We start from the raw sequence: 144,179 nt of genomic DNA on the forward strand, positions 1-144,179 counted from the left end.
ATGTGGCATCCAATGAATCTGACTAAATCGCTCACGAGAAAAAAAATCTCCAAAAAAGGGGGTGTAATTGATCCACCGAGTTGAGAAAAATCCTGGATAGATCCCCTTTCTTGCAGTGCCATCCTAAGAATTACTCCAAAGTATGCCTTTATTTCCTGCATAGTAACATCAGTCCAGCTCCTCCAGATGGATCTGGGTGAAGGAGGTTTATTTTCTAACTTCCTTTTTGCATAATCATTTGTTTCATTAATAATTTCTTGTAATAGGGCCGATGTAAAAAAAGCTCAAAAAACCTACTGACAGTTTCTGGAACATTAGCTGCAGGCAGTTGTACCCCTGCATTACACACAGTAAAGGGAAAATTATGCAGCAAGCAGTCACTGGTAGGAGAGAAGCTTGCCCATTTTCTGTGATCACCATCACCCTCCCCACTTTAAGCAGCTTCTCCACCTTTATTAGCCTCATCAATATCAGTGTCATCACTGTAGCAATAATCATCATCATCAGTGACAGTATAGTCACTGTCATCACCAGAATCCTGCACATCTGAGCTGCTGTCCTCCATAATCCGCTGTGCCTCCTCAGCCGCAGGGCCGGCCCGCTCATGAGGCGGGGTGAAACTTTTGCCTCAGGCGGCAAAATTCCAGGGGCGGCACCCGCCCGTCCGTGAGTGCGGGGAGCCGGCCGCCGAGCTGGAGGGGTAGCTGGCAGGACGGGGGTATTGGGCCTAGCGGCGGGGAGCGCCTGGGTCCCCCGTGCTCCGCTCCCCTCCAGCCTTAAATACAAGCAGCCGCTATGTGTAAGAGGCACGGGCGGGTAGGACTCACCTCTTCCTCGTTCCAAGCGTGCGCTCCACTGACGTCACTTCCTGGAAGTGACGTCAGTGGAGCGCACGCTTGGAACGAGGAAGAGGTGAGTCCTACTCGCCCGTGCCTCTTACACATAGCGGCTGCTTGTATTTAAGGCTGGAGGGGAGCGGAGCACGGGGGACCCAGGCGAGGGAGGGGGGGTACGACCCCCTTCCCGCCGCTAGGCCCAATACCCCCATCCTGCCAGCTACCCCTCCAGCTCGGCGGCCCCCCAGAGCGCACCGGAAATTTTTTTTTTGCCTCAGGCGGCAAATAGTCTAGGGCCGGCCCTGCTCAGCCGCTGACATTTTTCTTTTACCTGCTGCAGAGGATGCCATTGCTCCGCTCTGTAAGGAATCTACAAGGAATCTTCAAGAAAGAACCTGCAAGGGATCTGCAAGAAATCTGCAAGAAAGAACCTGCAAGGGATCTGCAAGAAATCTGCAAGAAAGAACCTGCAAGTGATCTGCAAGGGATCTGCAAGAAAGAACCTGCAAGGGATCAGCAAGGATTGTGCAATAAGTAATCTGCCAGGAATCTGCCAGGAAACTGCAAAAAAGACCCTGCAGAAAAGCAGCAACAATCAGCAACAAAAAAGCAGAATTGATTCTGCCACTTCCTGCCAGCGCTGATCGCGCACTTACGGTTTGGGGCAGGGGGGGTATACCTGTGTGGGCATGTAGTCTTACATTTCCACTATACAAGGGGACAGAGAACGGGCTTTGCTGTGGTGCAGATGTGCCTGCAAACCGCCGCTGAAATTGTCCCGCCCTGCGGGACATACGACAGGAACGGGAAATTTACGATGTCCCGCTATGCGGAACATACGATTGGAAAGGGTTAATTGGTTTATTATTTCATTGTTGTGGACTAAGCACTGTTATTACTGCATATACAAGTTATTTATGATGACTATTATCAGCAAAACAGAAAATGTTATCATCATTTTTCTTTTAATTGCAGCTCACATTAATTAGAATTCGGAGTCCAAAAATCGTATCCAAAAATTGCTCCAACTTGCCCCCAACTCCACAGCACTGGACAGAACCATGCTACATGGCAAGGTCTTTGATATGAATCCTCCAAGTAAGGGACAAACCCAGGATTTTCAAGGGGGGATTCTTGAAAGGTCTCCCTCAGCCATGCACAATACAGTATAATAATATGGTATGAGATCATGCTGGGTACACATAATGCAATTTCCCGACAACTCAATCGATCAGGAGTAGTTTGGATACAGATAATAATGAGGACAGCTGACATTGGTAATGAAGGGGAAAGTGGAGCATTTACACAGCAGGGCACAGGGCTGTGCTCATACCTGACTCTGATAAGTTCCCCAGAGCAGCTCCATGCTCTGTACGTTCGCTGCTGCTCCATCCAAAGTCAACTGTAGCAGGGAAAGAAAGGGGGCAGTGCTGTGAGCTGCAGGATACCTGCAGATATTCTGGTGTCTCAACTTGTGTCTGTTCCCAGACACTGCACCGGCCCTGGTCTGAGGGGGGATTCTGGGCAGCTGTAATGCCCCCTGCTTTTGCCTATGCAAGTGCTTACCATTTCTTCACACAGGTAGCCGAGGCCTGATGTAAGCTTAGTGAACACACTTTTCACGTGAGCCAATTATCCTTCCGGCTGGATTCACACTGTGCATGTTGCACAGGTTATGTGTGTGAACTGAAATGGACACTGTGGCCCAGACTCGAGCAACTTTCTCTCCTGAGTTTTCTCCGTGCAGATAATCTTTCTTCTTATTTTCAAAATAATTTTTCAGCACTTTGCAATTGTGAAAGCACCAAAAAGTAGGTGAAAAAGTACTATCGAAATTATTTTGCGTACCATATTTTTCGACATATAAGTTGCTCCAAACTAAAAGATGGACCTAGGCTTAGAAGGCAAAAATCTACATACTATAAGAATTGTGAAAAAACGAAATGGAAAAACTGTGAAATTTAAAACACGTGTACAAATACATATAAGGGCCCTTTTCCACTAGCAAGCGCGATCGCAAGCGCACCTGCGCTTGCGATCACGCAGGCTCCTTTTTCCACTGTCGGCGTTCTGCTGTACCACCGTCGGGAGTGTAACGCAATTGCGACGAGAATCGTGCAGGACGGCGATCGCGTTTCGGCAAAAAACGAATCGCGATCAAAGCACCGTAGTGGAAAAAGAGCACAGCGATTTACATGTTATCGCAGTGCTCTAGCGATTAGAAAAACGGTTGCGATGCGCTTTTTAAATCGGATCGCAGCCAGTGGAAAAGGGCCCTTAAATGGACATTAGTACTAGAATAGAATGCAGATTGGAATGCACTGTAAATAACTTATCTCCTGTGTATTTACCTCCGAGGCTGGATTCATACTGTGCATGTTGCATAATGCATGTGCTATAATGAGTGAGAACTACAATGGAGGCTGGACGTAGACTTTAAAGTGTACCTGAGATAGAGAGGTAAAGAATTGATACTTACCTGGTACTTGCTCCAGCCCCATGGGCACTGTTGCCCCCCCTCCCCCCGTCCTACCTGGCCGCTCCATTCATCTGTAATCTCTCCCGATATTTGGGCTCCAGTTGTGCCAGTCGGGGTCCACTGTGCATGTGTGGCCCGGCCACATGTGTCTCCCCATTGCGCTCCCATTGTCGGGAGCATTCTACGCTTACGCAAACATGTATGGCAGTTGAGTTGCATCAGTCATGTGGCTCCAAATGTGACTGAGGTGACATAAGGGCTAGCAAAGTTTAAAAAGTAGTTAAGTGGAACATGTAATTTGTCAAAAGCGTAATGCCTGCTGTAAGTGTGAATGCTGTTACATAACTGCATGCCTTCTGTGCTTTATTTTATTAGTGCATGAACAGTAAGCTGTAATGCATGTATAGTATGAAAAGGTGGCAAAAAGTATGCATCCAATCATATTTACTTATTTGTTTATCACCATATCAGAATACCTTACTCAGAGACAGGGCTCCACCATATTCTGCTCGGAACTTTGCCCCTAGAACTTGCAAAGTTCCACTCCCACAGGCATGTGCCTATACCTCACAACTGTCCCAGCAGCTTCTGTCCTGGTCTACTTCTTCATTCCACACTTCAGTGGAGCAGCTAGCCCTGTCCTAAGCTTGAAGGCAAAGAGTGGTGTGTGTGTGTGTGTGTGTGTGTGTGTGTGTGTGTGTGTGTGTGTGTGTGTGTGTGTGTGTGTGTATGTGTGTGTATGTGTGTGATTGGTGTGTGTGTGTGTGTGTGTGTGTGTGTGTTCATTCGTGTGTGTGTTCGTTCGTGTGTGTTCGTTTGTGTGTGTTCGTTCGTGCGTGTGTGTGCGTGTGTGTTCGTTCATGCGTGTGTGTGCGTGTGTGTTCGCTCGTTCGTGTGTGTGTGTGCCTGTGTGTGTGTGTGTTCGTGTGTGTGTGTTTGTGTGTGTGTTCGTTCGTGTGTGTGTGTGTAGCGAGTGTGTGTGTATTGAGTGATGGGAAACATGTCTGTGGCACGGTGAGTATTTTGGGGAGAAAGCCTGTGTGTGTGTATGTGTGTGTTCGTGTGTGTTTGTGTGTGTGTTCGTTCGTATGTGTGTGTGTGTAGCGAGTGTGTGTGTATTGAGTGATGGGAAACATGTCTGTGGCATGGTGAGTATTTTGGGGAGAAAGCCTGAGTGTGTGTGTGTGTTTGTGGCACATCTGGCCACCTGATACTGGGGGGCACCTCTGGCTACCTAATACTGGGGGCACATCTGGCTGCCAAATACTGCAGGCAACTCTGGCTACTAGTGGGGGACACCTCTGGCTATCTAATACTGGGGGCACATCTGGCTACCAAATACTAGGTGCACCTCTGACTACTTAATACTAGGGTACAGCTCTGGCTACCTAATACTGGGACCACCACTGACTACCTAATACTAGGGGTCACCTCTAGCTACCTAATACTGGGGGCACATCTGGCTACAAAATACTAGGGGCACCACTGACTACCTAATACTGGAGGACACCATTGTCTACCTAATACTGGGGGCACATTTGGCTACCAAATATACGGGGTAGCACAGACTACCTAATACTGGGGGACAGTTTTGGCCATCTAATACTGGGGGCACCACTGAATACCTAATAGTAGGGGACACCTCTGGCTACCTAAACATAATACTGGGGTACACATCTGGCCACCTAATACTGGGACGCACATCCAGCTACCTAATACTTGGGAACACTTCTGGCTACATAATACTGGGGGGGGGGGCACATTCTGCTGCCAAATACTGGCTACATCTCTGGCCACCTAATACCAGGAGACACCTCTGGCTGCGTGATACTGGGGGCACATCTGGCTACCTAATAGCGCAGGACACCTCTGGCTACTTAATACTACCTAATACTGGGGGAAGGAACATCCTGCTACCTAGTACTGGTGGACATCTCTGGTTACCTAATACTGGGAGGCACCTGAATATGTCCCTGTTCTTGTTGGGGTCATAGTCTCGTGTGTGTGTTGGGGGGGGGGGGGGGGGTTGCACCAGAGTCTAGTTTCACTCAGGGCATTGTGAAACCTAAGGTCGGCCCTGCTCACTGTTTTGTAGCACCTGTACTGCGTGGAGGGTACGGTACTATTAATATCCTGGTATCACAAGACCTAAAAGACACACCAGTTTACGGGGAGTAAATGATGTCTCTCTTGTTAGTGACAGACATTAACAGAATCACATAAAGTAAACAAGCCTTATTGACAGAATGTGAGATCTCAGATCTACTGCTAAGACTTCATCTGGGTTCCTGCTCAATGCTGCTATGCACCAAGGGTAAGTATATTTGGACACTTTGATTTTTTACAAGTGCTCAAGTTTCCTTACAAAGCAACACATCATGCAGTGTGCACAAGCTTCTGAAGTTGATGGTACCATAACTGGATCATGCTGCTTAAGAATAAACAATCATCCATACTAACTTATTTTGGAGAAAGAGACATTACACATTACAATTTTTCTGTTTGATTTTACTGCAGTTTGATGAAAATGATTGGTTGTACACAAGAATCAAAAGGTGTTTTTTTTTAGATGGGACATGTTGGAAAATTCATACCAGCCTTACCAAGACAAGTATGATGTGTGAGATTGTCAAATTGTAGCCAATAAATTGTATTTAACTATTCAGTACATATTAATGTGAGAATCCGCTCAGCTGCCTGCGCAGGCAGGCAGCCTTTTGACCATTGTTTAGGTTTGCTTGCTGCAGGACTCTGGAAAGGAGACCTTCTGTCAGTTGTGCAGCTTGTGTTGCTGAGGGATTTGCATACATTAGTCATGCAAATCCCTTACCTGCCTTCTTTTGATGACTGGCACTATAAAAGCATTCTGCTCCCAGAATGCTTTGCTGGACATTTCCCTTCCATGGTCTGTTCCTGATGGACACTGCTGGAGTGTCAGCCATTCTCGTTTGTTGAAGTTATCTTAGTGTAATTCGTGGGGATGCACTAGGCAGTTCCCTAGTGCAGTTAGGATTGCATTATCTGTTTTGCCTGTTCCGTCTGTCTTGTGTTTGGATCGCACAAGCCCTAGCGTTAGAGGCTGTGGATCCTTCTGATTGAGTCTGGAGTGTAGGTTGGAACAGCGGTTGTTTCTGCCTACCTCATCTGTTCTGTCTGCCGTGTGTTTGGATCCTTCTGTTCTGTCTCCTGGGATCGCGCTAGCCACTTTTCGCTAGCGCTGGGGATCCTTCTGTTCTGTCTCCTGGGATCGTGATAGCCACTTTTCGCTAGCGCTGGGGATCCTTCTGTTCTGTCTCCTGGGATCGCGCTAGCTACTTTTCGCTAGCGCTGGGGATCCTTCTGTTCTGTCTCCTGGGATCGCGCTAGCTATCCTATCTCTCGCTTGTCCCTGTTTTCGTGTGTCTGTCTTGTCTGATTCGAAACGCTTGCTGTAGGCTCGGTGAGGTAACCGTTAAGCAAGCGCTCGCGTTCTCTGTTTCGTGTTTGTCTGTCTTTGGTTAGTTAGGCGTGCTTGTCTCTGTTGTGCGTAACACGCGGAGACCGCGCACGAACGCGTGCACTGTTGCGAATGAGTGTGGTGTTCGCGTTCAGCTAGCGTTTGTTATTTTCTTTATCTTTCTCTTTGTATGATTTGCTGTGCCTTTGCTACCCTTGTGCTCTGTCCTGCTCAGTCTTGTGTCGATATTGGCAATCGCCATTCTTGCGATTGCGTTTCCTACTTCGTTTCCGCCGTTGTGTGTTCGCCGTCGCTGGGTGGCGACTAATTTGGTGGGCACACATTGGTTCTGTCCTTTTGCTCTGTTCCCTGTGGGCTATCCAGCCCTGCCTGATTGTACCTTGTCCCGGATCTGTACAATTCCCATTTGGCATCTGTGGCTGTGCAGCGGCTGTGTTCGCCTGCACTCCACAGCGCCATCTGCCGGTGGGAATTGCCCTCTGCGGGTGCATAGCACCTAGCCTGGGTGCCCACAATAATACGCTTGTGGAGGAAATCCGCCGCGTCAGCGCACGTCTGGTGCGCTGACCACGGAGACGATTCCACAATCGTTACAATTAAACTTTATTTATTTGTATAAACAAAAAAGGATAGAATTATGAAAGAGCGTTTATATATTAAAAAGGGGATGGCTATACAGGTCTCCAGGCCTAAACTCTATTGAGCATCTGTGGGGCACCCTCAAATGGAAGACAGAGGAGCGCAAGGTCTTTAAAGTCCACCAGCTTCATGTTGTAGTCATGGAGGAGGATTCCTGACGCAACCTGTGAAGCTCTAGTGAACTCCATGCCTAAGAAAGACATACCACCTTTTCAAAGTGCTAGTGATTTGAAAAACTCTTGCTAATGCAATGCTAAGGGGGTTTATATAAAATCACATCGGTCAAGTGGGATCATACCCATTAAATTACGTTAGCAAGAGCTTTTCAAATCATAAGTGCTTAGACATGGCTTAGTAACCTACTGAAGTGGGTTCCAGGCCTTAGAGATCAATAGATCTATGCACAGACCATGTGTGTGGGCCCAGTGTGTGATCAATTGTAGCTGGGCAGCAATTTGTTACCAGAGCTCTGCTGCTTGCAGATGATTTTAAATTACCATTTTTATACATGTCACATTTCTTCTATCATTAAAGATATCCATTTTTTTATTTATAATATATTATACTATATACCATTGTGTTCTTTTTAGTAAAAGGTTCCTGAAGCTTAACCTCGACAAAACTGAGCTCCTGATCTTTCCACCACATGCTGCTGCACCCCTCCCAGATTTCCACCTTATAATCGATAACACAACCGTTTGCCCTACCTTAAATTTCTCAATGAGATCAAGGCGGTTTTAGACGATGCCTTGGAGGGCAACATAATTGATCAAAAATTGTATAACTATCTTTATAATGACAAACCAATCACCCCGGTCATTTATTGCCTCCCAAAGATCCACAAAAGGCTAGATAAACCGCCGGGCCGCCCCATTGTAGCGGGTTGTGACTCGGTTTTAAGTCATACGGCCATTTTCCTTGATAAAGTCTTGAGGAAGTATATGCTAAATCAAAAATCGTATCTTAGGGATACATCTGATTTTATCAGACAGCTCAGTGAGCTGGTTTTGCCTCACGATGCCTGCTTTTTGGTCACATTAGACATAGAGTCATTGTACACTTGTATTCCGCATGTGGAGGGGAAGGAAGCTGTTCGACAGTCTTTGTTGAGAGATGACACTATTGCTAATGCACAGATCAACTTTATCATGACTTTACTTGAACTAGTCCTTGAGAGGAATTTCTTCCTCTTTCAGGACACCTTCTATTTACAACTTAGAGGTTCCTCGATGGGGTCTAATGTTGCACCCGTTTACGCTAATCTTTTCGTTGAGAAATTCGAGGAGGACTGGGTCTACCAGAATGATCTGTTTAAACTCCACGCCTGTATATGGCGTCGTTACATTGATGACATCTTTCTGATCTGGTCTGGACCCAGATCCTCCTTTGAGTTTTTCTATAACGAATTGCAGGGGGCATCATCATCACTGAAGTTCACATGCAATGTCGAGACGGAAAAAATTGCATTTTTGGATGTTGATGTGTGCAAATCGGGATGTATGTTATCATTTGATCTCTTTAGTAAACCTACTGATCGAAACACACTATTGGACTTTAGGAGTTTCCATCCGAAAAGTCTACGCGAATCGCTACCCAAATCTCAGTTCATGCGTGTCCGTCGCATTGTAAGCGACCAGACACAGAGCACATGACGTATGTCAGGTATGGCATCTAAATTTTTCGAAAGGAACTATCCGAAGAATCTGGTGGAGCGTACTAAAAGACAAATTCTGGACCGTGAACGGTCGGAGCTGTAGCGAGTACGTGAAACCAGATCTGACAAAGAGTTAGATCGGATGATCCTGGCCACATCCTTCAATATTCTATCTCCCCAAATAACTTCAGTGATTAGGCGACATTGGCCCATATTGAGATCCATGGCAATAGAGGTGCCATTATTCAAGACTCCACCTATGGTTGCCTATAAGAGGGCACAATCCATCAGAGATCATCTCATTAAAGCTGACATTGGCACAGGTCGAGTCAATCCTCAGACGGTTTTAGCCCCTACCCGGAAGGGTACATTTCCTTGCCTCAATTGCTCATGTTGTCAGCTAGTGATGAAGGGCAAAACCTTTAACCACCCAATGAAGGGTTATCAGATTAAGTTTTCACACTATGCTACATGTGGTACACCATATGTTGTATATGGGATCAAATGTCCTTGTGGCAAGTTATACGTGGGTGAAACCACACGGCCAGTTAAAGAAAGAATAATAGAACATAGGTCCAACATCAATGTGGCCCTACGTCGTAATCTAACCGTCTCAGAAATTGACTCGCCTGTGGCACAACACTTTGTGGATAGGGGGCATGTGGCAAATCAGCTGCGTTTCTTTGTCCTGGAAGTCGTGGCCCCATTAAGACGAGGGGGCGACAGAGAAGCTTTCCTGTTACACAAAGAGGCCCAATGGATTAGATCTTTACAGACCCTTACCCCTTTTGGTATGAATGCAGAATATAGGCCACAATAGATCTTCCATCTACATATTGTGAAATGTCATGTGATCAAAAGTCATCTTTGTGATAATTGGTTTTTCTTCTCTGTTTGCTTACAGTTCTTGATCTACTTACAAGTAATAATCATCATATGTGTAACACTCAATCCTGTATTGGCTTACATGGCCTGGAGATAAGGTAACTTTAAGGCTGGTGATCTGCGTTCTGGGATATGGCTTGTTTCTATTGCTGGCTCCCACTTTGGGTCTTGACAGGCTTTTGATAGGCTTTTGACCTTTAACTGCCTAAATGGGATGGTCTCCCTTAAGAGGCAGGCACCCAGTTTGCATTTCCTTGCTGCGTGTACAGACTTCAAAATTTGGCCTATAACATCAACTTTCTCTGAATTGGAATTTTTTTCTGTACATTAAAAATTTCTTTTGTTATACAGTGTGTATCTACATGGGGGTACTGAAGCATGTTGTCAGTTATGGTTCTGTATTTGTATAAACTTTTTGGTCTTCCATTTTCACTTTTATTTTTTATCACAGATGCACATTGTGAGTGGGGCTATTAACATTTGACAAGTACCTTTGCCCTATAATAGGTTCATATTAGGTGACAAGTTCATGCTATCCTTGTGCGCTCTGGGTTCGGTTGTATACAAACCGAGCGCTTCCTCCCCCCGTGGTCTCCTCTTCTTGATTGGTCCGCCTTGGGCGGAAGTCCGCATCCGTCACTTCCGGCTTGCGCTCCAGCGTGGTTACGAACACACGCTGGATGCTGTGAGCCGGGCCGGATGCGTTCTATGTACTGCCACACCATTGGTCGCATGACTCACTTCTGGTCATGCGCCCAGAGACACTTATGACGCTGAGTATATGTATTTAAATGGCGTAGGCGCCATTGCAAATTACACTCCTGCTTCTAGCTGCTGGGTGACCCGTTCATCTGCCGTCAGGATTGTAAGTAGCTCAATACTTGGCTAGTCGAGCTTAGCAATTGTTTCTAGGATATTTATTCTTACATTGGTGGCCATAATAATAGAGTATGTGTACCATGGTGGTCTATTTATGCACTTATATGTCCCTAGGACTCCATATGGGGTTCTTGTATATTATGATCAACAATCTGGGGTTATGTCCTTTAGCCATACTCCTTGGTTGATATCGACATCAGGTACTTGCAGTGCTCCTGCTGACTATATGCTTGGGCGCCCCCATGTCCAGTTTTGAACTGGCCCTTCACGCTCTATTGATTTTTTGTATCTGCAAGTGGGTCCGTTTGTGGCCTGTACTGTCGGCAAATTTTGTAACATGTCTTTACAATGTACATAGCCTGTTTAAGCCTTTTTGGGACCCTCAGTCCGCTATGTTGAGTCATGCCATGTTTTGGAATGCATGTTACCTGTATGCTTTTCTCTTTGATGTTTTAGGTGCAATATGCGTCTGGTCGGTCAGACGTAATTTCTGCTATTCATTACTTGCTCCTACCATGTACTGCTAACAGGATCCATGGGTGTGTACATATATTATTTAGAAAGCTTCTTGTGCACTCATAGGTGTTTATCCTTTCTTTGTACAACAACTGGGACCGATATTTATAGGCCCCATTTGGTTGTTGTCATTCCCTATGGTGTAGGTTGTATTAGGCTCTTGATCCTCTTACGCCTTCTACTGCTCTTGACTTTTTGGTAAATACAACTAATGAGCTGACATCCTTTGACTCATGTCGGTTTTGCCACATTTCTCTCTATGCTACATCTTTTCTGTGACTAAACACTATTCACTTCTGGACGAAGTGTGAAGGCCCTGGATTTTAGGCCTTGTGTGGAGCACACTGCGTTCTCACCTCTTTTTGGAGTTCTCTGTAGGATGTGGGTTCTTCATCCTCTATTACATTATATTAATGTGTTTAATTGTATTTTTCTCCTGTCTGATCTTTTCTTGTAGAAAGTGCTTATACAGTGGCCTGATGAAGGGTATTATGTGCCCGAAACGAGCGTGTCGTTGCCAATCAATGTTATGCTGAAAGCATTAAGCCTTTGCTACAATTGATTTTTTTTGAAATTCCTGTGATTATTTATGCAAGTGAGGAGCATCTTGCAGAGACCTCCCTTTTTAAAGGATTTTTTGTGTCAATAAAGATTTTTGATAATTCTGTACCTCAAGACTCGTAAGATTCTGTATTTTATACCTATGCTGAAGTCCTTTCTATCAATATAGTGAATGATTTGAGGTGAAGTGGACCACATCAAAAAGGACTGGAAGTTTTTTTTGGTCTTTCTTCCATGTATAGAAAAAGACATATTCCCAATTAAAACATCACTAATATCCTGGTATCACAAGACCTAAAAGACACACCAGTTTACGGGGAGTAAATGATGTCTCTCTTGTTAGTGACAGACATTAACAGAATCACATAAAGTAAACAAGCCTTATTGACAGAATGTGAGATCTCAGATCTACTGCTAAGACTTAATCTGGGTTCCTGCTCAATGCTGCTATGCACCAAGGGTAAGTATATTTGGACACTTTGATTTTTTACAAGTGCTCAAGTTTCCTTACAAAGCAACACATCATGCAGTGTGCACAAGCTTCTGAAGTTGATGGTACCATAACTGGATCATGCTGCTTAAGAATAAACAATCATCCATACTAACTTATTTTGGAGAAAGAGACATTACACATTACAATTTTTCTGTTTGATTTTACTGCAGTTTGATGAAAATGATTGGTTGTACACAAGAATCAAAAGGTGTTTTTTTTTAGATGGGACATGTTGGAAAATTCATACCAGCCTTACCAAGACAAGTATGATGTGTGAGATTGTCAAATTGTAGCCAATAAATTGTATTTAACTATTCAGTACATATTAATGTGAGAATCCGCTCAGCTGCCTGCGCAGGCAGGCAGCCTTTTGACCATTGTTTAGGTTTGCTTGCTGCAGGACTCTGGAAAGGAGACCTTCTGTCAGTTGTGCAGCTTGTGTTGCTGAGGGATTTGCATACATTAGTCATGCAAATCCCTTACCTGCCTTCTTTTGATGACTGCCACTATCAAAGCATTCTGCTCCCAGAATGCTTTGCTGGACATTTCCCTTCCATGGTCTGTTCCTGATGGACACTGCTGGAGTGTCAGCCATTCTCGTTTGTTGAAGTTATCTTAGTGTAATTCGTGGGGATGCACTAGGCAGTTCCCTAGTGCAGTTAGGATTGCATTATCTGTTTTGCCTGTTCCGTCTGTCTTGTGTTTGGATCGCACAAGCCCTAGCGTTAGCGGCTGTGGATCCTTCTGATTGAGTCTGGAGTGTAGGTTGGAACAGCGGTTGTTTCTGCCTACCTCATCTGTTCTGTCTGCCGTGTGTTTGGATCCTTCTGTTCTGTCTCCTGGGATCGCGCTAGCCACTTTTCGCTAGCGCTGGGGATCCTTCTGTTCTGTCTCCTGGGATCGCGCTAGCCACTTTTCGCTAGCGCTGGGGATCCTTCTGTTCTGTCTCCTGGGATCGCGCTAGCTACTTTTCGCTAGCGCTGGGGATCCTTCTGTTCTGTCTCCTGGGATCGCGCTAGCTATCCTATCTCTCGCTTGTCCCTGTTTTCGTGTGTCTGTCTTGTCTGATTCGAAATGCTTGCTGTAGGCTCGGTGAGGTAACCGTTAAGCAAGCGCTCGCGTTCTCTGTTTCGTGTTTGTCTGTCTTTGGTTAGTTAGGCGTGCTTGTCTCTGTTGTGCGTAACACGCGGAGACCGCGCACGAACGCGTGCACTGTTGCGAATGAGTGTGGTGTTCACGTTCAGCTAGCGTTTGTTATTTTCTTTATCTTTCTCTTTGTATGATTTGCTGTGCCTTTGCTACCCTTGTGCTCTGTCCTGCTCAGTCTTGTGTCGCTATTGGCAATCGCCATTCTTGCGATTGCGTTTCCTACTTCGTTTCCGCCGTTGTGTGTTCGCCGTCGCTGGGTGGCGACTAATTTGGTGGGCACACATTGGTTCTGTCCTTTTGCTCTGTTCCCTGTGGGCTATCCAGCCCTGCCTGATTGTACCTTGTCCCAGATCTGTACAATTCCCATTTGGCATCTGTGGCTGTGCAGCGGCTGTGCTCGCCTGCACTCCACAGCGCCATCTGCCGGTGGGAATTGCCCTCTGCGGGTGCATAGCACCTAGCCTGGGTGTCCGCAATAATACGCTTGTGGAGGAAATCCGCCGCGTCAGCGCACGTCTGGTGCGCTGACCACGGAGACGATTCCACAATCGTTACAATTAAACTTTATTTATTTGTATAAACAAAAAAGGATAGAATTATGAAAGAGCGTTTATATATTAAAAAGGGGATGGCTATACAGGTCTCCAGGCCTAAACTCTATTGAGCATCTGTGGGGCACCCTCAAATGGAAGACAGAGGAGCGCAAGGTCTTTAAAGTCCACCAGCTTCATGTTGTAGTCATGGAGGAGGATTCCTGACGCAACCTGTGAAGCTCTAGTGAACTCCATGCCTAAGAAAGACATACCACCTTTTCAAAGTGCTAGTGATTTGAAAAACTCTTGCTAATGCAATGCTAAGGGGGTTTATATAAAATCACATCGGTCAAGTGGGATCATACCCATTAAATTACGTTAGCAAGAGCTTTTCAAATCATAAGTGCTTAGACATGGCTTAGTAACCTACTGAAGTGGGTTCCAGGCCTTAGAGATCAATAGATCTATGCACAGACCATGTGTGTGGGCCCAGTGTGTGATCAATTGTAGCTGGGCAGCAATTTGTTACCAGAGCTCTGCTGCTTGCAGATGATTTTAAATTACCATTTTTATACATGTCACATTTTTCTATCATTAAAGATATCCATTTTTTTATTTATAATATATTATACTATATACCATTGTGTTCTTTTTAGTAAAAGGTTCCTGAAGCTTAACCTCGACAAAACTGAGCTCCTGATCTTTCCACCACATGCTGCTGCACCCCTCCCAGATTTCCACCTTATAATCGATAACACAACCATTTGCCCTACCTCCCAGGCCCGTTGCCTGGGCATCACCCTGGACTTTGCTCTTTCCTTCATTCCCCACATCCAAAACATCACCAGAGCTTGCAATTTCCACCTCTGCAATATCTCCAAAATCTGCAGCTGCATCCTTGCCCTCATCTTCCACCTTGATTACTGCAACTCCCTTTTGTGTGACCTCCCCTAAACGACATTGCCCCGTTCAGTTATGAACACGGCTGCCAGGCTCATTAATTTTTCTCACCACTCCACATTCACATCCCCCCTCTGCAATCCCTGCATTGGCTCCCTATCTGATAAATTTCAAGATTCTATGCCTGGCCTATAAATCTGTGCACAAAACCTGCCCTATCTACATCTCGGAGCTTATTCACAGGTATATACCAGGCCGCCTCCTCTTGTTCTTAAATGACCTTTGCCTAATTGCCCCGTACATTTCCCACTCATATGCGTGCCTGCAGAATTTCTCAAAAGCCTCCCTGTCCTCTGGAACTCCCTTCCACTACCCATCAGACTTGCCCCCTCCTTCAACACACTCAAGCCCACCTCTTCAAGATGGCCAATCTACCCCATACCACACAGTAACTCTCTAATGAATACTTATTTTACAGCTCTACCAAGTGTCTCCATCTCCCCCCTCCCCCTTAAATTGTAAGCATTTGGCAGGGTCCTCCCTGCCCTAGTGTATTCTACATGATCATGTGCTCCTTTTCTACGTATTACTTGGCGTACCCAACCAGCCCAGAATCACATGATCATGTATTTTGTACCGTTTGCCTTGTATAACTGTGTCCTATGTTGTATAACCTTCTTACGTTACGTCTGTCATCCTTCGTATCATTGTATGTATTTATTGTCCAGCGCTGCATAATGTGTTGGCGCTTTATAAATACAATTATGTTATTTAGACATTCTTCCCTTAGGCATATACTCACTTTTGTTACCAGCAGTTTATACATTGTTATTATTGTTATGATGATTGATTTATAAAGTGCCAACATATTCTGTGGCACTGTACAAAGTAAATGGCTGCGTATTGAGTTATTTTAAAGGGACAGCAAATTTACCGGTACATGTTATTCAAGCTGTACACTGACTGCTGTACCTGACCTGACATAAACAGGCCATATGTTCAGTGTTGTCCCATAAAAAAAAAATATAATAAAATACTTACAAAAAAGTGGGAATCTCACTTTTGTGAGATACTAGGGGCTTGATTCACAAAAGAGTGCTAACTGTTAGCACGGCTGTTTTTGCGCGAATTTTCGCATTGCGCGCGATCGCAAATTTTCACGCGAAACGATAACGTTTTCGCACGCAAACTCGAATTTTACCACAAAATTGATATCGTTTTCGCGCGAAAATTCACGTTTGCGCGCGAAAATGTTATCATTTAGCGTGAAAATTTGCGATCGCACGCAATGCGAAAATTCGCGCGAAAACGGCCGTGCTAACAGTTAGCACTCTTTTGTGAATCAAGCCCTATATATTAAACTACACTGAACCATGTGCTGTATCCAAATCCACATGCTGTACACATACAGGCGTACCTACGTTCTGCAAACTCATGCAGTGTTCACTTAGGGCCTGAGCGCACTGATGCATTATAAAAACTGGACAAAAATTGATCATAAAAAGTGTGTATGTTGAACAGGGCCGTGCAGAGAATCCTTAAGTGGGGTTGCTCAAATTTAAACAAGGAGCCCTATTTCAATCATGATAAATTGAGTAGTGATGATCATAATCTGCTAATTACGATTATGTACAATTGTATACAAGTCACATGCTCATCCAATATATTACCAATAATAGGTAGGAAATTATTGCCCAGCATTTCCTTTGCAGGATGGCATTGAGCAACATCCCCACACGTAGTTTTTGCCCTATAGAGATGGCAGAACGTACAGCTTTTATTTTCCTCGCTTTGGTAATATGTCGTAATGATATGTCCACTCTCACTGTCGCTTACCAGTGATAGGAATTACCCACACAGGGGGGGAGAGAAGGGAGAAGGACAGTGGAGGATGGGGGGAGTGGTGGGCATGAAGACTGCTTTCCATACATACCTGCTTCCCCCGTTTTTACAAATGCTTTCAGCTCTGGTATCATGTTTAAAGTCAGGGCCTCCTCCCAGTCCCACACCATTCCCCCTACATTGCACCCCTCTGCTGGCTTAATAGAGACTGTCACAACAACACAGTCACACTCACAGTGAAAGAAGCGCACCAATGGAGTCATCACAGTCAGATCTGTCTGTCAATCCTACTCTTCACGCCAGGCCAGTCTTCCTCTGGCAGCCGTGTTTCTTCTGGTATGCCACGTCACATTGGTGTGACACAGTTGCCATGGAGGTGCACTGTGGAGCCGCGGCGATACCAGAAAGTTACGACCAGGTCTCCTTGGTTCCATCCCTGGCCTGCAGATCCGTCACCGGTGTATGGCCGCCGGCCAGTAAACACCTTTTTTCACACACTGACTCCAGGCAGACACTATACGTAGGAATTGCGGGGGAAGGGACCACTCCAGGCAAGAAAACCTGTGGCGTGTAGAGATCAGGATGGGGTATGGAAGCACAGAGCATGCAGCTACTAATAGACACATGCTCTACACTGAATACCTCTGGCTCTGAATGCATGTCATGTGATCGGGAGGAGGTATGGAAGCACAGAGCATGCAGCTACTAATAGACACATGCTCTATGCTGCATACCTCTGGCTCTGAATGCATGTCATGTGATCGGGAGGAGGTATGGAAGCACAGAGCATGCAGCTACTAATAGACACATGCTCTATGCTACATACCTCTGGCTCTGAATGCATGTCATGTGATCGGGAGGAGGTATGGAAGCACAGAGCATGCAGCTACTAATAGACACATGCTCTATGCTGCATACCTCTGGCTCTGAATGCATGTCATGTGATCGGGAGAAGGTATGGCTCCATGCTAAATTCTCTGAGGACTCCCATGGGTTGCTGCTGCACCCTGGCTCAAGCTGAGAAAGTTTTAACCAGAAACACAGTGACATGTGTGCTCCTCTGGATGGCAAGGCAGTGTGCGGTCGTTCTTTCATTGCTTGCAATGATGTACATTTAAAGCCACATAAAATGTCAAGGAGGGACGATTTCGGCACACGGGCCTTGAGCTTGACACGTCTGCTGTAGAGACTTCCTGTGTCCTCCTTGCTGCTGCTGCTCGCTGGGATCCTATAGAACGTTGGGGGCCACAAATCTCTTCTGGAGGTGCACAAACAGCTCTGGCCTACTACACAGGCTCGCCATACTCTCGCAGGTGCGATACTGCCACACTTGTGCCTGAAGAGAAGTGTGGCCCCTTATCTTCATTGGGACAAAACCCATTTGTGTTTTGTTTGTATGTGTATTTGTTTATCCCATCATGTCATGTCACTTCAGGTATGCTTTAAAAGAAACTTAGCACCTAAGTGCTCCTAAGTTAAACACACAAGTAAATCTAAATGGTGTGGGTTAAAGAGACACTAAAGCGAAAAAAAAAAATTATTACACAAAGAATTTAATGTGTGCATCAAACACCAAGTAGAACCTGACAAATCTGGCTTTGCAAATTTGGCCTAATTGGCTTATCACGAGACATTGCTCATGCAAATATGCATTTGCTTTCGCATGCCAAAATATGCAGGGTCTAAAAGTAATACCGCAAAGCGGTTGCCCTGCAGGGATTAGTTCATGCTATTAGCACTATCCAGGAGCACCACGGGGAGGCTCCCCAATGCCCCCATACAACTGGGGGGCTGTGGGGCCCCAAGCCCACTCACTGCTTGGAAACCACAGCGGCACCCAGAAGGGGGAGGCTGGGAGGTGCAGGCGACCCCCCCAAGCGTGGCCAGCACTGGGAAGAGCCACCCGCACCCACCTCCCAAAATTTAAAAACAGACACTTACCTTAACGTCCATTGCGTTCTGCTACATGAGCACGACTTGGGAGCAACTAATGGGAAAGGAGTGAAGCATGGGCCACCCCAAGCTGTGGAGCTCAGAGCTGGCCTACACATAACACTCCAGGGGGTGGGGGGAAGGACAGGCGCAGACAGCTCGCTCCAGAGCTCTCACCACCTAGAACAAGCCTTCCACCACCCACCTCCAAAGGGAATAGAATTGGAATCACTACACAAAGAATTTAATGTGTTCATCAAACACCAAGTAGAACCTGACAAATCTGGCTTTGCAAATTTGGCCTAATTGGCTTATCACGAGACCTTGCTCATGCAAATATGCATTTGCTTTTGCATGCCAAAATACGCAGGGTCTAAAACTTTTAGACCCTGTTTTTAGTTTTGGGAGGTAGGTGCGGATGGCTCTCCCTGGCGCTGGCCAGGCTTGGGGAGGGGGGTCGTCTGCACCTCCCAGCCTCCCCCTCCGGGGTGCCGCTATGGTTTCCAAGCAGTGAGAGGGCTTGGGGCCCCACAGCCCCCCAGTTGTATGGGGGCATTGGGGAGCCTCCACGTGGTGCTCTTGGATAGTGCTAATGCAGCATGAACTAATCCCCGCATGGCATCCGCTTTGCGGAATTGGTTTTAGACCCTGCACAATTTGAAATGCGAAAGCAAATGCATATTTTCATGAGCTATGCCTCATGATAAGCCAATTAGGCCAAATTTCACTTCAGTGTCTCTTAACCTCCTTAGCGGTAACCCCGTGTGTGACACGGGGTAAGCCGCCGGAGGGTGCCGCTCAGGCCCTGCTGGGCCGATTTACTTAATTTTTTTTTTGCTGGACGCAGCTAGCACTTTGCTAGCTGCGCCAGCACCCCGATCGCCGCCGCCGCCGCGCGCCCGATCGCCGCTATCCGGTGCGGCGCGCGGCCCCCCCCCCCCCCCAGACCCCGAGCGCTGCCTGGCCAATCAGTGCCAGGCAGCGCCGAGGGGTGGATCGGGTCTCCCAATGACGTCCCGACGTCGCTGACGTCGGTGACGTCATTCCGCCCCGTCGCCATGGCGACGGGGGAAGCCCTCCAGGAAATCCCGTTCTTTGAACGGGATTTCCTGATCGCCTATCGCCGGAGGCGATCGGCGGGGCTGGGGGGATGCCGCTGAGCAGCGGCTATCATGTAGCGAGCCCTCGGCTCGCTACATGATTTAAAAAAAAAATAATTTAAAAAAAACTGCTGCGCTGCCCCCTGGCGGTATTTTTCATACCGCCAAGGGGGTTAAAATGTCATCTTTAATGTACTATGTAGCTGCCTGATTGCCAGGAGTAAGTTCTGCAGAATTCGACCAAATGGAAGCATTTGTAACCACACACGTCAGCTCAGCTGTTGAAAATAACTGTTTTGTCACGTGTAGTGGGCAACTCAAATATGCATGCAAGTGCCCAGAGAATACACAACTCGCTGTTCTATGGATTTCCAGCTCCCATAGGAACATTTTTGCATCGTAATCCTCATGGGCGTCTGCAGAAAATTTTCCGGGGGGGGGGTATGCTGTGTGCTCCATGCCAGAAAATGGGCATGGCCATGGGCCAGGATGTGGGTGTGGTCACGGGTGGAACCAAATTTACATGAACTTAGTAATGATGGGACATTAGACTAGGACTATACTAAGAATTAGATTGTGAGCGTCTACGACACAGGTGCCCCCCAGTTTAGGTAGCGACAGGTTCCACCCAGTTTAGGTAGTGACAGGGACCCCCAGTTCAGGTAGTGACAGGGACCCCCAGTTCAGGTAGTGACAGGGACCCCCAGTTCAGGTAGTGAAAGGGATCCCCAGTTCAGGTAGTGACATGGACCCCCAGTTCAGGTAGTGACAGGGACCCCTAGTTCAAGTAGTGACAGGGACCCCCAGTTCAGGTAGTGACAGGGACCCCACTTCAGGTAGTGAAAGGGACTCCCAGTTTAGGTAGTGAAAGGGACCCCCAGTTCAGGTAGTGACAGGGACCCCCGTTCAGGTCAGGTAGTGACAGGGACCCCCAGTTTAGGTAGTGACAGGGACTCCCAGTTCAGGTAGTGACAGGGACCCCCAGTTTAGGTAGTGACAGTAGTCCCCCAGTTTAGGTAGTGACAGGGACCCCCAGTGTGTGTAGTGACAGGTTCCACCCTCACCTTAGTGACAGCAGCAGCCAGAGCCTAGAGTCAGACCTCCGAATCAGCCGGCGACCAGTTAGAGTGGGCACATGGTACTATGTGAACACCACGCTACATATGCGGAAGTGATGTCACTTCCCCATATCAGTGTGGTGTCTGCGAGGTCCTTGCGCCCGCACCCACTGGTTGCTTGCTGATCGAAGGTCTGGCGCTGGGCTGCCTGCTTTCACTAGGGGGGGGCAGCTGGTGGCCAGTCAGGTGCCCCAATTTGCCCGACATGCGGACGCCCATGGTAATCCTGCACATGTGTGGAGAGTTTGCTGCTTAGAGATTATTTTCCCTTATAAAACTCTGCTACCCTTAGCAGAGCAACCCACGTTTCCAGTCCGAAGCCCAGCAAGCAGGTGAGGGTCCGTGTGTAAAACATCCACAATTCAAGTGGACAGATTAAGGCTAGGTTCACAGTGGCCTGTTGCATAACGCACGCCTTAGGAGGGGGCGCACCACTCACTCACCCAGTGTGAACTGCAATGGAGACTGGACATCGACCTTAATACAAAGCCTGCATGCAGCGAGTTAGAATGACGCAATCAGTTACAACGCAGTACTGTGAACAAGCTCATAGAATTGTTTTGGCAGTGAGTTGACTGGAGTTGAGATGCAGAATTATTCTGCAATGCAACTAAGCACTGTGAACAGAGCCTAAGAATAAAAAGTTTGAGCGAAGTGAGGACAGAACCCGTAGCCCTATATATATATATATATATATATATATATATATATATATATATGTATATATATATATTTCTCTACTGTGCTTATCAACAGCTCTGGACTGTAGAGAAAATTTGCACAGCGCTAGTCAAATTCGTAAGGTTAACATACCTCCCAACTTTTTGAGGTGAGAAAGAGGGGCACTTAAGCCACGCCCTTGATCACACCCCCACCACACCCCTAATCATGCATACCATAAAGATGTCATAAGAAAAATATGTTGTTTTATCATTCAAACCACATTGGTCCTTTCTATTCTGGTCCATTATCCTTCATATTAACACTTTAAAATTCATATATCAATGTAAAGGAAGGGAATACAGTTTAGAGTCAATCGAACATATTTTTTTAGTAGAGAAATACATATATTTACATAGAAAGAGGAACAAAGTCCTGAAAGAGGGACAAATGAGGAGGAAAGGGGACAGTGCTCCAAAAGAGGGACAGTTGGGAGCTATGCTGCAGTTGCGAGCTAGTATGCTGCATAAATGTCTGCTTCATTGGTCAATCCGCTGGCAGGTAATGGTATTAATCAATGTCTCCGGATTTCATTAGCCAAGTTCGGGTTTTGTACACGGTAATTCCGCTTCGTGCGACACATAACAATTAAATTAGTCAATTTTTCAGCACTCCTTCCTATAGCCCAGACATTGCCTGCTCTATATTTTGCTTCTGAAGAACTACACATCCCATGATGCTGAGCTTTACTCATCCAAACCACACGCGCGGCTTTTGTTTCCATCTGTGTAGCTGCACATTTGAGCTGTCTTTAGATTGCCTGTATGATCTGTGTATTTTTAATTAGTCACCATATGTTGTTATCGTCTTTCTGGGGTTCTGGCGACGTTACATAAATGGTATCTCCCCTAGCTGCATGTCCTGTCACTGGGTTACATTTGGGTTCGGCGTGTTTTCTGTGCAGGCAGAGAGGTCAGAGCAGCCAGGAAGCTGGGTAGAGTGAATAGGACCCCGTTGCTGTGCGGCGGCAGTGGCTGTTGTATGAGAGTGACGGGAGGTTGGGTTGTGTGGACGGTGAGGGGCTCTGGTTGGCGGCCCTGCTAGTCCTGCTGAGGAGGGGGGCTGCGCGCCATGAGCTCGGTCAGCGTCATGTCTCCGGCCGCGGCTGCAACTACTGATTACTATGAAGAGGAGGATCTGGAGAGCGCAGAGGAGGAGGATGACCGCAGCTTCCGGGGCCGTGAGTCTGATGAGGGTGAGACGCTCCACACACCGGGGGCTCTGATCGTTCAGGGGACATCAAGTGATGCAGTTGCCCAGGGCAGCCGACTCGGCTTCCCCAAAAGCTCTGGATAACAGCACCACTGGAAGTCCAGTTCTCTTTGTTGTCAGGAATACGTTCGCAGGTCTGGGCTGCAAAGTGCTGCCCATGTCCTCTCCTCTCATGCTGGATGCACACAGGACATCAGCTGTGCACAAGCAGTAATGACAGTGCTGAGAGTTCATTCATAAGGGGCATATCCATAGGGCTTGATCAGGGGTCCCCAAACTTTTTCGGTCAAGAGCCAGGTCAACATACTTCAGACTGCTGGGGGGCCGGAACATACGTAAAATGATGTTGAAAAACATTACATTGAATCTAGGTATTGATTTCCCCCAATCGTGCCCAGAGGAGAACTCCCAGCAGCAGCCGTTAGTCATGGGGTGCCCGAAGGAACTTCTGTGCAAGTGAAGCATACCCAGGTGACAACCTGCTATCCAGTTGGACAGCAGTGTCACCTGATGCAGAATTGGATTGGAAGCCAGTGAATGACTGCTCACTGGCTTCTACAGTATGTGGATGGGTGGTGCCAGCACTGCTATTCTGTATGCGGGCGCCGACTTTAAAAGGTGCAGTGGGCCACATCTATAAACTATACATTATGTTTGGGGGCCAGTGAAACCGCTTCAGAGGGCTGCATTTGGCTTGTGGGCCCTAGTTTGAGGACCACTGGGCTAAATCTTTTGTGACAGGAATAAAAAGTTGCTTGCAAGCAAAGATGAGCATAACATTTGACTTTACTTGAATTGTGCTCTCAAGAACCAGAAAGGGGGATGAATTGGAACTTGTGTGTGTGCTAATTTAGAAAAGCAGGTAATGATTCATAAGGATACTTTCATCCTGACCTGTTGCATTAGACGTGAGTCAATGTCCAGTCTTCATTTCAGTTCACACATGATAACTCCTTATGCTATATTCACAGAGGGGTGTTGTGGTGCATTTCATTGGACTAATGATATTTAACCAGCTGAGCGGTCTGGACGAGCTCAGCTCGTCCAACACCGCCAGCGGCTGCCGCTCAGGCCCTGCTGGGCCGATTTTGATGAAATAAAAAGCAGCACACGCAGCCGGCACTTTGCCAGCCGCGTGTGCTGCCTGATCGCCGCCGCTCTGCGGCGATTCGCCGCGAGCAGCGGCGAAAGAGGGCCCCCCTAGCCGCCTGAGCCCTGCGCAGCCGGAACAAAAAGTTCCGCTAAGGGCTGGATCGGAGGCGGCTGACGTCACGACGTCGGCTGACGTCGATGACGTCACTCCGCTCGTCGCTATGGCGACGATATAAGCAAAACAAGGAAGGCCGCTCATTGCGGCCTTCCTTGTTTATTCTGGGCGCCGGAGGCGATCGGAAGATCGCCTCCGGAGCGCCCTCTAGTGGGCTTTCATGCAGCCAACTTTCAGTTGGCTGCATGAAATAGTTTTTTTTTTATTTAAAAAAAACCCTCCCGCAGCCACCCTGGCGATTTAATCAGAACGCCAGGGTGGTTAATGGAATGTACACATTGGTGTGGTAGGCCTCTTTTCCATGGACAGTTGATAGTCAGGGAAATGCCTCTTAAACTCTCACAGCTGCTCACTGTTGCCTGGCAACTGCTTGGGAATTTGATTAGCCCTGGATAAAGTTCATTCAGCCTCTGCTTCCAGTAATTGTAGAGCAAAAAAAACACCTGACAAGTTTCAGGCCCCTTTCACATGGGCAGCTGACAAGTGGTGAAGCCACTGCCTGTCAGCTGCTCTTCTGCACAGGCCGCGTGCTGGTTAGCGCCTTTTACAGGCGCTTTACAGACGCCTCCTTCCCCACCTGGTGAGATCTGAGTGCTGCCGCAGCTGAGCGCCGACTCGACATATCATGTTCCTCTGCTGCCCAGTAGTGCCACCGCATGTCAACACTTGACACGTGTGGTGTTACAACCGCTGAAATTCGGCTTCATTTAAATTGCACCCAAATTGCACTGGTGGGTGACAGAGGATAGGCTGAACTGCTCGGCAAACCCGCAGTTTAGCCGCCTATGTGAAAGGGGCCTAACTTTAGATCACATCTTGACTGGTGAAGTGCTGGTGCCTTCTAATAGGAAAGAGAGAGTTTATGTAACTGGATTTTGTTTGGGATGGATAGGCTTGGTATCTGTGATTACTAGGAATGTTGAACGAAAATGCAAGTAAAGGCTGGTGCACACTACAAGAGCTTTTCTAAGCACTTTCTGATTTTAAAAGCTCTTACTATTGTTATCCTATGTGTGTGTGCACACTGGAGCGATGTGATTTTGTAAAAATCCCCCATTGCATTAGCAAGAGCTTTTAAAATCTCTAGCGTTTGCACCAAACCTCAGTTGATGCAGGATTAGTGCTGGTTTACACTGGAAGAGTTTTTTTTTAAGCCCTAGTGATTTGAAAAGCTCTTGCCAATGCAATAGTATGGGTGATTTTTATAAAATTACTTTGCTCAAGTGAGAACACACATAGCATTGCAGTAGCACAAGCTTTTAAAATCACAAAGCTCTTGCATTGTGAACAGCCCTTATGCTAATTTGCACATCTTAAATGGAAGGTCCAGGCTCCTTAAAGAGAACCCTAGATGGCCTCATAAAATGTAAAAAAAAAAACTAAGCTACCTGATCCAGGGGGCTAAGCGGATCAGGTAGCCTCCCAAACCGCCGCTCCTGTGGGCCACAATGGCCCACTTTCACTTTCGTGACCTCTCGGTCATGACGCTGGAATGAGAGATTCATTCTCTGATTCACAGCATGCCAGGGAGCAGCAGGGGGCGCGGGCAGGGAGAGAGAGCTGCCCAATGGCAGGCGGTTTTAAACAGGGAATTCCTCTCCCCTATGTTTACCTCCGAGATAGTGACAAATATTGTCGCTAGTCTCAGGGGGCTATAGCGCAGTGGGGGGGGGGGGGGGGCGGAGAGTGGCAATGTGGGGACACAGAGGCTTGTTATGAGGCAAAGAACATGCCTCTGTGTCCCATCTGCCCACCAAAAAACTTGGGTTTTCTTTTAAAAGAAAAATACTCTTACCCGGGGCTTCCTCCAGCCCCTGGCAACCGACATGTCCCACGCCGCAGCTCCACTCTTGCCCGGGGTCCCCACCGGTGACGAGGACCACCTCCGGAAGGTGGTCCTCTACTGCACCTTTAAAACATGACCCAACCAGATCCCTCCTTAGATCCTTTGTTTGTCCATTTTCATGATGTATATATTTGCGTCCTAAATATACATAATCCTACATCAGCTTAGAATTCTTTGCATCTCATTGACCATCTCTAGTAATTACCTTTCAACATTCTTATGAAAAGACTTCAAAACAGTATTCAACACTTTCATTAAAATGAAACTCATTGACTCAGATGACTTTGTAATTTTTTTTATTTATTATGGTTAAATGACTTTGACATAAGATTTTCATTTATATCAGTCTTAACTGTTTTAAGGTGTACAGTTTTTGTTTACATGCTTCCCTCCTAGATTAAAACACATCGGTAGCCAAACAGTATGTCTGTGCAACACTCATTTGTACTTTGTCATCCAAAACAATCAAGTCACGGTTGTTTTGGAAGTTTAGCAACATAAAATCTGGAATGCAACGAAAGAAAATTCAGTGATTTCAAACACTTCTAGAGGTTCTGTTTTAAAGTGATGGAGAGCCATTACTTTTAGGATCATTTTATCCTTTGTGCTGTGCAGAGTTTGATGAGTTTTGTACCGAATCCACAGCTCTGCAATACCTCGATTGCCCAACAGAAAGTGAGCGTCACTTCCTGCTTAGCCGGATGCCAGATGGGGATTACCGCATAATAACACTGTAATCCCCGAAGGCCTGTTTTTGGGGGTGCCGCACCGCACTGCCAATCGCACCTCAAGTCCTTTCTCACACCTCTCCAAATATTCCTGTCCTTTTGTTCATTTTTTAAATAAGGCTTTTCTTACTACTATGATTTTTTTTTTTTTTTTGAACTGGGCTGTTCAATATGTTAATATTGGCAATACTCTGGATGTGAAACTTGGTAATCATTTGCCTACAATCACTACTCAGATTCTTTGTCCCAACTTTTTTAATTTGTGTTCTTAGTATCAGGCTGGTGAAACATGCCAAATCATTCCAGGATAGGTTAGACTTAAGGTGCATACACACATCAGACTATAGTCTTTGGAAAATGAAAGATCACAGACCAATCTTACCACCCTTCATGTAGTATGAGAGCCATACCTACACAGTCTTTTCTATGGAGCTGAACTCCCCATCAGAAAAAATCTTTGCAAGATGCTGCACACAAACATGCTGTACAGACACAAAAGATCAGTAGCTGCAAAAGATCTGTTCCTGCCAAAAATCTATTCCTGCAAATTGCAATGATAGTCTATGAAATCTGCAGATCATCATACACACATGATTTAACTGACATTCATCCAGGGCTGTGGAGTCGGTATAAAAATCCACCGACTCCGACACCTCAGTTAAGGATTCCACCGACTCCACGACTCCGACTCCTCTAATTTGCATATTACAATTTTGTTGATTAAAAGTATGTAACATGAAATTCGTCTCTTAACTGCCAACGCTTATGAATTTTACAAGACAACTGAAGTGAGAAGGATATGTAGACTACTATATTTATTCCCTTTAGACTAAAACTAGTCCTTGGTAAGAGTACTTGTAAAAGGTACAAACCGGAACAAAGAACATCTATCAGGCCCTAGGCAATGTAAGTGTGGGTACATGTAAGAATGATGTGCAGGTACTCTGCAGGGGAATGAGGAGATTGTAAACAGACAACACTTCTGTGTTCAATGTGGACAGCATTCTCAGTGGATTTCCTGCAGCTCTGTGGGGAGTGCATATGTAGAGTATAGTACTACTGTGTAACAAAGTAAACCTGAGACAGATGAAATTAAAGTTTTATACATACCTGGGGCTTCCTCCAGCCTCCTTCAGGATAATCAGTCCTTCGTTGTCCTCCTCCGCCACCTGGATCTTCTGCTATGAGTCCAGGTACTTGAGCCAGTCAGGCGTAGTGCGCATGCACACACTCCGCCGCCAGGAGCATACTACACCTGTGCAGCACTATTGCGCAGGTGCAGAATGTTCCTGGCTGTGGGAGCGGCATGCGGCCGGACAGCGCTGACTGGCTGAATTACCAGGACTCATAGCAGAAGATCCGGGTGGTGGAGGACAGCGAGGGACTGATTAGCCTGAAGGGGGCTGGAGGAAGCCCCAGGTATGTATAAAACTTTACTTTTCATCCGTTTCAGTTACCCTTTAATTTGTAGTCACCAAACCAAATTTTAATAACATATCACATTATTTGATTTCATCAGCAAAGGGAGTGCATACATTTGCATAAATCAGCATCAATGCAGAATTATTTCCATCTCGTTGACCATCTCTATTAGTGACACAGCTACACATCAGGCTTTATTCTTACAGCATAGATGTTATTTAGTATATATATAAGAGATTCCTGTGTACACATCATATATACAGTCACAATCAGATATGGATATCTGACCTTAAAAATACGGGGACTGCTTTATTGAAGCAGCACAAGTAACTAATTTTGACTGGTTTATTTCATTTTTGTGGACTAAGCACAGCTATTACTGTATGTATACTGTATATATATACATTATTTTTAATGACTATTATCTGAGAAATAGAACATTTTATCATATTTTCTATTTTAAATACCAGGGCTGTGGAGTCGGAGTCGTGGAGTCGGAGTCGTGGAGTCGGGCAATTTTGGGTGCCTGGAGTCGGAGTCGGGAAAAAATGCACCGACTCCGACTCCTAATGAATTTGTAACTGTAATTAAAATAGAAAATGATAAAATGTTCTATTTCTCAGATAATAGTCATTACAAATAATGTATATATACACTATATATACAGTAATAGCCGTGCTTAGTCCACAAAAATGAAATAAACCAATCAAAATTAGTTACTTGTGCTGCTTCAATAAAGCAGTCCCCGTATTTTTAAGGTCAGACATACATATCTGATTGTGACTGTATATATGATGTGTACACAGGAATCTCTTATATATACTAAATAACATCTATGCTGTAAGAATAAAGCCTGATGTGTAGCTGTGTCACTAATAGAGATGGTCAACGAGATGGAAATAATTCTGCATTGATGCTGATTTATGCAAATGTATGCACTCCCTTTGCTGATGAAATCAAATAATTTGATATGTTGTTAAAATTTGGTTTGGGGACTACAAATTAAAGGGTACCTGAGACGGATGAAAAGTAAAGTTTTATACATACCTGGGGCTTCCTCCAGCCCCCTTCAGGCTAATCAGTCCCTCGCTGTCCTCCACCACCCGGATCTTCTGCTATGAGTCCTGGTAATTCAGCCAGTCAGCGCTGTCCAGCTGCATCCACAGCCAGGAACATTCTGCACCTGCGCAATAGTACTGCACAGGTGTAGTATGCTCCTGGCGGCGGAGTGTGTGCATGCGCACTACGCCAGACTGGCTCAAGTACCTGGACTCATAGCAGAAGATCCAGGTGGTGGAGGAGGAAAAAGAGGGACTGATTATCCTGAAGGCGGCTGGAGGAAGCCCCAGGTATGTATAAAACTTTAATTTCATCTGTCTCAGGTTTACTTTGTTACACAGTAGTACTATACTCTACATATGCACTCCCCACAGAGCTGCAGGGAATCCCCTGAGAATGCTGTGCACATTGAACACAGAGGTGTTGTCTGTCACCCATAAACCTTGTTCAGATTGTGCATGAAGAATGTGTAATAGAGGAAGAATCTCCTTATTCCCCTGCAGAGTACCTGCACATCACTCTTACATGTACCCACAGTCACATTGCCTAGGGCCTGATAGATGTTCTTTGTTCCGGTTTGTACCTTTTACAAGTACTCTTACCAAGGACTAGTTTTAGTCTAAAGGGAATAAATATAGTAGTCTACATATCCTTCTCACTTCAGTTGTCTTGTAAAATTCCTAAGCGTTGGCAGTTAAGAGACGAATTTCATGTTACATACTTTTAATCAACAAACTTGTAATATGCAAATTAGAGGAGTCGGAGTCGGTGGAATCCTAAACTGAGGAGTCGGAGTCGGTGGATTTTTGGACCGACTCCACAGCCCTGTTAAATACAGTTACAAATTCATTAGGAGTCGGAGTCGGTGCATTTTTTCCCGTTTCCGACTCCAGGCACCCAAAATTGTCCGACTCCACGACTCCGACTCCACAGCCCTGCATTCATCTGCAGATCAGATCCACCAGGATGGATTTTCAGATCTGTGGATCTGCAGATGAATGTCAGTTAAATCATGTGTGTATGATGATCTGCAGATCTCATAGACTATCATTGCAATTTGCAGGAATGGATTTTTGGCAGGAACAGATCTTTTGCAGATACTGATCTTTTGTGTCTGTACAGCATCTGTGTGTGCAGCATCTTGCAAAGATTTTTTTCTGATGTGGAGTTCAGCTCCATAGAAAAGACTGTGTAGAGTATGGCTCTCATACTACATGAAGGGTGGTAAGATTGGTCTGTGATCTTTCATTTTCCAAAGACTATAGTCTGATGTGTGTATGAGCCTTTAGTTAGCCAGGGCACCTTAAAGGAAACCTGAGATGATATGTGTGTGGACATACAGTGGGATTCGAAAGTTTGGGCAATGTTGTTAATCGTCATGATTTTCCTGTATAAATCGTTGGTTGTTACGATAAAAAATGCCAGTTAAATATATCATATTATAGGAGACACACACAGTGTTATTTGAGAAGTGAAATGAAGTTTATTGGATTTACAGAAAGTGTGCAATAATTGTTTAAACAAAATTAGGCAGATGCATACATTTGGGTACCACAAAAAATAAATTAAATCAATATTTAGTGGATCCTCCTTTTGCAGAAATTTCAGCCTCCAAACGCTTCCTGTAGGTTCCAATGAGTCTGGATTCTGGTTGAAGGTATTTTGGACTATTCCTTTTTACAATACATCTCTAGTTCATTCAGTTTTGATGGCTTCCGAGCATGGACAGCTCTCTTTAAAGTGAACCTCCGGACTAAAAATCAACTCAGCAGCACTGAAAAGGCTTTGTGTTTCTTTAACAGTTTCACAGCATCAGAACTTTATTTCTCTTATACAAGTCTCATTTTTAGCTGCACAGAAGAAAACTGCCCAGGCTTTTTTCCCCTGATGCTGTGCACAGCATGATGGGATTTCTGATGTTCTTGTTCTGCTGTTTTGGTGCAATTTTTTTTTTTACATTTTGAATTTGACATTTAAAGCCTAGCGTGTGCAGCTGGGAGGGGTGATCAGGACACAGGACAGTTGGAACTGTGTCTCCTGCTCCTTGTCACCTCCTTTCAACCAAAAAGATGGCTGCCCCCATGAATCACAAACATTTGCCTGTTCTTTTAAAACAGGGTGGGTAAAAAATTATATTACCTATCTATTCTAATTAACATAACTAATGTAACTTAATAACAGTATGTTTGTTTAGGCTGAAGTTCCCCTTTAACTCACACCACAGATTTTCAGTTATATTCAGTTCTGAGGACTGAGATGGCCATTCCAGAACATTGTACTTGTTCCTCTGCATGAGTGCCTTAGTGGATTTTGAGCACTGTTTAGGGTCTTTGTCTTGTTGAAAGACCCAGCCTTGGTGCAGCTTCAGCTTTGTCACTGATTCCTAGACATTGGTCTCCAGAATCTGCTGATACTGAATGGAATCCATGCGTCCCCCAACTTTGACAAGATTCCCAGTCCCTGCACTGGCCACACAGCCCCACAGCATGATGGAACCACCACCATATTTTACTGTAGGTAGCATGTGTTTTTCTTGAAATGCTGTGTTCTTCCTCCATGCATAACGCCCCTTGTTACGTCCAAATAACTCCATTTTAGTTTCAGTAGTCCACAGTACCTTATTCCAAAATGAAGCTGGCTTGTCCAAATGTGCTTTAGCATACCTGTTTGTGCAGTGGTCGAAGAAAAGGCTTCCTCTGCATCACTCTTGCATACAACTTCTCCTTGTGTAAAGTGTGCCGAATGGTTGAACGATGCACAGTGACGCCATCTGCAGCAAGATGATGTTGTAGGTCTTTGGTCTGTGGGTTGATTCTGACTTTTCTCACCATCCGTCACTTCTGTCTGTCTGAGAATTTTCTTGGTCTGCCACTTTGAGCCGTAACTTGAACTGAGCCTGTGGTCTTCCGTTTCCTCACTATGTTTCTAATTGTGGAAACAGACAGCTGAAATCTGAGACAGCTTTCTGTATCCTTCCCCCTAAACCATGATGGTGAACAATCTTAAAATTAAGAGGCAAACTTACAATTGACCCCCTTAAATACGCTTTCTCATAATTGGATTCACCTGTGTATGTAGGTGAGGGGTCACTGAGCTTACCAAGCCAATTTGAGTTCCAATAATTAGTTCGAAAGGTTTTGGAATCAATAAAATGACATTTATGCACCTGCCTAATTTTATTGAAACAATTATTGCGCACTTTCTGTAAATCCAATAAACTTAATTTCACTTCTCAAATATCACTGTGTGTGTCCTATATGATATATTTAACTGGCATTTTTTTTTATCATAACAACCGATTTATACAGGAAAATCATGACGATTAACAACTTTGCCCAAATTTTCGCATCCCACTGCACGCACACACGCGCACACACGGATTTGAGATGAAAACCTAACTATAACAAGTAACTTGTCTATATATCTTATCTAAAGTTTAGATAGTTTACACAACAAATCTAGCTGCAAACAGCTTAAACAGTTTGATTATTTATTCCTGTGATACAATGAGGGCAGCCATGTTCTGTTTGTCACATTACACACAGGCAAGCTGATAGCATCTCCAACTACTACACAAATAACCCTTTCCAGAGAGGACTAAAATTAAAACTTAGCTTTTAATAATCTATTCTAAAAACTGGACCTATTTTGTTATACACATAAATTGTGATGCATGGGTAGGGGGGTAAGTATCAGTGGTTCAAATAACCATCCTCCCCTTTCCCAATCCTAACCTATTACTCTACACAAAACTCAACATGTTTCATTTCCTAAGTTGGAAATTTCATCAGGAGTGAAAGTGCTCAGTGCTAGAGTGCCATAGTGCTACAAACAAGTTACATTGAATACATATCACATAAATAGTATAACAAACTGACAGCAAAACGGCCGTGACAAGACAGCCTGCTAAAACACGTCCATCCTAGCTGCCTTTATATAGTGTATGGAGGAGCCCAGAGGCTTCTGGGTAGGGCGGATACCTACTCCTCCTCTCAGGGGGGTGTATACCCTAACCTGATAGGTCCACAGGATAGTCCATCATTATTGATAACCAACCAGCAAGTTAGCCATAGAGATTCATATAAAGTTAAACAGAAAAATGTCAACTCTTTAAACTTAGGTTTATCCCCCTGCCTAACCCTTAGCATGAAGAAAACACATTAGTGCAATAGATCGAGGTAGCAGAAGGCTGCTACATATATAAACTTTCAAGTCCGTATTTTGGACACTCTGATTGGTCCAGCGGGGACGGCTGGGGGCGTGGTTAGGCAGAGCGCGCTAAGGCCAACGTCATGATCGAGGTAGCAGAAGGCTGCTACATATATAAACTTTCAAGTCCGTATTTTGGACACTCTGATTGGTCCAGCGGGACGGCTGGGGGCGTGGTTAGGCAGAGCGCGCTAAGGCCAACGTCATGATTCAGCAGCCAATAGGCTGCCGCTATCCTCCACCCTCTCTCGCCATAGTACGTATGTACGCCTGTAAGGACGTGGTCACATGCGTAAACACGCCAAGACGCGTTGCCTAGGTAATCCCAGCCATGGAGGCGGACACACATGTGTCCTAAACCTAAGTTTAAAGAGTTGACATTTTCTGGCACTCTAGCACTGAGCACTTTCACTCCTGACGAAATTTCCAACTTAAGAAATGAAACATGTCGAGTTTTGTGTAGAGTAATAGGTTAGGATTGGGAAAGGGGAGGATGGTTATTTGAACCACTGATACTTACTTCCTGGGGGGGCTCAGCGCATCTCTGATGGAGGCCATTCAGAGGCGGCCTGGTGTTGCGCTGATCCACCTTTTGCTCAATTTTCGATTTTATTTGATTAGCCGCACCCAGGCTATGCATATACATAGGTTAAGATTTAGTTAGTGTTAAGCCCCTCCCATGGAGGATTGACTTCTTCGCAGTGGGAGGGACGAGTACTTAATAGGTTGCATGCAACCTGTTAATGGAAACCAACATCCTCCTCTAGTGATAGACAGGTCATGTGTATGCTCTGTGTGTATTCGACCCCACAAGTGGGGCTTGCACTCTTTTGCAGGTAGGCACTAGTCTGTTTTTAAGTAGCGCTGCTCATTTCCTTGCTATGTACTAATGTAATTCGTTTTTGGTCAGCTGCTCCCACTTAACAGCCATGCTTTTGGTGTATATGCAGAGCTTCTGTTTGGGTTCAAGGTGCGTTTGTAGTTCCTGGGGGGGCTCAGCGCATCTCTGATTGGAGGCCATTCGGAGGCGGCCTGGTGTTGCGCTGATCCACCTTTTGTGCAATTTTGCGATACTTACCCCCCTACCCATGCATCACAATTTATGTGTATAACAAAATGGGTCCAGTTTTTAGAGTATATTATTAAAGGCTAAGTTTTAATTTTAGTCCTCTCTGGAAAGGGTTATTTGTGTAGTATTAAGAATCAGGTGTGTTTTTGTTATATTAGCATCTCCAACTCTCAGCCTGTGACAAATTCAGTCCCCTCTCCTCCTCCCCTCTGCCTCTGAAATCTCTGGCTAGTAACCTCCTTCTCCTCCTCCTGCTCAGACTGAGCTCCCATAAGCCCTTGCTACCTGGGACTGAGTGCCAAGGCACTCTGGAGAAGCTGTGGGCAAGGCTTGTTTAGTTTATAAGGAATTCGAGTATTAAAACAAAAACAAAGTATTTGGCTTGAGGAATGCCATATAAACTATATGAAAGGAACACAAGTATGCAATGAGTAAAAGTTTATCTCGGATCCACTTTAAAAGACACCTGAAGTGTGTGGAGGCTTCCATATGTATTTCCTTTTAAATAATACTAGTTGTCTGGCTGTCCTGCTAATTCTCTGCCAGACCATGAACAAGCATGCAGATTAGGTTTTTCTGACAAAATCTGACCATAAGCTGCATGCTTGTTTCAGGTGTGTGATAGACATTACTGATACCTGAAAGATCAGCAGGACACCAGGCACCTGGTATTGTTTAAAAGGAAATAAATATGACAGCCACCCTATATCTCTCTCGCTTCAGGTTCCCTTGAAGGCTCGTTCACACTAGAGGCGCTTTGTGATTTTATTTTATTTTTGTTTAAGTGCTGGTGATTTTTCAGAATCGCCCTGAAAGCGCTTGTGCAATGATTCTCTATGAGAGAGTTCACATCTGCGTTGCATGCACCTTTTTTTGAGGGGATTTTGCCTCAATGGAAGGTATAGGAAAAACGCAAAACGCTCACAAAATCGCCTTGTGGAGTGATTGCGTTGTATTTAAACTTCTGCTGGGTCAAACAGTTCAGTCCTGACTTGCGTCAGGGAGTGAATTGCAAAAACGCTCAGGAAAAGCGCTTTTAACAGAAACGCAACACCCAAATGCCGGAAATCGAAATCGCAAAAAACTCAACGCTGAAGCGATCGGAATGCAATGTGAACGAGGCCTGAAAGTGGATATCTAGCCTATAGGACATATTGAACAGATCCTCTTCTGTAACGTTCTGTTTCCCTGCTGGGTCTTCTTGTTGTGTAAATGTCCCGGGGCTTCGTGTCTGCTGGAGAAGAGGGATCTGTTCAATGGGTGTTATAGGCTGGATATACACTTTGAAAAATGCAGCTGGCTGAAATGATAGCAGCTGTACTATTATTAAAGCAGACCTGAACTCAGAACTCCTCTCTGCTCTACAAGATACACAACAGCATATTAACCTTTAAACAAAAAACGTTTCTTTGTTGCTGCTGATACAAATCCTAAAATAAATCTGCACGGCTTCTACTTCCTGATTCATGGAAGCAGAGCTACTGTTAACAGCCTGTGCTCTCAAATGGGCTTATCTGCCATCTCTGCCGTGGCAGTCGTGACAAGGGAGAGATTAAATTACAACTTGTGATTGGACACAAATGAGGGGGAATTAAGCAGGCTAAACTCTCTACATACCTGTACATACAGGGTTCGATTCTTTGTTTTTCTTCTGTCCTATGCAAGAGTTCAGGTCCACTTTAAGTAAATATAGTCTTGTCACTATCAGTCCCTCACAGTCTAAGCCAGGCATGGGCAAACTTGGCCCTCCAGCTGTTAAGGAACTAGAAGTCCCACAATGCATTGCAGGAGTCTGACAGCCACAGTCATGACTCAAAAAGGCAAATGCATTGTGGGACTTGTAGTTCCTTAACAGCTGGAGGGCCAAGTTTGCCCATGCCTGGCCTAAGCCCTACCATAGTCGTATGTCCATCATGGTGTAGGGACAATTTTAGGGAGAAGCCAATTGATTTATCTATTTTTGGGGGTTGTGGGAGAAAACAGGAGTGCCTGGAGGAAACCCACGCAGGCTGGCATTTGAACCAGGGACCCAAAGCTGCAAGGACATAGAGCTATTCACTATGCCGCTGCACTGATAGACATGTGTACTTTATTTAGCATGCAGTGTTTCAAAATGTTAGTAAAATGTCACATGGCGTGTAACGTCTGTTCCTTTTTTTTTTTCTTCTATTTTTTTACCTTGTGAAGATACTGAAGATGCCAGCGAGACGGACCTGGCAAAGCATGACAGTGTGGATTATGTGGAGATGAAAGAACAGTAAGTGGGCCAAATTTCAGAAGTACGGTATGAATGTGACTGGCATTATTTCAATGAGAGGATGAAGGCAAGAGAGATATGGATGATGAGACACCGGATGTGTAGAGACATATTGCATCCCAATGAATGTGTCTTGCTTTGTACTGTTGATTTGGTTTTAGGTAAACAGTGCTTTAGCTCCAGCTTGTATACTAGCTATGCATGCACCAAATTTCATAGGGTAATCTTGCCATCACTGTCAAGTATGAGTTCACCTGGCAGAATTGGCTATACACTGCTAGATTTGTGCTTTATCAGATAAATGAATAGCGATAATTTACCTGGATTATTGCTGTGCACCCCTAGATATCTGAACAGAAATCTGATTATCTGTCTGAATGCCACTACTGCTAGCTTTGTGCTGAATAGACTAATCTAGTGTGAAGCTATGCAGTTAACTTTTCCACACAGATAACAGCTGCAACTCGAAGCTATCGTGCTGCAGGACTAGAGATGGTCTGTGATATGCAAATAAACTTTGTACATTTAATGCAAGTTTTTTGCAGCCTAGAATCGGGCCAAATTCAGCTAAGGTACTATTTTTACTGGCCCAGCTGAATTCTACATACAATTCTACAGGGAAGGTGGAATTATTTGCACCTTACTGAACATCTCTATCCTGAACAGAGTGGTCACCTGTCCCCACCACCCTCCCCCCTCTGCTACTAGGAAGTTAACTCTTTGTTGCCATAACTGCAGCTCTGCAGCTCCTTCCTGCTCAGTGTGTAAGGCTCTGTTCACACTTAAAACCGCAAACCGCCAGCGATTACCACTAGCGTTTTGTAGGAGTGGTGTTTTTTTTTTTGTTTTTTTTTGTTTTTCTTCCTGCGATTAACACGGAAAAATCACTGGACACTGCAGCGATTTGAGTACCTGGAGTGGGTGGGGGAATGCTCCGACTCCTAATGAATTTAAACTGTAATGAAAATAGAAAATATGATAAAATGTTCTATTTCTCAGATAATAGTCATCATAAATAATTTATATATATATATATGGGTAATGGCTGTGCTCAGTCCACAAAAATGAAACAAACCAATCAAAAAATAGTTACTTGTGCTGCTTCAATAAAGTGTTGTATTTTTAAAGTCAGATATACATATCTGATTTTGACTGTGTATATATGATTTGTACACAGGAATCTTTTATATATGTTACGGCCAGAACCCAAAGTTTGGCCACTTCGGGTTCTGGCCGGCCAATGTGCGAAGTGGCCGCTGCGGCCAGTGTTAGAAATGAAATGATTAGTGTAAGATGTATTTTCTGGCCGTCTCGCTGCGGCCGAATGTATGAAAAGTTAATGTTAATGAAATTAAGCCGGCGGCAAATGTGGCAGATGAAGCCGCTGCCTTCAGCTCTCTCTCTCCTCCCCCTGCCTCTCTCTCCTACTGGCAGCTGGGGGGGACACGCGTGTCCATGAGTCGCTCGTCGTGCCAGGGAAGCAGAGCGGGGAAGGCTGCAGACATTGCTTCTGCCAGCACCTGCTCTGCAAGAACGGCAGGATTCCCTGCCACGACAAACAACCGGCTGCCAGTAGGAGAGAGAGGCAGGGGGAGGAGAGAGAGAGCTGAAGGTGGCGGCTTCATCTGTTACATTGCCGCCGGCTTCATTTCATTCAATTAACTTTTCATACATTCGGCTGCAGCGAGACGGACAGAAAATACATTCATCTTTCAGGAGTCCTTTCATTTCTAACACTGGCCGCAGCGCAGCGGCCACTTCGCACATTGGCCGGCCAGAACCGGAAGTGGCCAGCCAGAATGCGAAGTGGCCAAACTTCAGGTTCTGGCCATAACATATATACTAAATAACATCTATGCTGTAAGAATAAAGCTATTCTTTTTAGTCTATGACTAAAGGGAATAAGTATGGCAGTCTCCATATCCTTCTCACTTCAGTTGTCTTTTTAAAATTCCTAAGCTTTGGCAGTTAAGAGATGAATTTCATGTTACATACTTTCAATCAACAAGATTGTAATATGCACCGACTCCACAGCCCTGCCCAGCATAAGGCCTCTTGCACACTGCAAGTGATTCCGATTCCGCTTTTTAATCCAGTTTTTACATCCGATTCAGATTCCGATTTGCAGTGTGCAGGGAGCAATCTGCAAATCAGAATCTGAATCGGATGTAAAAACTGATTAAAAAGCGGAATATGAATCGGAATCACTTGCAGTGTGCAAGAGGCCTAAGGCTTCGCAGAGGGGAGAAGTGGAAGCAGAGTGGTGTGAAAAATGGATGAGTCTAGTTGCTGTATTCATGACTGATTGAAGGTGTGCAATGCGTTTTCAAGGGGAGGCCAAATAGTGGGGCATTGCAGTAGTCAAGGCAGGAGATGAAGGCATGGATTAGAAGCTTGGTGGTGTCTGGGGTCAGAAGGGGGCATATTTTGAAGAGGTTGCGAAGGTGGAAATTGCAAGCTCTGGTAACATTTTGGATGTGGGGGCTGAGGGAGAGGGCAGAGTCTAGGGCGATACCCAGGCAGCGGGCTTTGTAGGTAGGGCGGATGGTAGTGTTCTTTAAGCTTAGTTATTTTTTTTAGAACATTGGCTTAACAAGACTGTGTTACTCTGTAGGATGTACCAAGACAAGCTGGCATCTCTGAAAAGACAACTGCAGCAACTTCAAGAAGGTATGTCACTAAAGCACTTCTCCACTCACTGAAATGGGACTCTCCAACTTCCTGCATGTTCAGGTTAACATTCAGTAGCTATCAGAAAATTCCTGCTGGTAAATTCTGTGGTATGTTTTCTACACCAAACGACAGTTTATGAACTAGCTGGGAAGCAGGTCAGGTAAACTCCACACTCTAGATTTATCTGGCTGACCTGCATTTGTTAAAACACTTTCCCTTTTGTACGGGAATTAACCTGAGCTGGCTTTTCCTCTACTCCCACCCTCCCTCAAATACTACAACACCAGCATGTTTGGTTCTGCAAAAAGTTTCCTGGTCATTAATTTTGCCAGTTTGGGCTACTTAACTTGTGTGAATGGATAGGGAGCAAATGTCCATACACTGGGACTCGCTAGCAGCACTTTTCTGAGAGCTTGTGATTTGAAAAACTCTTGCTAATGTAATTTTATGTGTGTGATGGATTCCGCACAATGGGGATTGGGAGCCGATCGCTCGGGTGACATTGCTGGGCCAGGGCCGTCAATTGCATAGTCTCCTACAGGCTGTCAATATGTTTTGTTGCTATGTGGAGGGCCGATGGGGCTGCACAGACATGTCACATGGTGAGTGAGTACAAGGCTAACAGCTTAGTTAATCCGCCTGGTGGATCGCTTGCTGGGGAGCAGTAGGGGGTTTTGGGCTGCTGTACACGCCGGATTATCGGCAAAGGCGGTCGATATCCATTGTCTGAGCCAACTTTAATCTAACGTATTTATGGGGCTTTACTAGCAAGAGCTTTTAGGTTTTACAAACTCCTAGCCGCTTTTGTTCAATATGACTCAGGGCTCAAACCTACTAGCAGCCTTTTTTAAGCAGTAGTGATTTGAAAAAGCTCTTGCTAATGCTATGGGGGATTTTTATAAAATCACATCGCTCAAGTGGCATCACACCCATAGCAGTACATTAGCAAGAGCTTTTCAAATCGCAAAGCGCTCAGAAAAGCAATCCTAGTGGGTTCCAAGCCATGATGTACCAGAGACAAAATAAACCTGAACAAAAATTTATACTTGTGGGGCCCATACATGGTACAATTTTTTTCAATTTTTTTTTCGATTAGTTAAATTCATTTGATCATTACGTTAGATTGAATATAAAGATTTTTCCAACATGTCCAATTGGATTTTTATTGAAAAAATGGGATAATCGTTTTTCTTGATTGGAAAAGAATAAGGATTCTTTTTTACTTTCATGCAATTTGATCGTTTTGGTCAAATAAATGGGAAAATCTAACGTTTTTATGGTACCATGTATGGGCACCATTACCTACTTCCTCCAGCCCCCTGTGGTCCCTCGCTATCCTCCCAATCACCTTCATTGTGCCCCTGTTTGCCCCGTTGAAGTCCCCAACTGAGGCAGCCTTATTTTATTTACTGTGAATTTATTACGTATGTAATTTTTTAAACCTACCTATAGCTTCAAAATCATAAAAACAATACATCCCAGAAAATATACAGATTATCATAGGCTGCAAGAAATACCGTAACCACTACATCACACCATATGGAGATACAAATTTAGGCCTTGTTCACATCTAAAATCAATATAGATAACGCCAGCGTTTTGCGATTTTGTGTGTTGCGCTTTTCTAAACGCTTTTGCAGAGGGATTCTGTTTTTTCACTTCTTGACGTCAGTCAGGAGGTGAATTCTTTCAGCCGGAAATTCATAAATACAATGCATTTATTCATGAAAGCACTGGGGAAATCTGTATACAAAGCGCTTTTTCAAGCTAATTTTATTTTTCCCCCTCCCTATACCTTCCATTGAGACAAATGGCCCCTAAAAATGGTACAGGCAGCACTTTGGAGAGCGGATCGTAATCGAACCACTCAGATGTGAACACTCTCATAGGGAATTATTACACAAGTGCTTTTAGGCCGATTTTTCAAAATCAGTGGCACTTAAAAAAAAAAAAAAAAATCCCGAAAATGCTCTTAGTGTGAACAAGCCCTAAGGCACAGTTGCATCACCTACAAGGTCTTATCACCGTTTAGGCCTTGTTTCCACTTAGGGCTCATTCACACTATGTGCTGCGCTGTCAGTTTTGACGCAACGCACATAGTGTACGATCCACATGGCAACATGAAAGTCCATAGACTTTCATGTTACCATTCACACTACAGGTGTACGTTCCCATGCGTTACGATGTAACGCTTCTGGGGACATAAAATCTCACGACGCACATGTTTCCCGACGGGTACGGCTGCCGGCATCTGCACTCTAGCGCTCCCCGACGTGCATTCCGTGCGTTGACCGTGCGATGGCAGCGCAAGCACGAAATCGTGTTTGTGCTTGCGTTGTGTAGTGTGAGTGCTTCTGTACGCTTTTTAGAAGTACATCAATGTTACAGATTGATACATGTTGCTGAAAAGCGGATAGAAGCACACAGATGGAAACAAGGCCTGAAAAGTGCAAAAGTCACACAAATAAGGCTCTATAAGTTTAAATTGGGCACCTGCTGATTCCTTACATACACTGTAAAAAGAATGAGGGGGAGCATATTATCAGCCATATTTTGAGTAGGTGCTACTTATACAGGGTACACTCAATGCAACTTCCCGTCTGATCCGGTGGAACCAATCATTACAAACCTGTCCAATCTGCTTCTAATCGATTTTGTGAAGTATTGATCTGGAAACCGATCCCATTATGGTTTGGGAGCAGTTTGAACATGTACACACACACACAATGCAACTTACCGTTAAATTGCCTGGCGGTAAATTGCATCATGTGTACCTAGAATTAGCATGGTGTGGTTAGTGAAAGACAACAAGAGAAAGGGGAATGGTGAAATTGAAGTGGGGAAAGGTTACAGGAGGAGCGCGATGCCTTCCGAAGGAGAGCCCACTTTCAGCAATATAAACTAATGAAATCATTTTATGAAAATGAACATTAAAGCCAGATGGGATGTTGCATTGTACCCAATATAACGGGAATGCAACCGAACAAGTTGCTCCACACTTTATGGCCGTGTTTGGTCCCACACAGTGAAGCATTGAGTTAATGAAAAGTATGCTTCACTGTACATGTTAGCTCTCGCATTTTGCAGTAACGCAATGCATGCACGTGCCACCATACCACACACCGTTGAACCGCAACGGACCTGACGCACTGTAAAGGTCGCTATAGGTGGTGCATTGCTGTGTGACAAGTTTAAAAAGGCTTTTACCCTGCACCACTGTGAACGTGATCTGAGGCAGCTCAGCCACTGAGGCACAAAAATGCAATGAAACTACTTGCCTTTCTGTTGCCCCTCTTTATTTCAGGGTATGCTAGCTCCCAGTGGTGAAGGTCAATGAGATGCTAATAACATCTCCTTCCATTCAAATTTTATGTAACTGTTATGCAACTTTAACTTGGACCAATAAAAATTGACAGGAAGTTATTCTAATTGGTCCAATTTCAAGCTGCATAGAATTTACATGACATTTGAATGCAAGGAGACATTATTTGCATCTTATTGCTGTCTTACCGTCATTGGTAACCTTATTTTTTTAAACGATTCTCTGCTGGCCTTTCGTCCCTTATTCGTTTTGAGTGCCGGCACTTGAACGTCTGTATGGAGCGTCTGCAGATGGTACTGTAGGTCTGCAAGCCCATGGACACTACTGAAACAGAGAGTATTGACCCGGTTTCTTTAGATGGTCTTTGGCTGTCAGTATACCAGTGCAGCTGCAAATGGAGGTCCTCCATTCACTGGCAGGCAGGTTGCTAAGGTTACAAAATGGATTCCCCAATGCTCAGCCAAAAATAAGCTGTCATAGTAGATTGACAAAAGATCTGTCTTGCAGCAGATGGTCAGCTGAAATGGCCAATATGGCTGACTTCAGCTAACTCAAGTATCATGTCTTAGATTTATATTGTTTTTTTATGACATGAGTTTAGGTCCCCTTTAAAGGAATACTGTAGAGGGGTCGGGGGAAAAATGAGTTGAACTTACCCGGGGCTTCTAATGGTCCTCCGCAGACATCCTGTGCCCGTGCAGCCACTCACCGATGCTCCAGCCCCGCCTCCAGTTCTATTCTGGAATTTCAGACTGTTGCCGTGTCCTCTCTCCCGCTGATGTCACCAGGAGCGTACTGCGCAGGCCCAGTATGGTCTGTGCCTGCGCAGTACACTCCTGGTGACATCAGCGGGAGAGAGGACACGGCAACGCAGGCACAGTGGTTTTCAGACTTTAGTCTGAAATTCCAGAAGTGAACCGGAGGCGGGCCCGGAGCATCGGTGAGTGGCTGCGCAGGCACAGGACATCTGCGGGGGACCATTAGCAGCCACGGGCAAGTTCAACTCATTTTCCCCCGAACCTTCCTTCCCCCCACCCCCCCATATTCCTTTAAAGAAGTTGTCTGAAGTACAAGCAGCTGCTGTCAGTCAGTGCTCACTTCGTTTTTGCTTGCTGATGCAGAAATGAATGGCAAAGAGTTGAATTACTGAAGGCCAGGACAAATGGGGATGCACATTGCAGTACTTCTATTCTTAGTTTTAATGATTTGAGTGCAATGAAATTTCTGCTTGACATAATTTCATAATTTAATAAGATTATGCACATATTCTTGTTCTGCCATCAAATCTTTAACCCTGCAAGCACTTGGAATCTTTACTGTATCATACTGTATACTGTCATTTAAACTGTCTCGGTTTCACAAAGATAAATCCGTTTTGATGAAAAATAATGGTCATTATGTGCATCAACTAACAATCTGCTTGTACGAAAGCTTTTTGCCCAGTTTTTTTTTGCTGCTAATTACCTCAACACCATACATGCAGAACAGGGAGGTGTGGCCCACAGATAAGAAGCAATTTTACTTGACTAAATTAAGCAAGAAATTTGTATATAGGTTGAAATAAGATTTGAAATTGAGTGCTGCACAGGACTAGGATGTTTGTAGAGTTCATTAGCTTTAAAGAGAACCAGAGACGAAGCACCCTCATGTATTTTATTACATTTATCAGTGGGAACATGACAGTAAACACCTACCCTGCTTTTAGTTTTATTCTTCTCAGTCTAATCTATCTGTTATCAACTGTGATAAGAATCCACCCACTGATTCAGTCTAGGTTTGACCTGGTATCATTATAACTGAGTCACTCTTCTGTGGAGTCTTTTCAAGCCCAAGCCTGCCCCCTCCTGGCCTCCTACTCAGAGCTGTTGACATGGGAGGGGCTGCTGCTGCCGAGAAAGAAGCTCTGAAACAGACTGTGTGCATGGTGCAGCCTGTCATTATCTACTGTATGCAGTTTCATTTCTATGAGAGACACTTCCTACAGGCAGCCACACAGCATACCAGAATAATAAAGTTGAAAGCAGACAGATGAAAGGCTGCAGCAGCCCTGCTTGTCTATAGTCTCATAGAGGCTAGGCAGCACATCCAGAACAACTTATAACCCGGAAGCAGAACAGGTATGAGCCGGCGGCCATATTGGATATTTCCTGGAGCAATAATGGATAAACACTCAAAAAGGCACACCAGAGTGGCGAAATTATCAGGTAGAGCATTTATTCTTTACAAGCTATCAACTGATATGTTTATTTTGTGTGAATCGTTCATCTCTGGTTCCCTTTAACTGATTTAATGCAGGTAGCCCTAATTTCAGCAAGCTTTTCTTAATGTGCATTGAACATTTCTGGGAGGCAGTTGTTTCTTTTTTCCAAATATTTTTATGTTTTTCCTTTACATATGGTTGGGAAGAAATTGTATCTTTTTGTACAGAGCGTAGTCTTTACCTTAAAAAATTGAACTGGACCCCCCCCCCCCCCCTCCACTACTGCATGACTAGTGTATATCCTGTCTATTTATCTAACTAATGCATGTATATATGGTGGTCTGACGAGCTGCATATCTATGCGTATGTCAATGTCTGCTTTGCTTTTTAACAGGGACATTGCAAGAGTATCAGAAGCGCTTGAAAAAATTAGACCAGCAATACAAGGAAAGACTGAGAAATGCAGGTAAAGGCATTGTAAAGAAGGCTAATGTAAATCTCTTGAGGTTCTTATTCATCCAGGTCAAATTATATCCAAATAAAAAATGTTTTTAAAAGGGTTTTTTTTCCCAGAAGTTATTTCACTCTTGATGTGTCACTTTGTTGATTGATAAAACATCATCTAAAGTGCAAATAAAAGTCCAGATGAAACGGTTTTATTTTTCCCTGTACATAGGCCAACTATAGTACAGATAGTCGCTGGTTAACAGATGAGATCGGTACTGTAGGTTCATTCTTAAAGAGACTCTGAAGTCTCTTGAAATTGAGGTTTTTATTTTGAAAACCTCATTACCATTATTGTCCCTCTTAAAACGCAGCAGAACCACGGCTGAAAACCCCCTCCCCCCCCCCCCCCCTCAATCACCACAAACTCACGGGGTACATCGCGGGCTCCTTCCGCATAGAAGCAGTGCAGCTGTGCCTCTATGCATGTCAATCAGCCCGGATCGCCGCCTCTCCCCGCCCCTCTCAGTCTTCCTTCACTAAGAGGGTCGGGGGAGAGGCAGAGATACGCGTTGATTGACGCACATAAAGGCGGTAGCAAAATCCACGACCAACAAAGTCATGGATTTTGCCTGCCGTGTACCCCGTGAGTTTGGGGTGATTGAGGGGGTTTTCAGCCGCGATTCTGCGGCGATTTTAAGAGGGACAATAATGTTAATGAGGTTTTTAAAATAAAAACCTCATTTTCAGGAGACTTCAGAGTCTCTTTAACCTGAATCTGTCCATAAGTGGACATACTGTGCGTTCTCTATCCCCTGTAACTCCTCTATGCCTCCAGTGATTCCCTCTGTGTCACCTCTGCTCCCCTGTTCCTTCAGTGTCCCCCCTCTGTCAGTGCACCTCTGTGCCCTCAGTGTGCAGCAACAAAATGTCACATTTTTCAAGTGACCTTGTAGTAAGAGTTTTTTGTATGGAAGCTGCCATATTAATCTCATTAAACAGTGCAACGCAGTGGGATCTGGATGGAAATCCATTACAGGAATAGGCAGAGTTTTCCCCATACAGCTCACTTCCTGTGAAACACAGCAGATTCTGGATGTAGTAGAAATGGGCCCTAACCAGGCTTTTATACACAATCCAGATCACAACTTCCTGCTTGGCACACACAGGATTGTGGTGATCAGGAGCATCTTATTGCCTTGATCACCATGTGAAGCCGACATTGGGCTCTGTTCACAAATTTTCTCATAAATGCTTGGAAGAACAAAAAGAAATCGAGAGCCCAATATGGTGTAGTATTAAGTTGGTTGTGGTTTAAAGCAAAATATTTAGATATACTTACAAACATGGGTTACGCATAGGCAACCACAAGTGCAGGTGGGGAGTATTAGAACCTGACCCCACTCAGGTTTTTTTAAGATGTCGCTCTCTGTAGATAGGGAACTGGGTAGCACTCCCCCCCAAGGGTGGAATCAAGATTTCAGCAAGGCTTGGTGTACAGAGGCGCCAGAGTAGAATAAAAACGTTTAAAAACAGTCTAAAAGAGGGGGATGTTCAGGTGGACTTGCCTCCCTCGAAAATATAAAACTCAATTGAGTCACAATATAGCAATACAATTTTTTTATTGAACTCCACTTAGTGCAATGCGTTTCGCAGGTGTGGTCCTGCTTCATCAGGCAAACGGGAGTATAACTCAATGGGTCTAAATGCAGACGTGAGCGCCTCTGTCGCTTTTTTTTATTCTACTCTGGCTTCTCATAAATGACTTATCACCTCATTGATGAAACTAACCTTTCAGCGCATTAACAAGCAAAATAACTCAGGCTAAGTTCACAGTTGACGTTGCGTTTTTGGTGCGACGTTAAGGCCGCACCGCAGGTAGTAACGCAACAGCATTATGTGTAAGTACATGTTATGCTATATTGCGTTACTTTAGCTGTCATTTCAATGCGACCTTAATGTCGCATCAAGTGCGCTGTTATCGTTGCATCCTGATGCGACCAAAATGGCGCATGCGTTTGGTTTTTTAATAAAAAAACAAAACACTGAGCATGTGCAAACACAGTAACGCAGCCCATAATGTGCCAAACGCACTGCAAGCACGACTTTCTCAGAACGTGCTGCGTTACACTATAACGCAATGCATGCACTGTGAATGTAGCATTGACTTTGCATTGCAATGCGTGTGTACGCGTTAGAAAGGCCTATAACGCGCGACTTTAATGTGCGCGACTTTAGGCCTTTCTAATGCGTACACGCATTGCAATGCAAAGTCAATGCTGTGAACCTACCCTCAAAGTAATTTGGTCCTGATTAACTTCATTTCAGTATAACTTTCCTAACCTTATTTTTTGCTCTTTGGAAGCCTATATAGGTAACATGGATAAGATGAAAACAAGTACTCTGAATCTTTGTTAAAAGTTCCCAAAATAAAAGAAAAAACAGATGGTTCCTAATAGAGACATGGAGAAACATGTACATTCAAGTATTTAAAAAAATAAAATAATTTATTGATGTCTTTTAAAGTGAAACTGAAGGCTCTGTACCCACTTGAGCTGAGAACGGACCTTTTTTGTCCGTTCTCTGACCGCTGCAAAACTAACAGCGTATTTTATATATAGGAGCCACTCACACTTGTCAGCCTGCAAAGGAACCATCTCTATCAGTAAGGTTTGCTATAGATCAGTTATATATCTGTTCTAATGACCGATTTATATGATCTTTCAGAATTTGTAATCCTACCTTGATTCGTCTTTAACCTCCTTAGCGGTATGGACGAGCTCGGCTCGTCCATTACCGCCGGAGGGTGCCGCTCAGGCCCTGCTGTGCCGATTTGCGCCAAATAAAAAAAAGCACACGCAGCCGGCACTTTGCCAGCCGCGTGTGCTACCTGATCGCCAGCGGCGAAAGAGGGTCCCCCCAGCCGCCCGAGCCCAGCGCAGCTGGACCAATCAGTTCTGGCCAGCGCTAAGGGCTGGATCGGAGGCGGCTGACGTCAGGACGTCGGCTGACGTCCATGATGTGACGTCCGCTCGTCGCCATGGCGACGAGAAAAGCAAAACAAGGAGGGCCGCTCATCGCGGCCCTTCTTTTTACTTCTGATCGCCGGAGGCGATCAGAATTATGCGGCAGGAGCGCCCTCTAGTGGGCTTTCATACAGCCAACTTTCAGTTGGCTGCATGAAATAGATTTTTTTTTTTTTTATAAAAAAAAAACATCCCGCAGCCGCCCTGGCGCTCTTAATAGAACGCCAGGGAGGTTAAATAAATGTTTTTCATAGTAATTTTATGATATTGTAATTAAAAGCTACGTTTTATACTATAAAATTCTAAAAAAAATAAAAAAAAATATTGTTTTCTATAAAAATCAGATTTGTGAATATATGTTACAGCAGCTCAGAACTATTAACATCTCATTGACCAACTCCACTGCACATACAGTGCCCGACCGAACGCTCTGATGCTTCCAGTCTTGACACTGGTTTTATTAAGTGCAAGGTAGAAGTTCAATTATACAAATAGTCTGTCTTGTTTGTTTTCAATCAGCAGTTGGAGCTATAAATGAATATGGGCACTTTTATTAATTTTAAGGAAAACTGTATTCATTTACTGAGGCTCTTAAGGGCTGGAGATCATTAACCACTTCACCACTGAGGGGTTTTACCCCTTGAAAACCAGAGCAATTTTCACCTTTCAACGCTCCATCCATTCATTAGTCTATAACTTTATTATTACTTATCGCAATGAAATGAACTATATCTTGTTTTTTTTCGCCACCAAGTAGGCTTTCTTTAGGTGGGACATTATGCCAAGATTTTATTCTAAATGTGTTTTAATGGGAAAATAGGAAAAAAATTTGGGAAAAAAATATTATTTTTCAGTTTTCGGCCATTATAGTTTTTACATAATGCATGCTACTGTAATTAAAACCCATGAAATGTATTTGCCCATTTGTCCCGGTTATAAAACCATTTAAATTATGTCCCTATCACAATGTTTGGCGCCAATATTTTATTTGGAAATAAAGGTGCATTTTTTCAGTTTTGCGTCCATCCCTAATTACAAGCCCATAGTTTAAAAAGTAACAGTGTTATACCCTCTAGACATAAATATTTAAAAAGTTCAGTCCCTAAGGTAACTATTTATGGTTTTTTTATTGTATTTTTGTTTTGTTTTTTTAAATTACAAAAAAAAAAAAAAAAAAAATTGGGGAGCGTGGGAGATAATGAGTTAATTTATTGTGTAATCCAAATTATTTGTATGTGTAAAATGCTTTTAGGGTGTAGTTTACCATTTGGCCACAAGATGGCCACAGTGAGTCTGTTTACATGCGACTTGTAAGTGTCCGGAAGGACGCTTACAGGAAGCAGTAGGAGGCTGGGAGAATCACAATGATCGCGCTGTTTCTAATAGAAGCAGCGTATCATTGCGGGGGCTTAGATCAACGAACGGGAATGGATTTTCCCGTTCATTGATCTCCGGGCGAGCGGGCGGTGTCATGCACGAGCGGCGGGTGTGCGCGCATGAGCGGCTGGAGCGTGGACAGCGGCGGTAGCACGGAAGGTACGGATTTCTCCGTCCCTGGGAGTGAAAGGATGGAAAAGGGGACGGAGAAATTCGTACCGCCGGGGGTAAAGTGGTTAAAGAAGATACGTGATGCAGCACATGTGACCTGGATCTGTTAAAGCTCACCTCAAGCACAGCTTTATGTAGGCATCAGGTTGTCTGAGCCATATTGGACCATTATATAGGATACTGGATGTTAAAGTGGATCCAAGATAAACTTTTACTCATTGCATAATTGTGTTGCTTACATATAGTTTATAGGGCATTCCTCAAGCCAAATATATATTTATTTTTGTTTTAATACTCTAATTCCCTATAAACTAAACAAGCCTCGCCCACAGCTCAAAGTGCCTTGGCACTCCATGTAGCAAGGGCTTATGGGAGCTTAGTCTGGGCAGAATGAGGAGGAGGTTACTAGCCAGAGATTTCAGAGGCAGAGGGGAGGAGGGAGTAGGAGAGGGAGCTGAGGGCTGGAGATGCAGTTGCAGCTTGCCTGTGTGTGATGTGACAAACAAAACATGGTCGCTGTCCTTGTATCACAGGAATAAATAAACCTGAAGCTGTTTGCAGCTAGATTTGCTGTGTAAACTATCTAACCTTTAGAGAGGATACAGTATATAGACCAGTTACTTGTCATAGTTCATTTTTCATCTCGGATCCACTTTAAGGGAATCGGCATGCGTCTTTTAGGTAGAATGTATCATGTCATATCTATAAACAGAAAACAGATGTTATAAAACGATTAAAAAAACTAACTTGATGTTTTTGGGGTTTTTTTTTTATCATTCCAGAGCTCTTCCTGCAGTTGGAGGTAAGCATTTTAATTTTTTTCTCCTTTTTTTTTCTTTTATGCAAAATATATTATGCCTCTTACATCAATGAGTGAAAGAACGGTCATACATACAGTGGTGTGAAAAACTATTTGCCCCCTTCCTGATTTCTTATTCTTTTGCATGTTTGTCACACTTAAATGTTTCTGCTCATCAAAAACCATTAACTATTAGTCAAAGATAACATAATTGAACACAAAATGCAGTTTTAGATGATGGTTTTTTATTATTTAGTGAGGGAAAAAAACTCAAAACCTACATGGCCCTGTGTGAAAAAGTGATTGCCCCCCTTGTTAAAAAATAACTTAATTGTGGTTTATCACACCTGAGTTCAATTTCTGTAGTCACCCCCAGGCCTGATTACTGCCACACCTGTTTCAATCAAGAAATCACTTAAATAGGAGCTATCTGACACAGAGAAGTAGACCAAAAGCACCTCAAAAGCTAAACATCATGCCAAGATCCAAAGAAATTCAGGAACAAATGAGAACAAAAGTAATTGAGATCTATCAGTCTGGTAAAGGTTATAAAGCCATTTCTAAAGCTTTGGGACTCCAGCGAACCACAGTGAGAGCCATTATCCACAAATGGCAAACACATGGAACAGTGATGAACCTTCCCAGGAGTGGCTGGCCGACCAAAATTACCCCAAGAGCGCAGAGAAAATTCATCCGAGAGGCCACAAAAGACCCCAGGACAACATCTAAAGAACTGCAGGCCTCACTTGCCTCAATTAAGGTCAGTGTTCACAACTCCACCATAAGAAAGAGACTGGGCAAAAACGGCCTGCATGGCAGATATCCTAGGCGCAAACCACTTTTAAGCAAAAAGAACATTAAGGCTCGTCTCAATTTTGCTAAAAAACATCTCAATGATTGCCAAGACTTGTGGGGAAATACCTTGTGGACCGCCGAGACAAAAGTTGAACTTTTTGGAAAGTGCGTGTCCTGTTAAATCTGTCGTAGACGTAACACAGCATTTCAGCAAAAGAACATCATACCAACAGTAAAATATGGTGGTGGTAGTGTGATGGTCTGGGGTTGTTTTGCTGCTTCAGGACCTGGAAGGCTTGCTGTGATAGATGGAACCATGAATTCTACTGTCTACCAAAAAATCCTGAAGGAGAATGTCCGGCCATCTGTTTGTCAACTTAAGCTGAAGCAACCTTGGGTGCTGCAGCAGGACAATGACCCAAAAGACACCAGCAAATCCACCTCTGAATGGCTGAAGAAAAACAAAATGAAGACTTTGGAGTGGCCTAGTCAAAGCCCTGACCTGAATCCTATTGAGATGTTGTGGCATGACCTTAAAAAGACAGTTCATGCTAGAAAACCCTCAAATAAAGCTGAATTACAACAATTCTGCAAAGATGAGTTAGCCAAAATTCCTCCGCTGTAAAAGACTTGTTGCAAGTTATCGCAAACGCTTGATTGCAGTTATTGCTGCTAAGGATGGCCCAACCAGTTATTAGGTTCAGGGGGCAATTTCTTTTTCACACAGGGCCATGTAGGTTTTGAGTTTTTTTTTCTCACTAAATAATAAAAACCATCATTTAAAACCGCATTTTGTGTTCAATTATGTTATCTTTAACTAATGGTTAATGGTTTTTGATGAGCAGAAACATTTAAGTGTGACAAACATGCAAAAGAATAAGAAATCAGGAAGGGGGCAAATAGTTTTTCACACCACTGTATATTAAGTGTACCAAGCTGAAGCTCGGGTACAAAATAACATACAGTGCTATAGAAGCGCTAAACACTTAAAAAATCGCCAAGTGTGAATGGTGAGTTTTGGGGTGTTTTTTTTTTTACACATTCAACGCAAAAAATCGCCAGAGCAAAACGTTAGCAAAAGCGCAATTTGCAAGTGTGAATGGGCCCTTAAGGGACAATCTTGATAAATGTCAACTGCTAGTATATTTTAAAAAATGGCCTATATATAGTCCCCATGTGTTAACCTTTTGAGTACTTAAATTGCATCCCCAACCCCTGGCCTTGCAGGTATGTTTTACAGAGAGGCAGACAAAAATTGTTTGATTTTTCAGACAGAGCAAGTGGAGAGAAATTATATTAAGGAGAAGAAAGCAGCTGTTAAAGAGTTTGAAGATAAGAAGATTGAATTGAAAGAGAATTTGATTGCCGAATTGGAGGAAAAAAAGAAAATGATTGAAAATGAGAAATTAACAATGGAATTAACTGGAGGTAGAATGCGTTATAAGCAAATATGTACATATTATACTTGTTTTGAGATGTGTATTATTCAAATGATTATTAGTTTTCAGAATGGGTTGTATGATGCAGGACGTTCTATTATTTCTCGATCTAAACCTCTGTCCTCAACTAGTGACTGCAGATCTTAAAAGCAGGCACCATATTTTTTCATGGAACTAAAACAATTGGTCATCTGTTTTGTAATTAACATTTTATGTGCATAGCTGATATAGCTCCTAACCTCAGGATTACCACCTCCCACCTTCCCATGTGGCCATAATTTAGATCAGCATGCACATTCATGAAAAGCACAGATGGGCCTACGCTCCACACTGAGGGCCAGCGGACATCAAAAACCTCTAGCAGATCTTCAAAATGCTAGAGGTTTTGAAGCAGATTTTCAGAGCGATTCTAGGCATGTATAGAGAGGTTTTCTAAACATGCCTTGCAGTATTTGGAGCGTTTTGTGTAGCAGATGTCATATATTGTTACAGTAAAAGCTGTTACTGAACAGCTACTGTAACAAAAGGCCTGGAAAACTGCTCTGATCTAGCGTTTGTAGAGCGGTTTTCCACTTTCCTATACTTTAGCATTCAGGCAGAAATGCCTCAGAAATCTGAACGCTGCAGCCCCCGAGTTTGCGTTTGTGGAAAAAACAAACCGTTCTGGTGTGCACCAGCCCATTGAAATACATTACCCAAGCAGTTTTAAAACTGCTAGCGTTTTTAAATGCCCTCCAGAACCGCTCTGGTGTGCACCAGCCCTCAGAGTATACACGAAGATTTGCATAATATGTTAAAGAGAAACCGTGACCAAGAATTGAACTTCATTCCATTCAGTAGCTGATGCCTCCTTTTCCATGAGAAATCTTTTTTTCCTTTTCTCAAACGGATCATCAAGAGGCTCGGTATGGCTGATATTGTGGTGAAACTCCTCTTGTAGTGTGATGTCAGGACCATGGTGCTGACATCACACTGTGGGAGCCTTGTTGCATTGTGGGAATTAACAGCTGTTTCCAACTTTCAAAAAAACAAGCAGCGGCTACTTCCACTGATATCACCTGTCAGCAGTAAAACTGTCACCATATGATAAATGTCAGATTGTAAATCAGGAAGAGGAAATATTTTACAACGGGCAAACACTGACTAAATCATTTATACATAGTTATTGTAAAAATTAGGCACTTTTGTTCATTACATTATTTTCACTGGAGTTCCTCTATAGGCAAAATATGAGAGCTCCACTGTGCTCTGCTGTGAATGCAAAGATTGTGCTAGTTAAAGAGACTCTGAAGTCTCCCTAAAATGAGGTTTTTATTTTAAAAACCTTATTACCAGAATAGAAAAATAGAATAGCTTTGCAGAATCCCCACGGCTGAAAATCCCCTCGATCACCCCAAACTCACAGGGGTGCACGGCGGGCTCCTTCCGCATAGAGGCAGCGCAGCTCTGCCCCTATGCGCGTCAATCAGCGTGGCTCCGCCGCCTCTCCCCCGCTCCATTCAGTCTTCCTTCACTGAGAGGGGCGGGGGAGAGGCGGAGATGCGTGCTGATTGATGCGGCAGCAAAAGCCGCGACCAAGAAAGTCGTGGATTTTGCCTGCCGTGTACCCCGTGAGTTTGGGGTGATCGAGGGGGTTTTCAGCCGTGGTTGAAGGGAGACTTTAAAATCTCTTTAAATTTCAGGCCTTCTTCCTTACATTTCAGCATTTTTAAGCTGTTAAAGGACAACTGAAGTGAGGAGAATATGGAGGCTGCCCTATAAAGGACAACCGAATTGAGAGGGATTTATGGAGGCTGCCATATTTGTTTAATTATAGGCAATACCAGTTGCCTGGCAGCCCTGCTGATCTACTGTGGTTGGCTGCAGTAGTATCTGAATCACACCAGAAACAAGCATGCAGCTAATCTAGCCAGATCTGACAATGTCAGAAACACCTGATCTGCTGCATGCTTGTTCAGAGTCTATGGCTAAATGTATTAGAGGCAGAGGATGAGCAGGACTGCCCGACAACTGGTATTGCCTAAAATTAAACAAATATGGCAGCCTCCATAAATCCCTCTCGATTTGGTTGTCCTTTAAGTAAACAACTGAAGTAAATGGGATATGGATGAAGCATTATTTATTTCCTTTTAAAATACAAATTGCCTGGCATCCTGCTGATCCTTCATGCATCAGTAGTGTAGGAATCACACACCTGAAACGAAATATGTGGCAAATCCAGTCAATCTTCAGTCAAACATCTGATCTGTATGCTTGTTCAGGGTCTACGACTAAGGCCTTGTTCACATTATATGCGTTTTTTGTAAAAATTTAAGCGCGGACGATTTTCAACATCGCCCTGAAAACGCTTGTGCAATGATTCTCCATAAGAATGTTCATATCTGAGCGATTAATTTGCGATCCGTTTAGAAAAGCGGTGCTTGGGCCATTTTTGAGGTGATTGACCTCAATGGAAGGTATAGGAAAAACCGTAAACGCTCACAAAATCACTTTGGCAATCCAATTGTGTGAGCGTATCTTTTAAAAAATACATTGTATTATTTTCCGGATTTTTTTTTTTTTCCGGATCAAAAGACGGAAGCGCTCTGCAAAACCGCTCACAAAAGCAAGCGAACGTGCAGAAAATCGCCGGAAAATGTTTTTTAAAAAAAGCAAGCCGAATGCAATGTGAAGAAGGCATCAAAGTATTAGAGGCAGAGGATCAGCAGGACAGCCAGGCCACTTGCGTTGTGTAAAAGGAAATATGGCAGCCTCATAGCCCTCTCACTTCCATTGTCCTTTAACATTATGAATAAAACAATTTGTATTGAATTTAAAGAATTATAGATTGTTGTTTTCCAAGTTCTTGTTGTTGAGTATGTATTGCATCTTACTTTACAGATTCCATGGAGGTCAAACCAATTATGACTCGTAAATTGCGGCGGCGGCCCAACGATCCAGTGCCAATTCCCGATAAGAGGAGAAAACCTGCTCCTGATATCCTTTGCTTAAAACTCTTTGATCAGGATGAACTTTGCTTTAATATTTGCTTTTATTTTATACTCGCTACAAAATGTGTGTGGCTGATTGCCATTGTATTGTAGAAGCGTTTGCAACAAGTAAAAAGACCGCAATGTCCAAAGGCCAAAATAGTATGTAAGCAAATAAGCACAGGTCAAAAGGAATGTACAGTTTCCACCGTGTAGTCTGGTAACTCCACAATTAGGAGTGCATCCCAACACCAATCCAAGAAATAAAAATTATCAGCCACATACAACCCACATTATGGGCTTGATTCACAAAGCGGTGCTAACTGTTAGCACGCCTGTGAAAACCCCCTTAGCACGTCTAAACGAGCTTTTTGCGTGCAATTTGCGCATGAACCACATCGCGGGCAAAGTTATGCGCGCAAAACTTTGCGCACGCACTGCACAGAGCGCTCCGTGCGAAGTGCTCATTAAAGCCTATGGGACATAGCGAGCGCATAGGACTTTGTGCATGCAAAACTTTGTGCGCGGTACTTAGCGCGTGATCTGATTGAGAAAACTGGTGCTAACCTACTTAGCACCCTGGTTAGCGCGCCTAAAGACTTTAGACGTGTTAAGTAGGTTAGCACCGCATAGTGAATCAAGCCCTATAAGGTTATATGAAAAGCTTCTCTCGTCCTGGGAAATCACATGGGTCCTCCAGGCTCAACACTATGTCGCCCCCCCCAGTTGGTATCAGTGAAGTACATGAGGTGTGTCATAAAAAACAAGCAGTAGCATTACTCAGTGTACACTGTTTTATTCGTATCAAATAAAATATCTAAAAAAGACACATATGGAGCCCAAACCATGGGTACCCTGAAATAAGAATGTGTGGGCGTGCCAACCAGTAGTAGGTTTAAAAGGATAAGAGGTCGTTCGTTTGCAAAACCGGTCGGGAAGGAGAGGGACGACACCTCTTATCCTTTTAAACCTACTGCTGACCAGGACACACCTGTATTCTTATTTTAAGGTATACCTGGTTCAGGCCCCGTATGTGTCCCTTTTTTTTTTTTATTTGCTTTGATACAATTTTAGAATAAAGCAGTCTACACTGAGTATTGCTGCTGCGTGTTTGTTTTATGATACACCTCCTGTACTTCACTAACACGAACTGGAGGATGACATCATCTTAGCCTTGAGCCTGGAGGACTGTGATTTCCCGGGACGTGAGAAGCTTTTCATACAACCTTATAATGTGGGTTGTATGTGGCTGGTATTTGATTGGTGTTGGGATGCACTCCTAATTGTGGAGTAACCAGACTGCACAGTGAAAATTTGCATACCTATAAACTGGCCGCAGGGAGGTTTGGGTGCAGGGTAACTCCCGATAAACGGCTCACCCTACTCCTGTATAAGTCCCGGCGGCGTTAATTACTGTTCACCCCCCTCCAGGCCGCCATGCATAGTGGTGAAAGATGTAATTCAGCTTCCAACTATTTCTGGCGGACGAATTACAATATTTTTTCATAGTAATTTGTGCTCCCATCTTTTGACGGCGCACAAATTACTATCTGAGTGCCACTATAGCCGTAATTCCGATTACGGCCACTGTGGAGTTGAATAAATTATTTGTCAATTCTGTTTTATCGAGACTCGAGTGAGTTTCCTTTTTGTAAGAGGAAGGTAAGTCCACCCTAACATTCCCCTCTGCTTTTAAACTGTTTTTAAAACATTTTACTCTACTCTGGCGCCTCTGTATACCGAGCTTTTGCTGATCTTCTAGTCCACCCTGAGTGGAGGGGTGCATCCCTATCTACTATCTACAGAGAGCGACTTCTTAACCTAAGTGGGGTCAGGTCCTAATGCTCCCCACCTGCATTTAAAGTGGTTGCCTATGGGTAACCTGTGTTTGTGAGTATATACACATAAAATTGTATTGAACTCTTCATTTTACCTGACAATACTGCAACATATTGGGCTCTCGATTCTCTTCTTGTTTTTAAGCGTACCAGAATGAGTGTACTTCTTGTTTTATTTTTAGACCACAGGTGTGCTTTACGAGTCAAAACTGTTACAAAAGGAATTTTAGACTTTTGCGGGAAATTCACACAAGTGGACAATGCTGAAGATATGACTCTTTGATACAATGTACAGTAGTCAGTGTACAACTTGTATAACCGTGTAAATTTGCTGTTCCATCAGAATAACGCAACAAACAGTCATTGATGTCTAAATCGCTTTCAACAAAAGTGAGTACACCCCCAAGTGAAGAATGTGTTAATATTCTGCCCAGGTGTGAATGATTTACTTTTATCACCATTACACTCTTACTGGTCACTGGAAGTTCAAAATGGTACCTTATGGCAGAGAGCACTTGGAGGATCTTAAAAAAAAGAATTGTTGCGCCAAATAAAGATGGTCAATTCTATAAGAAGATAGCCAACACCTTGAAACTTGGCTGCAAAACTGTGGCCAAGACCACATAGTGGTTTAACAAGACAAGTACCATTCAGAACAGGCCTCATGGCAGTCGACCAAAATAAGTTAAGTGCATGTGCTCAGCATCATATGCAGAGGGTTTTTTTTGCAAATGTGTGGCAGCATTGCTGCAGAGGTTGGAGGGGTAAGGGGTCAGCCTGTCAGTGCCCAGACCATATGCCACACACTACATCAAATTGGTCTGCATGGCTGTAGTCCCAGAAGGAAGTCTTAGTGTGGCAGCAGGGCACTATCTGCACAGAGTTTTTATGTTCTCCCTGTGTCTGTGTGGGTTTCCTCTGGGTATTCCGGTTCCTTGAACATCCCAAAAACACAGATACAGTAAGTTAATTGGCTTCCCCCTAAATTGGCCCTAGACTGATTCAGTGGGGTGTGGATGTTTGGGCAACCTTGTTAATCGTCATGATTTTCCTGTAAAAATTGTTGGTTGTTACGATAAAAAATGCCAGTTAAATATCATATAGGAGGCACACACAGTGATTTTTGAGAAGTGAATGAAGTTTATTGGATTTACAGAAAGTGTGCAATAATTGTTTTAATAAAATTAATCAGGTGCATACATTTGGGCACCACAAAAAAGAAATGAAATCAATCCTCCTTTTGCAGAAATTACAGCCTCCAAACACTTCCTGTAGGTTCCAATGAGAGTCTGGATTCTGGTTGAAGGTATTTTGGACCATTCCTCTGTACAAAAGATTTCTAGTTCATTCTGGTTTGATGGCTTCTGAGCATGGACAACTCTCTTTAAAGAAAATCTGTAACGAAAAAATTCCCCCGGGGTAGGGGGGGAGTACTCACCTCCGGTGGGGGAAGCCTCCGGATCCTATTGATCTGTTCTCATTGGTCCCAAGGCGACGTCGAAATTCCTCCCGGAGCGGCGGCGACGTAAATATTAACCTTTTGGCTCCAGCGCAGGCGCAGTATCCGCTCCTTCCCACGGAGGTAGGCGGAAATAGCCGATCTCCAGCGGGCCGCTCTATTGCGCAGGCGCAAGTCGCCTGCGCAGTAGAGCGGACCCGATGGAGATCGGCTATTTCCGCCTATCTCCGTTAGAGCCACAACAGCGCCCCCGCTGGAGCCTGGAAAGGTAAATATTGAACAGGCTGTCGGGCTGCTGTTCGGAGGGCTGCAGCGAGACCCCCGTGGGACAGAGGAGGACGGGGAAGTCTCATTAGGATCCAGAGGCTTCCCCCTCCCGAGGTGAGTACCCCCAGGGGGCGTTTTTGGTTTTACAGTGTCTCTTTAACTCACACCACAGATTTTCAATTATACAGTGGTTTGCAAAAGTATTCAGCCCCCTTGAAGTTTTCCACATTTTGTCATATTACTGCCACACACCTGAATCCATTTTATTGGAATTCCACGTGAAAGACCAATACAAAGTGGTGTACACGTGAGAAGTGGAACGAAAATCATGCATGATTCCAAACATTTTTACAAATAACTGCAAAGTGGGGTGTGCGTAATTATTCAGCCCCCTGAGTCAATACTTTGTAGAACCACCTTTTGCTGCAATTACAGCTGCCAGTCTTTTAGGGTATGTCTCTACCAGCTTTGCACAGCTAGAGACTGAAATCCTTGCCCATTCTTCTTTGCAAAACATCTCCAGCTCAGTCAGATTAGATGGACAGCGTTTGTGAACAGCAGTTTTCAGATCTTGCCACGGATTCTCGATTGGATTTAGATCTGGACTTTGACTGGGCCATTCCAACACATGGATATGTTTTTGTTTTAAACCATTCCATTGTTGCCCTGGCTTTGTCCTGGGCATTGTTGCTCAGGTCGTTGTCCTGCTGGAAGGTGAACCTCCGCCCCAGTCTAAAGTCTTTTGCAGACTCCAAGAGGTTTTCTTCCAAGATTGCCCTGTATTTGGCTCCATCCATCTTCCCTTCAACTCTGACCAGCTTCCCTGTCCCTGCTGAAGGGAAGCACCCCGGAGCATGATGCTGCCACCACCATATTTGACAGTGGGGAGTGATGTGCAGTTAGTTTTTTTCCCACAATCCTTCAGGGCAAAGGTGAGACGTAGCTCCTCCCAGGAACAGGAACAGACAGCACTTCCCCTATAAAAAAGTCACATGGTTAGTCCACCCTCAGTGCTGTTTGTTCCTGCGTCCAGGCAGGTCGGCATCTCCCCTCTGGGTGAAGCCTGTGTGCTGGGCTGCAGGTGGATCTCTCAGGGTGGCTGAGACTGTGGTACTGAGGCAGTCTGGCCATGCGCCCCAGGCTGGAGCTTTCCTGGGGTTTGCCTATCTTTCTCTCCCGCTGCCAGGGAGAGCAAGTGTGGAAGGCGTGGGTTCCCCTTGGCGGCCTTGCGGCAGAGGAGCAGGACAGAGGTAAGCCAGCGGCCATGTGCAGCGTGGAGCGCATTGCGGCCATTAGGACGCTTGGCCGCGTCCGGATGCGTAATTTCCGGCGGGTATGCCGGATGTAGCAATTTGTAGAGCTGGTTCATTACTCCTTCTGAACCTCCGGTCCGCCCCTCATCCAATTGCGGCAGGCCGGATATGTTTTAAAGGGGAGGCTGCGCAGGCCTGTTTGCACTGTTGCTCAGAGGGAGTTTGGTCCTGCGCTGGACATGAAAGTTTGGAGACATGTCAGACGCTGTGAGGATTGAGAGCAACCAGGCCGCCCAGAAGGTGAGATAATGGCTTCTCTCTCTGGGCTAAATGTGCTAAAGCTGTACAGAGTTACATGCCTTGTTGGTTTTGTTTGTTTGCAGGCCAAAACTGAGGCTGCTGCTAAATCTGCTGAGGCTGCTGCTGCAGATAAGCATAGGCTCCCTCCTAATTATAAGAGATGCCCTTTGTGCAATTTTAAGCTAATGTTGCCCTATGCAAAGACTCTGTCAGTTGTGCATAGAGAGGGTTATGAGGGAGGAGCCGGGTCTCTCTGTTCAGAATACATTGAGATCCTTTAGGGCTGGTTCAGACGGGCGTTTTTGTGGCGTTTAACGCAGCGTTTCAGACGCAGCGTTTTTTGGGATCTACTGCCATCCCATGCAAGTGAATGGGAGCGTTTAGAGCTGGCTTTTGCAGGCTTTCATGAAAGCCTGGCAGTAGATCCCAGCGTTGCGTCTAGTCTCAAAAGCAACATGCTGCTTTCAGAGGCAGTAAACGCGAGGAAACAATAGCAGAGACCAGAACTGCTAGCCTTGAACGCTTTTCAAAAGCTTTCAAAAGCTAGCTTTTAAACGCTGGCATTTAAACGCTGGCGTTTGAACGCAATGCCAAGCAAAAGCTCAGCAGACGCCCGTGTGAACCAGCCCTTAGAGAGGAGATTAATGCTTCATTGGAATCAATTAAGTCCTTATTGTTGAATGCTAATCCATCTACTTCTCAGGTTGCTGTATCTGGAGTATCTGTGACTGAGGTTGATGTTAGTCAGGCTGAGTTTGCAACTAGTTCTGAGGATTCAGACATTAGAGAAATAAAATCTGAGTCTGTTTCAAAGTTTAAATTCCGTACTGAGGATACGGAGGCGTTGATTGCTGCCATTAATTACTCTTTTGGAGTTGAGTAAGGATGTGGTAGCTAATTTGTCTATTCATGATCAATTATACAAAGCTAAAGGTTCCACTTGATAAAAAAGTGGATGCTTATTTGAAGAGGTCTTTGGAGGCTAGTGTGGCTATGTTTAGGCCGGCTGTTGCCTCTACATGTGTGGTCAGAGCTTTGGAGCTGTGGATTAATCAGCTCAGAGCTAATATACTGGCACCTGTTGAGCATTTGTTGAATTCTATTGCGATTCTCATTAAATCTGCTGCATATTTAGCCGATTCCTCGGCTGAGGCAATTAGGTTTACACCCACTGCTGAAATTAATGATCAGCTTTGGAAAGTACATCGAACAAATCAAAAAAAAATTTTTTCCTAAAAAGAAAAAAGCTGTTGCAACTAAAGTTTTTTTGTGTGATCAAAAAGATGCCTCTAAAGATCAGAGAAAAGGCAGAAAGTGGACTTCTGACAAGTCTGGGAAAAGGGGCTTTAAATATAAAGCTCCGAAGACCCAGTCAAAATCCCAATGACTCGTGTCAGGCGGTGGGGGAAGGCTAACCTCCCTGGCGGTAAGCCCGAGCTGAGCTCGGGCTATGCCGCGCAGGGGGAGATCTCAGCCCCTGGTGGGGCGATTTTTTTTATGCTGTAAAGTGCTGTGCGCGCAGCCAGCACTTTGCTAGCCGCGCGCACAGCTTGATCGCCGCCGCTGTGCGGCGATCGGCCGCACGCAGCGGCGAAAGAGGGCCCCCCCGCCAGAGCCCTGCGCTGCCCGGACCAATGAGTTCCGGGCAGCGCTATGGGCTGGATCGGGTGTGCCTGACGTCAGGACATCGGATGACGTCATCCCGATCGTCGCCATGGCAACAGGAGAAGCCAAACAGGGGAACGCGTTATATACGCGTTCCCCTGTTTGCTATAGATGCCGGCGACGATCGCACTAGAGGGCCACATGCGCCCTCTAGTGGTGTTTCATGTAGCTACCACTCTGGTAGCTTTACATGAAACAAAAAAATAAATAAAAAAAAAAAGGATTTTTGCCAATTTGGCAAAAAAATTAACCGCCAGGGAGGCTAAAGGCTCATACACACATCAGACTATAGTCTTTGGAAAATGAAAGATCACAGACCAATCTTACCACCCTTCATGTAGTATGAGAGCCATACTCTACACAGTCTTTTCTATGGAGTTGTACTCCACATCAGAAAATGCTGTACAGACACAAAAGATCAGTATCTGCAAAAGATCTGTTCCTGCCAAAAATCCATTCCTGCAAATTGCAATGATAGTCTATGAGATCTGTAGATCATCATACACAAGAGTGATTAAGATGTGGAATGCATTGCCACAGGAAGTCGTTATGGCAAACTCTATACCTGCATTTAAAGGGGGCTTAGATGCTTTCCTTGCGTTGAAAGACATCCATGGCTACAATTACTAGGTAATGCCTAATGATGTTGATCCAGGGATTTCATCTGATTTTATCTGATTGCCATCTGGAGTCGGGAAGGAATTTTTCCCTTTAGGGGCTAATTGGACCATGCCTTGTAAGGGTTTTTTCGCCTTCCTCTGGATCAACAGGGATATGTGAGGGAGCAGGCTGGTGTTGTACTTTATACTGGTTGAACTCGATGGACGTATGTCTTTTTTCAACCAAAATAACTATGTAACTATGTAACTATATACACACATGATTTAACTGACATTCATCTGCAGATCAAGCAATCATCTGCAGATCTGAAAATCCATCCTGGTGGATCTGATCTGCAGATGAATGTCAGTTAAATCATGTGTGTATGATGATCTGCAGATCTCATAGACTATCATTGCAATTTGCAGGAACGGATTTTTGGCAGGAACAGATCTTTTGCAAATACTGATCTTTTGTGTCTGTACAGCATCTGTGTGTGCAGCATCTTGCAAAGATTTTTTTCTGATGTGGAGTTCAGCTCCATAGAAAAGACTGTGTAGAGTATGGCTCTCATACTACATGGAAGGGGGTAAAATTGGTCTGTGATCTTTCATTTTCCAAAGACTATGGTCTGATGTGTGTATGAGCCTTAAGATGTTTCTCTCTCAGGTGGGCAAAAGGGGCAAAAAGCCCGTTTATTTGGCGAACAATAAAGTTTGGTTACCAAATAGTTTGCGCTCCATCCATCGTCAAGATTTGTGGTCTCAAAGGCCCCAGGAGATCCCACTCTGTTTCCAGAAATTTTGAGTATATTGCAAAACATGCTAAAACAGAATGCATTTCATCCTGTGCCGGATCAAACAATCAGAAACAGTCTGTATGCATGTTGGATTATTAGGGCTCTGTACAAGTTAACAAGCTGACACATCATTGCATTCCAGCGGTGTGTAGCTGCTAAGGGTAACGATGGTTAATTTGCATATATTCAGCAGTGGTGCCTGGGAGACATCTCAAGCTCATTCCAACCTGAATTATTGCAAATTCTTTCTGTTTTAAGAAAGCAAACTTTTTTGCTTAGCATTTTAGTAAGAGGGCTTTTAGGACCATTGTAGCCTCTTACACACTCTGAGTTCTGGGTCACCATGAGCTTGCTGGTTAGTCTGTATCCAGTGCCAGTAAAGGAACAAAAGCAAAGCTTCTGTTTCACTATTTTTGTAGTAAAAAGTCGTCGGGCAAGTTCCGCCTGATTCTGAACCTAAAAAGACTTAACCTGTTATGAGACAGAAAAAGTTCGGATGGAATCCATTTTTTCAGTAAGGGAGCTGCTGTTTCCAGGGGCCTTTATGGCATCTCTCGATCTAAGAGATGCATATTGGCATTCACCTAAAATCGCAAAAATTCCTAAAATTTGCAGTTGGAGTAAATAGGAGGGTAGAACACTACCAGTTTGTTTGCCTTTCGTTTGGGATCACTTCTGCCCCAAGAGTGTTCACAAAGATGCTGGGAGAAGCATTGATTCCGTTAAGAGAGCAGTCGATTTTAATCATTCCATGTTTAGACGACTTGCTTATTCTCGGAAGTTCAGCAGATCAACTGACAAACCATTTTGGTATCGGAACATCTCCGATCCATCCCTAGGTTGGATTATCAACCTAGAGAAGTACTCTTTGATTCCAAGTCAGAAAACACCTTTTCTAGGCATGCTAGTGGATTCATTAAAACAGAGGATTTTCTTTCCTCCGGAAAATATCCTAAAGATAAATTTTGGCAGTGAAATCATTACAGAAGGAAGACAAGGTTTCCCTAAGGATGATTTTGTCTGTGCTGGGATTGATATCATCCACAATGGTGGCAGTACCCTGGGCACTGGCGCACATCAGGAAGTTGCAGAGTTTCCTTCTAGGAAATTGGGACGGTCATCCATAAACATAAGATTTCAAATTCACAATTCCTCAAACTGTGGTGTTGTCTCTGCAGTGGTGGTTGGAGGAATCCAACCTTGTGAAGGGAAGGCTTTGGAAGGAGCCTGTAGACAAGGTAATTACTACGGATGCAAGCGCTTGGGGCTGGAGAGCTCGTATAGCTCACAGAGCCTTTCAAGGGAAGTGGACAGAACTGGAGACTGAGGTCATCCAACTGGAGGGAATTAAGGGCAGTAAAGCGGGCCTTATTTCAGGCGCAATCGATACTGTCACAGTCCAATGTTCTGATCCACTCTGACAATGTTACGGCAGTAGCGTTTTGTCAACAAACAGGGAGGCACGAGATCCCTGTTGTTGCAAGAAGAAGTGGAGGAGATCTTGTCCTGGGCAGAAAAGAATGTGATATCCTTGAGAGCTGTTCGTCTCGAGGGAACACTCAATATAGAGGCAGACAAACTGAGCAGAAGCAGGATTCTGTCATCAGAGTGGTCTCTAAACAGAGAGAGGTGTTCCCAGACATCACAAAACGATGGGGAACACAGTCAATCAATCTGTTCACAACAGAAGACCATGCCCAGATTCAGAGTTTCTTCCTCAATCCAAGAGAGCATATATCTGGGGGTGACTGCATTCATTCAGGAGTGGAACTTTCCACTTCGGTATGCATTTCCTCCTCTCAATTTGATTCCGGCAGTTATCAGCAAGAGGTTGTCAAAATCGGATGATTTTGATTGCACCTTAGGGGACCCTTGGAGACTTCCTTGCAGGCCAGATCTGCTGCTGCAAGGGAACCTGTGGCATCCACATCCAGGCAGATTGAATCTGTCAGTCTGGATCCTTACTCAAAAAATTGGGAGTATCTGACAAGGCAGCCTCTACATTGATTGGTATCCGTAAAGAAGTTACTAGGAAGATCTACTTGAAATACTGGAAAACGTTCCATCTTTGGCTGTCAGGCTTTAAGTTTGATAGCCTGTCAGTTCCAGCAGTCCTGGATTTTCTTCAGGAGGGTTGGGATAAAAAGGTTTCTGTAAGTACGCTTAAAGTGCAGATTGCTGCTTTATCTGCTTTTTCAGTTATCCCCTTGTCTTTCTCTCCTTTTGATAGTGAGGTTTCTGAAGGCTTTTTCTAGGAAACTGCCAGTTTATAAACCATACGTTTCTCCTTCGGATTATCCGTGGTTTTAAAGGGACTGTCCAAAGGTTCCTTAGAGCCTCTTAAGGACAGTTTTTAGATATCTTACATTTAAAAACAGTATTTTTTAGTAGTCATCACTACAGCCAGAAGGGTCAGTGAGCTACAAGCTTTGTCTATGAAAAGTCCTTACTTTCAGGATACATTAGTGTTACAGACATATCCAGAGTTTTGTCCGAAGGTTATGTCTAGGTTTCGCAGGATATTATTTTGCCTACTTTCTTTGTGAATCTAAAGTGTGGAAAAGAGAGGATTTTTCACTCATTAGATGTTAGAAGATGTGTTCTGGAATATTTGAACAGAATTTCAGATGTCAGGAAGACAGATTCTTTGTTTTATTTTCAGGGAAAACTGTAGGTCAGAGAGCTTCTAAATCTACTATAGCTAATTGAATTAGGTTAGCTATTATAGAAGCTTACAGAGTTATGGAAGTGAGGCTCCTGCCTCATTTAAAGCGCATTCTACTAGAGCTAGGGCAGCTTCTTGGGCTAATAATGCAGGGGCTTCGCCTGAGCAAATATGTAAGGCAGCAACGTGGTCAAGCTTTTCTACGTTCATCCGTCATTACCGAATTGATGCAATGTCTGCACACGACCAAGCGTTTGGTAGAAAGGTTCTCCAAGCAGTGGTCCCACCCTGAGGTTGTATTACTTGTTAATCGTCTCACCTTTGCCCTGAAGGATTGTGGGAAAAAATCAGTTAGTACCTGCTAACGTTGTTTTGAACAATCCTTCAGGGCAACGATCCCACCCGGGTGTTAATGGTCTGTGTCTGATAGTTGCACGGTTATGGGTTAGTGGAATGTTCACCTGTCGGTACTTGGCTAAACGCACTGAGGGTGGACTAACCATGTGACTTTTTTATAGGGGAAGTGCTGTCTGTTCCTGTTCCTGGGAGGAGCTACGTCTCACCTTTGCCCTGAAGGATTGTTCAAAACAACGTTAGCAGGTACTAACTTTGATTTTCTCCACACATAGCGTTTTGCATTTTGGCCAAAAAGTTCCATTTTGGTCTCCTCTGACCAGAGCACCTTCTTCCACATGTTTGCTGTGTCCCCCACATGGCTTGTGGCAAACTGCAAACGGGACTTCTTTTGCTTTTCTGTTAACTGCTTTCTTCTTGCCACTCTTTTATAAAGGCCAACTTTGTACAGTGCATGACTAATAGTTGTCCTATGGACAGTTTCCCCCACCTGAGCTGTAGATCTCTTCAGTTCGTCCAGAGTCACCATGGGCCTCTTGACTGTATTTCTGATAAGCGCTCTCCTTGTTCGGCCTGTGAGTTTAGGTAGACGGCCTTGTCTTGGTAGGTTTACAGTTGTGCCATACTCCTTCCATTTCCGAATGATTGCTTGAACAGTGCTCCGTGGGATGTTAAGGGCTTTGGAAATCTTTTTGTAGCCTAAGCCTGCTTTAAATTTCTCAATAATTTATCACTGACCTGTCTGGTGTGTTCTTTGGACTTCATGATGGTGTTGCTCCCAATATTCTCTATTCTCAACCTCTGAGGCTGTCACAGAGCAGCTGTATTTGTACTGACATTAGATTACACACAGGTGCTTTCTATTTAGTCATTAGCACTCATCAGGCAATGTCTATGGGCAGTTGACTGCACTCAGACCAAAGGGGGTTGAATAATTACGCACACCCCACTTTGCAGTTATGTATTTGTAAAACATGTTTGGAATCATGTATGATTTTCGTGCCATTTCCCACATGTACACCACTTTGTATTGGTCTTTCAGGTGGAATTCCAATAAAATTGATTCATGTTTGTGGCAGTAATATGCCAAAATGTGGAAAACTTCAAGGGGGCCGAATACTTTTGCAAACCACTGTATTCAGGTCTGGGGACTGAGATGGCCATTTCCAGAAAGTTGTACTTGTTCCTCTGCATGAATGCCTTACATCTTGTAACAGAAGGTGGAGAAGTGCAAGGTCTATAACTTCCACCAGCTCTGTGTTGTTGTCATGGAGGAGTAGAAGAGGATTCCAGTGGCAAACTGTGAAGCTCTGCTGAACTCTGTGCCCAGGATAGCAAGGCAGTGCTGGAAAACAATGGTGGGCACAAAAAATATTGACACTTTGGGCACAAATTTGGCATTCTTCATTTAGAGCTCTACTCTCTTTTGTTGCCAACATATGATTTTATTTTTTAATATGTGAATTACAAGTTGCTTCTAGTTAGTGTCTGAACTCAGGCTTTAAAGAGAGGTTTGTTTTAATTATTTCTTTATGTATTTATTTATGTTTCCCAGTATGTTTATGCACATTTATTTGTTGAGCCTTAATTCTTCCACCCCAGCTTAACTACCTGCTTACAGATGAACAGATTATGGAAGATCTAAGAACGCTAAATAAGGTGAGAGGATGTTTAGCTGAAGATTTCCAAATCCCTTGCAAACAGGTACATAGTTATTACAGCTATCTTCACACTTTACTGCTTGTTTTTTGTTGTAAGATTTCATGAAATGTAACAAAATGATGCCATTTATGCTATACATTTTATTTGCTATCACAGTAGTATTTACTTTAATATTTGTGTCTCATTATTCTGGAAGGATGTTGATTTTTTTTTTTTTGTGGCTAACTTTTTCTTTTTTTCTTTTTGCTGCTAAACTGACATTGCCAAACCACACCCCGGTGGCATGGCCAAAAAACGCACTTTACAAAGTTCATGAAAGGTCACCTGAACTGAGAGGGATATGGAGGCTGCCATATTTACTTCTTTTAAACTATACCAGTTGCCCAGCAGTCTTGCTGATCACTTTGGCTGCAGTAGTACCTGAACGAGCATGCAGCTTGCAACTGAAGTCCGACTAGATTACCGTAAGTCGGACTTCAGAAGCGTCTTACCTGCATGCTTGTTCAGGGTCTATGGCTAAAAGTTTTAGTGGCAGGGGATCAGCAGGACAGCCGGACAACTAGTATTGCTTAAAAGGAAATGAATATGGCAGCCTCTGTATCCCTTTCAGTTCAGGTGTGTTTTTTAAAGATTGACTAAACTGTGTATTTTCTCACCATAAGCAGTCACTACAGTTGAAATATAATACTGTATTGGGAATTTAGTACAGAGCATGATCATGGTGTTAAGTTTTTTAAATGAATATTTTTTTTAATAACCGTAAGCTAAAATCATTACTGGCTCTTATAAAAACGGTCTTCTTTATTCCAACTACAGTAAATATAAAGTAAGGGTCTAAGCTTCATTAATGGAAAATAGTCTATAAATGTGAGCATGCTTTTATAATTGGGAAAAGGAAGAATGCACACAAACCATAAATAAGGTTGTTGATGCTAAAGCCTAACAGAATCCATTGTTTAACATTATTTTCATTAAAATCATGGCCCTTATACTACTGCAATATTTGCCATATGTACTTATGGATTTTGTGCAGTTCTTGTATGTAATTGTTAAGAAGTGTAGTTTACCTCAGCGCAACAAAAAAGATCAGTATAGCTGGACACTCACAGCCTATGGATAATGTAGCGTGGATTCGTTTAGAATCTACAGTAGCTTATCCTGTGGTCACAGCGCACTTGGAGCAGAAATGCGCTGTAAATGCTGCAAATCTTTATGTAATCACAATATCCTGCGGGCAGCCTGAGACATTGCTGGGACTGGCAGCAGAGGAGCCAGGAAGCACTTCAGGCTGTCACTGGCTTGAAATAAATATCGGAACCATGCTGGAACGCACCGCCAGCGGAAGCAGGAAGCCGGGTGATCACCTGATCGGAGGGGCTCTGGAGACTGGCTGCATCATCTCTGAGCAGAGTGCTGCCTGCAGGATATCGGGATTACATCAAGATCTGCAGCATTTACAGCGCATTTCTGCTCTAAGTGCGCTGTGACTACAGGATAAAGTACTGTAGATTCTAAACTAATGCACGGTACATCATCCATGGGCTGTGAGTGCCCAGCTATACTGATCTTTGTTGTGCTGAGGAAAACTACACTTCTTATCTACACCTTTGACCTTGGAACCTGCCCCTAACCTTTCAGCAAGTTACTTTCCATACATTGCGCTACTCTAATTGTGTGACCATGTATGTAATTGTGCTCTAGTTTGTACGTGGAGGGGGTGTGGGAAGTATTTTTTCATGGGGACCTATTATTTCTCTTTTTTCCCTGCTACTAAGGTCAGACACAAAAACAAGTCAGTAGTACATCCCGTGTTTTATTTAGAGACCCTTGGGTATTTCCTCCATCAGAGATACACCTGATGCTGTCATATGCTTGTTTTCAAACTTTTCACAACCTTGCACATCTGGACCCCGGCAATGGCTGTCAATGAAGGGTACGGTCTTGCCGAGATCCATTTTGTTCAAACATTTAATGTGGAAGTAATATAATATGTATATTATCGGTATGTTAACCTTTTTTTCCCAAATTGTAATGCAATTGCCTGCATTTTGAAGATTTCCCTTTTAAGTCGTGCTCCCTGAGTGACATGCTGCCTCGGCAGTATTCCTAAGACTTCAGTGGTGCCTGTCCCCTGCCTCATGACATTGGTGGGCATGTTTAAAGCTTTCATAGGTTTTTTTCTGAGACATGGGCAGAAGCGGGCATTCTCTGTTACCCTCAATTGCTACATTTAAATTTGAAAATCTCAGCGACCATGCCCCCTATTGACCTCTGATTTAGAGGTTAGGGAGTGGACCCCTCAAGTCACTTTGGTGTAAAATTTCAGAGACCAAGCATTGCTGGTTCCATAGATAGGTTTGTGAACCCTTTTTTTTTTTTTTTTTTTTTTTTTGTGAAGCAGCGGGACTGTGGCATGGGCAATTCTGCAAGAATGTGGATTGGGAGGTCCCCTCCCTGCCCTCCAAATTTGGGTTTAGTAGGGGGCAAGGCTGCAGAGGGTTGTACCTCTGTACTCTTAACCAATCTGATGGCTGTATTAAAGGGAAGGTCCAAGCAAAATAAACAAATGAGTTTCACTTACCTGGGGCTTCTACCAGCCCCATGCAGCCATCCTGTGCCCTCGTAGTCACTCACTGTTGCTCCAGTCCCCCGCTGGCAGCTTGCCGACCTCGGAGGTCGGCGGGACGCATTGCGTACATTTTTACGCATCCCCGCTGGTGCAGGAACTTTGACACATACATTTTTACGCATTGCTGGTTCAATGCGTAAATTTTTACGCATTGAACCAGTAACGCGTAAAAATGTATGTGTCAATGTTCCTGCACCAGCGGGGATGCGTAAAAATGTACGCAATGCGTCCCGCCGACCTCCGAGGTCGGCAAGCTGCCAGCGGGGGACTGGAGCAACAGTGAGTGACTACGAGGGCACAGAATGGCTGCATGGAGCTGGAAGAAGCCCCAGGTAAGTGAAACTCATTTTTTTATTTTGCTTGGACCTTCCCTTTAAAGGGGAACTGAAGAGAGAGGTATATGGAGGCTGTCATGTTTATTTCCTTTTAGACAATACCAGTTGCCTGGCAGCCCTGCTAATCCTCTGCCTCTAATACTATTAGCCATAGCCCCTGAACAAGCATGCAGCAGATCAGGTGTTTCAGTGGTTCAGACTTCTAAGTCTGATCTGACAAGACTAGCTGCATGCTTGTTTCTGGTTTTAATCAGATACTACTGCAGAGATATAGACCAGCAGGGCTGCCAGGCAACTGGTATTGATTAAAAGGAAATAAACATGACAGCCTCCATATACCTCTCTCTTCAGTTCCCCTTTAACCCCAACTGGGACAAAGAATGAGTAAAATTGCAAAGACTAATTTGTAGATTAGATTTTATTAGGTTTTATATCTCGGGGGCTATGAATCAGTACACCATACATTTCAGTTTTGATCTGATTTAAATATGAATAATTGTAGAGATCAGATTACGCCACTCTGTAGGTGGTGAATGAAATCCTACTACCCCTCTTTCTCCAGCAAAGTAAGAGCTTCACTAAATTATAAACCCAAAAAGAAAGCTTCAAGATGGCTCATTAGGGAAAAATGTATGCGAGTTTCCATGATCAGCTGCTATGTTTACTTCTAATAATTGTAAAATGACAGTGTATATTCACTTAGAACTGGTGAAACAGATGTAATTATGTTCGGAGCACTCATTCTTTAGTATACATTGCGTTACTTTTTTTTAAGGTGTGTAAACACCTTTGCCTTGTGTTGGGGATCGGGAACCAATCCCCTTGGGTGACATCGCAGGGCTGGCCAGTATGGCATGGCAGCATGTCACTGCAGTGATGTGAGTGACATCACATGGCCGGCGAAGAAGCGGCGTGAACAATTACGTTGGCGGTCGGTTGAATTGATGCACTCGATGGATCGCTGGGCAGTTGGGGTTCGGGGGCTGCTGTACGCATACTTGATTATTGGCTGAGGCAGTCATAATCACCTCAGCCGACTTTAGTGAAGTGTGTGTACAGCTATTATACAGTCCTTGTACTACAAGCAGCTGTTGGCCCACATAGTTCTTTGCTTAGTTGTTTTTCAAGCTGTTGTGACAGAAGAAATATAAGGGCTATTGTAACTGGGCTTTTAGCCCCACTTGATAAGTTTGTCAGCAGTTTGACTTCAGGTTGGCCTCGGTTCCCGTTCATTGGTATGGCTGGGACATAAAATGACGTCAAACTGGATGTAAAGTGATCTCAAACCTCATCCACAGTAGGACTGAAGGTGCCCATACACGGCACGGTCATTTTTTTTTTCATTTTTTTTTATTATAGAATTTCAATCGATTATTCCATTAGATCGAATATAAAGATTTTTCCAACATGTCCGATCATATTTTTGTAGAAAAAAAATGTGATAATAGTTTGTTTTTCTTTCTTTCGATTCAATCATTTGGGTCGAATAAGCGGGAAAATCGAACATTTTTCTTGTACCATAAGACTTACTTCCTGCCTAAAATATTGCTATGCACAAATGTCTAAAACTGCAAGTAAAAAAATCAATGTTTGAATTTTCATTCTGAGTGTAGGGCTGTGCTTGTATGTGCTTGTATATCTAGATTTCCCTTTTTTAGGGTGCTTACACACATGCCATTTCGATTTTCCAATCACTGACCACTTTTACCACTTCCATGTAGTATGTGGGCCAACAGATTTTGAATACTATGAACATATTATGTAGGTAATCTCTCATACTACATGGAAGTGATAAAATTGGCCAATTGGATGTGTGTAAGCATCCTTGGTTGCATCTCTATGGCCTGTTTGGAGGGGGCAGAGACAGATTTGCATGGAAATCTGACCACTGAATAAATAGGAACATCAAAAACGTAATCGATAAGTAAATTGGTCAGAAACTTGCCTTTTTTTTTTTTTTTTTTTTTAAACAACCTACAGATATTTGATTTGCATGAATAAGTACATGCCAGCTATGAATGATTTAGTTGGAGTCCCCCTTTAAAGAGAGTCTGAAGCGAGAATAAATCTCGCTTCAGACCTCATAGATAGCAGGGGCATGTGTGCCCCTGCTAAAACGCTGCCATCCCGCGGCTTAACAGGGGTCCCTGATCCCCCAAATCCCCTCTGTTCAGCGGGGGAGCGCTTCCGCATTGGGGCAGGGCTAACCGCCGCAGCCCTGCCTCCCGTGCGTCTATCAGACGTGTACCTCCGCCTCTCCCCCGCTCCTCTCAGTCTTCCTTCACTGAGGGGCGGGGGAGAGGCGGCGATGCGTGTCTGATAGATGTGCTGAGAGGCAGGGCTGCAGCCGTTAGCCCTGCCTCCAGGAAGAGCACAATTTACGGCCAAGTTGGTCGTTGATTTTGCACGGGTGGATTTGGGGGTGAAGGGACTCCTGTTTAGCCGAGGGATAGCGGCAGTTTAGCAGGGGCACACATGCCCCTGCTAACTATGAGCTCTGAAGCGGGATTTATTCTCGCTTCAGAGTCTCTTTAAACACTTTGATGCAACTTTCTGGTACAGAAAAATAGTTTATTTGCTAATTTGTCTTTATTTGTGTTGTATTTTTATGTCTGTTTGACTAAGGATTTCTTTTTTTTTCCTTCTTCTTTTTGACAGTTAAAATCCCCTAAAAGACCAGGTAAGTTGCAAAACTGAATAATTTTGGCTATAAAGAATGCAGGTTACCCAGGAAAGTTTTTTTTTTTTTTTTTTTTTTTTGTTTTTTTTTTTTTTTTTTTTGATGACTATTTGTTTTGCAGTTAAAAAACATGCAGTTAATAAACTGACAAACTGCAGGAGCCAACACTCCTTGTAAAGCAGCCTACGCAATTCCTTTTTAATAAACACACCACATTTAAAGTAGACCTGAACTGAGAAGGGTATGGAGGCAACCATATTTGTTTCCTTTCACACAATGCAAACCGACTGCCTGTCCTTCTGAGTCTGAATCACGCACCTGAAATACGCATCCAGGTAATCCAGTCAGACGTCAGTCAGATCACCTGATCAGGGTCAATGGCTAAAACAATTGGAGGATCAGCAGGACAGGCAGGCAATTTGCATTGTTTAAAAGGAAATATATCGCCTTCCGTATCCCTCTCAGTTCAGGTGTGCTTTAAGCTTGAAAGTCTACAGGACACCATAAATCTTAATTGAAGATATGACCTGTAGGTCCTGCTGACTGGCGTGCTTCAGACCTAGACTTGATAAGGGCCAGGTGTGCTGTACGTGACCTTTGCTGTACAATGAGCGTTTACTCCCATGGGCTGACCTGCAACTTTGCACAATGCTAATCAGTTGCATTGATCAATGAGATGCAAATAATCTTTAGTTCATCTTATGGTAATTTTATGGAAATGTATGTAGCTTGAAAATGGACCAATCAATTGCTGTTGCTGCTTCGGCATTTTGATTGGTCTATTTTCAAGATGCATAACTTTCCATAAAAATTTGCATTAGCTAGGAATTACCGTATTTACACAATGTTGACCATCCCTAATTAATAACTGACATCTGATTAATCAGCTTTCAGGTAAATTATTAGTCTCTGAGTTTGATTTGACCCCTTGCAAAGTTCTGCTTCTGCCCAGGACCTTTCCTTTACATACAACCATCAGGTTGAGGGGTAGACACATACATTATCATTTATAGTTCACATTCATTTTGTTTTAGTAATAGTCCACTTGGTTATCTGTATGCAGTTTCTTTTACATTGTGATGAAAGCTCTATATACTATACCTGAGCTGCCTTTTGTATATTCTCTGCAGTATCTCCATCAACTCCTGAACATCTTCCAGCAACCCAAACTGAATCTCCTACACAGAGGTTTGAAGCTCGAATAGAAGATGGAAAACTTTATTATGATAAGAGATGGTAAGTATTTCATCTATATTTTTAACACTAAGCATTGCCTTAATTTAAAAGTAAAATTCTACTCGAAGTGGAAATTTTTTTACTTTTACAAGTGTCCTCAAACGCAGCCTACTAGTTTAAAGTAAATCCGAAGCCTTTTTTACAATAAAAAAAACAGATGCTCACCTAAGGAGAGGGAAGGCTTTGGGTCTTAGCTTCCGCCATGGGAGACTTCGACAATCTTCGGAAGCTCTTGAGCGGCGGCTCCGTACTGCGCACGCATGAGTGAGGGTGCTAGCGTGTGAGCAGCACAGAGTGGCCGGTCTTCAGAAGCCCAAGTGCTTTTGAAGACTGCCGAAGTCTCCCCAACCCGGAAGAGAGCTCCTCAACCGATTTTGTCATGGACTGCTTACTGGGAAGCTTGCAGGGGAACACGGACAACGGGAGAATGGGAAGGCTCTATAGGACCCAGAGCCTCCCCTCTCCTTAGGTAAGTATCTATTATTTAAAAAAAAAAAGGCTTCAGACTCCCCTTTTAAAGTTGCCTTCCCCGCATCTCTTCTGGTGAATTCATGTCTGGGCCTGGAGAGGTGCATCACGGCTATTCAGCTGTGTTGCCGGTTTGCTGGCTGGATCCATGACTCGATGTACAGTGATGTGAAAAACTATTTGCCCCCTTCCTGATTTCTTATTCTTCTGCATGTTTGTCACACTTAAATGTTTCTGCTCATCAAAAACCATTAACTATTAGTCAAAGCTAACATAATTGAACACAAAATGCAGTTTTAAATGATGGTTTTTATTATTTAGTGAGAAAAAAAACTCAATCTACATGGCCCTGGGTGAAAAAGTGATTGCCCCCCTTGTTAAAAAAATAACTGTGGTTTATCACACCTGGCCTGATTACTGCCACACCTGTTTCAATCAAGAAATCACTTAAAAAGGAGCTATCTGACACAAAGAAGTATACCAAAAGCACCTCAAAAGCTAGACATCATGCCATGATCCAAAGAAATTCAGGAACAAATGAGAACAAAAGTAATTGAGATCTATCAGTCTGTGGTAAAGGTTATAAAGCCATTTCTAAAGCTTTGGGACTCCAGCGAACCACAGTGAGAGTCATTATCCACAAATGGCAAAAATATGGAACAGTGATGAACCTTCCCAGGAGTGGCCGGCCGACCACAATTACCCCAAGAGCGCAGAGAAAACTCATCCGAGAGGCCACAAAAGACCCCAGGACAGCATCTAAAGAACTGCAGGCCTCACTTGCCTCAATTAAGGTCAGTGTTCACGAAGAAAGAGACTGGGCAAAAACGACCTGCATGGCAGATATCCAAGGCGCAAACCACTTTTAACCTTCCTGGCGGTAAGCCCGAGCTGAGCTCGGGGTAAGCCGCCGGAAGGCACCGCTCAGGCCCCGCTGGGCCGATTTGCATAATTTTTTTTTTTTGCTGCACGCAGCTAGCACTTTGCTAGCTGCGTGCAGTGCCCGATCGCCGCCGCTACCCGCCGATCCGTCGCGCCGCAGCTGTCGTCCCCCCCCCCCCCCCCCCAGACCCCGTGCGCTGCCTGGCCAATCAGTGCCAGGCAGCTCTATGGGGTGGATCGGAATCCCCTTTGACGTCACGACGTCGGTGACGTCATCCCGCCCCGTCGCCATGGCGACGGGGGAAGCCCTCCGGGAGATCCCGTTCTTTGAACGGGATCTCCGATCGCCGGCGGCGATCGAAGGGGCTGGGGGGATGCCGCTGAGCAGCGGCTATCATGTAGCGAGACGAGACTTTGTCTCGCTACATGAAAAAAAAAAAAAAAAAATTTAAAAAAAAGATTTGCTGCCCCCTGGCGATTTTTTTTTTTTTGCAAACCGCCAGGAGGGTTAAGCAAAAAGAACATTAAGGCTCGTCTCAATTTTGCTAAAAAAACATCTCAATGATTGCCAAGACCTTTGGGAAAATACCTTGTGGACCGACGAGACAAAAGTTTAACTTTTTGGAAGGTGCGTGTCCCCGTTACATCTGGCGTAGAAGTAACACAGCATTTCAGCAAAAGAACATCATACCAACAGTAAAATATGGTGGTGGTAGTGTGATGGTCTGGGGTTGTTTTGCTGCTTCAGGACCTGGAAGGCTTGCTGTGATAGATGGAACCATGAATTCTACGGTCTACCAAAAAACCCTGAAGGAGAATGTCTGGCCATCTGTTCGTCAACTCAAGCTAAAGCGATCTTGGGTGCTGCAGCAGGACAATGGCCCAAAACACACCAGCAAATCCACCTCTAAATGGCTGACGAAAAACAAAATGAAGACTTTGGAGTGGCCTAGTCAAAGTCCTGACCTGAATCCTATTGAGATGTTGTGGCATGACCTTAAAAAGGCGGTTCATGCTAGAAAACCCTCAAAGCTGAATTACAACAATTCTGCAAAGTTTTTACAAAAATTCTGCCAAAAATCCTCCAGAGCGCTGTAAAAGACTCGTTGCAAGTTATCGCAAACACTTGATTGCAGTTATTGCTGCTAAGGGTGGCCCAACCAGTTATTAGGTTCAGGGGCAATTTCTTTTTCACACAGGGCCATGTAGGTTTTGAGGTTTTTTTTCTCACTGAATAATAAAAACCATCATTTAAAACTGCATTTTGTGTTTAATTATGTTATCTTTGACTAATAGTTAACGGTTTTTGATGAGCAGAAACCTTTGTGTGAGAAACATGCAAAAGAATAAGAAATCAGGAAGGGGGCAAATAGTTTTTCCCATCACTGAGCATGGAAATGACGGAGGGGTGGGTATTGGGTTATTTGCAAAAGTATCATTTCCACTTAGGGTTGAATCTTGGTTTAAAACTTTCATTTAAAGAGTAACTGTTAGGCATTAAATACAAAATTAATTTTCTAGTGCAGGCTGTTACAATAGTCAAGAGGATGCTAACCAGGCAAATCCAAACTCTAAAATCGATCTTACTGTGCTGCTCCTCTCCCTATGCCCCCAGGCTCTAAGATGGTACGCAGACTAACACAGACGCAAAAGAGAAGTGACATGCTATGCTGTATCAGCCTGATTGGCTGAAGCCTCTGTCACTCATCTCTCTGCGCTGTGATTGGATGCCTGCTCTTCCCTTCACTCTCTGTTCCAGCCGCGTTAGTGCGCAGGGAGGGGGGGGTCAGAGGCTGTCTCCTGTCCTCTGCCCCCCTCCTCCAGAGGCTTGTGGGCTCCCTTTCTGCTGCATCTGCCGCCCACAGAATTCTCCCTCTTCCCCGTGCTGAATATTGGGGAAGGATAAAGGAGCTGCACACAGACTCCCAGAATAATGGTTCCAGGCGCTGCAGTTCCCTTCTATACTCTCTGCACTGCCTCCGGTGGTAGTGCAGAGAACAGATGGGAATGCCAGCACTTGGATACATTATTAGGCGAGTCTGGGCCTGCTGCCTTTATCCTCCCCACTGTGCTTTGAATCAGTGCGGGGAGGGGGGGAGGGGATTCTTTAACTTGGATGGCACAAGATGGCCCCTGCCAGGAAAATAATATAAATTGAAAATTAAGACACCAAAACGTGGACAGTGCATTACATCTGATATGTAAGTAGAGCAAGCATTTATCTACTTGCATATGTATTTTTTGTGGGGGGAATATGATGGCTAACAGTTGTTCTTTAAAGCTACAGCATGTCTCCATGGCTATGAATGTTTCATTGTGTTACACTGGGTGGCACGGGGGATAAAACATTAGGGCCCTGCCATTGTACTGCATGGTATTGGTATGTTCTCCCCACAAAAACATACCAGCAGTGGAATTGACTTCTCTCAGATTTGGCCCTAATTTGCTGTGGGAACCTCAGTTTGTGAGCCCTGTTGATGGCGATTGATGTACTTTGTAAAGAGCTACCTTAAATTTGTCAACACTGTTTAATATCATTTGCAGTGATTACAAAAATTACAGGGAGTGCAGAATTATTAGGCAAATGAGTATTTTGACCACATCATCCTCTTTATGCATGTTGTCTTACTCCAAGCTGTATAGGCTCGAAAGCCTACTACCAATTAAGCATATTAGGTGATGTGCATCTCTGTAATGAGAAGGGGTGTGGTCTAATGACATCAACACCCTATATCAGGTGTGCATATTTATTAGGCAACTTCCTTTCCTTTGGCAAAATGGGTCAAAAGAAGGACTTGACAGGCTCAGAAAAGTAAAAAATAGTGAGATAGCTTGCAAAGGGATGCAGCACTCTTAAAATTGCAAAACTTCTGAAGCGTGATCATCGAACAATCAAGCGTTTCATTCAAAATAGTCAACAGGGTCGCAAGAAGCGTGTGGAAAAACAAAGGTGCAAAATGACTGCGCATGAACTGAGAAAAGTCAAGCGTGCAGCTGCCAAGATGACACTTGCCACCAGTTTGGCCATATTTCAGAGCTGCAACATCACTGGAGTGCCCAAAAGCACAAGGTGTGCAATACTCAGAGACATGGCCAAGGTAAGAAAGGCTGAAAGACGACCACCACTGAACAAGACACACAAGCTGAAACGTCAAGACTGGGCCAAGAAGTATCTCTAGACTGATTTTTCTAGGGTTTTATGGACTGATGGTATCATCAAAGATGAGCTTGTGGGGCCTTTTCGGGTTGAGGATGGAGTCAAGCTCAACTCCCAGTCCTACTGCCAGTTTCTGGAAGACACCTTCTTCAAGCAGTGGTACAGGAAGAAGTCTGCATCCTTCAAGAAAAACATGATTTTCATGCAGGACAATGCTCCATCACACGCGTCCAAGTACTCCACAGCGTGGCTGGCAAGAAAGGGTATAGAAGAAGAAGAAAAACTAATGACATGGCCTCCTTGTTCACCTGATCTGAACCCCATTGAAAACCTGTGGTCCATCATAAAATGTGAGATTTACAAGGAGGGGAAACAGTACACCTCTCTGAACAGTGTCTGAGAGGCTGTGGTTGCTGCTGCACGCAATGTTGATGGTGAACAGATCAAAAACACTGACAAAATCCATGGATGACAGGCTTTTGAGTGTCCTTGCAAAGAAAGGTGGCTATATTGGTCACGGATTTGTTTTTGAATGTCAGAAATGTATATTTGTGAATGTTGAGATGTTATATTGGTTTCACTGGTAAAAATAAGTAATTGAAATGGGTATATATTTGTTTTTTGTTAAGTTGCCTAATAATTATGCACAGTAATAGTCACCTGCACACACAGATATCCCCCTAAAATAGCTCAAACTAAAAACTACTTTCAAAAATATTCAGCTTTGATATTAATGAGTTTTTTGGGTTCATTGAGAACATGGTTGTTGTTCAATAATAAAATTATTCCTCAAAAATACAACTTGCCTAATAATTCTGCACTCCCTGTATAGTGGTTCATTAGATAAATACATGGGCAAAGGAGTAAGAGGTTTATGGTTTTCCGTAATACACACATCTACTTAATTTTCACCTTGCTACATTTGTCTGCATTCTTGCTTATCAATACACCGTAGTAATATTTTTAGCTGCATTATCCACGTAATTTCTGTTTCACAAACAGCCACATAAAGTACATCAGTGTGCAGCATCAAGACTGACCAGCAGAGGGAGCATTTGGGGGGAAAAAATAAAGTTCATAAGGGCTGGTTAAACTTCACTGCTAGCCTGTCTTAGCTGTAGCAGAGCAAAACATGCAGAACTAGTCCATGCTTTTCTGTGGATATGTTTACATATGTCTTTTTTGCCCATTGCAGACAATCCAAACAGATTTTTTTTTAATTCTTTTTTTTCCAAAAGTAAATGCATTTCCATTCTTCTGATGGCACATGCCCACTCAGGAATGGCAGCGGACCTTGAAGCATACTGCTGTAATACCCCGGCCTTAATCCTTGGTACCCTTTGTTCCTGATTTACAAAGGCTGGGAAGCATTGTAGAGCATGTATGATCCAACAAAATGGGGTTGAATTTTTTTGCAAACTTTTGCCACCTACTACTACACAATTTTTAAATGGTTGTCTAGGTCATATTCGATCATAGAGAGGTTTGCTAAAAGGTTAGTGACATAGCAGTAATGCAGTCGTCACTTGCAACACCTGCAATATAAAGCATTTATAATCCATCCAGGCAATCCTGGATTTATTGCAAACCTATCTTTCCGTGGGTGTGTCTGCAGTTGCACAAATACTATTTGTTACAGTTAGCAGTCCTTAGTATGAGCTGAGATGGCCCAGATGAGGGTTGCAAACTTGCTGCTTAAGGCCTGGAACCCACTGCAAATCGCTAGCGGTTTAGCGATTTCATGAGCGTTTTCCAGCGATTTTGTTAGCGATTTGATGAAGTGTAATCTTTTTGCCAGCGATTCTGATGGCGATTTAGTGTTTCAATTCTGATTTGTCCTTTCTAATTAATTACATTTTTGTTACAGTTTGCAGCAATTTAAAATCAAACACAAATTTCTATGTGTAGCGATTCATGAGCCATTTGCCACCGCGTCAGTACTTTACATTGAAGTGCAAACGCTCCGAAAATGCTGCATGTCCTGCAATTGTGATTTTTCTAATAGCAATGGCTACTGTGGAATTTTTTACATTTATTTACATTGGCAGAGCGTTTAGGGAAATCTCTATCGCTCCCTAAAAGCTCAAAAAATCTTTCTAGTGGGTTCCAGCCCTAATGCAGTTTAAAAAAAAAAAGTCAGTCCAGGTTTTCTGGATCATACAAGCTCTACTGATTTCCAACTTGCGGTAATCTGAACCAATGGGTTTCTTCACTACTCATCTACCTTCTTGGGTCCACAATCTCAAACAACCTAAATGGGATAACAATACGGCCACTATCTCTATGAGAGCGCAGCAGTGGATGTACCATCTACGGCAGCTGAGAAAGTTTGGCCTACCTAAAAATCTAATGGTGCAGTTTTACACTGCACTCATCGAATCCACCATAACATCATCTATGACTGTATGGTTCGGCTCCTGCTCAGCATTAGAAAAGGGGAGGCTGCAGCGCATCATCCGAACAGCGGAAAGGATAATTGGCTGTAGCTTACCTTCCCTGCAGGATCTTTACGCTAGCAGGTGCAGAAAGAGAGCAACCAAAATTGCCTCTGACCCCTCTCACCCAGCTCACTCCATCTTCCAGCGCATGCCTTCAGGAGTAAGATTCTGGCCAACTAAAACCTCTAGACACAGGAACAGCTTTTTTTCCTCAAGCAGTAGCCATACTTAATGCTGAACCATGCTAGAGCTGCTGAGACTTGAAAGTAATCAGCCCAGAACTGAAAATGAACAATTCTCACCTTGCTTACTGCCACTATACTCACATACTTGACTTGTAATATACATACTGTCTGTCCTTGTATTGTTTTTGTTTGTGTTTGCGTTTAAGCAACTGCCAAGACAAATTCCTTGTAAGTGCAAACTTACTTGCCGAAATAAATTGATTCTGAATAAATTGATTCTGATAAATGCCTTAATTTCCTTTCATATTTACCCTGCTGAAATCACTTTAGTTCTTTAAAAATTCATAGTGACCTGGTAACATTATTTCTATTAATCCCCCAAGCCATGAACTCAATCTGCATTCCAATAATAATATTGAGCGCTCAAGTTTCATCATTATGGTGTCTTTCCCTCACATCAAGGGGGGGCCATACAGTGGTTCCAATTCAATATATGCAATCAGATAACACCACAGCTGTCTGCTTATGACACATATAAATTGTTTATTCAAATATTGCCTACAAAATACCCGATTCCCCACTAAAAGGTGGACAACTGCATTCAGCCTCAGTCCATTATACTCCTGGGAGTCATAGAAGTGGCTAATAGCCTGCTGTAATAATGCCCTTCCAGGTATTGTCATAGAACTATACAAGGTGCATACAGTTGAATCCAGTGGCCAGTACCAGTAAAAGCTGACTATATGCAAAGTTCCATTGATGTGCCGTGTGCTTGCGCTGCGTATAACATATGTCAATCCCAAGATCCTTGGTGTAATACTTATCCAAAGACTTGCTGGCATGCAGTTAAAGCATATTGCACACTATGCTGCAGTACTTCTATAGCGTGGCTGCTATGGACCTGATTCGTGTAGTGCGTGGGTATTAACCACTTCCCGACCACCTAACGCACAGAGGCGGCCGGGAAGTGGAGCCCTGAAGGACCGACTCACCCACAGAGGCGGCGGTCCTTCTAAGGGAATGGGAGGAGCGATCGCGTCATCCGTGACGCGATCCTCCGCCGGCTACTGTCACCGCTCGCCCGCCGCAACATCCCGCCGGCTATATGGAAGCGCTGGCGGGATGTTAACCCCGCGATCGCCGCATACAAAGTGTATAATACACTTTGTAATGTTTACAAAGTGTATTATACAGGCTGCCTCCTGCCCTGGTGGTCCCAGTGTCCGAGGGACAACCAGGGCAGGCTGCAGCCACCCTAGTCTGCACCCAAGCACACTGATTTCTCCCCCCCCCCCCCTGCCCCAGATCGCCCACAGCACCCATCAGACCCCCCCTGCCCACCCCCCAGACCCCTGTTTGCACCCAATCACCCCCCTAATCACCCATCAATCACTCCCTGTCACTATCTGTCAACGCTATTTTTTTTTATCCCCCCCCCCCCTCCCCCTGCTCCCTGCCCCCTCCTGATCACCCCCCACCCCTCATATTCTCCCCAGACCCCCCCCCCCCAGACCACCCCCCCTGTTTACTGTATGCATCTATCCCCCTGATCACCTGTTAATCACCCCCTGTCACTGCCACCCATCAATCAGCCCCTAACCTGCCCCTTGCGGGCAATCTGATCACCCCCCCCACACCAATAGATCGCCCGCAGATCCGACATCAGATCACCTCCCAAATCCATTGTTTACATCTATTCTCTCCTCTAAACACCCACTAATTACCCATCAATCACCCCCTATCACCACCTGTCACTTTTACCTATCAGATCAGACCCTAATCTGCCCCTTGCGGGCACCCAATCACCCGCCCACACGCTCAGATTGCCCTCTGACCCCCCCTTATCAATTCACCAGTGCATTAATTACATCTGTTCTTCCCTGTAATAACCCACTGATCACCTGTCAATCACCTGCCAATCACCTATCACCCATCAGTCACCCCCTGTCACTGCCACCCATCAATCACCCCCTGTCACTGCCACCCATCAATCACCCGCTGTCACTGCCACCCATCAATCAGCCCCTAACCTGCCCCTTGCGGGGAAACTGATCACCCACCCACACCAATAGATCGCCCGCAGATCCGACATCAGATAACCACCCAAGCGCAGTGTTTCCATCTATTCTCTACCCTAAACACCCACTAATTACCCATCAATCACCCCCTGTCACTGCTACCTATCAGATTAGACCCCTATCTGCCCCTAGGGCACTCAATCACCCGCCCACACCCTCAGAATGCCCTCAGACCCCAGCCCTGATCACCTCGCCAGTGCATTGCTTGCATCTATTCCCCCCTCTAATCACACCTTGAGACACCCATCAATCACCTCCTGTCACCCCCTAGCACACCTACCCATCAGATCAGGCCCCAATTTGCCCCGTGTGGGCTCCTGATCACTCGGCCAAACCCTCGGATCCCCCTCAGACCCCCTTCTGATCACCTCCCCAGTGCATTGATTGCATCTATTTTCCCCTCTAACCACCCCCTGAGACACCCATCAATCACCTCCTGTCACCCCCCCCCTAGCACTCCTATCCATCAGATCAGGCCCAATACAACCTGTCATCTAAAAGGCCACCCTGCTTATGACCGGTTCCACAAAATTCGCCCCCTCATAGACCACCTGTCATCAAAATTTGCAGATGCTTATACCCCTGAACAGTCATTTTGAGACATTTGGTTTCCAGACTACTCACGGTTTTGGGCCTGTAAAATGCCAGGGCGGTATAGGAACCCCACAAGTGACCCCATTTTAGAAAGACACCCCAAGGTATTCTGTTAGGTGTATGACGAGTTCATAGAAGATTTTATTTTTTGTCAAAAGTTAGCGGAAATTAATTTTTATTGGTTTTTTTTCACAAAGTGTCATTTTCCCCTAACTTGTGACAAAAAATAAAATCTTCTATGAACTCGCCATACACCTAACGGAATACCTTGGGGTGTCTTCTTTCTAAAATGGGGTCACTTGTGGGGTTCCTATACTGCCCTGGCATTTTAGGGGCCCTAAACCGCGAGGAGTAGTCTAGAAAACAAATGCTTCAAAATGACCTGTGAATAGGACGTTGGGCCCCTTAGCGCACCTAGGCTGCAAAAAAGTGTCACACGTGGTACCGCCGTACTCAGGAAAAGTAGTATAATGTGTTTTGGGGTGTATTTTTACACATACCTATGCTGGGCGGGAGAAATTTCTATGTAAATGGACAATTGTGTGTAAAAAAAAACCAAACAATTGTCATTTACAGAGATATTTCTCCCACTTAGCATGGGTATGTGTAAAAATACACCCCAAAACGCATTATACGACTTCTCCTGAGTACGGCGGTACCACATGTGTGGCACTTTTTTACACCCTAAGTACGCTAAGGGGCCCAAAGTCCAATGAGTACCTTTAGGATTTCACAGGTCATTTTGCGACATTTGGTTTCAAGACTACTCCTCACGGTTTAGGGCCCCTAAAATGCCAGGGCAGTATAGGAACCCCACAAATGACCCCATTCTAGAAAGAAGACACCCAAAGGTATTCCGTACGGAGTATGGTGAGTTCATAGAAGATTTTATTTTTTGTCACAAGTTAGCGGAAAATGACACTTTGTGAAAAAAAACTATTAAAATCAATTTCCGCTAACTTGTGACAAAAAAATAAAAACTTCTATGAACTCACCATACTCCTAACGGAATACCTTGGGGTGTCTTCTTTCTAAAATGGGGTCATTAGTGGGGTTCCTATACTGCCCTGGCATTTTAGGGGCCCTAAACCGTGAGGAGTAGTCTTGAAACCAAATGTCGCAAAATGACCTGTGAAATCCTAAAGGTACTCATTGGACTTTGGGCCCCTTAGTGCAGTTAGGGTGCAAAAAAGTGCCACACATGTGGTATCGCCGTACTCGGGAGAAGTAGTACAATGTGTTTTGGGGTGTATTTTTACACATACCCATGCTGGGTGGGAGAAATACCTCTGTAAATGACAATCTTTTGATTTTTTTTTACACACAATTGTCCATTTACAGAGGTATTTCTCCCACCCAGCATGGGTATGTGTAAAAATACACCCCAAAACACATTGTACTACTTCTCCCGAGTATGGCGATACCACATGTGTGGCACTTTTTTGCACCCTAACTGCGCTAAAGGGCCCAAAGTCCAATGAGTACCTTTAGGATTTCACAGGTCATTTTTGAGAAATTTCGTTTCAAGACTACTCCTCACGGTTTAGGGCCCCTAAAATGCCAGGGCAGTATAGGAACCCCACTAATGACCCCATTTTAGAAAGAAGACACCCCAAGGTATTCCGTTAGGAGTATGGTGAGTTCATAGAAGTTTTTATTTTTTGTCAAAAGTTAGCGGAAATTGATTTTAATTGTGTTTTTTCACAAAGTGTCATTTTCCGCTAACTTTTGACAAAAAATAAAATCTTCTATGAACTCACCATACTCCTAATGGAATACCTTGGGGTGTCTTCTTTCTAAAATGGGGTCATTTGTGGGGTTCCTATACTGCCCTGGCATTTTAGGGGCCCTAAACCGTGAGGAGTAGTCTTGAAACGAAATTTCTCAAAATGACCTGTGAAATCCTAAAGGTACTCATTGGACTTTGGGCCCTTTAGCGCAGTTAGGGTGCAAAAAAGTGCCACACATGTGGTATCGCCGTACTCAGGAGAAGTAGTACAATGTGTTTTGTGATGTATTTTTACACATACCCATGCTGAGTGGGAGAAATATCTCTGTAAATGGACAATTGTGTGTGAAAAAAATTAACAAATGGTCATTTACAGAGATATTTCTCCCACCCAGCATGGGTATGTGTAAAAATACACCCCAAAACACATTATACTACTTCTCCTAAATACGGCAATACCACATGTGTGGCACTTTTTTTGCAGCCTAACTGCGCTAAGGGGTCCAAAGTCCAATGAGCACCTTTAGGCTTTACAGGGGTGCTTACAATTTAGCACCCCCCAAAATGTCAGGACAGTAAACACACCCCACAAATGACCCCATTTTGGAAAGTAGACCCTTCAAGGTATTCAGAGAGGGGCATGGTGAGTCCGTGGCAGATTTCATTTTTTTTTTGTCGCAAGTTAGAAGAAATGGAAACTTTTTTTTTTTTTTTTTCTCACAAAGTGTCATTTTCCGCTTACTTGTGACAAAAAAATAATATCTTCTATGAACTCACTATGCCTCTCAGTGAATACTTTGGGATGTCTTCTTTCCAAAATGGGGTCATTTGGGGGGTATTTATACTATCCTGGAATTCTAGCCCCTCATGAAACATGACAGGGGGTCTGAAAAGTCAGAGATGCTTGAAAATGGGAAAATTCACTTTTTGCACCATAGTTTGTAAACGCTATAACTTTTACCCAAACCAATAAATATACACTGAATGGTTTTTTTTTTAATCAAAAACATGTTTGTCCACATTTTTCGCGCTGCATGTATACAGAAATTTTACTTTATTTGAAAAATGTCAGCACAGAAAGTTAAAAAAATCATTTTTTTTTGCCAAAATTCATGTCTTTTTTGATGAATATAATAAAAAGTAAAAATCGCAGGAGCAATCAAATAGCACCAAAAGAAAGCTTTATTAGTGACAAGAAAAGGAGCCAAAATTCATTTAGGTGGTAGGTTGTATGAGCGAGCAATAAACCGTGAAAGCTGCAGTGGTCTGAATGGAAAAAAAGTGGCCGGTCCTTAAGGGGTAGAAAGCCCTAGGTCCTCAAGTGTTTAAACTTGGCCTTGGTTTGGGCTCTCACCACCACCTCTGCCCAATTATAGCAGTGGATGTACTTCAGTGCAAGTCTTGCTTCCGGCATGAATACTTACCCATCTTGCCTGTTCTTCCTGCGCACTGACCTCTATATTTTAGAGTAATCTCCTTACGTAGGTAGGGAAAAAACAGTTTTGTGAAATATCTTTTAAAACTTTTTTTTTTTTTAATAGTAATCTCCTAAAATACTTTCCTATTCAAAGCATCTGCAATTTTGCTTTTCTGAATAAAGATGACTTTATATTGTGATCTATGTGGAGTGGTGCGGTACTTTCAGGGAACGTTCTTTCGGGATTTTTGTGGATGCTGTGTTTGAGTTCCTTTCTGCACACCCACTTACTACCCTTCATCCTTGTGGTCTGGTTGATGGTGCTTGCCCATCTTTGTGATTTTTCCATATTCAAAGATAACACGCACTGCAGAGAGCATTGCTACTCGGATAATCTATCAGATTATAGATTTTGTATTTACTGGACTGCAAAAAGCATTCAGCCACTAGGTGGCACTGTCCATACATAGATCAACAAAAAAAACTGTTCAGACCGTTCATTTTGTCAAGTCATACTGAAAAGAAATTCATGTTCAGCTACTGGTTCTGAAATGATTTGCTCTAGTATGCAGTTCTCTCTTAATTGCCAAAATAAAGAGTGCCACAAAGTGTGTTAATATATTACTTATAATGAAATTATCTGCAGATGTGAGTCGCTGGTCCTGCAGCTACCACTTTGCCGACGCGCGTTATGAGTGCGCGGTCGGCAAGTGGTTAAATACATACATGGTGCATTTCACTCCCTCTGTCCTGTGCAAGAATTCAGTGCCACTCAGCCAACTAGCTCAGTGTGGCCGCGTAAGCGCCGCCCACCGCCACCATTGCCACGTGTTGTAAAGCAATACGATTGTTACCTTGTTATCCCCCACCCTCCGTGCGCTGCCTCATAGGAATATGTCCTGCAGCCCTCTCTATCCTGTGTCCCAGTCGGCGTATGCAGAGCTGGGGGTGTGCGGTGCGCGCGTTTCACTTACCGATGCACGCATTGATTCCTCTCCAGGCCAGTTGCAGGCTGCTTGTTATGACGCTCTCCAGTAATGCATATGATAAGAGACACCACTAGAGGGCGTCATAACAAGGAGCCTGCAACCGGCCTGGAGAGGAATCAATGCGTGCATCGGTAAGTGAAACGCGCGCACCGCACACCCCCAGCTCTGCATACCCCGACCGGGACACGGGATAGAGAGGGCTGCAAGACCTATTCCTATGAGGCAGCGCACGGAGGGTGGGGGATAACAAGGTAACAATCGTACCGCTTTACAACACGGGGCGGGGCTTACGCGACCACACTGCGCTGTTGATTAAACATTGCGGCGCAAGGTGCAGGGACGGGATGCACCACAAAATACTATTAACTCGTGTATAGGCCGAGACCCCCACTTTGAGGCCAATTTTTTTCGCCTCAAACTCTGCTTATACACGAGTATATATGGTAAGTGAGCGGTGTACTCGCTTTTAGTTGAAAAATGGCTGATAAGGTTGCACTAACTGAAATAAATAGGAATTTATGTATGTGGCAATAAGTAAAGCTAAGCCCTAATGTTTTTCTTCCTCTGGTTCTATCAAGGTATCACAAGAGTCAAGCAATATACTTGGAATCCAAGGACAACACTAAAATCAGCTGTGTAATTAGTTCCGTGGGGACTAATGAGGTAAATTTACACTACATAACCTTTATCATACTGTGTATATGTTTAAAATAAGATGAAGTTATTAATACCATACATGCATATATGCATCTCCAGAATGTTAAAGCGACACCGAAGCAAAAAAAATAGTACAATATAATGAATTGTATTTGTAGCACGGATAATTAATAGAACATTAGAAGCAAAGTCTCATATTTTCATATTTCAGTTATATACCTTTTTTTTTTTTTTTTTTTTTTTAACATTGCATCATTCTCTGATATTTGCAATTTACACACTACACTTAGCATTTTAAATGATTTTACAGAGCAGAGCTAATGACCTTTTCAACTTTCCTCTTTAATAAAACTTAAACAAGCAAGAAATTGTGAAGTTTCCTAAAGGGACTCTGAGGAGTGCCCGAATTTGAAAGAATACACTTACCCGGGGCTTATTCCAGCACAGCGTAGGCGCCGAGGTCCCGAGGCCCCGAGGCGTCCTCCCGGCTTATCTCCTTCAGCCTCCGCCAGCACCCCGTTATCGGGCCTGGCGTCGGAAAACCCGCGCATGACCTGTCATGCAGACACGCTGGTGTCCTTTCAGACACCCGGGCCTGAAAGGACACCAGGCCCGAGTGTCGCTGGGTAACGCCAATAACTGGGCTGGCGGAGGCTGAAGGAGACGAGCCAGGAGGACGCCGCGGGACCTCGCTGCCTACGCTGAGCTGGAAGAAGCCCCAGGTAAGTGTATTCTTTTAAATTCGGGCACTCCTCGGAGTCCCTTTAACTCTTCCTGTACTGGAAACAATATGAGACTCATATCGAAGCTACTAATGTTCTATTAGCTGGATAAACATACAAATCATCAAGTTTATTTTCACTTCAGATTCCCTGTAATGAATGTAGTTTACTTGCTGGAATTGGGGGAATCCAAATAATCAGGAGCTGCAGTTGATTGACCCATTTCTGAGCTGCAATTTGTTCTTTAATATAGAATGACAGGGACTTGACCACACAGTCCACTGAAAAGAAAGTCGGTGAAAGTTCTGACTGGTTCTAATTAGTGATTGGAATAACTCCTCATCTGAGAGAAAAGTGGTTCTAAATCACTGATCTGGAACAAGCTTCCAGTCATTGAGGTTAAACATGATTTTCCATTTATGCTGCATTTCAGAGACTCGCTGTTGTAAATGAGCAGCAAGAGAATTAGTATATTTTTGGATCAGCATTGGCAACCTTTAGTATAAAACAATATATTTGGTCCATTGTCTTCCTATCCATGTATTCTATATTGTTTTTTCTTCTCTTCTTTTTGACAGATTTGGGTGAGGAAAAGTATCGACAGCACAAAGATGAGGATCTACCTGGGCCAGCTGCAGAGGGGCTTGTTTGTGATCCGGAGGCGTTCGGCAGCGTGAAGCTTGACAGACTCACTATTTTTATATTTTATCTGGACGGTGGCTGGCATCACTGACCAACCTGGACTGAAACAGACTATGATCAGTGAACATTACCTTGCATAGAAAGGTATCGGAAACCCTGCTTTTACCATCTGTGAAGATATTTCACAGGACAGTCATCAGTCTCTACTGAAGATCTTGACATTGGCCTGTTCTCCTTACTGTAAAGAGCATCTGCTATGCAGAGAGGAGTTTCACCAAATGCGTATCTCAGTGCTGCTGCAGAACCTTTTTTCCCCCTTGTTTTTTTTTTTAGTTCCAGCTCATCACAAAAGTCGGAGTAAATCATGGCAAGTTGCAATTGACAGACCTTTTTACAACTTTTTCTTTTTTTTTTTTGCTATACCACCTCTTTAGCTTTTAACAGGCCAGGGTATCCAGTATTCATTCGACATTTCATTGCTGCACACAGTTCATCTTGCTCTATTACATTTCACATTTGATGCTGGTTGTTTTTTCGGAGCCATCACAATCACACTGATGAATTTATCCTTCCAGTAGGATACAACCTCAGGAATTTTACTGGAAAATACTTTCCTATATTACTCTGCCTCTATTAGTTGCCAGCTGCTTATTGCCAAGCTTATCTTAACTTTCATTAGAGTGTATTCATTTTAAAATGTACAGTATTGTGTATTAGTTTTTTTTGTCTGTATGTACTCAATGGGGCCATAAAAGAAGAGGGATTTTATTTATTTCAGGCGATGACATGATTTTATGATTTTGAACGCTGGTCCTTATGACAAGGTGTTTGCAACACAGTAAAGCAGCTGTTTATTAGTTATATGGTGGCTGTGGCGCTGTACGATGAAAGGGGTGCTATATATACACATACAGATTTGTCTGCAAAGAAGGGTAATATGGTTACTACACAGACCTATACGGCATGCCCTGTAAAAAGTGCACACAAATGAGGGAGCAAGGCATATACAGGTATACCAGGAAGAAAGGGGGCACAGCTCTCTGCCCATGCCATTTTATTGGCTTGGAGGAGCATGCAGGATGGATACCATATGTCTATGGAAAATGGAGGTTGTAATTGCTTTAAATAGTAAGCCAGAACTGTAACGCAAAAATGTATGTCAATGCATTCTTAGGTCAAAGTGTGTTTAACCTCTTCAAGGTTGGAATTAGCTTCTGGCAGTGCATCACCAGTAATAACTTTTTTTTTTTTATACTCTTCAGTCTTTTCTTTACTCATTTTTTTTTTTTGTGTGACTAAGGGCCCATTTCCACTATCACGAATTCGCATGCGGTTTTCGCATGCAAATTCGCATAGCAATACAAGTGAATGGGACTGTTTCCACTTGTCAGGATTCCTTTGCGTTTTTCTGTGCAGAAAAAATCTGCATGGCAGAGCCATCAGAATTCGCATATTGCATACCGCTATGGCAATCGCATACAATGTATTTAATAGGAAATTCGCATGAGGTTTGGGTATGCGAATTTTCATGCGAATTCGCATGAAAATTCGCATAGAAACAATGGAAAAGCACACCAGCACTGCCATGGTTAAATTCGCATACATCGTCACCCATGCGAATTTTCATGCGAACTCGCATAGACTCGCATGCGAATTTTTACTGCAGTGATTCGCACCGCACAAGTGGAAATGCAGCCTAATAGAGCTATCAACAGCAAACCCATAACCATCACTTTTACTTAAAGGAAACCTTAGCACTAACTTAATCTAAAAAAGGACGCCTGATGTGTGTATGGGAAACTGTACGGATCCTTACTGCACCTGGCATCTCTCACTGTTCTCTGGTAATAATCTAATGCCTCCAGCTCCTGGTCGGCCTGGTCAGTGACCTCCGACCTGGACATGCCGCGCGTCTTGTGACCCCCCCCCCCCCCCCCGGACATGCCATATGATGCCAGCGTGTTTGTGTGGTCACGAGGCGCCCTAACAGACATACTGCGCAGTATGTCCGGGTCGGAGGTCACTGACTGCGCCAAACAGGAAGAGGAGGAATTGAATTATTAGCGGTGAACACAGGGAGACACCAGGGCATGGGAGGGTGCGGTAATGATTTGCACAGCTCCCCATACAAACATCAGACTTCCTGAATTTAAGTTAGTGGTAAGGTATCCTTTAAAGGACCACTGTTGCCAAAATTGGTGAGATTTAAAACACGTGAATGCATATATATAGGATTTACACATTACCCTGAGTAAAAAGCACTATACATTACTTTTCTCCTATGTTACTGTTGCTTACAGTATGCAGTAAAAATAAAGATCTGCCAGGTTTTGGACTAGTCCATCTCTTCATGATGGATTCTTTGCTTTTTCCCGTATACTTTACAAAAGTGCTCCCTGGAAAATATCTATAGAAACATACCATCCAGCCACTCTACTCGTTTGCACACCATTTTGGTAGTTGGACTGAGCATTCAGTAAGTGCTTTTGAAAATAACCCTAAATCCCCTGGGAGGAAATGGACCAGTCCAAAGCCTGTCAGATTTTAACTACGTAGTGTAAGACGCCTACATAGGAAAACAAATTCATAGTGCATTTTATTCTTGATCAAATGTACATTTTTCAACTTTCGCATAGTGGTCCTTTAAGGCTAGTTTCACACTAGGAGGTTGCATTACCTTATATTATAACTTGCACACGCAACCAAAACCGTTTGCGGTGGCATGCAATGTAATGCAGGCAAAGAAAAAATACACACTAACAAGCGAGTGTGACGCTAGCAAAGATCTGCATTGTAACTACAAGATCCGTTACATCGCCTAGCAACTGCTGTGTGAACTGTCTGTGGACCATGACTCTCACCGCGTAACGGTGCGCATAAGTCAGTGTGAAAGTACCCTAAATAATAAGCTTTAAACATATCAATGCTGCTTACTTTTTTTTTTTCCATATATAGTCATAAAATTTATTTGGCTTAATTGACAGCCAGCTATGAATTTCCAAAACTGGATAATCTCCAATTGCACTTTTCTTTTGCAAGCATGGCATCTTATTGTGTTAGGCCTGGAACCCACTAGCAATTGCTGCAGCGCTTTAAAATTGCTGCATCGCTGTGTGCAGCCATTCCTTGGCGATTGCAATCGGAATTAGCCGACACTTAGATAAATTCACTTTTTTTTTGTTAAAGTAAAACTTTATTACACTTATCAGGTGTCTGACCTCTGTCTTTAGACCCGCCCATAAAGGAAAAGTTCATAGGTGCTTCTCTATGACCAATCAGAGAAGTGCCCGTGACATCTTCCTTTAGGGGGTGGGGCTATGGGTGGAAGCAGGAAATCCGGACACCGGGTGAGTATTTTAAAGTTTTATTTAAAACACAATCCCATTGGCCCCCCAAAGCGTTGTAAAATCACTTTGAAAAGCCTGTTTTGCAGCGCTTATATACTTTAGCATTGAGCACTAATGTGCTTTCAGTTTGCCCCTAATCGCAATCGCACTAGTGGGTTCCCCCCACTCACATTGGCAAAGCGGTTTTTGGGAATTGTCAGCGATCCCAAAATACTGCCAAAATTTCCCTAGTGGATTCCAGCCCTTAAGGTGCATGTGTGCGTGTCCCCTGAGCTGATTTAATGATCCTGAATGCTGGATCTTTAAACTGCAAACTCGGTGCACACTGCTCCCCTCCTTACTCCACCCACCTGAAGTCTCTCCATCATGTGGTCGTCCTTCCTACCTTCCCCGTAGAAACAGTACACAGCACTCTGTTATAGTAGAGCCAAGGTGTCTATTCAGGACTCCCCAACTGTCATCCGGAGGGATAAAGGCCAATCCCTGTGGACGACGACCATTGTGCATGTATACAGACCCTTAGATGTACAGACTGCCTAGATATTCCTTTCTTCCCATGTGAATGGTTAGCTGCACAGAGAAGGAACCCTTTTTACTACTTTTCAATACCTGCACTAATCCAGTGATTAGTAGCAGGGTTTGACAGTCCCCTCTGGCTGAGTAGAAACACTTACTTTACTTTTTACATGCATAACACAGCTGAAATGACATTTTCAGTTAATCCTTGCAGATTAGAGAGCAGAGATGTAAAGGACTGTTTATTTCTCAGCAAAAGTAAAAGGGAAAAAATGAGCAAACCGGAAAGAAAGATATTTAACAAATCCTCAAGTTGTTTACAATAACTACTGCCATCAAAATAAAATGACCCAGTGCGGTTTCATCAATTTATGCTGTTTTAAAGTATGAAATGCATGTTGTACATGATTTTCTACTTCCAAAAAATACACCTTGAGGGGAATCTGACGAGAGTGGTATGAAGACTGCCTTATTTATTGCCTTTAATACCAGTTGCCTGTCAGTCCTGCTGAGCTTTGTGGCTGCAGTAGTGTCTGACTCACAAGCCTGAATCACACATATAGCTAATCCAGTCTGACTTCTGGCAGAAACGCCTGATCTGCATGCTTATTCGGGGTCTATGGCTAAAAGTATTAGGGGTAGATGAAGCAGAACAAATGGGCACCGGCAAATTTGGGCACCCCATAGGCTGTAGCGGAACTTCGAAGCTAATTTGGGTGCCGGCGAACGACTGCGCCCAACTTACTTTAAAAAGAACCAGAGACTAGACACCCCCATGTATTTTACCATATATATCAATGGGAACATGACAGTAAATGCCTTATCTGCTTCATTTTTTCCCTGCTCAGTCTTGTTAACAGCTCTGATAAAATCCCCAACTGAGCATTCAATCTAGCTTTGCTCTGTAATGATTATAGCGGAGTCAGTCTTCTGTGATGTATTTTCAAGCCCAAGCCTGCCCCCCTCGTTCCTGGTTCTGCTTTCCTGCTAGAAGGATACTTAGCAGGAATTCAGAGCCACAAGGGGGCAGGCTTGGGCTTGAAAAGACATCATAGAAGACTGACTCAGCTATAATCATTATGGAGCTAGGCCAGACTGAATGCTCAGTCGGAGATTTTATCAGAGCTGATAACAAGAAGACTGAGCAGTAAAAAAATGAAACGAAGAGCAGAGTAGGTGTTTACTGTCATGTTCCCGTGTGTGGGTGCTTCTTCTCTGGTTTTTTTTAAGTAATAGCAATAGCTGGCAGCCGCATTACGTCTTTCCCCGGTGTCTATGGCAGCCTGGAGAGGTAATAGTAATTAACGCCACTCGGACTTTTGCAGCAGCAGTGTGAGACGTTTATAGGTAGCATCCTGCGCCCAGATTTGCCAGCTTCGTTTTTACATGTATGCGGGGCAGAGGATCACCAGGACAGCCAGACAATCCGCATTGTTTAAACTGAAATAAATGTCAGCCTCCTCTCACTTCAGGTTCCCTTTAAGCTAGGTTTATACTGGCATTAGATGTCACCATTTCCCTGTTGCTGACAGGACTGAAGACACAGGGTCACTGGTGGTGTACTTGATGTTGGATTGGCATCATGTCTGGCGGATGCTGCAAGCATCTTCTTTTATCCGTTTCTCGGGTTCACTTGGGCAACAATTTTCCTTGTGGGAAGCTAGTGGGCACCAACATTACAGTCGAATGCATGGTAGTGTCAATACACTGTCCATTCTCATTGCCTTCCTTCCCCCACACCCTCTCCCCTGCTACTAGTGTGAACCTAGCCTTAAAACCAACAGGTAAAAAAACACTAACAGTTTTACATTTACACAGATCACTGAGCACCCACTATCAACAAATTCACTGTTTGCTGATAAAATGAAAAAGGGAATTGTGGCTGATTGTGGAGCAGCTTCATAAGGAAGAGAGAGTCTGCTTTCAGTTTTTATTTTTATGTTTTCTCCTTTGTATAAACAGGCACTTGTATTTGTGAAATAAATTGTATTTAGCTCTCTTGCCTTGTCTGTTAATCTGAGAGGTGGGGCTTACTAATAAGAGGTGTATAAGAATGGCTCCGGTTTTCTCCATTTTAAACTCTGTGTTTTGAATAATTAACAATTATGGTCACATGGTTATCACATGATCATCAGGACACTGGTTACAAAACTAGCTTAGAAGTGCTACCAAGGATCAGACCATATGCTGTCACCTGAAGTGAGAGGCATATAGAGGCTGCCATATTTATTTCCTTTTAAAGGATACCCTGTAAGAAATTCCAACTATAAACACCTTCCTAGCAGAAAATGGCTTTTGAGAGCAAGAAAGAGGTAAAAAAAAGGGGGAATTTCTTATCAGTGAGGGTCACACTAGTAATTTCCAGTCAGGATTGAGTCAGACACTTTCATACCTGATATTTAACTCTTTCAGACAGAGAGAAAAAAAGGAACACAGCATAGTTATTTGTGCTAGGCACTAAACATACACATGTCTATCTCATCATGTCACTTTGGGTATCCTTTAAGCAATACCAGTTGCCTACCACCTCCATAACCACATACCTACACACTCTGTTGATAGTATTAGTAATTGCTACATGGAGGTGGTAAAATTGGCCAATCAACATTGGATGTATGTACCAGGCCTGCTTCAATAATCGTCCTTCACCTAATTTAATAGACATGGAACAGTAGACAAGATCCATGAGATACTTAATTTTCTTGAATGAAAGAATTGTATGCAGCTGGAAGCTAAGCTAATCCAAAGTAAGTTAATTTCATTGGCCTGGTGACTCACTGACCATCTCTACTGAGGAGAGAGGAGCTATAGCTGTAGTGCTGTCCATAAAGAGTTCATTTCTTGTGGCACAAGGGGGAGATGGGTGGGTTCAGGTGATATGCTTTGTGCTGGGAAAGAAATGCCCCATTCTGCAGACAAGAAGGAACTACAGGAGCCAAGCAGGACCTAGCCAACTGTTGTTTTAAATATACAGTCATGCAATAAAAAGGGAATTGCATTAAAAAAATGGCGGAATGAGGACTTTAATTGAAATGAGGACAGACTGCACCTGTTTGCATTATACATATTGGCCCATATGCAATTAACTTTCTTATTTTCTTAAATGTTTTATGTAACTTTTTCTACTTGGTTTTCTTCGGTGGTATTTTCAAAATTGTCAATAAAATGCCCTTTTAAACCATCAGCAAGCAAGAAAATACTCTTTTGATAGTACCTTTTCACCTACTTTCTGGTACATTTTCAGTCGCAAAGTGTTGAAAAGTTATTTTAAATAGAAGATGAAAATTTATCACCTAGAAGAAAACTAAGGAGAGAAAGTTAATTGCATATAGTCCACTGCATAATATAAACATGCATCTAGTAATTTATGTTTGATTTTTTTTTTTTATTTGCCTGTTGTCTGCCCTCACTATCTACAGTGAAAGAACAAAGTTCCAGTATTGACATGATAAAAAGATTCTAAAAGTGTATCTCAAGTTACAGCTTTCAGCATAAGAATCCAGCAACTTTATATGATATGTAATTGTTTTAATTAGATTCTGCAATTATCTGCAGTGCTGCAGACATCTATGCCCTCTGACATTAAATTATAGTACGATAGTTGCTGAAAGGGCAGGTCAGAGACTTCCTCTTCTCTCTTTCTCTCTAGACGAGAGACTTCAGCAAACGGATGAACCTTTGCTTCTTGTCAAGTACCCAGGTAAAAGGTATTCAGGGACACTCTAAGCAAGCTGATCTGAAGATGATTAGGATGCAGGTACACTGGCCAAATCATTGGTCATAGACCATATAATAGAACAGATTATGTTATTATGCTAACAGCACAAAGAGATTGTGTGCGTGTGTGCAATGCTGCCCATAATTATTCATATCCCTGGCAAATTTTGACTTAGTTACTTTTATGCAACCAGCAAGTCATTTTCTTGGTGGGAAATGACACAGATGTCTCCCAAAGACAATAAAGTACAAGATGCATTGTGTGTGTGTGTGGGGGGGGGGGGGGGGGTGCATTTCTCAGCTTTTATTTACATTTGAGCAAAAAATGTCCAGTCCAAAATTATTCATTCCCTTCACAAACACTTACAGTCTGTGGGAAAATCCAAAATTCTATACCATTCCAAATAGTCCAAGCTATTCTAAAGCATCCTAATTACCCTGATTAATTGGAAACAGCTATTTTAATCAACTCAACAGGTGAAAAAGAGCAGCTCTCTGCAGTTGTTTTGTGGACAATCATAGCTAAGACAACGGAGCTCAGTGGGGACCTGCAGCTGCGCATTGTGGCTGCTCACAAGTCAGGAAAGGGCTACAGTGCAAAGTGTTATTAAAAAATACAAGATGTTCCGCACTGTGGAAAATCTCAGAGGACATGGTCGGAAGTCAAAAATAATCCAAGAATCATCACCAAAGCCATCCTGGTGAATCTGGGCTCTGCTGGTGGCAATGTCTCAAGGCAGACAATCTAACGGACACTGCATACTGCTGGGTTCCACGGATGCAGCCCAAGGAGGACACCACTTCTCCAGATAAGACACAAAATAGCTCGCTTGACCTTTGCAAATGCTCATCTGGACAAAGTAGAAGAATTCTGGTCTTCTGAGTTATGGTCAGATGAAACAAAAATTGAATTGTTTGGTCACAATAATGTTTTCTTTATTTTGGTAGAAAAGGAGAAGCCTTCTCAACCCAAAGAACACCAACCCTCACTGTCAAAAGTGGTGGGAACCTAATGCTTTGGGGGTGTTTTTCGGCAAATGGACCAGGGGAACCTAATCACAGTAAACCGCACCATGAAAAAAGAACAATACATGAGGATTCTCAACGACAACATCATGCAGTCTGCAGAGAAACTTGGCCTTGGGCACCAGTGGACATTTCAGCATGACAATGGCCTCAATTCACTAAGATCATGCTGGAAATAATAAGGCAAGAGAAAACTTACCACCACATATCGATCTTGCCTTATTAAGGTGTAGAGATACGTTTTCACAGTGAGAGAGTTATGTTATCACTTCAGTCCTTAACCTCCTTGGCGGTAATCCCGAGCTGAGCTCGGGGTATGCCGCCGGAGGTCGCCGCTCAGGCCCTGCTGGGCCGATTTTGATTCTGAAAAAAGCAGCACACGCAGCTGGCACTTTGCCAGCCGCGTGTGCTGCCCGATCGCCGCCGCTCCGCGGCGATCCGCCGCGTGCAGCGGCGAAAGAGGGTCCCCCCAGCCGCTCGAGCCCAGCGCAGCCGGAACAAACAGTTCCGGCCGGCGCTAGGGGCTGGATCGGGCAGCTCTGACGTCAGGACGTCGACTGACGTCCATGACGTCACTCCGCTCGTCGCCATGGCGACGAGGAAAGCGAAACAAGATAGGCCGCTTATTGCGGCCTATCTTGTTACTTTCGATTGCCGGAGGCGATCGAAAGTACGCTTCAAGAGCGCCCTCTAGTGGGCTTTCATGCAGCCAACTTTCAGTTGGCTGCATGAAATATTTTTTTTTTAATTAAAAAAAAACCCCATTGCAGCCTCCCTGGCAAAATAAATAAACCGCCAGGGAGGTTAAGTTACCTCCTTTGTAGTTATTTTCACATGCAGTTAATTAACAGCCTATGTAGATTTCTTGAGTTATTTTAAGGATTGAAGAGATAACTTTAGAGATCTCACCTTAACTTAAAGAAAACCTGAACTGAAAATTAAAAGTCAAAATAAACATACACAAGTCATACTTACCTCCTGTGTAGTCTACTCCTCAATCTATTTTTCCTCTCCTGCGTCCTGTTTGTCCACTGATCAATGGAATTCTCCGTCCTCCATTTTGAAAATAGCCATTACACCATAACAGCTTTCTGGTCAGCACACTGTTAAACTGTAACATCGCCCACTTGAGCCATAGGGAAACAAGGACACATCAGTTTTCCTCTCAGCTGTAACTGACAGCAACTGATATATAACTGACAGCAACTGCTATATTTCAGTTCTAACAAAATGTTGTCAGAACCGGAAGGGATCGGTGTAAGAAGAAAATGGTGAGCTTCTTAGAGGAACTGATGGCAAGGTAACTATATAATGTTCATTTGAAGTTACCTCGTGTTTATTTTAAATAATTTTACTCAGTACATGTTCTCTTTGAAGACAGAAGAATTAACTTTAGGTTTGCCTGAGATAAAATGTTTCCTGAATACTACATGCCTTATAACCATGGTGATAACTCTAGAAACGTTATTAAAGACAGGAGATAAGCTTAGTGAATTGAGCCAATGATCCAAAACATACATCAAAGGTGGTGAAGAAATGGCTAGCAAACAACATTAACGTTTTGGAGTGGCCCAGCTACAGTCCTGACTTGAATCCAATTGAGAATCTGTGGAGGGAGCTAAAGATCAGGATGATGGCAAGAAGACCCTCCAGACTGAAAGATTTGGAGCTCATTCCTAAAGCTGAATGGGCAAAAATACCTGTGGAGACATGCAAAAAAATTAGTCTGCAATTATAGGAAGCATTTGATTGCTACAATAGCCAATAAAGGCTTTTCTATTGATTATTAAGAAGGGTATGAATAATTTTTGGACTGGACACTTTTTGCTCAAATGTAAATAAAAGCTGAGAAATATTTTTTCCCCACAATAATGCCTCTTGTATATTGTCCTATTATCATCTTTTGGTAGATACCTATGTCGTTTCCCATCAAAAATGTACTAGCTGGTTGAATAAAAGTAACTAAGTCAAAATTTGCCAGGGGTATGAATAATTATAGGAAGCACTGTATATATATTTCCCTGTCCCTACATCATTTTGTGTCCATGCATCAGTTGTGCCATGTGAGCAAACTTCGGACAACGGTCGTAGACGTGCTTGTGCGGCTTTGTGGGTCACGGCTGTATGTGTATGTGGGCAGTATATATGTGTGTATATACAGTGTGTGTGTGTGTGTGTGTGTATATATATATATATATATATATATATATATATATCGCCTTGGCAGCGCGCATCCTTGTTCACCCTCCTGTCGCTGTCCTGCACATGCGCAGTACTAGATTTCTCGTACTGCATGTATGAATGAGGACACGTGCGGCCATGGCGCACTGGCCACCGACTCGCCAGAAACAAGATCAGCTTGCTGCAAGGGACCGGAGGATCAGTTTGTTCTGGCGCAGCGGCAGGCCCAGGGCCGGTAGAAGCCCCAGGTAAGTGTAACTCTTCCCAACCCCCTCCCCCAGTTAAGATTCCCCTTAAAATCAGTGTTGTAATCCTCTGCTGACTGACCACATCTGACTAAGCACAGTAATGGGAGTTTGGGGGTGAATGGGCATGCATACTGGTCAATGTAATTGGAAGAAGCAGGAGCTTTGAAGCAGGGGAAGCCTCAAATTGCCTCCAAAGTGCATTTGACTGAATATCTCCTGGAGTCTTGTGGTCTGGTGACTGCCCCATGGTGTGGGTATGGTGGAGGCTGCTCATGCAGGTGATTTCTCAGATTTTCCATGATGCATTAAGCATTTGAAGTGGTTGGATTGTGCCATCCATTTTTGGATATTCACAGTATATTAATGGACTCAATCATATTGTTCTTTTCCTGCAGATTAGATACTGAAAGCTACAGGTGTCTCCCTTTTTTGTGGGAGCTCCCAGTGCGCTTCTGTACACGCTATAAACTTGTATATTACATTGCTTTAGTTCGGAATAAAAATTATTAGTTATGTTTGTTTATTTTTAGAAAGCTTGAATTTAAAAAGAATAGCTTTTGTTAGTTACTTTTAAACCTTCCTACTGCCAGTCTACATCAATTCTTACATATGTGGATTTGTGTCATGATTATTATTCGAAATAATGACAATTTGACTTTCTTTTTCCCCTAAATGTTTTATGTAAGTTTATTCTGCTGTGTGAATTAGCCTGAGATATTTACCTCACAAATACAGATGGCCAATGTAATGCCAATCATTCTGGCATGCAAATTGAATACAAAGCATACGCAACTTGGCATAGGACCAGTCTACATCAGCAGGAAGTGCCTTTAACCACCCTGGCGTTCTATTAAGATCGCCAGGGCAGCTGCATGAGGGTTTTTTTTAAATAAAAAAAAAACTATTTCATGCAGCCAACTGAAAGTTGGCTGCATGAAAGCCCACTAGATGGCGCTCCGGAGGCGTTCTTCTGATCGCCTCCGGCGGCCAAAAGTAACACGGAAGGCCGCAATGAGCAGCCTTCCGTGTTTGGCTTCTTCTGTCGCCATGGCGACGAGCGGAGTGACGTCATGGACGTCAGCCGACGTCCTGACGTCAGCCGCCTCCGATCCAGCCCTTAGCGCTGGCCGGAACTATTTGTTCCGGCTGCGCAGGGCTCAGGCGGCTGGGGGGACCCTCTTTCGCCGCTGCTCGCGGTGGATCGCCGCAGAGCGGCGGCGATCGGGCAGCACACGCGGCTGGCAAAGTGCCGGCTGCGTGTGCTGCTCTTTATTTGATCAAAATCGGCCCAACAGGGCCTGAGCGGCACCCTCTGGCGGTAATGGACGAGCTGAGCTCGTCCATACCGCTAAGGTGGTTAAATTAATTGAAGCAATCCAAAGCTGCGTGAAATCTGGTTGTAGAAGAATTATTAGCATCTCATTGACCCTCTCTACTCACAAGTCGGTTATTTAAGTCCTTGTTACAAGTTAATCATGCTTTATGGACATATGAATTAATATTTAATAACATCAGGCCAGTTTTCAAAAACAATTAGCTTTAAAGTGTGGAGGGGATGGCTTTGGAGCCACCCCCTCCAGAATCAGGAGCACCCTCTTCCCCCAGGCTGTCCACCTACTGAACGCAGCTCCCCCGGACAGGTCAGCCCGCCTGCTGCACTCTAACCCCTGGGCTAGCATTACTGTCTCCTGATGCCCACCATGCACTTCCAAGCACTCCTGTGCAGGACTTGTCCCTCACCCTGTGGATGCTATGTATACTCCTCTTTTCCATGCCTGTATAACTATCATTTGTAATGCTATCAACTCTGTCTTTCAATGTTCTACTGCCTTTGCTGTGCGTACCGCACACTATTCTGGGTGTCTGGTATGTCATTTGGAGTACTTGGTGATTAAATTGATTCTGATTCTGATATACCTCATGTGAGAGATCTAACATTTGCCTTTTTTTCCTCACAGCTTTACTTTGCCTAATGATAATGCTTTGTGGATTGTTTTCATTTACATTTACAATGTGATACAACTTTTTTTGGAAATTGAGTTGTTGTGGGTAAGGATAGATCTGAACAGAAAACAATTTGGGAGAGGATCAGAAAAAGACTCGCTATATATTTTAAAATTGACTGGTTTCTTCAACTTAAAGGGACTCAGAGCTGTAACATTAAAAAGATGTATACATATCTGGGGCTTCCTCCAGCTTCATCTGCTCCGATCGCTCCCACGCCACCGTCCTCCGCCGCCCGCAGCTTCGGGAACCGAGTCCCGTCACTGATGTCAGTCGTGGCCACCTATGCAGGAGAAGTGTGCTCTTTGCGTATTTCTCCAGCAGCTGCTGGAGGAATACGTAGAGGGTGCACTTCTCTTACGCCAGACTGGCTCCGATTGATGGAAGTGCGCGGGTCCCGGTTCCCGAAGCTGCGGGCAGCGGAGGATGGCGGTGTGGGAGCGATCGGTGCGGATGAGGCTGGAGAAACCCCCAGGTATGTATAAAATCTTTTTAATGTTACAGCTCTGGTACACTTGAAGTCTTCTCTTTTTGCTCGTTTGTCAGGCATTTCAGTTTGCGGGCTGCCGCTCATTTGGTAACATCACACGCGTCACATTTGACACACAGCAGCTTTACCCGGTGGTAACAAATTGTCTGTGTCTGCCATACTCGGATGCAATTTCATGATCTGTCCACTGCCTGTGCCAAGCGCTAGAGCGACCGGTCTGTGGGAGGAAGCAGCTGACAGGTGGTGAATTCACTACCTTCAGCGTCCCGTGAAAAAGAGGCCTTATGGCCAATTTCTCTGTAATTGGAAAGAAAAATCTGGATTTGTGAGATTTCTGTGCTATTGGTTGTTGGTCATAGAGGTCACATGCTGTTCATATCTTCTCAAGTGGGTGCAAATGGACTATACATACATGCATGGGTGAGTGGTTTGGTAGGTTTACAAATAAACCATTCTTGGCCCGTCTACAGGTTTAGATGTAAAATGACATTCAAACACACTTCCCTTTCTGTTCTCTCCCCGACTGATGTGCCTTGCCTTGCCCTCATGACAATGCATTTCATCCGATGCAGTCAGTAATATTGTTATAGTAATTTTTGTCATCTGATCAGTCTATTACTTTTCTGCATTATTTACCTTTTAAGCAATGCTTTTAACATGCAAATAGATATATCATTTTTGAAGATTTTTACCTATGCTCTTTGTAAATTGTATTTTTTGTGTAACAGTACTTCAAAGCTTTTATTTCTGAGAGAGGCTGCCCTGATGTCAGTTTTAGAGAATCTAAGCTCCATTTTGATAGATTGTCTGGATGGAGAACTAGTGTTACAGAGAAAGTAAATATAGCTGTCAGTCTCTCTACCCATCCCTCCTCCCTTCTCCTGTTGCATAAAATGATCAAAAAAAAGTCACAAGCTTGGAAGAGAACAGCAAGTAGACTCAAAGCCTGTACCCACTGAAAGATGGATTGTAGAGCCCTTAGAGATGCGGCTCGATGAACGAGCATTCTCCGATCCATCTTCTTACCCGTGGGAACAAAGTCACACGACGGCGCAGGGGTTCAAACGATCACTGCACTTTGTGCGGGAGTAGTCAATGATCTTAAAGATCCAATCTGCCATGATGGTTGTAATCGCTGTGTGTCAGAAAATATTGTTCCTTTTATCTCCCACATGTACCCACATTGCCAAATCACGGAAACAGCTTGTTGTGCTAAAAATAGCCAGTCGCAGGAAAAATCGCAATGTGGGTACATAGCTTTATAGGGGAAGCAGCAGAAGATGCATAGTGGGGCATAGATTTGAAGGGAGGGTAGCAGAAAGAGAGACAATGATGAAAGGAAAACAGCAGGATGCACATTATGAAACTGAGAACATTTGGGGGGATACACAAGATAAAAGGTAGAGAGTAGAAAGGGAACACACGAGATGTAAGGTAAAGTGGGGGGACATCTAAAGTGAAACAAGGAGCGAAGGAGGACACACAAGATCAAAGGAAGAGCAATGAGGGGACACAGGATACACACCCTTCCAGCAGTTTATCCTCTGAGTTAGCACATGCAGTGAAGAACTGTGCTCATGCTCAACTACTGAGTCAATCAGATGACTGCCACCCCCTACACCTGATGCAGCAGGGTTAGAGATTAACTTTTGGCGGCTAGTGGTGTAACTTCATAAGAGAAGACTCTGCATGGCTGACCATCAAGTGTTCACCTCTCAGCCAGCTGCAGCAGAAGAAGAAGATGACCAGCTATGAGGTTTCCGTAACTCTGTTCTCCATCCGGCAACAGCAGCCTCACTTCTCCCTGGTACCAGCACAGCACTAACTGAAGAGGCTGATTTATCAGCAAGTTTCAGAAGCACCCAACCAGAGCGTTAGCTGTAGTTGTGTATTTGGTCCTTCACTCATTAGAGCTGAATAGGTTACTTTGTAGAAGTACTTGTCGAACAGATGTATATACTGTGTATTCTTGAAGATACCTTTTCTTTTTTTTTCCATATGCATTCTAGATGGGACATGGTAATGTCTCATCAGAAGTTTTGTATTTCATTGCAAAAAAATATGTGCAACTTAGTCTAATGATTTAGAATATGGCTGAAAAGAACAGCAGGAAGTCAAAATAGAAAAAGCCATATTTTTAAGAAGAACCTGTGGGAAGAAATGTGCGATGCCTAAATTAACTTTCTTTCCTCCTCCACAAAAGTTTTAAGCATTGTGTTCTTCATTGGGTATTTCTGGTCTGTAAGTACAAAAATATTGATTGAAACATTTGTGAATATGAACAACACTGAACACTTAGTGGTGACCCTGTAAGTGGCAGTCGTGATCTATTTAATAAACACAATGCAGGGAATGAAAAAATCATTTAATTTTGTTTTCAGAGTTAATCTCAGTGTGAAAACACATCAATTTTTTTCAGAACCGTCAGAATATTATTGTTAAAAATAAGTTCGATATGTCTTAAAATAAATTTCAACTTGATTGCATAAACTGTTTTTGTACTTCTGTAGATTAACTATCAAGTATAGGTCCAAACTGTGTATTTTAGAGCAGCATTAGTTTAATCAGTAATAACATATAATGTTTATTTTTCTGTATTTTCCCAAAAAATGTATTGTGTTGTTTGACTAAAAAAACCTACTTGCCTGCATGAGTTAAGTTGAATATATTGATATCTGACATGTGACCCATTAGATGCAGTAGGCACATGGCTACAGGCACCACTATTGGAGGGACAGGGCCTCCTATCCAACTTCTGTCCTTCAAAGCATCCTGTGCAGCTCAGGTAGCTTTTACCACAGCTCTAGTTTTATATATTCAGATCCTAATCTGCCATTCCTTCTTCATGCTAGATATGGAAACCTCTTAACATGTGATTGGAGCATCTCATTCCACCAATCTGCACCTCTTTCCATTTGCCTTTTTTTCTAGTAAATGTCCTCTGCAGAGAAAAAATATGATTCTGGTGGCCCAGAATTGCTTGCCATTAAGTCAGCACTGTAGAAATGATGCTACCTACTAAAAGGCAACAAGCATCCAATTTTAACCCCCGCGGATCATGAAAACTTAGACTATGTCTACATTGCGAGTAATCTAAAAAACAAACCCCTGGTTAACAAAGACCTTTCATCCATACCCCACCTCATACCCTTTCTCCTATGTTTTCTCCTAGGTGATCTTTTTACATCTTGTCATAAAGTGCCTTTTAAACCACCAGCAAGCAAGAAAATACTCAAAATAATTTTTATAGTAATTTTTCACGAACTTTTGGATACTTTTTCAATTATAAAATGGTTAAAAGTTATTTTAAAGGTTGTATGAAACTATCTCCTAGGAGATAACGCCGGAGAAAAAGTTATTTGTCTGTGGGCCCTTTTCTCCTAAATTTTCTCTTAGGTGATATTTTCACACCTTATTAATAAAATGCTTTTTAAGCCCCCAGCAAGCAAGAAAATACTTAGACTTATTTTGAAAGTACTTTTTCCCCCACTGTTTGGTACTTTTTCAACTGTAGAGTGCTGAAAAGTTATTTGAAACAGAAGATGAAAAATTATCTCCTAGGAGAACACTTAGGAGAAAAAATGAATTGAATAAGGGCCAGTGGCGTAGCTAAGGAGCTCTGGGCCCCGATGCAAGTTTTACATGGGGCCCCCCAAGCACTCTATACATAACAAGTGATACAGCGACCAATGGCAACTACAGTGTCAGAGGTGCAAGAAGGGGATGGAAAACAGTTTGTTAATGATTACCACTATTCAAAGTATCTACAGAAGTGATTATTATCAGCACAGGACCAATAGAGAGCTGATTCTGCAGTTGAGGGAGGGCCCCTCTGGCCCAAGGGCCCCGATGCGGTCGCTACCTCTGCACCCCCTATTGCTACGCCCCTGATAAGGGCCCTGATTTCCACTGTACTTCAATTTCAAACTTTGTAAATGAAACCCTTTTCACAAGGATTAGGAGTCAGGGGAAATCTCTCCAATGGTACAAATACAAACTAACTTTAGAGAAGTTTACAGTACACGGCTCGATTACAAGCTGATTTTCCTATCCGATCAATCACTCTAATCAGAATCTGATCGGATTGTTATCGGTTTGTTTCACACACTGCACATTGATTTTCCTCAGATTCCAGCAGGAAATCTATTGTAAATTAATCAAACCACAGCATTGCTCTTTTCAATGCAGTGATATTCAACCAAAGGTATCCTTACTTTGTCGCAGTGGTGGGACTTGCAAGAACAAGTGAACCTGAGAGCTATGCCGGAGGTAGCCTAGCTACTGGTAGGGTCTTCCTAGCCAGACAGGTCAAAGGTGATGTTCCAGACTACATAGCATACTCTGGTCCTACAAGTCTGGGGGTTTGGCAATAGGCTAACAACCTGTTACTGTAAAAACCTAATTGTTAAAAACCTTCAGAGAAAACTGGAGACCAAGGCTCTAATAGGGTTGTAGTGCCATAGGAGGGAGGAGGTCCTGCAACAGCCCAGACCAGCCCATTAATTGACCGCTGATCCCGCCCTGCCCTGAATCAATAGAAACTTTCTGTCATAACCAGTAAAATACTTTTGATCAATTCTAGGTTCAAATCTATTGAAATCTGGACATTTTGTGGCAATAGACTCCCTGCAGATTTGATCAGAGTGATCGAACCTGCTGGGAATTGAACTGGAAAATTGATGCATGTATGAGTGCCTTTAATGCACAACAGTTCAGGGCTTTCATTGTCCTGCAACCAATTCTGTTTCCTGTTGAGCAGAAATTTGCATATTCTGTAAATAATTTGCTTAATACTATTCAGGACATTTTCACACTTCAGCCATTTGATGTCACTGTTTAGGCACAGTGCAGCAAGCGAGCATGCTATGGAGTAACCTCATAGTTAACTACACAAGAAACCTATACGGTATTTATATATTGTTATCAGAGAAACAGTTATCTCAGAGATGACACTTCAGAAAAAAGAGAACAGTCTTAATGTATGCAAGATCTAAGGAATTAGTGTTCTAGCCATTAAAATGACTTTATTTTCATGGCATTTTATTTCCGACAAGAAATGTATCCTGCATCCAAGCAGTCTCAGCAAGGTACCACGATTCAGAAATGATGACAGGAGTTTAAATGAGCAGCTTGTGAAGGAGCAACGCTTGTTACCGTCTACCCATTTTTCTTAATCATAATTGCATGACATTTATTGAAGTGTTTACTTCTCTGTATTTCTGAGTCTCTGAAGCTTTGCAGATAGTGCTTGTGGATACACTGCCTAAACACACTTGCACAATTAGATAATTTGCCTGCAATGGTAGGTTTAAAATCCAGGAACAAAGAGCTGATTTTTTTCCCTCTGCTCTATCTCAGGTTCAATATAAATCCTTAAAAGGAAACACAAATTAAACTGTCTCACAGCTTTTCAGCACATGCAAACAGCATTACTCTCTGTGAAAAGAACAAGAGATTAAACATGGAGTGGTAGAAAGAACTCGCTCTACAAACACAATGAGAAAGTGTGCTTAGGCTCATAGGATTTTCCTGCAGAATTTGCCCTTGTATCTGCCTCACATTCCATATCCCTAGAATAGATTCTTGTTATTGATTATTATTACAGCTGATGAACAGCACTGAGCGAAGGAGGTTTTCAAGCTGATTAGTAGAATAGCTAATGAGAAGGAAGGGTGGAATTAATGAAGAGATCTTGGGATATTTTAACTGTTGCTACGTGAACAGTGAGCTGTGGCATTATCTCCACATACACTAAATTATAATGATTTGCCTGTGAAGTACTTCTGGTGGAAAAGCGCTATGGGATTTACCAAGGTTAATGAACAGGCATGCCTCCAACTATATATGTTGGGGTGGACCAGACTGTAGCATCAGCCTGGACGTTTTAGGCCTTGTTCACACTAGGTACGTTTCTGTGCACTTTTCAGAGTGCATTGCACTGTGCGTTCTGCAAGGAATTGATTTTCCCATGTAATTGTTGTGCCTGGTTCACATCTATGTGTTGTGCTGAGTTACAAAAACGTAGTGTTGCATGCAATTCTGTGCATTGAGCTGTAAAACACACATAAATGCAAGTGAATGGGTACGCTTTTTTAGTGCATACAAGCGTATGCGTTTTTTTACCCTTCATTAAAAAAAAACACATTTTCAAATGAAAACAAATCTTTATTGACAACTGCTACTGCCACAATAATCAAAACTTGGTTTAAAAAAGCATGCTGAAACGCACACTAAAACGCACCAACGCATGCGGTTTTTAACATGTGCTTTTACACATTTCTGAACGCGCCAGATGTGAACAAGGCCTTACTCCTGCAGATACCACAGAACACCATGACCCATATGCAATTAACTTTTTTCTCCTAGGAGATAATTTTACCCTTTCTCTTTAAAATAACTTTTCAACACCCTGCAATGGAAAAGTACCAAAAAAGAATGTAAAAAAAGTACTATCCATTTTTTTGGAGTATTTTCTTGCTTGCTGGTGCTTTAAAGGGCATTTTATTCACAAGTTGTGAAAATATCACCTAGTAGTAGACTCAGGAGATAAAGTAAATGGCATATGGACCCATGGAACTTATTCAATTCACTTTTTTTCTAAGCTTTCTCCAAGGTGATATTTTAACACCAAATCAATGAAATGCCTTTAAAGCGAACCTTAAGTCACCTAAAAAAAATGAGATGAACTCACCTGGGGCTTCCCTCAGCCCCCAGCAGACGATCGGTGCCCTCGCAGCTCCGCTCCGATGTCCCAGGACCCGCCGGCGACGACTTCCGGTTTCGCCGTCACCGGCCGACAGGCATGGGAACGCGAGTGATTGTTCGCGTTCCCAGCCTGTATATCGCCCCCTATGCTGCTATTGCGGCCAGCAATAGCAGCATAGGGGGCGATATACAGGCTGGGAACGCGAACAATCACTCGCGTTCCCATGCCTGTCGGCCGGTGACGGCGAAACCGGAAGTCGTCGCCGGCGGGTCCTGGGACATCGGAGCGGAGCTGCGAGGGCACCGATCGTCTGCTGGGGGCTGAGGGAAGCCCCAGGTGAGTTCATCTCATTTTTTTTTAGGTGACTTAAGGTTCGCTTTAAAACCATCAGCAAGCAAGAGAATACTCAGAATAAATGTGACAGTACTTTTTCACCGACTTTTTGGTACTTTTTCAATTGCAGAGTGCTGAAAAGTCTTAATTTTTCAGTTTCTGTTTAAAAAAAAAAATCTCCTAAGAAAAAATATAGGAGAAAAATGAAATGAATGGCACATGGCAGATGACTAGTATAAAGTTTACTTGAATTGACACGTTACATGATGAGACAAACATGGGTACAAATAGTACTACCCCTACTAAGAACATGTTTTAGGTCCTTTCGTTTTTTATTTTATTTTTGCATAGATAAACCAGTGCCTTTATCTATGCAAATAAGCAGAAGTTGAATGCAGCATATCTCTCCTGAACAATTAACAGAAGCCAGAAAACTTATTTTTGGCTGAAAAAAAGACTGCTGATAACGGAATGGCCTAAGAAGCTCAAACAGCTTTATTTTCTTGTTTTGTGGCTGAATGAAGCTGATTTTATGTCACATTAACATGGCTGTAGTTTTGAATTCAATCTTGGAAATTTAGCCCTTAAACTGGAAATAAAAATCTGAGAAAGGTCTGTTCACCATTATTACTACACATCTCATGAGTTTATTTTTGGTTCAGGTTTTAGGTTTGACTCCCTCTTATAGCAGCCCTTCACAAATCAGACCCTGGACATATTGTTTTTGAAGACCTCAGTCGACAAGCACAGGAGTTTGACATCCCTGCACTGAACTATATACTGTGCCTCGTATCTCTTGATCCTCACTCTCTGTTTTCTGCCTTCATCAACAACCCTGATACAAAATTCTAAAACTTGTTTGAGAACAAAAGGAAGTAGAGGGAGTCTGTTAATGACTTACCTCAAAGTATCTATTTTTCATATGTAAGGAAAAGAAGGAGAAGGTAGTTTGAGTCAATTTCAATAATTTGTAAGTTTTCTCTAGGGTTGAGTGATCAAGAGTCGTAAGCTAAATCTCCTGGGAAACGACAGTAAGTGAGAAAAGCCTGATTTGCCGGTAGATCGAATAACTTAAGGAAACTGTAGTATATGGTGGAAGTAGTAGAGTGGATAACCCAGCATTGATCAACTCAAATAGGCCCAGTGATTTTCCATGCTGTTGATTTTCAGCAAACAATTTTGAACAAAACTTAGTGGTGGCACGGCACCAAATTTATTTGGGAAGCACAGAATGAGTGCCTGTTAAGGGAATCATTTGCTCCCATTATACACAGCACGCCCCAGCAGCCAATAAGAACAGATCCCCCCACAGGCAGATATAAAGGAGGTGAAGGTTTAACACTCCAGCGTGCATTGTCTGTGTGATAGGAGGTAGAGGGGCAGGGAGAGAAGTATATGCTTGAGAGAGAGATGGGTGTAGTTAGGTCTGTTTTACCAATTACAACAGTGATTTATAGGGTGTATTGTGTGCTGTGCCAAACTGATATAGATTTCCATAGGTTAGAACTGTGTGTGCTTATTATAATTCACAGCAAGGTATCTAAAGTCCTCTGGCTTGTTTGCTATTGCTACTAGCTGTACACTGCACCTAGTACTGTGAGAAGAACTGTCAGCTGTAGCATTCCATGGGCTTGATTTAAAAGTCCGTGAACGGCACTTCACGTGCTAAGTGTTTAGCACACCTGTGCTGAACAGTTTGCACGGCTTTGTGAATCAAGCCCATGAGTGCTGCTGTGTTGAGAAACATAGGTAGAAGTGTGTCCACAAATTGGTTAGACATTGTGCTACTGCAATTAGCTGTATTGCACTGCCAACACAGAGAACTGTCATAGGATTTATTGTATGCTGCTTTAGTACATATTTACTTACAGTGCCCAATAACCATACAATCCGATAGTGTTGGATGATGCCAATCGACAACACATGATCGTTTCATCTATTGTTTCCATCCGATCTCAAATTTATTGATCGCCTCATGGATTTCTCACAAGACTGCAAGAGGTGTCCTCGCTTATCCATAGTTTTTTGGACTTTTGTGGCAAACTGTGAAGCCATATTACTGCTAGATTGTGCTGGAGCTGATTAAGAAGCCTGATTTCTTTATCCACTCCTCTCGCACACTTAGCATCATGTTGTTATTAAGTTCTTAGGGCTTGATTCACTAAGACAAATAGCATGCCTTATCCGAGTTAACACGCCTTATCAGACATAACACGCCTGACCAAAGTTAACACGCCTTATCAGAGTAGCATAGCACGCGCTACAAACTTATGCCTGCTAATTGGCAATGACGAGAGCTCCACTCGTTCTGCCCTGAGCCCCTGTGGGTTTGCAGCGCTAATCTGAGAAGGTGTGTTAACTCGGATAAGGCATGCTATTTGTCTTAGTTAATCAAGCCCATAGTGCGTAAGAAATATTGGATGGTAACCAAAAGGTTGTGTACTTTAATTTATTTTAAATCCTAACAGTAATTTGTTGTGGCAAATAAGACTGGGTGGCTTGTGTAATTTAAAATGTACACACACTAATCCGAGGACATAAATATATATATATATATTTTGAATGGTACAACTGACTTGTTGCTCTAAATAAATGACAGAACACCTTTTATAACTTGATGGTTTGTGCGGTTACAAGTCATAGGACACTAGGTTGACTAAAAGTTACATGACCCGAGGCAAAGCTTAACACAGATGTATGTTGTTAATGCACATACCTCTACTCATTGTCCATTCTTCCAATAGTTGTACCTGGTCCCAGTAATCAATACTTGAAAAATTAGACTTTTGACTAAAGTCAAATTTCCAGACAGGAAGATGAGCAGGAAAAAATTGGCAGTGCTCCCAATCAGGCTGTAACTGAAATGAAACCAGCAGAGGTGTACAGCACCCCCCAGGGACTTAAATACACACCTTGAATACAAATCTGATGTGAACTATGTACTAAACCCTAAGCTAAATAAATTGAATGCAAACTGATACACATGAATGCAGCTAGCCACAAGTAGACTTACATGAATATCACTTGACAAGCAGCCTAATGGGCAAATCATAGTGCAAGGATCACGTCCTCTATAGGGATTGGACCCGCAGGGGCTCAGGGCGGGAGGAGACGAGCGCTCCTTATATGCTGGAAGGAGGCTTAAAAAGAAACTCCGACCAAGAATTTAACTTTATCCCAATCAGTAGCCGATACCCCCTTTTACATGAGAAATATATTCCTTTTCACAAACAGACCATCAGGGGGCGCTGTATGACTGATATTGTGGTGAAACCCCTCCTACAAGAAACTTTGAGGACCATGGTACTCCTGGCAGTTTCCTCTCTGTGAACCTTGTTGCATTGTGGGAAATAGCTGTTTACAGCTTTTTCCAACTGCCAAAAAAGCATGCAGCAGCTACATCACCTGCCAACAGTAAAAATGTCAAATGTCAGAATGTAAATCAGGGATTTAAAAGATTTTACAATGGGCAAACACTGACTAAATCATTTATACATAATTATTGTAAAAAATAAAGCACTTTTTTTATTACATTATTTTCACTGGAGTTCCTCTTTAAGGTAATAGTGTTCACTATGGTGCACTACCCGCAGCATAGCGTGCGATCCTGTTTATACGCGCGCTTTGTGGGTAATAGTGCACATAGCATGCACCGCATTATATTTAAAGCATGCTGTGGAAATAGCGTAACAGGAGGTTACTCGCGCTATTTCCTTTAGTGAATCAACCCCATAATGTGCAGACTAGCAGCAGTTCTGGTTAGTACCTGGTACAATTGCAAACATAGTATTATAACTCACAGCACAACATAGTGTTGAAGCTGAAGAAAAAATAAAAGCAGTAAGGACTATAGTTTGTAGACAAGCAGCAGTGCTGCTTATTGCTTGGTGGATCAGTTATAGAAGAATAAGCTCAGACAGAAAAAAGCAATGAGGGTGATGAATAGTTAATATCCCTGTTGTACTTTGTCATGGGTAGAGTAGTCTACTAAGCCATGGGTGCTTTATAAGTAAAGAACTGCAATAATCTGTGCCTGATCTCATTGATGCTTTTATGTCTGTATGAGCGTAAATAACAATAGTCATATTCATAATCGAATGAAAACCATTTCCAGAAGAATGGAGGCTGTCATGGCATCAAAGCGGATGTGAGTTTTATTATACACTGCTCAAAAAATAAATAAAGAGAAGTTGAACCCAAAAATTAGACATCCTAGATCTGAATGAATGAAATATTCTTAGTAAATATGTTATTTACATAGTTGAATGTGTTGACAATAAAATCACAAAAATTATCAATCGTAATCAAATTTATCAACCCATGGAGGTCTGGATTTGAACCCAGGGCCAACTGCACTAACATATTGTCTCACAAGGGGTCTGAGGATCTCATCTCGGTACCTAATGGCAATCAGGGTACCTCTGCAAGCACATGGAGGTCTGTGCGGCTTCCCAAAGAAATGCCCCCCCACCATTACTGACACACTGCCAAACCGGTCATGCTGAAGGATGTTGCGGGCAGCAGAACGTTCTCTACGGCTCCAGATTCTGTCACGTCTGTCACATGTGCTCAGTGTGAACCTGCTTTCATCTGTGAAGAGCACAATCTTGGTGTTCTATGGCAAATGCCTAATATCCTGCACAGTGTTGGGCTGTAAGCACAATAACCACCTGTGGATGTTGGGCCCTCTTACCACCCTCTTGGAGTCTGTTTCTGTCCGTTTGAGCAAGTACATGCACATTTTCGGCCTGCTGGAGGTCATTTTTCAGGGCTCTGGCAGTGCTTCTCCTGTTCCTCCTTTCACAAAGACAGATGTAGTGGTCCTGCTGCTGGGTTGTTGCCTTCCTATGGCCTCCTTCATGTCTCCTGATGTACTGGCCTGTCTCCTGGTAGTGCCTCCATGCTCTGGACACTATGCTGACAGACACAGCAAAACTTCTTGCCACAGCTTGCATTGATGTGCCATACTGGATGAGCTGCACTATCTGAGCCACTTGTGTGGGTTGTAGACTCTGTCTCATGCTACCACTAGAGTGAAAGCACCACCAGCATTTAAAAGTGGCCAAAACCTCAGCCAGAACCACTCCTTTATTGGGGATGTCTTGCTAATTGCCTATAATTTCCATCTGTTGTCTTTGTGAAATTGATTGTCAATCAGTGTTGCTACCTAAGTGGACAGCTTGAATTCACAGAAGTGTGATTGACTTGGAGTTACATTGTGTTGTTGAAGTGTTCCCTTTATTTTTTTATTTGAGCAGTGTATAATTCTGCGCTAACATTTGGTTGGCCAAAAAAGTGTAAATCATTAAAACCGTAATAGCTGTATGTGGAGAGCAATTATTGTTCATGTTCAGGGTTCCAGTTTCTCTAACTGGTTTAAAATTTGATGTTTGTAACTATTCATTATATAGTGTTGAAAAACACATTATTTCCTTCTCATTCTGCACCGTTAACCAATCCTTATTGACCCCATTTTAACTATATGCCCAGATAATTCTGTAAGTAGCTGGCTGTTCTGGGTCCATTGACTCTTGTGTTTAAGTAGAAACTGTTGTCTCAAACAGCCAGTCGTCTGTGCTTTGAGCAGCTATAAAGATTATTAATACATTGTTCACCTTCGAGAATTGAATTTACATTTTTACTGTTGTATACGGACATTTTGTCTTCCATTTGAATGACAACTTGATTAGGGGTGTCTGCCTATTGCTTATGTGCTGGAGAGAATTTTTCGGAGTTCAGATGAATTTCATTTAGCCTCAATTTAATCTGTTCCAGGAATGCATCATGAGATAGGATTTTATAGTTTATGAAGTAATGTCTGGGGCACCTGCTCAGTATTCTGTTAAGTTGTTTTGTTGTTTTAGAACTGCTTTCTGAATTTTATCCGGCATTTCCACTTCAAATGTAATTGCAATACGTTCTGTGGAATGATTAGACGTACTAATCAGATTTAATGGCATTGATAAATAGCCTTTATTTTAGTCTGTCTGGATTAAAGGATTGGAGATGTACTGTTTATTGTAAAAATAACAGATTTTTTCATAGCTGGCATAAATAATGTTTTAGCATTTTTTTTTAACAAACTACAGTAATCAAAGGCTTTCTTACTGCCTGATTGATATTTTCCTGATGTAAACTTTCGTTTTTTTCCTAATCAGAATGCTTTTCCCTGATGCAGGCAAATCATTTCTGATCAGGGGAAAGCATGCAATCCAATTGAATGATTTTCAAGTCTATTTCCATGTATAGAAGCTATCATCACTGGAACATTGTTAGAGATGATAGTCTAGGGCAAAAATCTATTGGCTGTACAGATTTCTCATGATGTTATTCAGCAATCCATCATGAGTGACGGCCCACAAAACCACAAACGAGCCATATTGTTTCTCATCCTTCTTCCTGCTATGGTGTTGACTTATCTATCATTCATCTTCACCCTCCCTTCTTCATAGAACATGTATGCAATACAACAAGGCTTGCACTTCTTTAATTTTCAAAACTTTATTGATGCAGACAGCACGAGCGGCTCCGGTTTACTGTGCAGGCATGGCTGGACTTGCACAGGTGTAGTATGGAGGTGCTCATGCTTGAAAAGGAGTGCAGCCCCAGGTCTGCAAGTAACATGGAGGGATTGGAGGAAGCTGTGGGAAGCCTCTACAGGATCCAGAGGCTTCACTATTCTTAGGTAAGTATTTCCTTTTTGATCTGAGCTTTGGCTTTTTTTTTGGATTTTAACCACTTCACCCCAAAGGCGTTTTCACCCTAACGGACAAGAGCGATTTTCACCTTTCAGTGCTCATCCCTTTCATTTGCCAATAGCTTAATCACTACTAATCACAATGAAATGATCTATAGCTTGTTTTTTTCAACACCAATTGGGCTTTTTGCGGTGGATATTTGCAATTCTGAAGCAAATATAAACTTATGAGATACTGAACTGTATGTGTAGTACAGATAATAAATAGAACATGTGTAGCAAAGAAAAGTCACATATTTTTTTCTGTTAAATAGCTTTATTTATGACAATGCATCAAACTGTCACAGCTGCAGTTTAGAATCCACACTCTGGCCCATATGCAAGTCACCTTTTCTCCTTAGTGTTCTCCAAGTTGATATTTTCACACCCCCCAGGGCCATATGCACTTCACTTTTTTACCTGTGTTTTCTCTTAGGTGATATTTTCACAATTCGTAAATAAAATGCCTTTTAAACTGCCAACAAGCAAACAAATACTCAAGTCAACATATTTTTTAGTATTGTTTCACCTAATTTTTGTACTTTTTCAATTGCAAAGTGCTAAAAAGTTATTTTAAATAGAAGATGAAAAAATATCTCCTAGGAGAAAACTCAGGAGAAAAAGTGAATTGCATATGGGCCCCATCAAGAAAATGCCCTTTAAAGGAAATCAGAGATGCCATAAAAGAAAGGTTAGATACTTACCCAAGGCTTCCTCCAGCCCCATAAGTACTGCTGAAACCCTGTGGACTCAGAGGGACTCATTATCTCATAAGTTTATTTTTGCTTCAGATCTGTTTTAAGCATAAAATGTATTTCTGTTTGCACTTTCACTTTCATATATCTTCTACCCTCAAAATCTTTGCTTGATATTAAAATGAAGCCAATCAAGCAGACTGCGACTAACAACTCCAACTCCAACAACACACTCTGACAACTCTTCACCAAGGATAGAGTCAGACTCATCACCATTTTAATTTAAAATATCAAAGGCTTGCATACACTGAGGTCTTATAGACCTGAGATACGTATAGTATATCCCAGTGATCTGCAAACTCGGCCCTCCAGCTGTTACGGAACTACAAGGCCCACAATGCATTTGCCTTTATGAATCATGACTGTGGCTGTCAGACTCCTGCAATGCATTGTGGGACGTGTAGTTCCTTAACAGCTGGAGAGCCAAGTTTGCAGATTACTGGTCTATCCCAATAAATTTTTGTTTAAAAAAAGTAATGTATTAAAGTATTTTATCTGTTCGATTTTTCCTTCCCCATTCTCTTTTTTTTTTACCAACTTAGTGCCATTTTTTAAAGCTATTCTACACAATTTAATCTGTTCTCAATCCAGGGTTAATTTGTTTTCTCCTTGTTCACCTCTATGGGTGGAAATCTTACTTTTTCCCTTTTATTTATATTATCTAGCTGGGGGGCTGTATTCACAGCTCATGGTGACCCAAAACCACTTGGAAAGTATAAAGGGCTAAAAGAGACCAAAAAGCCTTCTAGGAAAGTTTGCCTTCTTAAAACAGAAGGCATTTGCGATAATTCAGCTTTAAGTGAGCAATTGTGGTTTCCCATGATGCATTACTCCTGAATGAAGCCAGGGACAAAAGGCTCTGAAAAATGTATAAGATATAGGCTTGCTATACACCAGTGGTTCTGCATGTGAGCCTGGCTTCAGGTGCAAATAGAGATGATAAGCACATTCAGGAGTGATGCATCATGGGTAACTACAGTCGCTCACTTAAAGCCGAATTATTGCAAATGCCTTCTGTTTTAAGAAGGCAGAATTTCATTTAAATTTTTCATCATTTCAGGTAAACGGTTTGAATAATGTCATAAAGAGGTAGAGAGGGCTAGGATTTTGAACTTCCAAAAAAGTGAGAAACTGATAAGATTGTGGGTCAGGAAGAATATTTTCTCGTCTTCCTTTAACAAAAAATGTGTGATTGCTATACTACCCATCTTTATGAACAAGTGAAATATGTAATATAAGGATGGCAGATAGATATTTCTGGAAACAATGGGATAGACAGCAAGGGGCGGACATGCTAGAAGGGTAGTCATCCAGTCAGCTATTCAGTAGCAATTTGGATAGTCAGAGAGGCTAAAGTCAGTATCAGTTTCAGCTAAAAGACAGGCTAGGGCAAGCAACAGTTCAGGTACTCACTCAAGCTGAAATCAGTAGGGCATGTATCAAGGAACTGAGAATCAAGAAGCGGGTACAAGCTGTAGGTTAGTAGAACACAGGTAGCAAAGATTAAGTAGCAAGATAACAGGGAACAGATAGTTAGGTAGCAGGGTACAGGTAGCCAGGTACAAAGTTTCAGGTAGCCTGGTTGCAGAAAACAGGTAACTAGGAAGCAAGGATCAGTTAACCAGACAAGAAGGTACAGGTGTCCAAGATACAGATAAAAAAGTAAAAAAGCATTGGGCAGGAACCGGCAGGAGCAAGGACACAAACACACACACACACACTTCCAACTGTCCTGTGTCCTGATCACCCCTCCCAGCTGTGCACACTAGGCTTCAAATCTCAAATTTAGAATTGAAAAAAACAAATTTGAGCCAAAACAGCAGAAGGAGAAAAACAACATCCGAAATCCCCTCATGCTTTGCACAGCATCAGGGGAAAAATGCCCAGGCAGTTTTCTTCTGTGCAGCTACAAATGAGGCTTGGGTAAGAAAAACAAAGTTCTGATGCTTTGAAACTGTTAAAGAAACACCAAGCCTTTTTAGTGCTGCTGAGTAGATTTTTAGTCTGGAGATTCACTTTAATTAGGCCTCTGATATCGAAACTGTTTACACATGCACCAGCCCAAACATCATTGGGTTAAAGGCCACATTCCTCCAAGCGTGTGGTGAGTGTGTGGTGCACCATGGGCTTAATTAGGCCTCTGATATGGAAACTGTGTACATATGCACCAACCTAAACATCACTGGGTTGAAGGCCACATTCCTCCATGCATTCTAGTGCACTGCCTAATGTCATGATGCACACTTACACATGAGCCATCTGCAACTATGTATCCGCATCTGGACAAACCTATTAATGCATAGAGACCAATACATACTTGCTACCAGACCCAGGTAAGTGAATAGCCGTAATAGGGATATTGTAATAAATCAAGAGTGCAGTCTGATAAAAGCTTACTTGAGTTAGTTAATACTGTAATTGTGAAACCAGTTGCATTAACCTATTAGAAAATCCCTCATTAGAAAATGAAAAGCTATTTCAGGAAGCCAGAGAAATCTTTATAGGCTGATTAAACGTGAGAAAAGAATTGAATTTAAAACATAAAACTGTGAGGAATTTATGTGGAAAAAAAGAGAACGATTTTCTATCTCAAAGGGTTCTGGTTCTAAGTGCATCTGTTATGAAATATAAAGTCCTTTAAAGCTAAACCACCAGTGCCTGTTTTTTGTTTTTCATTTTATTAGAGATTCCATGTCTTTCCCCCAAAATATAAATTATTAAAATAAAATGATATCCCCAAAGGAAGCTAATATAACTCTGAACTAAAAACTGCTAAACATATTTGCCCAGATGAATTTGGACCATCCTTTGATAGCATTTTGAGTCTATACTATCAGTCCTATACTATCAGTCCTATACTAGCCTACACCTTTAATCATATTCTTATGACTGACATCAATTTACCTTCTCGTTTACACTGTACTGTTCTAATTTAAAAAACATAACCCATACTATACCAACTTTTATTTCTAATACTATTCAACTCTTCAAGAGCACATGTTATGATTGCAGGTATTCTCTATACTTGATTAATCTAGCACTGATGACCAAGTCCATCTTTAGGGTTGTACCAAGCAGGTCACTGCCCACTACCACTGAAAGTCACATCTGGCTACCTATACTGAGAGGCCCTCTCTGGATCCTAAAAATTGTGGGCTCCTTTGGCTACCTACCTACTTACAGTATGTTGCTGTTGCCTGCACCCTAGCTCGGTGGCTGTGATCTAATTGGGGGATGCCAAGCTGGGGATGGGCCACAGCAACATATGTTGAGGTGGTTAAAGAGCTCTGGACTTCTTCGACAAGGCTTCGGCTAAAAACCACCATGGTGATTTTGCCAATGCGGCATAAAGAGGAACCCTCTTTATTTCCCGTTATTCACTCATTCTCATGCTGATCACATGTTAAAGAGACACTGTAACAATAAACATCCCCTGGGTGGTACTCACCTCGGGAGGGGGAAGCCTCCAAATCCTAATGAGGCTTTCCCCGTCCTCCTCTGTCCCACGGGGGTCTAGCTGCAGCCCTCCGAAAAGCGGCCTGACAGACCCGACAGCCTGTTCAATATTAACCTTTCCAGGCTCCAGCGGGGGCGCTCTTCTGACGGAGATAAGCGGAAATAGCCGATCTCTGTCGGGTCCGCTCTACTGCGCAGGCGCAGGAGACTTGCGCCTGCGCAGTAGAGCGGCCCGATGGAGATCGGCTATTTCCACCTATCTCCGTGGGAAGGAGCGGATACTGTGCCTGGGCTGGAGCCAAAAGGTAAATATTTACATCGCCGCCGCTCCAGGAGGATTTTCGCAGCCACCGTGGGACCGAGGAGGACTGGGAAAGCCTCAATAGGATCCGAAGGCTTCTCCCAACCGAGGTGAGTACCCCCTAGGGGAGTTTTTTTTTTGTTACAGATTTTCTTTAAGGGACTGTATAGACTCTATACAGTCCCTTAAAGAAAATCTATACTATAGAGTAAATTAATGATATGCCCTTTTTGACTGTAGGTACGCTTTAATGAATAAAATTGCTTATTTTTATGGTATTAACAGTCAATGCTTGCTCATTGCAAAATCTTTCTTCACTCTGTTTAACATTCTTATGTTCATCACAGATGGCATGAGGGACAGTCCCTCTTTGGGAACCAAATCTCTCTGTCCCTCTTTCTATCTCATTTTTCCCTCTAAATATAAGTATTTTTTTCTATGGAAAAATGTGTTTAACTGACTCTAAACTTTATTCCCATCAATTAAATTGATACATTTAAAAAAAAAATCTAAAAATGAAGGAACACTGATAGGATAGATAGAGGATAGAAAGGACCACTGTGGTCTGAATGATAAAAATACATGTTCTGCTTCTGAATTCTTTGTGATATATATGATGAGGGTGTGGTGGGGCGTGGTTAGAGGTGTGGCATGGGCGTGTCTTAAAGTGTCCCTCTTTCTTACCTTAAAATGTTGGGAGGTATGCAGATGGTGATATATTTACTGATGGCAACTAAGGTGCATCATTATGGGATGGTTGTTTGTGGTTAGCAGAGCAGAAACAACATCTGGTCTCCCATAGTACTCTGGAGTATAATGCTATGACATCAAAGTCCAGACATAGCATCACTAGGGGGGCGGGCCTACAACCAATGTGCAGCAATATATACAAAGAGGAGTGGTTTCTGATGCTGAAACCTGGATAATTAACATAAATTAACATAAAGTTGAGTGTCCTAAATAATGTATTGCAGTCTACTAGATATCATTATAGTTCCCCTTTAAGGAGTTTGGAGCCATGGGTAACTGCACAGATTACTGATTTAGAAGCATGAACCTTGCGTGTGTGAGACTGAGAGTTAATCTTTGCTATTGCTGTACTGCTTGTATCTTGTTACCTGCATATATAAGAAACAATTTACATTAGAAAGTACTGTACCTGTTTCTTTATGCCAGTTACTTACTCTTTGAGAAAGAAACTGACCAAAAAGTGAAAAATATCAAATAGATGTGGGAAGAGAAATTAACTTTGCAAAATAAGTCTTAATTTTTATTACTCACGAAAAAGTAATTTCTTTTGTTGGAGAAAGTAAGTGCTTTTTATTTGCTGTGTAAATGGTTTTACAGTTACAGAGTCAACATTGCATGGAAGTCCCAGTGCCAGTTACTCTGTGAAAACATTTCTGACTTGTGACATTTACAGATCAAACGTCACAATTTGCTCCTGTAAAGGATCCAAGCTTTTGTTCATTTTTCAGTCTCATGATGAATGTTTGTAAAGCTGATATACATAATTATCCATATGCTCTGAAAAATCTTATTAATCCTATTTTTTTTCATAATACTGAATAAATATCAAGCCGAGTGACCAGGTAAAGTCCTAAATGATGATGAGATGATCAGTTTCTGTATTTTGGGGGGACTTGTCCAGTCTGATTGCTCCCTACTCATATTTGTGGCCTGCTCAAAGGGGGCCAGTACCTTACCCAGTGTCTTCATCTGCAGCCACTAGTCACTGGATAAATAGGCCAGCTGTGTGGCTGTACCTTGGGTGCCTCCATGGATCACACTGACCCAGTAATGCTGGATGGCTAGCTTTTCTGCTTACACAGACAGGCGAACATGTACAGAGTGGAGTTCCATCTAGTCACAGAGTTGCATATTAGTGTATGCGAGAAGTGGCGGGATTGGCTACAAAGGGAGCGAGCTTGTCTCAGGAAGTCATCCAATCCTGGGTACATGTCAAGGAACTGCTGCACCACCAGGTTCAGTACATGCACAAAGCAGGGCACATGTGTTATGCGACCCACGCACAAAAAGGTTGACCTTGTTATCCCACACCAAATTGTGTTACGGAACTCACAGGACATGTACAGGTGATTACTGTAGCAATAAGCAAATAGTGTTTTATTTAAGCACAGCCACACAGTGTATATACAAACAAGTGAATAATACAACAAAACCTAAGTAGTCTAACTACAAAGTAACCTACAAATATACAGTATATACACTTGAGTGCTGAGAAGCTGCAACCAAAAAAGACCTCCCTTAGGCTGTAGACACACTATGAGCGCTTTCTGAATGCTTTTCTGACCATCAGAGCTTTCTAAACGTTTTTTTTTTTAAACGCTCAAATTGACTTTTATTTAAATTGCAGTAAAATTGGGGTAAAATTGCCAAGATCGCGATTTTACAGCGGTTTTTCTGCAATTTTAATGCAGGTCAATGGAAGTATTTTTTTAAAAAACGTTCAGAAAGCTCTGATGATCAGAAAAGCACTCAGAAAGTGTGCATAGTGTGTCTACAGCCTGACTGGGACAAAATGCAGCTGAATTATCCGTGCAAAAAAAGGTTGAGAACATGCTTCGCCACACCCTAATCTTGCCTACTGCACTCACTCAAAGGCAAAGCATAAAGGGAGGTATGTGATGTCACAGGGAACTGAGGCTCTGCCCACACAGGGAGAATATTGGTGCTCATGAACAGAAAGCATTAATCACGAGAATGTATTTCTCAACACAACAATCTAGTAGTTAGAAGTCTAATATTATATGGTAACAGGGCTCCAGCAAATCTGCTATCAGTGAGCTATGCAGCGGTACTCCTACTTTTGATCCTGAAGTGTCACTTAAAGGACACTTGAGACGTGTATAATGGGTGTATTTATACTTACATTGAACCTCCTCCAGCCCCATGAAGTGCGTCAGCTCCCTTGCTGTCCTCTCTGTTCTTTTGCTATTGCTCTTGGTAATATGGTTGGCTATGCTCTCCTGGGCACATACCCCCTGTCTCCTGCAGCTGGGAGCATTCTGCACTCTGGGCACATAAGCGAGGCGGGAAAGGGAGGGGGGAAGGGGCTGTTGGTGTGCATGCCCTGAAGCCCATGACTAGCCTGATTACCGGGGGCCATAGCTTGAGAGCAGAACGGAGAGGACAGCAAGGGAGCCCATGCACCTCATAGGGTTGGAGGAAATTCCCGGTAGGTATAAATACACCCATTATACACGTCTCAGGTACACTTTCAGCTTTCTTAGGCCCAGTTCACATTTGCGTTTTTTACCAAAACGGACCAGATGTCCGGATCCGTTCCGTCCGGATCCGGTCCGGATGCATCAGGTTGCAATCCGGATCCGGTCAGGATCCGGTCCGTTTGCATCCGGATTTTCATCCGTTACGGATCCGGTTGCTATCCGGATCCATTTTTTAAAGAGATAAAGACTAAATAAATTACTGGAGTCTGGGAGGTCTGCAGAAGCCCTGGAGTCATTGTTGGAGACAGCATGACGTGTGGAGACCATCCTTGGATAGAGAGACTGCAGTTTGGACCATGGATCCTGTGTATTTTTACTCATTTTACCTGGGAATTGTCTCCTTTTTAATTTTTACCTACTACTATGTGGGAAGGAAGAGTGCTCCTCGCAGGAGATGGTGGGTGCACCCTCTACTCATGAGAAGGCAAAGGAAGGGAGAGTTCCAGACCCTCTACCAGGACCTTAGACGACACCCAGAGAAGTTCTACAGCTATACTCGGAAGTCCATAACCCTGTCAGTATCCAGACCTAAACACACCACCCCCACCATCCCTAAACACCCCACCCTCACCCCCACAACACCTCACCCCTGTATGCCTAGCTAAACACACCACCCCCACCCTCCACAAATCACCCAGACCCCTCTAAACACACCTCCCCCATCCTCCAATGCTGGGCCCATGTGTCACCATCCAAAATGGCCGCTATCACCATAGAAAACGCTACGGAAGTGGGGTAGATAGGCCGGCTTTTATAGCCAGTGTGTTGTGTCATTTCAGTTTCTCATTGGTTTCTGCTGTGCAGATGGCGTAGTCAGGATCCGGTCCGGGTGCGGCGGCCAGAAGAAATGCACGGCAAAAATAGCCCAGGTTGGAAAAATCCAGACCTTGGCCAAGAGTCCAGATCCGGTCAGGAGTGTGTACGGATCCATAGAGTTACATTGGATTGCTGAACGTCCGTTCCGTTTGTACAGTATACGGTCCGGATCGGGTCCGGAAAATCCTGACGGCGAACGCTAATGTGAACCAGGCCTTAGAATTGAACAATAGGATTTTCTCACACAGAATATCCAGAATATCCAGTGGCTATATTTTCTATGGTGAGGCAGTGGATGAAGAAGGTGGGCCAGACCTATTGAAAAGGGTTATATATATTTCTTTCTCACTGTAAGTATGGAACTACATTCCCATGACTGCTATTTCAGTAACCTTGCAGTAATCCAAACTGTGGACATCATCAAAGTATTGCAATCCATTTTCTGTATGCTTTCTTCTATTGTAAGGACAAAAGTCTTTTGAGAATGGTTCAGGGGTAATCATTTTATGCTAATATATGTAGATGTAACTGCAAATGTATTTGTACTGTGATTGTTGGAAGAACATTACAGGTTGCATAAGTGAAAGACTTAAAAGCAACATGCATTTTACCACCCGAGGTTATAAGTGTCAGCCCCAGTGTTCACCCCGAGGTGAGGTAATGTGGGGTTGCTGGATGTATGCTGTGGCACAGTGAATAAATATGCTTCAAGGTAAGATTGGCAGATACACCATGTAATTCTGTTTGTTTCTCTCTCTTAACCTGTCAATAGGCAGGTCAGACTATGCTTTTTTTTATAGATCATGACAGAATAGCACAAAGTACAATCCAACAACATACTCTACTGCTCTACAAATGTGTCTACGTGATATATAAGTAGTTGTGAGCATCCAATGTGTTTCTTTTAACCACTTGATGACCCAGCCTTTACCCCCCCTTAAGGACCAGCGCTGTTATTTGTGATCTGTGCTGTGCAGATCAGGGTGCATGCAGAGCGATCAGATCGCCCCCCCCCCTTTTTTCCCCCCTATGGGGATGATGTGCAGGGGGGTCTGATCGCTCCTGCCTGCCTGAGGTTTGCGGGGGGCACCTCAAAGCGCCCCTCCGCAGCGAAAATCCCCCCTCCCTCTCCTACCTGCCCCCCCCCCCTGGTGATTGGGGCTGCACAGGACGCTATCCTTCCTGTGCAGCCTGTGACAGGACGTCCCCTGTCACATGGCGGCAATCCCCGGCTGCTGATCGCAATGTAAACAAAGGAGACAAATGTCTTCTGCGTTTACATTTAGTCTGCGAGCCGCGATCAGCGGCTCGCAGGCTATTCACGGAGACCCGCTCCGTGATCTAACAGGAAACGGCCGCTCACGCGAGCGGCCTTTCCTGATTAATTTGGGAGGCACGTGGCGACGCAGATCTGCGTCGCTGGTCCTCCAGCTACCACTTTGCCGCCGCACAGTATGAGTGTGCGGTCGGCAAGTGGTTAATGGTGGCATCAAATCAGCCCTGATCAATCTGGTGAATCGCACCCTTCTGTAACTCCTCCCATGGCAACAGTTAATCTAACTAATCTTTTATGCACGGCTTCTGCAAGAACGCCCCCCCCCCATGGCGTAACTAGAGATTATGAGGCCTCATAGCAACATTTTCATATCTAGATACTCTTGAGCAATGCTACCTGCCCCTACCCTATAAATATGAGTTGATTGGCCAATTTACATTCTTATGCAATGCATTCCTCTTCTCCAGGGCTCTATAGCAGTTGCTATGGCTGCTATGGCTATTGCTACGCCCCTGCTCACCCCCCCCCCCCTTCCCAAAAAAAAAAAAAAAAAAAGAAGACGAAAAGTGCCCATAAAGAACAGAAGTATAAATGGAGAAGAAAGCAAAATTCCAGTAAAAAAAAACCTGGGTCTAAATAAAATAATTGTTTAAACTGAGTGAGTAGTACACATGTCACGTAAAGTTACGTATCATCTTATTAACAGTCTATAACATTATTGATTCAGCAGGCCAGCTCAACACATAACTCAAGTAACTCTTCTTTTTTAATATTCAAAGAAGTACCCCCAGGGAAAATAGGAGAAGGTGTCTGAGTCAAGAAGTCCAGTCTATTACCTGTATGGCTTATTGCTATCCTGTAGAATGTTCACTGTTTAGCGGGTGTATAAAATAGCTGAGGCCTTTAACCGCATTTGGTATTTCAGCCAAACATCCTCAAATGATTCCACTGACTGGCAGTTATATCTCTTTGCCATATAAATTCAATTTCCTTGCATTACCCAACAGGCTGAGAGCGTTTGTTAATGATATTTAAATGGTATTTTTATTTGCATTTGGAACCATTTATAAGAATTCCCTGAGGATTCTCTCCTGCTTTTTCAATTAGTTTTATAGCAGCTGGAAGAACTGATATGTTCAAAGATGGATAGTTTAACCCCCATGCCGGATAACTGGACTCAAATTCAGTTTTTCATCCTCGGAATGTCCATTTATAAAATTGGAAGCAGGCAATAATGGAATGGGATTATGTTCATGATCTAAATATACCATCCTTATTTAATGCCTGGATGTAATTGCTAATGCTAATTTTATAGTCTTCTACATATTACAGCAATACATGTGAACATATTGCGTTACAAAGAAGGTAATTCGCCCATATTGGGCAGACCTGAAATAGTGAGGGCTCTGCTCACCATGGATGGGCAGGTCTCCCAGTACTGATGGACTATCTATAGTCTGTGTATTGTCCCCTGAATGTTCAGCATTTAAAGTGTCTCTGTGGTTTACTGACCTGGATGGCAAATTCTTTAATCCTCAAAAAGCTCACCCCTTTCATGAGTCTGTAACATGTGTTGCTTTAAAGCCCTTGATTGAATAGTGAGCCATATAATATGTTTTGTGAGTTCTTTAAATATTATGTCTATTCATAGCAAAAAAGTTAATTGTCATCTTGTCAGCTGTACCTGTTACACCTTTGGTTCCCAGCCTATTAGGCCCTCCCACCTCCAGCCTCCACCCCCGTCATTCAAACCCCCCACCGCCCAAGGCTCAGGATGTAGGACCGACCTAGTCTAGTGTAAAACTGTGTCTGTACTTGCATCCTGTTGTCACTCCCGTTTTTATGCTTGTTGTGTTATCTATGTTTCTTATTTCTGCTCTGAGCTATTGTATATGCCAAGCCTCATTCCGGACTCTACCCAGTCGTGTTTGATGATTAAAAATATTTCTGATTCTGATTAGCAGTGCCACACTTTTGTGATGTGGCAGTACAAGTGATATGTCACCTCTTCCCTGCCATTCCCCCATTCAGTATCGGGCCGGGCTGAGGATGAGGAGAGAGAGGCTCCAGCCTCAGGGCGCAGTGTAGGAGGGGGCGCACAACTCACTCAGCTGTCATTCCCCTATTGTGTTTGAAGCAGAGAGAAATAAGAAAAGGGATACATGGCAGTGGCTGCAAGGCAGATAATTAAAGGGTTGGGGGCCCTGGGGCTCCTCTTAATAGCAATCAGTGTGTGACGGCTGGGGTGGGAGGGATGGAGGGGCGCATTTTGGTGTCTCAGCCTTGGGTGCTGGAGGACCTTGTCCTGGCTTTGATTCAGTACTTCTCATTAGAGACTGCAGGCATATAGCGCGTTGTACCATCACCTGCCCCACAATGCCAAATCAGCAGCCAGTGACAGCAGGTCATACTGGTTGAGTTATGCTGGGATAGTAGTTATGCTAGGATAGCACCAACATGAAACAAATATTTAATTGTAATATTATTAGATATTTTCTTTTACAAAAATGATTACTGAACAGTGGTTTACACCTTATACATCATAGTCTTAACAAAGGGAAATAATACAATTAGAAAAGACCACAAGCGTCATAATCAGCAGGGAAATGTGCTGACTAATTGCAACAGGTGGGAGCAAACATGAATTGACTTTTATAGGCAAGCAGTATATCCTGCCAGGTCAATAGATTTTTATTTTAAAACTCTTTTCAGTTATACTAAAATTTAGGTAATGAGTCAGACAAACTGTGAACTAATCCAACAAAAGAACAAGTTCAGAAAGGCATATAACAGCCTTTAAGAACTCAAGGGGTCTGTATGCCTGATATTGTGGTGAAACCCCTCCCACAGTGTGATGTCATGACCATGGTCTTCCTGACAGTTTACGGTCTTTAAACCTTGTTGCATTGTGGGAAATAAAAGCTTTTTCCAACTGCCAAGCATGCAAAATCTCCCTCTGTGCATAGAACTCTCTGTAACAAACATTCTGTACAGATCACCAGGCAGAATTAAAGATGTCACCGCCAATGAATACATTTTAGAATGCAAATCACGGTGAGGAAAGATTTTACAATAGGCAAACACTGACCAAATAACATATAAATGAATATTGTAAACAATACGCAATTTTCTAATGTTATTTTCATTACTGATCCTCTTATGACCTCCTGGGCCATATTATGGGATATAGATAATCTAATAATTCTTTTATAAATAGAAACCACAACAACCTAGCAACCCTGCATTGCCAAAAGATGATAGACATATTGCCTTATCCAACTCACCCTCTGAAGCAAAGAGGGTAGTGACTAGATCAGTGATGGCTAACCTTGACACTCCAGCTGTGACAAAAATACAAATCCCATCATGCCTCTGCCTCCCGAGTTATGCTTAGAGCTGTCTGAGTATTGCAATGCCTTATGGGACTTGTAGTTCCACCACAGCTGGAGTGCCAAGGTTAGCCATCACTGGACTAGATACTAGGGAGTTTCATAGGGATGTCATAACATCTTAAAGAATAACCGAGGCCAAAATAAACGAATGAAATAAATGATTGTTTCTATTGTCCTTCTAAAAATGACTTTTTAAGATATTCCACAGTTTTATTTTATGTTTAAAGAGGAGCTGTTAGGTATAAGGTCTCAGAGAAAATAAACACATATATCAGTAGCTAAAGATTGGCTGTACTTACATTACATATGCATTTCACTGTCCACGTTTGGATTTCACAGAATTTGTATATAGTATATGCAGAGATAGATGCTCCTGACAGCTCATGGCAGGCTCCATGTTTTTCTGTCAAATGTGTCGTCATGTCCTGCTTGCTTCCTGATCACAGATAAGCTCCTACTTGAACAACACAGTGTGCAGTGAATATTAATGAGCCATGTGGCTAGGAACAATAGCTGACTCCTGCAGAGTACTCTGCCCCGAGATTTATCAGTGCTACACAGCTAGACTGATTACAAGCTTCTGTAACGTCTCATTAGCAGCCGAGGGGAGGGCCCCAGAATGCTTTGCAGTTTAGCTGCGGCTTGCGTCTTTATGGGTCTATAACAGACTTGCTGATAAGCACACATCAAAGGTAACTGAAATTTTTATCTTCACTAATGGCTTTTGAGCTTCCTTCTAAACTGTTTAACACAGGAGAATAGAGGTTTAAATTAGCTTCTGCAGCCTGACAGTTACTCTTTAAATCAATTTTTTTCAGTTTTAACAGTTTTATTGTTTTTTCTCAATGACTCATTCATTGAAGTATGCCAGAGTTAAAATTTATGAACTATTGACCCTTTTTATCTCTTTCCTGCTCTCAAAAGCCATTTTCTGCTAGGAAAGTGTTTTATAGTTTGAATTTCTTACCAGTGAGGGTCACACTGTAGTCACTTCCTGTCTTAGTCAGGACTGAGTCAGCCATTTAAATACCTGATATTTAACTCTTTCAAGCAAAGAAAGGAAAAAAGGGAACACAGCATAGTTATTAGTGTGCTTGGCACTGTACATACCCATGTCTATCTCATCATGTCACATGTCACCTTGGGTATCCTTTAATAGCACATTGAACGCAATTTCCTTGATTCACTAAGCCCTGGATATTCTGCTCTGAGAGAAAACATTAAATTATTGTTCTTGTATTTCTAACCACAACTTAGTAGTTTCCTATTTCTGCATACATCTGAAGTGCACAATTGGTGAAATGTTGGGCATTTACCCTGTCTTGCAGCTGGGTCTGAACATGGTTATATAAAGGCACTCAGGCAATTCTCCCGAGTGTTCTTCAGGTACATAGTGTACCGTAAATCTCTTTAAAGAGGGATTGTCAGTCACAAAATCAAATTCCATTTACCCACTGTTCTGTGTTTAATATGCAGCCTGCTACCTCAGGATTGCAAGCACTCCAATCTATTTAGAAATGTTTCTGCTGTAATCAATATTAACCAAGTAAGCCTGCCTCTATTGTTGCCATTGCCAATGAGAAGGAAGCTTGTCATCACCCCTCCCACATTCCTGCTCTTCACTGATTGGCTGAGGGCAGTCAGTGAGCTGTTGAAATCTGATCTATGCTGTGCTCACATGTGTTCACAAAGCAAGCTAGCTATGCCAGTGCAGTTTCTATGAGGAAAAAAAGTAAGGGAGAAAATTACATTAGGATTGGCTTCAGTCAGAGGGAAACAAGATGGAAATGCCAGGAACCGAATTCTCTTTATTTACTATATAAAATTCTCTAAATTCAAAACATGGACAGTACAATAAATCCATCTGTTATGTAAGTAGAACAAGTATTTCTTTACTATATATGTGTTTTTTCCTGGGATAGTATGGCTGCCCCTGCTGCTTTAACCTCCCTGCCGGTTATCCCGAGCTCAGCTCGGGGTAACCTGCCGCGGAGGATTCCTCAGGCCCTGCTGGGCCGATTTGCATAATTTTTTTTTGTTACACGCAGCTAGCACTTTGCTAGCTGCGTGTAACTTACGATCGCCGCCGCTCCGCGCCGATTCGCCGCAACCCGCCGCATCAGAGGGTGCCCCCCCCCGAGACCCGTGTGCTGCCTGGCCAATCAGTGCCAGGCAGCGTCGAGGGGTAGTTCGGGACTCCCTCTGACGTCACGACGTCGATGACGTCGGTGACGTCATCGCGCCCGTCGCCATGGCGACGGGAGAAGCCCTCCTGGAAATCCCGTTCAGAACGGGATTTCCGGATGGGTAAATGCGCCGGCGGCGATCGGCGCATTCGGGGGGACGCCGCAGGGAGGGGGGAAGCATGTAGCTAGCGCTAGGCTAGCTACATGCTAAAAAAAAAAAATGCCAAAAAACACCTTCCCTGCCGTGCGCAGCAATTTTTTATAACGGCAGGAAGGTTAAAGGTTTCCAAGATTTCAAGATGACAAAGAAAACCTCCTGGTAATTTATTTGCAAAGAGATAATGTGTCCACACATCTTAAATCTTCACAGCTTTTCTATGAAACAGAATATGGAAAGTGGTCAGGTGGTTTGATTTGGGATGTCTCAGATTCTGTGTTCTGGGTACACATAACATCTGTGCTTTTAAATACTATGACACTATGCAGCAGCTGGCAAGTGGAAGTAGACCCTGGTCACAGCAGAGTATAGGCAGTCAAGCAGAAAGATACACAGAGTTGTGAAATACTCTTTATTACACATATTTACCTAACAGGTAAGTCACTAGGGCCTTAGCATTTAGATTTTGGTAAAACTGGATTTTTTTTTTTAACATAATGTTTTGTAAACCTGGATTTAGACTCCTAGCGATTCTGTCATGTGTGAAACGGTGTTAAAAATCATTATGGAATCGTTGTAATTGTTTCAGTTTTTTTCCTTCATAAGTTAGCTTACAGGAAACATTTGGGCAATCAAACATTTTGGGCAATATTATAGCAGAAAGATGCTTTTAGTTGAAGCTTTCAGCACTGATCTGTGTCTGGATACTTTGCAGGTAAATATTCAAATTCGTATATATGTTAGCATATGCACATCTTAAAATTACATTTTTTAGATCCTGGTTCATTGACGTAATGCAATGGCAGCTTCCTATTATTTGTTAAGATTTCTGTACTTCATCACACTGTAGGTACAAAGTCTGTCTATTACCGCACTCCACGGACAGCATTCCCTTAAAATTCATTCTTTAAAAGTTGTAATCACGTTGTGCAGTGAATCAGTTACATTGCATTAAATCTCCACACATTCTTCCACTCTCCATCACCATAGTAACAAATGAAGTTCAGGGATTTACCAGCTAGTTATGGCAAGAAACCCAAAAGACAGAGGCAGCTGTGCTGGCCATAGAGGTCCTAAAGAACAATCAGCGCTAGGGATGGTCGGAAATGGCAATTTCTGATTCCACAAAAATTCTGATTTATGCCAATGCCGATTACCGATTCTGCAGATTTCCGAGGAGTCTTTTTTTTTTTTTGGTCACTTTTGCATTACCTCATTGGCCAAGTACTTCTGAGCTGACTCTGCATTCTCTGGTTGCTCCAATGCATCCGAGTTCTATGATTGGGCCAAAATGACTGAGTTGTGGTAAAGCAGTATTTCGGCAGAAATCTGATTTCCATTTTATGATTTCTGAGGAGTCTATTTTTTCCTCATTTCTTGCATTCTCTGATTGGCCGCATACTTCCAAGATGACTCTGCATTCTCTGATTGGTCCAATGCTTCTGAGTTCTGTGATTGGGCTAAAATTACTGAGGTGTGGTATTTCCGCAGAAATCTGATTTCCATTTTCTGATTTCCGATAGGAAATGCAGACATTTCATTTCCGCGGAATCCGAATGAGCATCCCTAATCAGCACCACAAGCATTTTCTGTACACCAAAGTGTTGGTAAGAAAGCTGCACAGAGCAGCAATGGCCTCAGAAGCCTATCATTCCTATAAATCATTGGCCAACATGGCTGATCAATGCAACCAGAGCATTCAGAGTATGTCACTGACAGTCATATGCAACTTCTGTCACATCCCCCCTCTCAGCCACAGAGCAGCCAACATTCATCCAGTATTGCCTGCTGTGTCCTATTCCTCCTTATCCCACCAGACTTATGACACACAGACCCCTTCATTCCTCCATATCCCACTAATCCCACCAGACCCTTTCATATATGCTACAAGGAGTTGTCGGAATTGTTTGAGCAGTCCATTTTCAATGTGTTGCCAAAGGAACAGCCAATGAAGTTAGCACAAGAAGAATGCACACATGAGTCTCCTTTTCTTCTCAACAGGAGAAAAGGCAGAAGGAGGCAGGTATGGGGCTGATCAAACCGGGAGAGGGTTGGTCATTGCCTTTTACTCAGTGCTCACATTCCAATGAGGAAGAGTGGTTGGGTGACTTAACCCCCTTGGCGTTATGACTCTTTCTGGATTCTAGGGTCTAAAAGCGGTGAAATTTTTTTGCACCCTTTCAGATCCTTAAACCTGGAAAAAATCATGCTGCTGGCTCCAGCGCTGCAATTAGGCCTCCATCCTTCGGGTGGTGCTGCAAATCTAAAGTGAAATTGCCAGCTGTCGTCATGACGACTGCCGGCGATCTCACCAGCAGGAAGCAGAGCCCCAAAGGAGAGGAGGAAGAATGCCAGCCGACGTCGGGATCCCCAGGAGGTATGAAGAAACGCTCCTGCTGCGCACATTGCCCTGCATACAGCCTCTGGCGGCTACCCCGAGCAGAGGTCGGGATTACTGCTCTTAGCTGCGGTTTTCCGCCCCGACCCTAGCTGGGAAAACCACCAAGGAGGTTAATACTGCACTTAAGTGCCGGAGAGGGTAGAACATTACAGCTCTGAGAGCCAAATGTGAGAGATAATTCAAGGTGCAGGTGGAGGAAGAAGGAAGAAGATCTTCTAAGGGCAATTGGCAGCTGCTAACTTATCCTGTGAGTATGTGGACAGGTAAGTTCTTTGATCTAAAATTTTAGAGTTACAGTGTATATATTCAAATAGATTGTGTTGAAGATACACAACCACCCATGGATGTGCTAAGGAACTTGCAACTCCCTGATTCAACTGATGGTGGCACTATGTCTGAATTGGTAGTGTGCTTCTACTATCCACCAGAAGATGGCTTGCTATCATTTCCAGACCCTGATTGCATATGCATGCTCCTGCAGTTCCCCGGTTTATAGGCACTCACCTTTCCACAGAGTTTTAGTTTCACTTGGCTCCTGATTGTTGTTGCTCCTGCTCTGAATTCTGGTTCCTGATTCCATTCTGCTCCTTATCCTTTTGCATCCGTCATCACCCAATGGCCATGCCCCGCCTCTCTGCACAGAACTCGCCTCCTGGGGGCATTGCATGCCTGCCTCTCTGCATATAGTGTGGATCCGTTGTTATGGTGATCATTGACAAGAGATTCAATAATGACACATGGGGACACAATCGTCTGCTGCATACTTTATACCTAATCAAAACAATAAACACACCATACAAGTAAATAATGAAACTCATAATGAAAAATCAATATTTAGAGTGTAAACAATGCAGTTCATTGCGTTCATTTAGTCCCAGCAGGCCACATGCCCTTCTCTTTGCAATCAATTTAGCTTCTTGCTGCAGCACCATTTTTTCCCTATCCCCTCCTCTATGGGGAATTGGGACATGTTTTAATGCCATAAACCTTACACGACTACTATCCCTATTATGTTCATTCCGCATGTGTGTGATAAGTCTACCAGCACCTACTCCTGTCTCCACGGATTTGATATGCTCTTGGAACCTGGTGCATAGAATTCTTCTGGTTTGGCCAATATAGAAGCGATCGTAGGGAGACATAACCACGTATACCACAAAAATGGAGCGGCAATGCAAAAATTATTTAAAAGATAGCATCTTATTGCCCAACAGGGCACTTTTGCCAGTGATAAAACATTTACAGTGGTTGCAATTTCCGCACCTATAGTTGTCAACCGGTATGTGCCTCTGCATCCAATCCGTGCCCCGGATCACTTTGAACTCACTTCTAGTAATTATAGCTCCTGTGGTCTGAGCTCTCCTAAACAAAATCAGTGGTTTATTTTTGGCAAGGTCCAGGTTTCCCATAGTTTCTTGAAAATGACACCAATGTTTGTTTCTAATACCCTTAATTTTGTTTGCCATCGGTGTGTGTAATCAAAGATGCAGGCCAGCACCCAATCATTATCGGTTCTTTTGTGCTGATTCCTGCCTCTATTACTCAGAAATGTCCCTTGCTCAATGAATGATCTCAATCGAGACTTTAGACAGGCTGATGCCCTTGAAAATGTTCATTTGATTTATGGAAGTATCCTAAATGAAAATTAAATCTTAAAAACAAGTACAGGGCAGGGGGATATAGATCAGTGCTGATTAGGAGTCAGATACATGTAGATATTGCAGGGCTTAATGGCTCAGTCAGTTCAACGAAAAACAATTGTTCTCAATCTAATTGAACTTATTGCTTTCTCATGCTAATTGATTCTGTTAGAGACTTTGGTTACTAAACTGTTGTGTATGTGTAAACATCCTGGGATTTCCCTTTGGTTTTAAAACCGGGAAGTGTTCAAACTGTCAGGCAGGGAACACACTTGTCTTTCAGTTTTCTGCGTGCGTTTTCCTGCATACTTTTTCTGCACACCAAGTGTGTTTCTATGCAGGAAAACGTGCGCGTTTTTTCACAACAGCTGATGTAACTGATAGAGAAAACGGACAAAATGTGCAGAATCGGGATGCAGAATGTCAGTTTTTTTCTGCGCGCGAACAACATATTAAGTGTGTACTAGCCCATTGATTAACATGAGTTCTCAGTTTTTCTGTGCAGAAAACGCGCACGAAAACAGTCAACTGTGTTCCCTGCCTCACTGTATATGACTCTCTGTAACTTTGAGTCTCTCTGCTCCATCCCTCAATCACACTGAGCAGGAATGATAAAGAAAAGGCACGCTTGCCCACTGAACACCAATGATGGTCAGGTACAAAGACTGCACTTTGGTTGGGGGGATAATATGCAGCATGTGGGGGTATTTTTTGTATCTATAATTCCCAATGACACCAGTGAGGATAACATTTTAAAGTATACCTAAACTCTTGCATAGGACAGAAAGAAAATGGAGAAATGTATGTATTTAAAGAGTTTAGCCTGTCTAATTCCCTCTCATCTGTGTCTAATCACAAGTTGTAATTTGATCTCTCTCCTGTGTCAGCTGACTGCCATGGCAGTTAAACTCATTTGAAATCACAGGATGTTAAAAATATGCCTGCTTCCTTGAAAGCAGGAAATCGAAACACTGGAGATTTATTTTAGGATTTGTATCAGCTATAACAAAGAAATGTTTTTCTTTAACGTTTTTTATGCTGTTGCGTATCTTTTAGAGCAGAGAGGAAGTTCTGAGTTCAGGTCCGCTTTGAAGCATATGTCTGAGCAAAAATAAAAAAAACAAGATCTAAGATATGTCCCTCGCCACAGCTTCAGTGACCCGGGATCCCCTCCGTTGCAGATGTCGACCTCGCCAGGTTGGCATCTTCTGTGCCTGTGGACACACCACTCAAGATTGCTCCGCTAGCGATCACGCTAATGTAGCCTGGAGCAGGCGCAGAGGATGCTGACCTGGCAGTAGCATGTTTCTGTGTACAGCACCACAGAAGGAATAAAGCCGTCTATTACATTTTTGAGAAAATCGATGTGCAGTTTTGAGAAAATTGATTTACAAAACATATGTAAATCGCATGTAGTTTGCATGCATTTTTATTTCCCATAGGATAGCATTGTATGGGAATCACATGCAATTTGCATACAGTATGCAGGAAGAAGGAACTTGTTGTGCGATATTATATAATGCACATAAAATCGTATTTGTCAATTGCACACTGGTTTTTGTATGGCCCATAGACTAACATTATTTATGATTTCACATGCGTTTGCACATAGCGGAAAACGCATGCGAATCAGAAAGGTTGCAGGGGGGTGATTCGCATCCACACAGAACTTAAATATCAATTCTGGGTGGGCTGAACAGAATTTCTGCTATTGTAAAAAATAGGCACATTAAAGTGAACCTGAAGCTAGTAAAATTATTTAAAATAAATACTTGATTTACCTGCAAATGAATATTACATACTTACCTCGCTGTCAGTTCCTCTCAGAAGCTCACCATTTTCTTCAAACAACGATTGCTTCCAGGTCTGACATGATTTTGTCAGAACTGATATATATCAGTTACTGTCAGTTATATATCAGTTGCTGTCAGTTTTAACTGAAAGGTCCACTGATATTCAAGGTAATGTCCATTTTTTCCTATGGCTCAAGTGGACGTTATTACAGTTAATCAGTGTGCTGGTTGAACTCAATGGACGTATGTCTTTTTTTAACCCAAATAACTATGTAACTAGGTGACCCAGAAGCTGTTACAGGGTCATTGCCATTTTGAAAATGCACAACATAGAATTCCATGGATTACAGTAGATAAACAGGATGCGGGAGAGGAGAAAGAGATGCAGGAGTAGACTACATGGAAGGATAGTATGACATGTCTGTGTTTGTTTATTTTGACTTTAAGTTTTTAGTTCAGGTTTGCTTGAAAGAGAATCTGTACTCTAAAATTCTTACAATAAAAAGCATACCATTATATTGTTTATGTTCTCCTGTGCCCCTCTGTGCTGTTTCTGCCACACCTGCAGCAATCCTGGTTTGTAATTAACAGTTTTAGGCAGTGTTTACAAACAAAAGACTGGCTTCTAACTAGAGTATCATAGGCTGAGAACAGCTTACTGTGTGGCTCATGCAGAGAGTGTGTAAAGCTTCTGCCAATGACAAGCAGTGCTGAACATTCCACACATTCCAGCCTCAGCCTGACAGACACGACAGAGCAAAGGAGATAAGATTTATTACAGAGACAGTGCAAGTAGGAAAGGCTGCAGTAAGACAGACCACATTAGAACAGGCATAGGAACTTATAGGACAGAAGAAATAAGGCTCAAAATTTTGTTACAGAGTCTCTTTAAGGTAAAAAAAAAATTGGAACTTAATATAAATGAATGCATTGTACGTATGTGTGTATACTTTATTTAACAAAAGCCCAGAAGTGCCAGCCACAGTCCACAGTTTGCTACAATCTTACTATTTTGCAATGTTTAAGTGTATGCCTATCAGAAACTCCATGCAAGAGTTAGATCACGAGAAGTAGATAGCATCACGGATATTTTCCAAGCCATTAGGTGTCTCCCTTGTGTTGGATATATAGAAGTAAAAAAACCTGTGTACAGAAACTAATAAAAGGCTTTGCAGTAGTAATAGCAGGTTTCAGAGTCACTGAGACTGGTGGACATGATTGATGTATCATGGCGATACTGCTCTGCAAGAAGAAGCTGAAATCATTAAATACTCTTACCAAAGAAGAATGATAATGCTAATGTTATTAAGTACACAACACAAGTGCATGCCGTGAAGTTCATTCATGTATTGTGGTAAAACTCAATTTCTTCGTAATATTTACATTTTACAGTAAACTACGCATACTTTTGATCTAGTGCAGGGCAACTAACCTGCAGGATGGTTCAGGGGGAGGTGATCCATTCTTTCCTCAGCCAGCACTGTCTGCACAAACCTATTCCATATGCACGGGCGTGACAATAGGGGATGCAGCCCATGCTCTCGCGGGGGGGTGTCGGGGGGGGGGGGCGCTCAGGAACGTTTTTGGGGGGCTGGAGGGGTCGCAGCATAAGGGGAGAGCTTGGTGGCACGTCGGTGGGGAAGGGAGACGGTCCCCCCCTCCCTCACCTTGGGCTCTCCCCTCTGTGCTCCCCTCCAGCATTGAATAAACTGTATGCAGGCAGCGGGGCAGCGGCCGATACATACCTTCCGTGCGCTCCAGCTTTCCTGACCACTCCTCTGATCTCTGATTCGGTACCTTGCACTTCTGATATTCCGTTGCCAAACCCTGCTTGCCTTGGATACCGAATCAGCTTACCGTTTGTGTCAGTGTGTTGCCGACCCGGCCTGCCCGACCTTTCTGGCTGTCACCCACCTCTTGGGTTCTCAGCCTCCCTGCAGGGGCCCTCTGCTTCTCAGAGGGGGCACTGCTGCTAAACCAGTCAGGGTCTCCTTCTCCTGGAGTCCTTGACTGCAGTATAGTCTGTCTCTACATATTGGACCACCTGCTACCCCGGTGGTCCAATTTCTACTGTTACACCAAACACTCACACACTTCAGGTGTCCAGAGGTTAGCAATATATCTGTATTATCTGTGATTCTGCAGATCATCAATAATCAGGTATATATCTGTATTCTTGGTGATACTGAAGATCACCAATAATCAGATTCTCTCTGCATGCTGACACCAATCGTTACAGTGACTCAAGCTTCTAGTATGTACCTAACTAATGATTAAGAGTGGGATTGGGTACAGTGGGTTGCAAAAGTATTCGGCCCCCTTGAAGTTTTCCACATTTTGTCATATTACTGCCACAAACATGAATCAATTTTATTGGAATTCCACATGAAAGACCAATACAAAGTGGTGTACAAGTGAGAAGTGGAACGAAAATCATACATGATTCCAAACATTTTTTACAAATAAATAACTGCAAAGTGGTGTGTGCATAATTATTCGGCCCCCTTTGATCCGAGTGCAGTCAGTTGCCTATAGACATTGCCTGGTGAGTGCTAATGACTAAATAGAGTGCACCTGTGTGTAATCTAATGTCAGTACAAATACAGCTGCTCTGTGACGGCCCATGACCATAGTTTGCCCAGCCCTGGACTAGTCCAAAACCTGTCAGATTTGTCTGCTTTGTCTACCCACTGTAAATGGCAGCAACATTTTATATACATACACGTATTTTAAAATGTACATTTTTTTTAAGTGGTGCTTTAAAGACAATATTTTTGAAGATATGGTAATTGATGCAGCAAAATGGATATGACAATAGGTATATTGAAGTATAGTATACAATTTTGTTTGTAGTGACAGACCCATTTTAAGGAATTTTAAATATATTACAGAGCAGAGTCATTTCTCAGGGGAAAATATGCCATTTATTCCATTGTCCATAAGTCTGAAGTTTATACCACAGAGTTAGATGCAGAGCCTGTAATTGTACTCTTAACATTGGATTAGAGATAGCTTCTTCTTGATTTAAAGAGACTCCGTAACAAAAATTGCATCCTGTTTTTTATCATCCTACATGTTCCAAAAGCTATTCTAATGTGTTCTGGCTAACTGCAGCACTTTCTACTATGACAGTCTCTGTAATAAATCAATGTATCTTTCCCCTGTCAGACTTGTCGGCCTGTGTCTGGAAGGCTGCCAAGTTCTTTAGTGTTGTGGTTCTGCTATGAACTCACCCTTTCTGGCCCCTCTATGCACACTGCCTGTGTGTTATTTAGATAAGAGAGAAGAGAGAAGCTGCTCTAATCAGCTGGATAAATCGTCCTCTGAGCTGGCTGGGCTTTCACATACTGAGGAATTACAAACAAGGGCAAAGGTGTTTGCAGGAAGAAAAGAGCAGCCTGAAACTTCAGTGCATGGGGGAAAGAAACACACAAATGATCTCTTGAGATTCAAAAGGAATGCTGTATACAGCCTGCTTATGTATGGATGTATTTTCTATGTGTGGACATACTGTACATCAACCTACTTCCTGTTTTGGTGGCCATTTTGTTTGTTTACAAACAAACTTTTTAAAACTGTTTTTAACCACTTTTATTGCGGCGAGGAGCGGCGAAATTGTGACAGAGGGTAATAGGAGATGTCCCCTAACGCACTGGTATGTTTACTTTTGATCGATTTTAACAATACAGATTCTCTTTAAAGCTGTGATTATATGCAAACAGAATCACATTTCTGTACTCTTGTGACCAGACATATTGGCTCATTTCTCTCCAA

At 43.3% G+C, this 144,179-nt stretch overlaps 1 protein-coding gene across 2 annotated transcripts; it reads left to right on the forward strand.

Annotated features, from left to right (window-relative positions):
* Positions 1–22,624: 22,624 nt before the first annotated feature.
* SUDS3 (SDS3 homolog, SIN3A corepressor complex component) lies at positions 22,625–92,449 on the forward strand. 2 transcript variants are annotated; one of them, XM_068246274.1, is made up of 12 exons: positions 22,625–22,888; positions 36,693–36,762; positions 39,377–39,432; positions 45,352–45,423; positions 50,758–50,777; positions 52,841–52,997; positions 55,889–55,984; positions 68,775–68,881; positions 74,462–74,483; positions 75,614–75,719; positions 90,235–90,319; positions 91,614–92,449. In XM_068246274.1, exons 1-12 carry the CDS (start codon positions 22,765–22,767, stop codon positions 91,710–91,712), a joined length of 1,014 nt encoding a protein of 337 aa, XP_068102375.1. In that variant the 5' UTR covers positions 22,625–22,764; the 3' UTR covers positions 91,713–92,449. The 2 variants fall into 2 exon arrangements, with proteins under 2 accessions (XP_068102375.1, XP_068102383.1); XM_068246282.1 differs by having other exon boundaries at positions 68,775–68,836.
* The last annotated feature ends 51,730 nt before the right edge of the window (positions 92,450–144,179 follow it).

Source organism: Hyperolius riggenbachi, chromosome 1, assembly GCF_040937935.1.
Source record: "Hyperolius riggenbachi isolate aHypRig1 chromosome 1, aHypRig1.pri, whole genome shotgun sequence".
NCBI classification, from domain to species: domain Eukaryota; kingdom Metazoa; phylum Chordata; class Amphibia; order Anura; family Hyperoliidae; genus Hyperolius; species Hyperolius riggenbachi.

What these genes read in the sequence shown, in the direction of transcription:
- SUDS3 (XM_068246274.1), top strand. Translation starts at nt 22,765, where the DNA reads ATGAGCTCGGTCAGCGTCATGTCTCCGGCCGCGGCTGCAACTACTGAT. An exon ending in GAGGAGAAAACCTGCTCCTG is followed by an intron (nt 55,985 to 68,774) that starts ATATCCTTTGCT and finishes TAATTCTTCCAC; the next exon opens with CCCAGCTTAACTACCTGCTT. An exon ending in AAAATCCCCTAAAAGACCAG is followed by an intron (nt 74,484 to 75,613) that starts GTAAGTTGCAAA and finishes TATTCTCTGCAG; the next exon opens with TATCTCCATCAACTCCTGAA.